Source organism: Telopea speciosissima, chromosome 6 (assembly GCF_018873765.1).
Source record: "Telopea speciosissima isolate NSW1024214 ecotype Mountain lineage chromosome 6, Tspe_v1, whole genome shotgun sequence".
NCBI lineage: Eukaryota > Viridiplantae > Streptophyta > Magnoliopsida > Proteales > Proteaceae > Telopea > Telopea speciosissima.
In genome coordinates, this window is record NC_057921.1 from 998,714 (window position 1) to 1,142,892 (window position 144,179).

The 144,179-nt window shown below is 41.4% G+C and overlaps 1 protein-coding gene, 1 long non-coding RNA gene and 1 pseudogene across 3 annotated transcripts; 1 reads left to right on the forward strand and 2 right to left on the reverse strand.

Moving 5' to 3' along the window:
* Nucleotides 1–17,304: 17,304 nt before the first annotated feature.
* On the forward strand, nt 17,305–76,016 carry LOC122666323 (protein LPA3). 2 transcript variants are annotated; one of them, XM_043862521.1, is made up of 9 exons: nt 17,305–17,374; nt 24,648–24,827; nt 28,655–28,702; nt 28,829–28,868; nt 28,961–29,061; nt 74,405–74,597; nt 74,674–74,772; nt 75,128–75,266; nt 75,601–76,016. In XM_043862521.1, the coding sequence occupies exons 1-9, from the start codon at nt 17,306–17,308 to the stop codon at nt 75,719–75,721; spliced, it is 990 nt and encodes a 329-aa protein (XP_043718456.1). In that variant the 5' UTR covers nt 17,305; the 3' UTR covers nt 75,722–76,016. The 2 variants fall into 2 exon arrangements, with proteins under 2 accessions (XP_043718456.1, XP_043718457.1); XM_043862522.1 differs by having other exon boundaries at nt 75,149–75,266.
* LOC122666324 lies at nt 59,824–76,301 on the reverse strand. The gene is made up of 3 exons (XR_006333529.1): nt 76,166–76,301; nt 70,045–70,050; nt 59,824–59,834 (listed from the first exon to the last, which is right to left on the reverse strand). It is a non-coding gene; the product is annotated as an uncharacterized LOC122666324 (long non-coding RNA).
* A 2,083-nt stretch (nt 76,302–78,384) lies between these two features.
* LOC122664466 lies at nt 78,385–78,883 on the reverse strand (annotated as a pseudogene).
* Nucleotides 78,884–144,179: the final 65,296 nt, after the last annotated feature.

The following is a 144,179-nucleotide window of genomic DNA, read 5'->3' on the forward strand; positions in this document are numbered from 1 at the left end:
TCACGCCGGTAGAAGCCACTCGCCACCCAGAGGCAAACCTCGATAACCATTGATCATCCCTGACCTGGCCTCGAATCACTCCTCAAGCACACAGGGAGCCTTGATTACCCAACACCTAAACCCCTGTTGGTAAGGGTCGTAGCAAGGGGATCGAATATCCTAACCACAATAATACTATATGAGGCTATCGTATCGAGAGGTATTTCGGGCACATTGACGTCCCATACCATCTAGTACCCGGGTACCAGCACGACACGACACAAGACAAACAAGGAAAAATAATTCATGGGGATTCGATGTCGGCATACCCGACACCGTATCCCAACCAAACATTTGAAATAGATCTACATAAACCAGATCATCAACATATCCACAATCATAGTTATAAATATGCAATTTATGAAAGATGTATGATAATTGGCATTCAAATCACACAATATATATAAACACTCTCAAAATCAAGTCAAATCCCAACCCCACTCACCTATTCGTTCACGATCTGTTACTAAGGTTTGTTGTCGTTGGACGTAACGTAAGTCCCACCATACAAGTAATATTGCCTAGAGAAGCGTAACAAAGTGAGTTAGGTAAGGTAGGAGAGGTCTCGAAATCTAGGCTTAAAGGTAACACAATAGAGTCTAGGTGGACTCTTGAGTGGAGGCACAGTGCCTGGGTCCACCTCGGGCAAAATACTCTAAAACCCAAGACTTGACTCTTGGGTGGATTCTGGCCTGAGTCCACCTGCAGGCAGAGAAGGAGTGGACTTTGGTTGTGGTTTCTGGTCTGAGTCCACCATAGGGTCCAGCTGCAGGCAGAGAAGGGGTGGACTCTTATGGTGGTTCTGAGTCCACCAAAGGGTCCACCACCCTGCTGAATCTGAAATTCACCACATGCAAGCTCCCGAACTCTATTTCTCTTGGGTTTCAGCCCACAAGAACTTGGGGAAAAAGTCTATAAGCCACTTAGGGTCATAATACCCTGCCCTTATCATAGGGTTGTTGGATTCAAAGGATAATTTCACCAAAACCCCAAATCTAGGGTTTCTCCACCCAGAACCCTAGATCCAAGAATTAAAAATCCTAAAAAGGGAAGAGAATAGACTCAAGGCTAGCTTCAAGCCTCCAAGTAGGGAGGATACTAACCCAAAAGCATCCTTGGGTTCCAAATGGAACCCTAGGTTCAAAACCCCCAACCCAAATGGTTACATCTCCAAACCCAAAAAGAATTGAAGAAGAGAGGAAGAGAGAGAGAGATATGATCAAGGACCTACCATGTCCAAGCAATAACTCCTAGGGTAAAGTGGTTGCACAAGCCCTAGAATCTTCGATGCCTTTCTCCTCTTTTCTTCTTCCTCTCCTTTCCTTTCTCTTTTTCCTGTCTTTTCCTTTCTCTCCTCACCTCTACAGTTTTACTAGGTTTAGATGAGTTATGACCATTAAGTGGTCATAACCCTAAGTGTAATGACTTAGTTAGTGGGTGCCTAGTGGCTTGTGAGTGGATAGTTGGATTAATCCACATAACTCTAAAACCCTTATTTGTCTCTAGTGGGTCCCTTAGATATTAGTGGCTTGTGAGTGGATAGTTGGATTAATCCACATAACTCCAAAACCCTTATTTGTCTCTAGTGGGTACCTTAGATATTAGTGGCTTGTGAGTGGATAGTTGGATTAATCCACATAACTCCAAAACCCTTATTTGTCTCTAGTGGGTCCCTAAGATATTTTTAGACCCCACACTAAAATACAAAAGGAGATGATGGGGCCCACAACACCTTACCCACAATAAATCATATGGCAGGTGTGGACTCACCACCGGGTCCAGTTCAAGGTCTAGCCCACCAGAAATAGGGTAAACCCAAGGCAATAGACCCCGGGCTTTGACCCATCCTTCGAGGGTTACTAAGGAAATTAAGCAACCTCGTAAACAAGTTCAGAACATACCCAAAAATAGTTCATTTGCCCCATCAAGGATTGATTTCCGGAATCCCATAGAGTTTCCTTATTTCGACGTTCACTTCACCAGGGCTCGTCATGTCGATGTGACAAAATACTGGATGCTCTCTAAGGTACTCCTCGCTCTTGGGACTAGTACTTGGACGGTAGTCCATGAAGTCTTTGTCCATGAATTTCCCCCAATCCCGATTGAGAAATCTTTCCTCAACCGCCAAGCCTATGAACCGGTCAAAGACCTTATAACTCGATTTGACCACCATTGCGAACAGCTCACCAGCATAGACGCCAGCTCCGTCTACGTGGCACAAAATAATGTTATTAAAAGATGATCTAGGGTGCGGGTCTAACATTCCCCCAACCTTGCAAGAAATTTCATCCCCGAAATTTGGCGTACCTTGTAACTCAAAAAGAGAGGGGTACTTCGCCTGCATTTCCACTTCAGCTTCCCAAGATGCTTCTTCTTCTGTGTGATTGCACCACTTTATCTTCACATAGAAGATAGGACGGTTTTGAAGGTGAACAATCTTGCTGTCCAAAATCTTCTCGGGTTGCTCCTTATAAGACATATCAGTAGTGAGCCCCGGTGGTTCATGTGTTAGAATATGACTCGGGTCATGAACGTATTTCCGTAGCATGGAGACGTGGAACATGTCATGCATACGTTCTAACGATGGAGGGAGGGCCAACCGATATGCTACCGGCCTAACTCTAGCCAGAATCTCATACGGACCGATAAACCGTGGGCTCAGTTTACCCTTCTTGCTAAAACGCATCACCCCTTTAGTGGGTGACACCTTGAGGAAAACCTTATCGCCGATGATAAATTCCAAGTCCTTTCGTCTCAGGTCTGCATACCTTTCTGTCTGGACTAAGCTGCCTTGATTCGCTCCCGAATCAGGTCCACTTTCTCACAGGTTGTTTGGATCAGCTCGGGACCTAGAATACGACGTTCACCAACCTCATCCCAATACAACGATGTTTGACATTTCCTCCCATACTGAGCCTCGAACGGTGCCATACCAATTGTAGCTTGGTAACTATTGTTGTAAGCGAACTCGACAATTGGGATATGCTCATCCCAGCTGCCTTGCATGTCAATGACACATGCTCAAAACATATCTTCCAAAGTCTGTATGGTCCTTTTTGACTGTCCGTCTGTTTGAGGGTGGAACGGTGTACTAAAATTTAGCAGTGTGCCCATGGCCTTCTGAAAACCACCCCAAAACTTAGAAGTGAATCTGGGATCTCTGTCGAAAATGATACTAACAAGGACTCCGTGTAAGCAGACCACATTATCAAAGTACAACCGGGCCAGTTTGTCCATCGAGTAGGTGGCCTTTATAGGAATGAAATGGGCCATTTTGGTTAGCCGATCCACAGTGACCCAGATGGCGTCAACACCCCTAGGTGTTCGGGGCAGACCAGTAACGAAATCCATGGTAATGTTCTCCCACTTCCATTCCGGAACAGGCAGTGTTTGTAAAAGACCGTGAGGTCACTGCCTATCAGCTTTCACCTGTTGACATGTAAGACACTTTGCCACATGTTCAGCCACATCCTTCTTCATTCCACCCCACCGGTAATAATTCTTCAAATCTTTAAACATCTTCGTGCTGCCTGGGTGAACTGAATAAGGAGAATTGTGAACATCAGTCAACACCTCCTTCCTTAACTACTCGTAGTTGGGGACACATAACCGATTTCTAAATAGGAGGACACCCTCCGTTGTCAATGTAGAGTCTAACTCACGCTGTGTTCCTTCACGAATTGCTCTAATGATCTTTTGGAAGTCTTCATCAGAGGATTGAGCTATTGAGTCTTCCCCATAGAGATGGTTGAACTGACAAAGCTGCCATAGATATAGCTGTACCCTCTATCAACAACTCTAGATCCATCCTTCTTGCTTCCTCAATAAGTTCCTTAGTGACGGCTAGTGATGCAAGTGACAGTGACAGTGACTTTTGACTTAAGGCATCTGCCACCACGTTAGCCTTACCAGGGTGGTAATGGATGGTGCAATCATAATCTTTCAACAACTCCAACCATCGTCGTTGTCTCATATTAACCTCCTTCTGTGTGAAGAAGTACTTGAGGCTCTTATGGTCGCTGTATATCTCGCTCTTCTCCCCATAGAGATAATGCCGCCAAATTTTCAAAGCAAATACCACAGCTGCAAGCTCCAAGTCATGAGTCGGGTAGTTCTTTTCATAATCCTTCATTTGTCGAGAGGCGTAGGCCCCCACCTTCCCGTCTTGCATCAGTACACAACCCAGACCCATCTTTGATGCATCACTATAAACAACCATACCCTCAGTGCCATTAGGAATGGCAAGCACTGGGGCAGAAATCAGTCTTTGCTTCAATTCTAGGAAGCTCTTCTCGCAATCATCGGACCACTCAAACTTCACTCCCTTTGGGTCAGTCGAGTCATCGGGGCCGAGAGTCTTGAGAAGTTTTTGATAAACCTTCTGTAGTAGCTGGCTAAACCCAAGAAACTACGGATATCAGCCACATTCTTGGGGGTTTCCCAATTAACTACCGACTTCACCTTGTCGGGGTCAACTTCTATACCCTTGGCTGAGACAACGTGCCCCAAGAAAGCCACTTGGGGTAGCCAAAACTCACATTTACTGAACTTCGCATACAACTGCTTCTCTCTCAAGCGCTGCAGTATAAATCGAAGATGCTCAGCATGCTCCACCTCATTCTTCGAGTATATCAAGATGTCATCAATGAAGACAATGACATACTTGTCTAGTACATCATGAAACAGCCCATTCATTAGCTCCATGAAAGCGGCTGGGGCATTGGTCAACCCAAAGGACATGACCAAGAATTCATAGTGACCATAGCGAGATCTGAAGGCTGTCTTGCTAATGTCACTATCTCTAATTTTCAACTGATGATACCCTGACCTGAGGTCAATCTTCGAGAATACCTTAGCACCCTGTAGTTGATCGAATAAATCATCGATCCTGGGTAATGGGTATCGATTCTTGATCGTCAATTTATTTAGCTCACGGTAGTCGATGCACATCCTCAGGCTACTGTCCTTCTTCTTCACGAACAATACTGGTGCTCCCCAAGGAGAAACACTCGGTCTGATGAACCCCTTCTTCAATAAGTCCTTGAGCTGTTCTTGCAACTCTCTCAACTTTGCAGGTGCCATCCTATAGGGTGCCTTGGACACTGGGGCAGCACCTGGGATCAAGTCAATCATGAATTCGGTCTCACGATATGGTGGTAACCGTGTCAGATCTTCTGGAAAAACATCCAAGAATTCCTTAACTGCATTGATCTCTTCAAGTGGCCTGACCTTTGCTTCAACATCCATCACTGATGCCAAGTAACACTGACATCCTTCCTCTATCAACTTCCAGACTTACAAAGTGGAGATAGTGATTTTCTTGGGCTTTCGGGATTTACAACCCTCAAATACGAACTCTACACCTTCATCAGGTTTAAACACAATCTTCTTCCTTGCACAAACTAGGCTAGCCCCGTAAGTGGACAACCAATCCATGCCTAAGATCACATCGAAATCTCTCATATTCAACTCAATCAAACGAGCAACAAGTTTCTTCCCATCAATCCATACTGGGCAAGGTTCATAAAGTGCATCAAGTTCTACGGCACTGCCCGTTGGTGTATTGACCATAAGATTCTAGGAAAGTCATTTTGAACTGACTCCTAGTCTTTTAGCAAACATAGGAGATACAAAAGAATGTGTTGCCCCATAATCAAACAATATATAAGCAGGCTGTGAACATATAGAAACCATACCTGTGATCATAGTAGGGTCAGCCTGGGCTTCATCATTCGTAAGTGCATAGACTTGCCCCTAAGGTCGGTTGCTGGTTGGAGGTGGAACAGGACGACTAGTAGGCCGTGACTGAGGTGCTTTAGAAGGTACTGTAGTTGAAGTACCTCCCCGCTTGGGGTATGGGCATTCCCTAGAAATGTGACCGCTGCCCAGACAATTGTAACATTGGACTGTCTATGCCCCATAGTGAGGATTTACAGGTAACTTAGGAGCCTGAGCTGCACCTTGCCTATAGTACTGAGTCGGGGCTGAAGTAGAGTAAGATCCTCTCTGAAACTTGCTAGCCCCCTATAGTTTGAGGAAGTCATAGGCCTCTTGCTGGCCTGAATTGCTCTATAATTCTCCCTTTGCCTGTCTTCTACCACCTTGGCAGCTTGAACCACCCGAGCATACGAGGGATACTCATGCAATACCACAGAAGTACTAATACTGGGCCTCAACCCCTTCTCGAACAATCGAGCCATGACAGTGTCGGGCTTCATGTGAATGGGAGAAAATAGAAGAGCGCCTCGAAAAATTGCTGAAATTCGAGGACCGACTTAGACCCCTGAATCAAACTTGTAAACTCAGCTTGCTTCTTGTCGCGGAAGCTCTTGGCGAAGTAATTTTCAAGGAAGGTCTCCTTGAACAGTTCCCAGGTAGGGTTAGGATGCAGTAGTCCAAAGTTTTCTCTCTCAGACCACCATCAAGAGTCAGCCTCACCTCTGAGCTGATAGACCGCACATCTGATATTGTCCTCGTCAACGCACTGAAGCACCTCAAAAATCCTTTCCAAATCCCTTATCTAGTGAGCTGGATATATGGAATCATCCGCCATTTTGTTGAAAGTAGGGGGCGATGTTTCAAAAATTTCTCGGATAGTCTTAAGGCATCCGCCCAAGCCGGTACCGCCACTTGGGGTGCAACTAGTGCCGGAGGTGGTAATGGTGCCATAGGGTTCCTGGCAGCAGCAGTGGCAGAGGGTAGTGTTCCCGATGCAGCTACAGCTGCAGGTGCTGGAGGTAGTACTGGTACAGGTGGGGGCACCTGTACAGGAGGGGGCACTTGCTGCCGTTCCCTATCCGCAACCAGGACTTGAAGTTGGGCATTCATATTGTGCATAATGTCCCTTGTCTCTTGTTGCATGGCTCGCATAAGGTTCCCCAGTAGCGTAGCCACATCTGCACTATTTTGAATCGGTGAAGGATCTGGTAAAGGGAAGGGGAACGATTCTTAATTGAGCACTTATCATCCATGTTGCGTACCTTCAAAATTGACAATTTATCAAACACAACTTCAAGATTTAAAGGAAAGGAAAAGGAGAAATCAATCCAAAGTCTTTCTCAAAAATGTGTAAGACAGTCAATAAACCTGTGGAATTACACACAGAGGAGGGTGGAAAACAATGGAAAAAGACTGGTTGCAAAACCAGTCCAAAAGCACCTTTTTAGCCCGAGTGGACTCTGGACTGGACTCTGGTCTGGGTCCACTCCTGGGTCCAGCGCGAAACAGCAGCTATGCGGACTCACAGGGCGGACTCAGGCTGGGTCCACCCCTGGGTCCAGTGTGAACCAACAGATGTATGGACTCACAGAGCGGACTCAGGCTGGGTCCACTCCTGGGTCCAGCGGAAAAACAACTTAAACTTAAAGCCCTTAGGACCTAAAACCCATTCGCCCCTTTCGTTTTCTCCCTCTCTTGCATGAAGAAGAGGGCCAAGCCTCTACTCCCCTTGCTTCCACTCCTTCTCCTTGGCGATTTTGGGCGCTCAACCTTGCGAATTTCATCCCCAAACCAAGTTCAGGTAAGGTTCTTCTTCCCCAACTCGATTTCTTCAAGTTCTCCTCTCAAACTCAACCCTAGGTTTCTTTGTTTCGTTTTTCCCTTGAAGAAACTAGAAATAGGGGTTCCTAAGGTTTGAATCTACCTAAATCGCACAAGGCAAGTGTGCCAACCACTCATCTTGTTCCCATTACCCCCATTCTAGGTTTTTGGGCGAAATCGAGATTTTCCTCACCCCTAAATTGATTTTTTTCTTGCAGTATTTTTGGGGAAATCATGAAATGGATCTTCCCAACACACTAGAATCTCCAACTTGCCCATAATAGGTGTTTAAAAACACCACCCAAGCCATGGGATTCCACATTCCAAAGGTTGTTTGGCTAAGAACAGATTTTCCTCTTTCCCCCCCCCCCCCCACTTTTGTGTTAAAATTTCTTTTGGATTTAATTTACCTTTACTCTTAAGCCTTGGATAGGAATAATTTTACCATGTTTCATTCTATTTGCATGCTATTCCCTTGGATTGAATGGAATAGGTTCATCCCCATCCATCTATATGCAATCATGCCTAAAATCATGGTGTTCTGTTGATCTTTGTGCATATAGAACAATCTAGGAAGGGAAAAATTTGTTGTTCTAGTTATGCAATGTCTGTCAATACTTTCCCACATTTATGTATAACCAATTGCTTCTCTTTCTTTTTTTTTGTTCGTAATGGATTCCCACAATTTGACATGGAGTTAAACTCCTATTATGCTGTATTTTAGAAAGAACAGGGGAGGGATCATTGAGTTGTTATAAAGGGACTCCTAAGGGTTATGCACCTCAAATTTATACTTTTGTAAACCCCCAATAACTTCCATTTAGAACCTGTGTTGTATTTCTTTTTGATTAGGTTTCTTATAAGGATTACATCCTATTCTTTCATATATTATACCCCTCTTAGTTACTTCCTTCTCTCATTTGTTTTTGTGTGTAGGTACTCTTACAATGGTGGGAAATACGCGCAGGGCAGGAAGAGTTCCTATGGGCTACGATGCCAATCGCTTCAAATCAGTTGAGGCGCATGACATATATTGGGAGCGTTTTGCAAAGAGGTCCATAGTCGAAGGTCAGGACTTCATAGTGGATGACCTCACCACCTTCATAGTTGGTCCCCATTTTGAGGCCTTGGGATGGACACCTATGTTGACACCTCCCAAACATCACTACCCAGAGCTTGTGAGGCAGTTCTACTCTAACCTCAGCTCCATTTGCAACAAGCCCACCTCCCTCAAAATCGTCTCCTTCGTCAAGGGAGTGAAGATCACCTTCACCACCACCGAGTTGGCAAGGATAATAGGGATACCTACCCAGCGAGAGAGAAAGTTTTATGTCTCATTGACAGGCGGGCATGGTTCCCTTGACCCAGAGCATGTCAAGGAGATCTACAAGACTCTCACAAATGGGAAGTCCACCAGTAAGACAAGCGAGACCAAGTTAGGGCGATCACAGCGGATCCTAAGCCGCATAGTCCAAACCAATTTGCTACCCAAGGGAGGGCATCCCACTCAGCCATCTTTTGGGGTCTCTTATATGGCTTATGCCCTCTACAAGGGCATTCCCTTCTATCTCCCCTTTGCCATCCTTTGCAGCATGAGTCATGTACGAGCCAAGTCCGAGGTCAACTTGAGCTTGCCATATGGGAGACTTCTTACCACCATTTTCCTACATTTTGGCGTAGACTTGACTGGGGAAGTGGCGAAGGAACCAAGTGAGGAACCTTTTGGTTCTCATGCCCTCAGAAGGATGGAGATTCGAACAGATATCCCAACTAATGAGGAGACTCCAGATACAGTAGAGGATCTTGAGGAGGATCCCCCACAGCAGTAGGGTACCGACTTTGCATCATCATCTTCTGCACCATTTGTTGGGTCCGACACCGACAGAATCATGGCTACCATAGCACAGTTGGGCACAAACATGGCCTAGGGCTTTTTAGAGATTAAAGGGGAATTGGACAAGCACCATACCCGCTTCGACATCCTAGAGGGGAAAGTGAAGGACTTGGACACCTACGTCCATGAACATCTTTATGAAGAAGATAGTGAAGAAGACAACATGGAGGACTAGGCACAAGATTAGAGGACACATTATTTTATGACTTTGATTGTTTTCTGTTTCATCTCTTTTCTTTTCTCTTTTTTTTTTTTTTTTCCCACAGTTTCTCTAGACTTTAACCGTAGTTGTAATTATTGGTCTAGTATCAAGGTAACTCTAGCACAGCTGAACCGAATTGTAATTTTGTTTTGGATTCTCATCGGGGGTGAATGTACAGTCAGTTGAACTAATGAAACAGATCCATATTTTCCTCATTGTTGCCTTGGCTTGTCTTTTATCAATCTTACCAGCTTCCACACCTAGCTAGTCTTCTCCCTAGGTCTTTACACACAACATTTTATTCTCTTGAAAGCTTTTATATCATTATCACTATTTGCGTGGAATAAATCGGGTTTTCGCAGGACAGTGACTCAATGCAGAGCATCATGCTCTGATACCACGCTATCACACCCCCATCCCAAAAGGGAATAAAATACAATAAAAGGGGGTATGACTAGGATGACAGGTGTCACCCCTCACTGCTAGGATCTCGATTTGCAGTGTATTGAATCACAGTCAAGACTAATATAATCATTATAAATATACTAGTAAATGGAAACAGAGAAATATTACATTTCCAAGGTAAAACAGAATTGCGAAAGCGTTTAAGTAGTAGTTACATAATGTTCATCTGCCTAGTGTTAGGTTATACAGTAATCCAGTGATATTTCAAATGACCATTACATAACTACCAAAATATAGTCTGTACAAAATATGGTGTAAGACCCAAAAGAAATAGAAGTAAGTCTCAGAATCAAAATGCCCCATAGGCACAGTCATCGCATGGACACTCGTCGCCGTGTTCCTCTGTCAATGGCTCTGGGTCTTCCATGCCCACAGAATCATACTCAGACAAGTGAACGTCCAGGTTTGCCACAAATCCATCATCTGCAGCCATATCTAAAAAGGTATACACAAAGGGTGTAAGCTCCACTGAGCCCAGTGAGGGGATGGGGAGCATGCAAGCAATAACATATAATCCATGATGCATGTATTATTATCCAATTATCCACCTAGCAAGCACATCTAAGTCACTAGGTACTTGCTATTGCAACAACTCGGGTAACATCGCGGATCACTTATCTTATCACCGAGATGAGACCTCAATTGTTATAAGGGAGCTCGCGCCGGTAGAAGCCATTCGCCACCCGGAGGCAAACCTCAATAACCATTGATCATCCCTGACCTGGCCTCGAATCACTCCTCAAGCACACAGGGAGCCTTGATTACCCAACACCTAAACCCCTGTTGGTAAGGGTCGTAGCAAGGGGATCGAATATCCTAACCACAATAATACTATATGAGGCTATCGTATCGAGAGGTATTCTGGGCACATTGACGTCCCATACCATCTAGTACCCGGGTACCAACACGACACAGCACAAGACAAACAAGGAAAAATAATTCATGGGGATCCGATGCCGGCATACCCGACACCATATCCCAACCAAACATTTGAAATAGATCTACATAAACCACATCATCAACATATCCACAATCATAGTTATAAATATGCAATTTATGAAAGATGCATAATAATTGGCATTCAAATCACACAATATATATAAACACTCCCAAAATCAAGTCAAATCCCAACTCCACTCACCTATTCGTTCACGATCTGTTACTAAGGTTTGTTGCCATTGGACGTAATGTAAGTCCCACCATACAAGTAATATTGCCAAGAGAAGCGTGACAAAGTGAGTTAGGTAAGGTAGGAGAGGTCTCGAAGTCTAGGCTTAAAGGTAACACGATAGAGTTTAGGTGGACTCTTGAGTGGAGGCACATTGCCTGGGTCCACAACGGACAAAATACTCTAAAACCCAAGACTGGACTCTTGGGTGGATTCTGGCCTGAGTCCACCTGCAGGCAGAGAAGGGGTGGACTCTGGTTGTGGTTTCTGGTCTGAGTCCACCACAGGGTCCAGCTGTAGGCAGAGAAGGGGTGGACTCTTATGGTAGTTTCTGGTCAGAGTCCACCACCCTGCTGAACCCAAAATTCACCACATGCAAGCTCCCGAACTCGATTTCTTTTGGGTTTCAGCCCACAAAAACTTGGGGAAAAAGTCTATAATCCACCTAGGGTCATAATACCCTGCCCTTATCATAGGGTTGTTGGATTCAAAGGGTAATTTCACCAAAGCCCCAAATCTAGGGTTTCTCCACCCAGAACCCTAGATCCAAGAATTAAAAATCCTGAAAAGGGAAGAGAATAGACTCAAGGCTAGCTTGAAGCCTCCAAATAGGGAGGATACTAACCCAAAAGTATCCTTGGGTTCCAAATGGAACCCTAGGTTCAAAACCCCCAACCCAAATGGTTACATCTCCAAACCCAAAAAGAATTGAAGAAGAGAGGAAGAGAGAGAGAGATATGATCAAGGACCTACCTTGTCCAAGCAATACTCCTAGGGTAAAGTGGTTGCACAAGCCCTAGAAACTTCGATGCCTTTCTCCTCTTTTCTTCTTCCTCTCCTTTCCTTTCTCTTTTTCCTCTCTTTTCCTTTCTCTCCTCACCTCCACGATTTTACTAGGTTTAGATGAGTTATGACCACTTAATGGTCATAACCCCAAGTGTAATGACTTAGTTGGTGGGTGCCTAGTGGCTTGTGAGTGGATAGTTGGATTAATCCACATAACTCCAATACCCTTATTTGTCTCTAGTGGGTCCCTTAGATATTAGTGACTTGTGAGTGGATAGTTGGATTAATCCACATAATTCCAAAACCCTTATTTGTCTTTAGTGGCTCCCTAAGATATTTTTAGACCCCACGCTAAAATACAAAAGGAGATGATGGGACCCACAACACCTTACCCACAATAAATCATATGGCAGGTGTGGACTCACCACCGGGTCCAGTTCATGGTCTAGCCCACCAGAAATAGGGTAAACCCAAGGCAATAGACCCCGGGCTTTGACCCATCCTTCGAGGGTTACTAAGGAAATTAAACAACCTCGTAAACAAGTTCAGAACATACCCAAAAATAGTTCCTTTGCCCCATCAAAGATTGATTTCCGGAATCCCAAAGAGTTTCCTTACTTCGACGTTCACTTCACCAGGGCTCGTCATGTCGATGTGACAAGATACTGGATGCTCTCTCCGGTACTCCTCGCTCTTGGGACTGGTACTTGGCGGGTAGTCCATGAAGTCTTCATCCACGAATTTCCCCGAATCCTGATTGAGAAATCTTTCCTCAACCGCCAAGCCAGTGAACCGGTCAAAGACCTTATAACTCGGTTTGGCCACCATTGCAAACAGCTCACCGGCATAGACGCCAGCTCCGTCCACGTGGCATAAAATAATGTTATTAAAAGATGATCTAGGGTGCGGGTCTAACAGTAATGGATTTTCTGGCTTCCTTCTTTGTAAACACCTTCTTGTTCTTTGTGTGATATTTCTTCTCCTTCTTCATAGATTGCCTTTGAGAGGGAAGCAAAGTCTTGCAGTTCCTTGCAATGTGACCAAGCTTGTAGTATCTAACACACTCCACATTCTGATCTACCAGTGGTGCAAACCTGTTCTTCATTTTGACAACTGCAGGCTTGACATTCCTTATATATTTTGTTACTATGTGTCCATACATGTTGCAACCATAATAATACCCATTGAACCTTTGAGTCTACCAAATATTCTTCATGTAGTCTTTGGATCTTCGATAGTATACTGTAGTAAACCCATCCCCGTCAACTTTCTTGCTAGCAGAATTCATAGGTCTTGAACCTCTTTTCTTCTCACTAACAAATCTGACCGTATTATATGCAGTGTCATTCCCTTTTATCTTCACCCACTTTGAAGAATTTCCCTTCTCATAGCCAAGACCAGATTTATCATTGGTAGGTCTTTGTCTACTAAGGAGATCATCTAACATGCTAGCTCCATTTGATGCTTGATTATGTTCTTCTTCAGTTTCTCGGATACAAACCTCTTTGCCCTTGTCATTCACAGTTGTAACTATTGAGGATGTAATTGCAACTATAAGGTAGTTCTTCTTTTCAAATTTTCAAGTTTCACCTTTAGTTTTACTAAAGTTTCACCTTTAGTTTTACTATTTCTTCTTCAAGCTTGGCACATTCATCAACTTTCAAAGATAAGTTAATGTTAATATCTCCAGTCATCGTTTGTGTTTCTTCAATGGTGAACTTTAGTTGACTGATTTTCTCCCCTTCTTCTGCAAGATGCTTCTCTTTCTTTCTATCTTGAGCTCATTTAAGGTAGTATAAAAAATAGTTTTCAGATCTTCAGCTTCTGATTCTTCATCCTCATCAGATTTTTCTTCCTCTTCTTGATGGTCATTGCTTGCTAAGACCATGAACATTAGTTCATCATCAGAGTCTTCAACTTTTGTTAATTCTTCTAAAGAGTTGTCATCTTCTTTTATCATCAAACTCTTTTTCTTGAAGGTGTCATTCTTCATTGAAATGAACTTTTTCTTTTTAAAGCTGTCCTTGGAGGCTTGAGTATCTTCATCATCTGACTCAACTGTTTTGCCCTTCTTTGGACACTTAGAGGCAAAATGTCCTATACCTCCACAATTAAAGCACTTCAAGGGAAGTTTTCCCTTTATTTACCTTTACCATTCTTGAACTTCTGGGCAAGGTAGGCAATAAGCTCATCATCAGAATCTTCATTATCATTTTCTTATTTGATTTTCAACTTCTTCATGGCTTTAAATGCAGCCTCCTTCTCTATGGATTTAGGCTTCACCATTCTCAATTCATATGCAGTCAATATACCATGCAATTCATCTAAACTCAACTCATTCAAGTTCTTTGACTCTTCTATAGCAGACACCTTTGGGTTTTAAAGATCCGGTAAAGACCTGAGAATCTTCTTCACTACCACTGTATCCTTGATTTCCTCACCAAGACTTCTGATGGCATTTATAATTTCATTCACTTTACTCATGAAGCTTTCCATTATATCTTCATCAAACATCTTCAAATTATCAAAAAGTGATCTATAGTGTTGCAGTTTTGCCTCTTTGATCTTCTCATCACCTTCATGGACACTCTATAATTTGTCCCACACTTTTTTAACGTAATGTTGATCAATGCACATAGAAGTGCATTATTAGCCTTTGAGTCATTTTCATACTTCTTGAGTTCAACTGTATCAGTTATAGCACTTGTGAGAATTTTATATCCATTATTCACAGACATCCAAATATCGTAGCCCAATGATTTCAGATTTGTCTCCATCCTGATGAGCCAAAAACCATAATCTGTTCCATCAAACTGTGGTACCTTGTTGTGACTGTGACTACTATTGCTATCCATCCTTCTTTCTCTCAGCTTACTGTCCCAAGTTGTTAAGCTTCAATTCACTAGGTAACTTAGCTCTGATACCACTTGATTATCCCAGGTGCACTGAGAGGGGGGGAGTGAATCAGTGTCTTCGAGAATTCTTCCAAACTTAATCTCGTGGCTATAACAATCACACACAAAGATTGGTCAAGGCAGTCCCGTAATTACCAATCACACATGCACGTCCACCTCACAACCACTATGTGGCCAGGTCTACCAGATAGTACACCACCACTCTGCAACAAACACACTCCAAGAATACAAAAACAAAATAACAAGCACATAGTACATCAAATATACATGGTTCGGTCAAGCTGCTTACATCCACGGAGGAATACCCGTAAGGGTTCGTATCTCCTCAAATACTCAATTCAAATTTGATTATTACAATAGCCCAGGTGCTACAAAACCTGTTTCTGACTGCGCAATAATGAAATCTAGGGCTACAACCCCAATCCAATCAACCCCCAACTTGATTGGTATTACACTATGAATATAAGAAATTCAACTACAAGTCCCTCCCAATAACATGAATAAACTAGGATTCTCTTAACATGAATCAAACCTTAGATATAAAATAGAACTTATGAGAACAAAAGATTACCTCTTCCTGAGTAATCCCATGACCAACCCACTGCTTGAAGCCTTCCTGATGTCATGCATGTTTTCAAATGTTCAGTATTACATGCATAGTAGCTTTTTATTTGAGTTTTCTGCCTCTGAAAGTAGCTCCAATGGATAGCTCTAAAAAAATCACACAGTTAAAAAAAAAAATCGTCCAATTTGGACTCCAGATGGCCAAGATACGACCTTTCAAAGTTGAATGTTCCAAAAAATTGTTAACCAGTGGCAAATCCGTAAATAAAAAGATTCTTTGTGACAAAGAACAAGACAGCAAGCGAGCGTAGCTTTGTTCGCTTCTTCTCCACCAAGCACGGAAGTGTAAGGATAACTGTAGGTCGGTGGCTACCTAAGGAAACTCCGATTCGATCCGCCCCCCAGCTGGAAGGCATCTACCTCGTCCCGATCACAAGGAGAGGTTCACCATGATGGGGGTACTTCTTTTTTTGTTCCGTGCACAAAAGGAAAATGCGCCATAGATTTTCACATTCTTTGCCTTCGTTAAAAATGGAGGTGATGTTATGCCGACATCATACTCCACTATAAATTAGTTATTTCCTTTATTTCCTCATTTTTTTCTTTTTCTTTTAATGAACCAAATCTGATGCAAGATTCCAATCCGACGCTCGAGGAGATTCTAGAGTTTTAACAAAATAATGGAGAACGTTTGTCTACATTATAGCACTTAAAAATCAGCCAAATTTTTTGGCTAAGTATATAAGCTTTTGCGTATTCCAGATTTGCTCTGTTTTGATGTGAAACTAGTTGCGTTGGAACCTTGACACGACGAATTTCATATCTCGTGAAGATAGCTTCACCAAAAACTGCCATTAAACATTTCAAAAATGGCCTTAAAATCACTGCCATTGCATGAACCTGTGAAATCACAACTTTAACAGTATGAAACCTTCACCTGCTGGTTCACCCCTTTGCCAAATACTATATAAGGACTTAATATGCTATTAAATGGCGTTCTTCAAGTGCGAGTACCCCTGTAACCCTACCAAATGATCAAAATACCCTTATTACTGTGTAGGTGATTGTTTGACCATTTTAGTTCTTCCAACTCACCAAATACCATTGCCGCATCACCAATATGGCTAATAAGGTTGCCAACAATGACAACACCATTGCAACAAACCTCAATAGACCCAGTTGACCAACACGATCCAATACACGTGAAAGTTTTTTGGGGATTTTAACAATTGTATAATGTTTTTAACCCAGTTTTGGGTTAAAATTTTTTTTTTTTAATATTCTTTTAAATGATATTGACCGATCCAAAAAAACCGCTTTTTTGAACATATTTGACCGATATGGATCGATATCAGATCGGTGTCAGCCTTGTCCAAACTCGGGATTACGAACCATGATCACGTGTGCTTCTGCTGTTTAGATCTGTGATAACTACTCGCTCGTGAAGAACCGGTGGTGTCAACCAATGTTTTTAAAAGATAGACCAGCGGCTCCTTTGACCCAGTTTTACTGGTCGAAATGATCCGATCGCCTAATAAGTGGTTGAAGAAGCCTTGAAGGATCTTCTGATCTTTGATCTAGTTGACTTTGATCTAGTTGACCAGTCCAACTATCCTTTGAAGAGAATTGGATATTTGGATTATGCGGGCCCCACTTATAAAATCTATAGGTACCAATACCACAGCCTGGTGGCCCGGTGGGTTTCATTTTTCTGTGAAAAGAGAGATTGAAAGATGCCGTTGTCCAACACCTCAACTGTTTCAAGGCTTCAAATTGCTATTGCTTCTGTAGCAAACCACAAGGTCAGCGTTTAAACCCTCTTCATCTGAAATTTTATATTTAAGAAATCATTTTGGTTTATGACCCGAAGATTTCTCCTCCGGTAGCTTTGATTTCTTGAGATATCCGTCGCGTGCTTGGCTGCTATTGTTTTGGTTTGTTCTTGCTTTGTCATAGTAAAGTATCTATCAAGAAATGTATCTAATGGTTTAGTTTGAATCCCTAAGAATATGTTGTATACATAGATGTTGTTGATCTTATTCTGTAATGGTGATCTTATATCGATTAAACAGATCTTTTTAGTTAAACATTTTACTTAAGAATCATCTCTTTCCTCTCTCTTGTGTGTATTTTTTTGGGTTTGTACATAAGCAGAGTTTCGGTGGAGGCCGAAACTTTGTCACAAGAGTTCATAGAAGGACAAAGAAGAGCCAGAGAAAATAATTATTTAATTTGAAGCCTGTCGATTCTTTGAATAAGTTATTCTTTTTTTTTTTCCCCCTTCTGAGTACTGATGATATAAAATTCCCTGAAGTATCAGAATTCTTTTCTTCTGATGCATCAAATGTCATTTCTTCCACCATACAATTGATAGCCACCTTCGGATCCTAACCCAAATAGCCCCATTTTTGCCTCTATTTTCATCAATATTGCTTCTCTAACTGCCAATCTTTGCGAGATCGTATTGAGCTTGTCCTGTTCAAAGGTGAGTTGCTCTGGTATTGATTATCTTTCCAAGGGACAATCTTGAGTGAGATAGCCTATATCTTGCCACTTTTCTGTTGAGGGATGCTGCAAAATTGTTTTTTTATTTTTATGCAAGAGTATGAAAGTGCATTGCATCTAACAATATTAGTTCATTCCATTAGAACCATGTGATATTTCTTTGGTTGGGAAAATGTTTACAAAAATATCTAATGCTCTAGTTATGAAGGGCACAACAAGAAATGATGATGTAACTTTGACTCATTAGTGAAAACGAAGGCATTTTGCTCAACATAGGAAAACGTTTTTTCAACGTTCCAAAACTCTGTTCTTTAACATTCTTTATAGATGAGTGTTTGTGGTTGTATAGTTCCACAATGGTCCTTGCTTGTCTACCCTGCTTCTATAGTCTTGTAAATGATAGCATTCTCCCTTAAATGTCATCAAAAAATCAGTTTAGATGGATAACCAGAGTCCACCATGTAATACTTGCCTAATCTCTAATATTGAAACAATTAATCAAGTAGAAATATTAACAAATTCATGTCAAGTTGAAGTTTGAGTTATTTTGACTTTGTATTTACCTTGGAGAGAAAGAGGAAAATGTCGATTTGGATCTGAGTGCCACTGCAAATACCCAACAATCATTGGCGGAGCCCTTCCAAGTTCCAACCACTATACACAGGCATGAATTTCATATCATGTGAACATGTACACATGACATTCTGTGTGTCTCTTTTTCTTCCTCTATATGATATTTGTTTTGCAAGAGGTACCGAGGCACTTATCTGAGTGCCATCGGTGACATTTACACAATCCTAATACATTCATCAAATACCAAATCAAACACAGCCAGGAAAAACGTTCCGACTATGTAATAATTCACATTCAGCTTGATCTTACCTTAAAAAGGGGAAGGTTTTTGGGATTATCTACGATATCCTTTTGATTTCTTGGTTTATCCACTTTGACCCCTTGTTGGTCAGCCTCAGCTTTCCGTCGAACATCCTTTTTTCCTGTTTCGCTATGTTGATTGATATTGAAAGTAGGCTAACAATTGCCGTTCAATATCAAGTTGTTGACTGTGGGTCGATTCTAGTCAGTCATCCTTCGTTGTGTCGACTGTGTGCTCTTGTAGCCAGTTGCCCCTCCTTTCCCCTGTTGCCGTGTCGATTGATATTGAACATGGGCTAAAAAGCCATTAATATCATGTCGTTGGCTGATTCTAGCTAGTCATCCAGTCGCCCCTCCCTTCCCCCGTTGCCACGTCACGTGATATTGAATGTGGCCTAAAAATAGCCATTCAATATCATGTCGTTGATATTGCTTGTTGTTTGTGTTGATATTATTGTCTCTGGTAATGACTTGTCTTGAATTGAATATGTTAAGTCTTACTTACAAGAACATTTCCAATTGAAAGATTTTGAAGTTTTTAGATATTTTCTTAGTATTAAGTCATTTGCAGCAAGAAAGGACTTCATTGCGTCAGAGCAAATATGTTCTTGATCTTTTGCGTGAGATCAGTATGTTAGGTTGTAAGCCTGTAGATACACTCCTATAGATCCTCTTGTAAAAGTTGGAGCTTTTGATGATGAGGAGTTTTCACACAAGCATCAATATCGAAGGTTAGTTGGCAAACTCATATATCTTACTGTTACCTGGCCTAATATATCTTTTGTTATTAGTGTAATCAGTCAGTTTATGGAAAATCCTAAACAAGCTCATTGGGAGGCAGCTTTGTTTTATCTTGAGGTATCTTAAGCATAGTTGTCAAGGCATCGCCTAGGCGTCCAGGCGCTTTGGTCGACTTGGGTGACTTGGTCGCCTAGGCGGACGCCTTGGTTGCCTTCTTGGTGTCGCTTTAATTTTTTGCCCTCTCCAACGCCTGGGGTCGCCTAACCGCCGTGAAAACTATGATCTTAAGGGTGCTCTAGGAATAGGATTTATTTATTGTTGTCATGGTCAAACCAATATTATTGGTTATTCTGATATGGATTGGGCTTATGCTGATGCCTGATGGTGATTGGAGGTCTACTACAAGCTACTATATATTTGTTGGAGGTAATCTTGTTACATGGAGAAATAAAAAGCAAAAACTACAGTAGCTCGGTCTAGTGCTGAAGCTGAGTATAGAGCCATGGGTGATGCAGTTATAATTGTCCAATTGGGTCAATTGGGCTTCATAAGACTTTATTTTGGCCTATGGTTGGGTTCTATAGACCTTAGGCTTCTTATTTTTGGGTTTATGGATGTAATGGGCCTAATTTATATGCTTATAAAGTAAGGGTAGTGTTAGTACACGGGTTAGTAGTTAAATTGAGTGTTTGAGTTTGATTAGGATACTTGATGGCTAGATAGAATTCTGTTTTGAGTTTATTTACTTTATTGAGTGTATTAAAGTGGTTAGGAGTCCTTTTATGAGTCAAATTAGGAATTTTAGAAGGTTGTTGAGAAGTGTACCACGATAGGGGGAGTGTCCCTATTGTGGTTGAGTCCATTATGGTTTCCTTTATTGTTTTATGTCTTTAATTGTTAGGAGTTACGAGTCAGTTTTCTAGTCTAAGTTAGTTACCTATTTTAGATTAGGTTTAGTTTCCTTTTCCTTTTATGATTGTAATGGTTTTATTATAAATAAGATACTTGAGGGAGGAAGCAACACAAGACATACGGCTCCTCCCCTTGCAGTTACTCTTCTCCTCTTCTTTCTTCTCTCTTTTCTCCTCTATAAGGTTATTGGTTACAGGTCCTAGGTTTTCTACATGGTATCAGAGCTGTTGTAACCAATACCTGATTATCACTGTAATTTCCGTTTTGAGAGTCGGTTTTAAATTCTGGCTTGAAGAAGGAAACCCTAGTTCATAAAGGAAGAAGAGGAACTAGGGTTTCACATACTGGTTTCGATGAAAGTTGAAATAGTGTCTGAAGATCATACCTGAAGTTGGGTGTGCATCGATTGCGGAATCTTCCAGCTATTGTTGTCGTTTTCTACTTCTGCTATGATCGATTTTCCGTTGAGTAATCGATTTACCGCCGGAAGATTTGTTAAGGAATATCGATTTGCTGCTGAAATTCCAGGCTTTATCTCTGCTGGCCGGTATTACCAGAACCAAGAAGAAGCATGCTGAATCTTTAATCCTTGTCGATTGGTTCTTAGATCTGGGTTGAAAGGTGCCTGCCCATAGACGGCTAAAGTCTTTGAAGATTTCCTTCAAAACTTTCCTTTAGTGTGAGAGTCGAAGCCTCAGAATCGAACTGCTGCAACTTCTACCGCCTGCTTGCAGCTCCAGTCCTTCAATCTCGAGAATCGGTGGTCGATTGGAGCTCTGTTTGGGTGCAATCCAGAGGTATTTCCATCACCTACTTACCGTTAAAACCCTAGGATAAACAGAGCATCCCCAAAGGAGTTCTTTCCTTCAGAAACCTGTTGGGTTTTCCGTCTCTGGTTTGTGCTAGAGGTAGGAGACGACCTCTTCAACTTCCCCTTTCCAAGAATTTTCTTTTTTATACTTTTATTACCCCACTTTCCAATTTTACCCTTCCATAATGTCAATAACCCCTTCTATCCTTTAATTTGTTTTTTTCCAAGTTAGTCCTAAATCTATAAATTAATTCCCATTATGTCCCACTACTTCTTCAATTACCTATAGCCCCCTTGCAAATTCTGGTTTATTACCAGATTGCCACTCCTCCCTTAAATTTGGCCTTGCTTATGCATATATATGGATTTCACTTAAATTACAGTTCTGCCATTACCTCTTGTTATTCCTATTGTATACTTGGATGGGTCCATCCCGAACGAAATTGGGTATTTTGACCCGGGTTCCACATCAATTGGAGATTGCATGATGTTATTACAGAATTGCCATTGGGTATACATATATGCCATATTATTGCTTTTGTGGGCCCAGATCACATCAATTTGTTTTTTGGCAAATTGGTACTTAAATGATATTGAGGTTGGAGTTTGTTTTGAGGGGGAGATTGGAAATTATTGAGATACTGGTCATATACCAAACTGCGATTGCCCTTTTAATTCCGATATTTCTTTAAAATTCTTGAAGTCTGATTGCCGGTGGGCCGAACACATGTGGGATTTGTACTTCTTTGAAGGTTGGACCTTGCATGGTGGTTGTTGGCTCCAGTGAGGGGAGGTTAGAAACTGATATATATTGGGATTATATCTACGGCTGTTATTTGCGGTGCTCTTGTTTATGAAATTTTTTAATGATGCTCGTGCTTTGAGATGTTGATTATTGCCCGTTATTTGTTCACCTGTACTGCTACACGTGAGGGGGATATTAGAATTGGATATTATTATTTGCATATCTGCTCTGCACAAGTCATCAATTGGAGAGTTTAGAGAGTCTTACCTTTCTCAATTGGAGAGTCTTATCTTTTCAAGAATATTTCGGTGAAGATTTCTCAAGATTTATTTCAGTGAAGATTTTTACTTTACTTTTGAAGGGAAACTCCGAAGTTGCTGCCCTCCATCTTTTAAGCATGCTATGGTGTTTTTTGAAGATTGACAGGAAAATTCTACTTTGTGCGATTGAATTGATTCTTACTTTGAAGATCGAGTTCTTTCCTTATATTGAAGATCGCGTCTTCTCATATTAGCAATCAAGTTCCGCAATTATTGGAGAACATCTGTCATTGTTACCTATCTGCTGTTTTTGGATCGCAGTTGATGTTATCTATCGCCCAGTGCTTGGGCTGATATTTCTATTGATTTTATTAGAGTTTCCTCTGTGCTCACTGAAGTCTACAACTACTATTCAAGACTGGTGTTGAGTTTGATTTTCTATACTTTTTAGTCCAAGCTGGAGCCTTTCTTTTAATATCTGTATACTCCAGCTTGAGGGGGAGTGTTGAGAAGTGTACCACGATAGGGGGAGTGTCCCTATTGTGGTTGAGTCCATTATGGTTTCCTTTATTGTTTTATGTCTTTGTTAGGAGTTACGAGTCAGTTTCCTAGTCTAAGTTAGTTACCTATTTTAGATTAGGTTTAGTTTCCTTTTCCTTTTATGATTGTAATGGTTTTATTATAAATAAGATACTTGAGGGAGGAAGCAACACAAGACATACGGCTCCTCCCCTTGCAGTTACTCTTCTTCTCTTCTTTCTTCTCTCTTTTCTCCTCTATAAGGTTATTGGTTACAGGTCCTAGGTTTTCTACAAAGGTCTATATATATATAGGTAATACATCTACCATCAGTTAGAGATGATTTGAATAAAGAATATGAGTACTACCAAAAAATAAAATAAAATAAAGAATATGAGTTTTTTCTAAGAGTTTTGGTGCTGTTGAGCAATGCATACGTGATTGGTATCCCAAACCTGATTTCTTCTCTTCTCTTTTGTCCTCTTCTTCTTTCTTCTTCCTCCCGAGAAGATTGGTCTCATCTCTCTTCCTCATCCCCTTTCTATCGAATTCTTCAACAATCTCAGTTCTGCCCTATTTGATCTCTTGAAACTCTCATTCAAGTTCTAGTTCAAGCTTTAATTTTTATTCAAGGATCTACATTCAAACAAGCTACTGCCAAGGAAACTCTTCAACAACAGTAAGTTTGAATCACCCCTAAGCTTAGCCATTCTTCTTCGAATCCTCCATATACCCAAACCCTAGATTCCCTCATCTTCTTCTTTTTAAAAAAAAAAAAAAAAAAAAGAACCTAACCTGCTGCCAATTCATCCCAACACACTTTCCACCATTAAAACTTAATGTAACCTTCACTGATAGACTCCCCTACATCAACTTAGCCTAACCCTACCATCAAACCCTAGGTTCCATTAAACCCTAACCCTAATTTGACCAAAATTCCCAATTTTGAACTACCCGGTTTACCAGTTCATAGCAGATCCTGGTTATTGGCTCCTAGTTGGATTATCTACTAATCTAGGACTACATTAATGGGTCATACAGTGCTGAGTTGATGTGGCTTAAATCCTTTGCTCAAGAGCTTGGTTTTCTAGTCAGGAAGCCTATGGAGATGTTCTGTGATAGTCAAAATAGTTATTTATATTGTTAGTAATAGTAATCCGGTCTTTCATGAAAGAACCAAACATATTGAAGTGGACTGTCATTTTGTCCGGGATGCAGTGATGAAAAATTGATTTCTACTATGGTTGTCAGTTCTGATGTTAAACTTGGAGACTTGTTTACCCAGGCCTTGTTTTAAATTGTATTTCTCCATGGGTGTTCTAAGCTAGGCATGGGTGATCTCGATGCTCTAGCTTGAGGGGGACTATTAAGAGTGTTAGTTTTGGCAGGGGTATCTATGTTAAATTTCTGTAATTATGTGTAAAGTACACATAAGTTGCCTGTCCTTGTATGTTCAATTATTATCAATAGAACATCCCCCAACTTACGGTTTGAGAGTATTCTGTTTTTCTCTCAAATTGTGGGGTGGTCTCTCTCTCTCTCTCTTCTTCATTAACAGGTGCTGATATCATGTTATGTCACAGAAGGGAATCTATCATTTTGTCTTGTAAATTTTGTATTCTTGATTGATCATACAGTTTGAATATTATATCATTATATTTGCAATTCAATACCTTTCATGAATGAAGTTTCTTTCCTCTATGTTGTAGGTTCCTATATTATCAAGTTTCAAGACTATGAAGTTTGGTAATGGTAGGTGCCTAAAAATTTCAGCAGCAAAGACCTGTAAGAACCATAATTTTCTGATTCGCTCATTGGTTGGAGATTCTAGTGATCCAGTTCGGGTAGATGTGCCATTTCCTAGTGATTACTCTGACCTCCTTTTACAAGTAAGTTTCTACTTCATTTATGATGTTACAAGTTTAAACTTCCGGCAATCAATATGACATTAATCCTTGTGAACACGATAGTAATAAATCAGAATGCCAAGGATAAAAAACTTTGAGCAAATTATTCAGACCTCCTTGACCTTTCTGACAATTCAGGGAACCTCCCCTGTGTTTCTGACAACTACTCAGACCTCCCCTACTTTTCAAACTTGACTTCACTTAACCCCAGTCCGTTAGTATTTTAATAGCTAAATTTAAAAAACGAAGCAAACCTGACAAATATACCTATTTTCCCTTTAGGAAGTTACCCTATTGCCCTTAATGTGTTTTTTAATTTTTAGTATAAAGAGGTGGGACCCACCATTGCTTCTTCTTCTTCATTTCTTTCTGCTCCACCACTGCAACCTCCGACCACCATCTGCAAACTCCAATCCCCAATTTGTGAAACTGAGTTCAGTAGGAATTGAAGACTTCTTCTTCCTCCTGCAAAGCCACCTGCTCCCACCCCTCTGCAACCCCATCCACGCAGGCCGCAACCCCCACTCTCCTCCACCTGCTCCCACCCCTTTGCAACCCCTTCCACGCAGGCCCTAGAATTTTAGTTCCAAAACCCTAGAATCAATCAATCCAGAATGGCTGGAAACAGAGCAGAACCTATTAATTTTTTTAAGTTTGTAATTTAACAGTGGACGTCCTACATCGGTTTGCAACAAATGGTAAAATAATGTTTGTGTTAATGGAAAAAGAAAGAACCTAACAGTTGCTCCTATTTCCGTTTCCTTGGATTTCTTCTTCTTTTTATTTTTTCTTTTCCCCTTCTCTATGCACAAAGTACCCGGTTCAGCTAGCAGTTGCTCCTCTTATTTTCATTGAACTCCTCTCGAATGAGGGCTTTTCCTAGGGTACGTCTAAATTCTCCTAATTTTCCTCTTGAAATTCAATAGCACTAGTTTTTTCTCCTCCTTTTATGGGATATATTGGGCCTGTGAATTGGTTTGTCATTTATATGCTTTCTGTTTTCTAGTTTAATTATGAAATTGGAGTTCGTGGTGGTTACTGACATTTGTGGAGATTTAATGCTGCTTGGTTTCTCGAGAGTTGAATTTTTTAATGGTTTCTCTTCTATGAATGCCTCCTCCTCTCTTTCTCACATGTGGTTTGGAAGCTTGGACAGGGTTGCTCGAATAAGCTCAACTTGGTGATTTTAGATTTTGGATCTGTGCAGTGTTTCGTGTTGGTTCCGTTGGACATGATAATTAAATGAAAAACGAAAAGAAGGGGAAGCCATTTGAAAGGATGAACTGTAAGGAACTTTAGCTGAGATATCACGAGTCATATTTTGCTTCTTTAGCCACTGTTTTCCCTAGGAAGCAGTGGAGAAACTTACCAATGGTTTGATCAAAATCAAAACCCTTTCTCATTATGGATTGATCGATTCTAGGGTTTTGGAACACGATTCTAGGGCCTCCGTGGATGGGGTTGCAAAGGGGTGGGAGCAGGTGGAGGAGAGTGGGGGTCGCGGCCTGCGTGGATGGGTTGCAGAGTGGTGGGAGCAGATGGGTTTGCAGGAAGAAGAAGAGGAAGAAGAAGAAGAAGAAAGGGGAAGGTGTAAGAGTATTTTGGTCATAGCAGGTATTTTACTAACACCGTTAACGGACTTGGGCCAAGTGAAACCAAGTTTGAAAAGTAGGGGAGGTCTAAGTAGTTGTCAGAAACGCAGGGGAGGTTCCCTGAATTGTTAGAAAAGTCAGGGGAGGTCTGAGTAATTTGCTCAAAAACTTTATATTGTTATTTCTTTTCAATCCTATGTTATGCTATTAATCATTTATATTTGAATCAATAAAGTTCGATAGGAAAACAAATGTCTTCATAATACCCCCTAATAATAAAGAAAATTACAAAATACCCCCTGTAGTAACTTTAACAAGGTGTTTGAGTGCATCTGTCATCTGGGACACAAAACTTGTCAGCAATACAGAGTGAATCATTAAGGGACATCTTTTTTTTGTTTTTGTTGCTTTTAGGAGTAGTTAAATGCAGTGAGATGCAAGGTACTAAAACTCAGGTCTCAGTACCAACTCGGCCCTTGGAAAAACCGAGTCAAGTGGAGATCTCGCCGAGTTGGTGCATTTTCTTTTTTCAACTTGAAGCCTCAACTCGGTGGGTTTTAGACCTAGTTTTGGTCTGAAACTTGGTATTCAGCATATTTTAGGTCATTTAAACACAATGGCACAATCAGATTTTGCAAAAACAAAGTCCAAATCTGAGTTTCAATTCAGACCATAGGTTGGTAGGCGATGACTTACTAAAATACCCTACTCTACACATAATTTAGTAATAGAAAGCAAGCAAAACATTCAATTAAAAGCTAAACAACTTAAATAAGATTTAGAAATGTTAAAGTGATACATCAAACTGTTTAACAGTGTTACAACTATCATCACATAAAATGACTTTGAATCAAGTAATTAGTCCCCGCTAGTGTCACATAGTCTTCCCATGACATAGTGTTGCTATAATGTTGCATATAGTGTTCCACAACAAGCATATAAGAGTTCTGCCGAGTTAGGTAAGTAAATACATTGTAGATGGGTCATTTCCATGGGTCAACCCGAGGACTCGACCCGAGATCCGAGATCTCGCCGTGATAAGTCAAGTTAGGTAAGTAAATACATAGTAGAAGGGTCATTTTCATGGGTCAACCCGAGATCTCGACTCGAGATCCGAGATCTCGCCGAGATATTGCACTTTTATGTACCATATGCCATCTCGTCTCGGTTTCTTAGAAAACCAAGGCGAGAGCCGAGATCTCGCCGAGTCGAGACGAGTTTTAACTATGGTGAGATGTTTGTGAATTGTGACTTTTCATTTTGTCATGAGGTCATTTTTCTTGGCATGTGCCAGATATGGATGGATGCGGGCAGCCCCATGCAATAGAGGATCCTATACATATCTCAGCTGGCCAAATTTCAGCCTGAAACTAGCATTGGAAGTGGTGGGTCCTTTGTCACAAGGATCCTAGGATGGGCTGAATCTTGACTAATGAGATGGGTGGTGGGTTCTTTATCATAAGGATCTTCCCACGTTTGCTGATGTGCCAAGTCACAATGTCAATGAAATATGCTCTGTGTTTTATTAGGTCCATTTTCTTTGGTTAGTTCCATGTTGTCAAGAGTGGGTAGTGTCAAAAGGGAGAAAACAATTAAAGAAAAGAAATCCCCAATATATAAGTTAAAATAAATATTTCTTTCATTGTCACCCCACTCAACCTACTTGAAGTGTCAAAAGGGAGAAAACAATCAAAAGAAAGAAATCCACAAGATATAAGTTAAAAGAAACATTGCTTTCATTGTCAAACACCCACTGCTTGAACTTAATTTTCAGGAATAAAACTTCCAATCCTTCTCTTCCGTCTATTTTTGCTTTCTACATTACTTCTTTTGGAGGCTGTGATTAACTTAATAGCACCTGATCCTCTTGTTGCATTGGGATTAACATTTTCTGGACCAAAGAGTAAAACTGGGGGTTTGTATTAGAGGGTATTTTGTAAATAAACAGGTTAATTCTTCCTTTCACAGTTATGTTGCATAGTCTGACTGCTGGCCATTTTGTCGAACACATATCCAGTACCCACATGTTATGTCATGTCCATTGGTTTACCAGAAATAGGAGAAACTTCCCCAAAAGAAGAAAACCAAGGGTACTGTTGGAGTCCATGAAGTGTCCAGGTAACAGAGCATTACCGCATAGCTAGACAATGAAATTAGGCTTGTAGTTATCTATTTTATCAAGATTGATCTATAATTTGAGTCTGTGTTACTCAACAGGCGAAAAAAGCAACTGAATTGGCTTTGGAGGATGACAAGCAGTTAATGGTGAGTTAATGCTTAATACTTTCTACTTTTTCCCCTCTTGTAAATAATAGTACTGGAGAGTAAAACTATCACATTGACCACTAGCCTATAGTTGTCACTAGACTCACTACCAAATATTTTTTACAGGAGATTGAATTTCCAACTGCTGGACTTGAATCTGTACCAGGTGCACTTCACGTTCCTTATGACTCCTTTATGTTTTCAATTTAATGTTCCATTGCACTTGACATGTTCTATTATACTTGAAACTTGTATCAGGTGATGGTGAGGGAGGTACCGAAATGACAGAAAGCATGCTGTTGATCCGACAGTTTTGTGACTGCTTCATAAAGCCAGAGAAAGCTTCAAGGACCAGAATTGTATGTTATTGGCTATCTATCAACATAACCATGGTTTAAACTCTTGTTTCATTTCGGTGTTTCGGTCTGACCGAAATATCCGAAATTTCAGATATTTCAATTGAAATATTGTTTTTTTCCTGCAAGATTTTGGTTGGTCATTTTGGTGGTTTTAGGCCAAATTAAGGCCTGGTACCTCATGGAAATCCTATTTTAGGCTATATAAACACATGTAAATGTTCAAATTGCAAAAATAGTCACCCAAAATGGTGTTTTGGATTTGCACCCTTGATTGACATTATGCGGTTGAATCCTAATGTATAATTTAGTTAATTACACATACACATTGTTTAAGACTTTAAGTACTAGAGGGCATAATAATTAATAAGTAATTTAAACAAGTAAATTCTCTGGGAAACATAAAGTCCATGACTCATAAGTCATAATATTAAGTACAATAATAGGATGAGCATAAGGGAGGAATTCAGTCCTGGACTGACCATCTCCTCCAGAAGTAGCCATGGTCACATCAAAGTCTCGCATGATGAAGATAATCCTTGGCAGAAAATCAGAAGTAAAAGACCATAAAAATAAGGTCAAGTGATCCTCTTGGCAGCAAAGAACCCTTGAAAGTAATAGCAGCAACAAGCAGCCCTGACCCCTAAAAATCGATAAGAATCAGGGTTTGGAAAACCCTACAGGAGGAGGTCAATTGGGGTTAGGGATCTTCAAAAAAATCGAAAGTAGCTGATAGTAATGTCGAGTTCTCCTTGAAGTAGTATGAATGAGATCTCCAAAGATCAGAAAACCCAAAAAATCGATAAGAGCCAGAGTTTTTTCCAAACCCTGAATTGAGATCGATATTTGGTATAAGCTGCAAGTAGGTTGAAATTTCTGTAATATTTGCTGTCCAAAAACTGCTATGATCGATCTCCAATAAGGAAAAAAACCTTCCAAGGCAAAAGAGAAGCTGATCTTCAAGAAGGGGAGATCTTCAAAAAATCGCAGGAACTTGGGCAGCAGCTATTGAACTTGATATTTTGATTAAACCATCTGTTGAAGAGGTTGGATTGAGGGCAGCATCTAGATCGTGTGATCACCTCATTAGATCTGCCCTAGTAAGAGAATAAAACCAAGAAAGGGAAGGAGAAAGAGAAGATTGAGTGGGAGAAGGTGGAAGAGAGGAACAATGGAAGGTGGTGGGGTTTTGAAAACCTAGATCAGAGAAAGTGGCTCTGATACCATGTTAACAAAATAGGAATTAAGAGAATGCTTGAATGATCAAACTGATCAGCCAAGCCATATATTTATAATATGGAAGATTACATCATAGAGACAAAAATACCCCTAGCTATAGTTGACTTAACTAGGCAGCAGAAAACACTAAAAAATTAAAGCAGCAGAACGACCAGAATACCGCCGGTGTACATTATTCAACAGGTTCCATAGCAGCACGCTGAGTCTCCTTACTCTGTAAGTAACTACAGACCTCACTAAGAGATGGAAAGGGGGACTGGCCTAAGATCTGGAGCCTGATTGGCTTATAGTCAGGGTTCAAACCACCAAGTAAAGAGAAGAGACGCTCCTTTTCTAGAGTCCGATACACCTTTGCTTCATCCTCTGGGTTAGTCAATTGAAGGTCCCTGTAGTGGTCATACTCCTCCAAAAGACTAAGAAAAGCACTGTAGTACTTAGAAATGGTCCTGTCACCCTGCCTCATTGAGTTAATTTTTTGGTGAAACTGATAGACCTTGGCAGAGTTACTCACTCTATCAAAGGTCTAGGAGACATTGTCTCGGATTGCCTTGGCAGTTTCTTTTCCTATAATCCTTCTCCCAATCTCGGACTTCATGGAGAAGATTAACCATGTCATAACTGTAGAATTTTGTATCTCCCATTTCTCATATGCAGGTGAACCAGGCTCTGGGCTTTAATAGCACCTGTAATATACCCAAGTTTCCCTTTGCTTCGAAGGGAAAGCTTCACAGAGTGTGGCCAGTCTAAGTAATTAGTGCCATCAAGCTGCACAAAGGAAATCTGCAGATGGGTGCTCTCATAAACCAACTAAGGAGCTGTTGGAGTGGGCTGTGAATCAGCCGAACCAAGGCCAGATGTTGCCGAATCAACCATAGTGTAAGGGAAAAAACACTTGACCATAAACAAGAATACCAACAGCAAGTGGGGAGTACACATTCAACCCAAGAAATGATTCCAACACAGAAAATGAAATTCCAGCAAAGAAGAAAAGTAGTGTAAGCTGGACCAGCCTTCACCCAAACACTTTCCAAGCAACAAAAAAACACTTAACAATGTTCCAAGACTTCAAACAAGATGTCCATAATCTTTTCTCAACTAAGAGGGGAGCCTATTGTACTCCAAATGCAAGAATAGGGACCAAATATCAGTCTCGGCTTTACCTGGGCAGAAAAGAGGTCACATGAAAATGAGCTATGCTCAAACCAGATCCATATCCATCAAGAGAAAACATCTGAGGCTTAAATAGGACCCTGGTATGATCTTAAAGAGATCCTCCATGATCTAAACACACCTCGAGATGAGGAGAGACAGGGCCTGCAACATGAACCTGGCGGAAACCCTAGCTGAGGCTTGGTGAGCTCCAAAACTTCATAAGGGCTTCAATGTAGCTCAAGGGACAGCTTCAATCACTTGAATAGGTTGTAAAGTACCTATTTCAGACTCCTTCAACAAGCAGTTTACATAAGAGCCTCTTCCATGGAATCCCTTATGTTCTAGGATTCCAAAGAGAGGAAAAGAATAGAAACAAGAAGGATGGATACGACTCTCAAACCCTTAGCTTTGATACCAAGTTGAGATTTAGGTTAGGAGAGCAAGTAGAAGAGGGGGAAGTTGAAGGAGGAAGAAGAGGAAAGAAGAAGAAGAAGAAGGAGAAGAGAATATTTCGGTTGTAATGGTTGTGTATGAGAGAGATCTCTCCACACCTATATTACTTCATTAATAGACTTGAGATTATTACATACACCTCCCTAGGGAGTTAAAAGATAAGAATGGTAAGAAATAGAAAAAATACACAATAGGGCAACTAGATATAAGACTAGTTCCCAAACTACCCTTATCACATAAGATCTAACAACTCTAACAGTGCTTTCCATTTTTTGCCCCTATGTTTAATCCCTTTATATGAAAGAAATGTCGTGGCCCTCTCTCCCTAACGAGAGAGCTGCTCTTTGGTCCTCTTCTCTTCTTCCCCCTTTCTTCTTCCTTCTCCTTTTTCTGTTTATTTACATGGTATCAGAGCAAATCTGATTACTGGGTACAAGTTCACGCAACTTTGCTTGGTTCTCCATCGTCTTCTTCATCCCCATAACAAGAAGGTGAAGGTGTAATCAATCTCTTAGGGTTCTCGGCTTCTCTTCTGCAGCAGGGGGTGTTTCACCCCAGATTTTTCTTGAGATTAAGAACTGTATTGTGATGGGTTGATGACATCATAAATCAGGTTCGATGTCTTCTTTCTTTTCGGTTGATTTCTGAAAAATAGTGATCGATTCTATACTCTATATTGCTGGTAATTGTGTAGCTCGATTGGGATATTGATGTTTTATACTCTACTATGAGTTCTTGCATTCAGTAGTGAAGGGGTTGAATTTTCAGATCAATTTTTATCGATTTCTATGGCTGCCTGGTTCTCGGTTTGGCTGATTGGGATTGATTTTTATGGATGTATGGCTGTTTGATTGGGATTATTTTTCTGCTACTTTGGTCAGTTTTTGGTGATCATTTGTTGAGTCCTATTGGATTGTTTGGCTGGCTGTTTGCTGAATCCTATTGGACTGTGTTGCTGGTTTATTGTTTGAAGAATATTGGACTATTTTACTGCTGGTTGAAGTTATTTGAACTACTTTGCTCTAGTTTTTGGACCTGTCAAGCGTTATTTCGGGTTTATCTTTGTATTGGTTGTAATGAGGGAGTCACAAAAGGATGCTAAATTTGTGACTGAGGTTGTATCCTCCTCATCAACATATCTCACATCTAAGAAATTGGAAGGGAGTCACAACTTTCAGCAGTGGTAGAAGATTGTGTCCTTAGTTCTAACTGGAAGAGGGTGACAAAAATCACTTGACAGGGGTGAAGCCTGAGGGCACTGATGAGTCCTCATGGGAAATTACTGATGCTCGAATTTTGGGACAAATGTTGAATTCTATGGACAGTAACATTGTTGACCTGGTTACAAATATCAACAATGTCAAGGAACTATGGGATTACTTGGCCGTGTTGTACTTTGGACACAACAACCTTTCAAGGATTTATGAACTGTGTTATCGTGATTTGTATGTCTCAGTATTAGCATCTATAGCTAATACCGAGATATGTGAGAAGGGTAGATAGGTCAAGTTATTTTGTTTCTTCTATTTTTGTGTTTCTTGTTATACCCTTAAGTGATTATATATTGATGTTTAGAGGGAGATTACACATATCGTGTAACTCCCAAGTTGCACATCTCTCCTCTTCTTCCTCGCGATTTCTCTTCTTCTTCTTCTTCTTTTTCCTTTATAATTGACATGGTATCAGAGCATTAGGTACTGCTACTGCTTCCGTGGGTCTCTTCTTCTCCTTTCTACAGCCTAAAATTGAAGATTGAAGAGTATTTGGGGATTTGAAGGGCTTGCGGTTTCTCCTACTCTCTGTTTGAAGGGGTGCAACACCCTATGCTGTATTTTGGGACTGTTTAGAGACTAGTTCATGGCATAAATGAAGAACTAGGTCTCTTTTTTTGTTTGTGGATGTGTTTGAAGGAGTTGGATGGAGTGAAGATTGTATTGGAGACTCAAGCATCAAATCGGCAACACTTACAGGGTTTTTAGATTGATTTTTCTAGGGGGAGAAAAATCGATTTTTTAGCAGGGTTTTGAGATCGTGTGGATTGGCTGGATTTTTGGGAGAATTTTTTTTTCTTTCGAATATTTTTGGTTATCTTTTCTGTGGAATCGATCTTTGTCAGGGTCTCTAACAAAATCGACTTTTATCAGGGTTTTTTGGAGAATCGATTTCTGCCCCTTTTTCAACACTCTTTGGGTTGCTCTCTTCACTTCATCAATCCAATAATGCATAATGGGTGATGTACTCAAATTTGGTGATGGTTCAAAGTCTGTAACAACTACAAATTTTTTTTTCTTCCTCCAATCGTATTACTGAGAAGAAGTTGGAGGGGATTACAAACTTTCTACAATGGAAGAAGATTGTTAAGTTAGTGTTGACTGGATGTGATCAGCAGCATCACCTCTTCAAACCTAAGCCCGAGGATGATCCCTCATGGGACACAGTTGATGCTCGAATCTTGGGACAAATGCTGAATTCTATGGAGAACCAAATCCACAAATAACACATTGGTACAGTGAAAGAGTTGTGGGAGTATCTCAATATTTATGACTTACCCCAAGAGCTCTACAGGGTTGATACAAAGGGTCGTACTTTGACCCAATATTTTGCTGATTTTAAGAGGATGTATGAGGAGCTTAATTCCTTACTTCCTATCACTTCTAATGTGGAACAAATGCAATGTTAGTGGGAGCAACTTGCTGTTATGGGGTTTTTAGGAGGACTTGGGAAGGAGTTTGACTCCGTTCGTTCCCAAATTCTTGGTGGTGACAAGATAGCCACTTTATCTGAAACTTTTTTCAGAGTTCTTCGTGTTTCTCGTGAGAGCACTACTGATGTTGACACTTCGGCTTTGGCTTCTTTTCCATCAAACAGTGGGCCCAACAGTGGGGCTGGTAGTGGTGGTAATATTAATTCTGGTGGTGGCCGTGGTCGTGGTGGTAGGGTTGGTTCTGGTAAAGCACCTACTTCGGGTACTCAAAGTAATTCTGATAGTTCTGGTGGTTTGGTGAGAACTTGTCATCATTGTGGTCGTCCAGGACATATCCAACGTTTCTATTGGAAACTTCATGGCAAACCAAATCAATAACAGTTTGCCAACTCTGCTACTACTGAGTCTCCTGTATCTCCACAGCCTGAGGGTAAGACTGTGGAAATGTCTGATGATGAATATGCCCGTTTTACACAGTTCTAGATTCCTCAGTCAGCCCAGCTTCCAACTGCCACCTTTGTTCAGACAGGTAATGCCACTGCATGCCTTACGACTACCTCTTCTCGTCCCTGGATCATTGATTCAGGGGCCTCCAAACATATGACTGGTGTTTCAGGTATACTTTCTTCTTTTCAGAAATCTTCTTCGAGTGTCACTTTAGCTAATGGTTCCTTGGCTAAAGTGACTGGCACTGGTACTGCTCCTGTTACACCTTCTTTGTCTTTGTCTTCCGTTCTTTATGTGCCTTATTTTCCTTTTAATCTTTTATCTGTTAGTCGGTTTATCAAAACCCATAATTGTTCTCTAACCTTTTCTTTGGATTCTTGTGTATTTCAGGATCTTTCGTCGAAGAGGATGATTGGTAGAGGTCGTGAGTCGGGGGGACTATATATACTTGAGTACACTTCATCTATGGTGTGTACCAGTGTGGCGTCAACCCACCAGATTCATTGTCGTTTGGGTCATCCTTCGTTGGAGAGTTTGAAGCTTCTTGATAGTCATTTTCGGTCACTTTCTAGTTTAAATTGTGAGTCGTGTCAGTTTGGGAAACTCCACCGTGTGAGTTATCCTCCTAGAGTCAATAAACGGTCTGACCAACCTTTTGCTTTAGTTCATTCAGATGTCTGGGGTCCGTGTCCTGTCGTTTCTACTTTGGGTTTTTGTTACTTTGTAACTTTTGTTGATGATTATTCCAGGATTACTTGGATCTACTTCATGAAAAATAGTTCTGAGTTATTTTCTATCTTTTGTGCTTTTGTGAATGAGGTAAATAATCAATTTTCGCATCCTTTGCGTGTTCTTCGTAGTGATAATGCTAAGGAATATTTCTCTGCCCCTTTTGCTGAATTTATGACTTGGTATTAGTCATCAGTCCTCTTGTGCTTACAACCCCCAACAAAATGGTGTAGCTGAGAGGATGAATAGACATTTGATGGAGGTTACTCATTCTCTTTTATTTGAAATGAAAGTAGCTAAATCCTTTTGGGCAGATGCTGTTTTAATTTCATGTTACCTCATTAATCGCATGCCTTCCTCTGTTTTACGAGGTGGTATTCCCTTTTCTTTATTGTTTCCTTTTGTGGCATTGTTTGTTTTACCACCACATGTGTGTGGTTGTGTTTGCTTTATTCGGGATTATCGTCCTGGTGTTTCCAAGTTGGATCCAATGGCTCTCAAGTGTCTGTTTGTTGGTTATTCTCGTACCCAAATGAGTTATCGTTGTTATTCTTTTGAGTTGCGGAAATACTTTGTTACTGCTGATGTCTCTTTCTTTGAGTCTACACCGTATGATAGTTCGTCTTGTACTCTGTCTGACTTGGATGATGATCGTCCCGTTTCTATTGTTCAGTCTATTGTTCACCATGCTCCATAGGCTGCCTCATCACTGACACCTTAACCTATTGTGTTTAAACGTCACCAATGGCAAGTATGTGCTTGAACCACCACTACATCGACTTCTGCATCATCTCCTTCTTTGCCGGCAGATGTTGCAATAGATAATGATCTTTTTCCTTTGGAACCTCCTTTTGATATCGATATTCCTATTGCTCATCGAAAAGGGGTTCAGGCTTGTACCCATCACCCCATTTCTAACTTTGTTTCCTATGATGGTTTGTCTTCCACCTTTCATTCTTGTTTACATACTGTTGAAACTCATCTTGTTCTTAAGTCTGTCGCAGAGGCATTGTCTAGTCTTGGTTGGCAGGTTGCTATGAATGAGGAATTGTTGGCATTAGAAGAAAATTTGACTTGGGATCTTGTTCCCTTAACTTCAGGTAAATCAGCTATTGGTTGTCGATGGGTTTATGTGGTGAAAGTGAACTCTGATGGGTCCTTGGCTCACTTGAAGGCCTGCCTTGTTGCAAAGGGCTATGCCCAAGTATATGGTGTGGATTATTTGGATACATTTTCTCCTGTGGCGAAGCTTACTTCTGTTTGGATTTTGATATTTCTTGCTGCCACTTACCATTGGCCTTTATATCAGCTCGATGTCAAGAATGCATTTTTGCATGGCGATTTGCATGAAGAGGTTTATATGGAGCAACCTCTTGGGTTTGTTGCCCAGGGGGAGTCTGGTTTGGTGTGTAAGTTGAAGAAGTCTCTGTATGGGCTGAAACACTCCCCTAGAGCTTGGTTCAGTAAATTCAATGAGGTTGTGTTAGAATTTGGGCTGACATGGTATGTGTTAGATATATGGGCCAGAATACCGTGGGGGGTATTCTGGACTTTTTTCCCTCTATTTCCCTTTGTTTATTTATTTGTTTTGTGTGTGGTTTAGTCCCACATTGCTTCTGTACATATTTTCATTCTTTTGTTACTCTTATAAATAAAGAGGTGCTTGGGGTGAATTGATCATCCAAGCCTTTACCTAATTTTAAATCTCTCTACATGGTATCAGAGCAGATTTCGAATTAGGGACCAACCACCCCTTCGAATTTCAGTGTCTTCTTCTCTATCATTCTCTCCCTCGATCTTCTTCTCCTCTCTCTCTCTCTCTCTTTCTTCTCCCTTGCTCTCCATTCCCATATAGGGCAGCACTGATGAGGTGATCATGCGATCTAGTTGCTGCCCCCATTACCTCTTTAATGCTCTATAATTCTGCTCGATAAGGACCTGCCAAGCCTGCCTGCGATATTGGATCTTCAGTTTTTTTTGGAGCTTGCTTCTACAACAACTACAAGGAATCAACTCCTCCCTTTGAAGACCACAACCTGCAGCAGGATTGTTCTGATATTGGCTCAATTCTTATCTCACAGCTTTGAAGACCTCCTTGAGATCGATTCTACCATCATAGGGTTTTTTGCAAAACCCTGACACTTATCGATCTTGGAGTTGCTGCTGCCCATTGGTTTTGTTTTTCTGCAGGTTATTTGCTCCAGTATAGAGGGTCATTCGACCTCAGTTGAAGCCATTCTTCTGCAGATTTTTGTGCCTCTTTATTCCCCTTATTGATTTCAACAATTCAGGGTTTTTCTCAAAACCCTGACAATATCGATATAGGGTTCTTCCTTGCTACTGTTTCTGATTTTTGGAGTTAGTTCAGCCCTTCACCTGCAGATATTATTGGGCTTATTTGCTGCCAGTATGGGTGATTCTTCCAATTCTTCAACTACTTCGGATCAGCCACCTCATGATGGCCACAGCAAGACAGACTACCATAACTTTCCACCAAATCCTATTAAACTTGATGGCTCAAATTACTTTTTATGGTCCAGATCTGCCTCCTTTGCCATTGCTGGCCGTGGTCTCACCAGCCATATTAATGGCACTAGTGTCATGCCTATTGACCAAGGACCTGCTTAGGAAAGGTGACTTGCCAATAATGGTGTTCTCATGTCATACCTAATTGGCTCTATGACTTCAGATTTGCAACATAACTTTCTTCTTCTAGACACAGCTGCACAGATTTGGGCTGCTTGCAAGGAAACCTACGGGCAGCTTGGCAATGATGCCCAGGTATATGAACTTAGAAAGAAGGTTCTTCATACAACTCAAGGTGAACTTTCAGTTTCGAAGTATTATGCTACTCTACGCAGTCTGTGGCAACAATTGGATCACTTCTCTAACTTCCACCCTACTACAGTGGTTGATATTGCTTCCTATAAGAAGCACGTGGACAAGATCAGAGTATATGATTTCTTGGCTGGCTTGAATGTGGAGTATGATCAGATCCGTGTTCAGGTGTTGGGCCATAAGCCTTTTCCCACACTTGAACAATCTTATGCATTGGTGTCATCTGAGGAAAACTGTAGGGCTGCCATGTTGCACCCTCCTATTACTGACAGATCAGCTCTCAAGGCTGCTGCTCCTGCCACTCATGCCCCTAGTGGCACTGCTTCTCTTGGTGATTCTACTACAGGGACTGTCGTTTGTGAGCACTGTCACAAACCCTATCACACCAAAGTGTTGGAAACTTCATGGGAAACCAGCTGATTTTGAAGCTAAAAGGGCTGCCAAGACCAGGAATAAATCAAAAACCAAGGCCCATCAGACTGAGACTGTTACTGCAGCCCCTGCTACTGACACTGGTCTATCCCAGGATGATCTACAGGCACTCCTACGTATGCTAAGGTCTTACGCTGCTGCTGCCTCTACTACATCAGCTACTGCCAATTCCTCTGCTCCTTCAGGTTCACACTTTGCCCGGTCAGGTATTCCATTTGGAGGTCATTGTGCTTCTGTAGCCTCCCATCCTTGGATCATAGATTCTGGAGCTACAGATCATATGACCGGCTCTTCTAGTTTGTTTCACAGATATTCTCTCACTTCTGGGAAAGACAAGGTCAAGGTGGCTGATGGTTCTCTTTCACCCATATCTGGAAAGGGAATCATCAACTGCACTTTCTCTCTTCCCTTGTCTTCTATTTTGCACATTCCTAACTTTACTACTAACCTTCTTTCCATTAGTAGTATTACTCGTGATCATAACTGCAAAGTCATTTTCTTTCCTTCTCATTGTGTGTTTCAGGATCTGGAATCTGAGAAGACGATTGGATTGGGTAAAGTGCACGGTGGGCTGTACCTGCTTGATGACGGTCGCTTCTCTCCACCACCATTGCCTGCTCCACCACACCAGAACTCCATGGTCTCTTCTGAACTCTACCGGTGGTACTCTAGGTTAGGTCAACCCCCTTTAGGAATTTTAGCTCATTTATTTCCTAGTTTGGTCACCCTTCGTACTAAGGATGACTTTTTGTGTGAGGCTTGTGTTCTGGCCAAACAGACACGTACAAATTATCCAATTTCTAATAAAAGGAGTTCTTTTTGTTTTAATTTGGTGCATTCTAATGTTTGGGGCCCTAGTCGTAAACCATCTATTTCTGGCCATCGTTGGTTTGTCTTTTTCATTGATTGTCATTCTAGGCATACCTGGGTATATCTTTTGCACACAAAAAATCAAGTTTTTCTTGTTTTTAGCATTTTCATAAAATGATCCAAACTCAGTTCCAGGCCACTCTCAAGGTCTTGAGAAGTGATAATGGAACAGAGTATACAGAATCACAATTTAAAAAATATTTGGCTGATCATGGCATTCTTCATCAAACTAATTGTGTTGATATCCCTGCCCAGAATGGTGTGGCAGAAAGGAAAAATCGCCACTTGTTAGAGATGGCCAGGGCTTTGATGTTTACGAGGAATGTCTCATCTCAATATTGGGGGGATGCGATTCTGTTAAAGATATACCAGAATACCAACCGTAGGGGTATTCTGGTCTTTTTCTGTTTTATTTTTCTGTTTATTATATTTTATGTAATCCTAGATTCCTAGTCATATCTCGGCTAGGACTAGGGCTTTTCTTTTTTATTATTTTTCCCTCAGCCTAGTTCTATATTTGGTATTCCTAGTTGTATTAGGACTGAGGCAGCATTCCTATTTGTACTTTGATTTAGTGTAATTCAATTATTATAAATAAAGGGCCTGGGTGATCTATTTTGATCACTCAAGCATTCTCTCAGTTCTCTCTTCTAATATGGTATCAGAGCAGATATTTTCGATCTAGCCTTGTTCCTAACCCCCCTCCTTCCTTCCATTGTTCTCTTCTCAACCTTTTTTCACTCAATCTCCTTCTCCTTCTCCTACCACTCGATCTTCTCCAATTTTTCTGTTTTTTTTTCCTTAGTTAGGGCAGATCTAATGAGGTGATCTGTAAGATAGATGCTGCCCTAATCTGATCACCTCAACAATTGATGATTTAACAGGTTTTTTGGTTCGATAGCTGCTGCCCACATCTCTGCAATTTTTTTTGGAGTTCTCCCTATTGAAGATCAGTCTTCCCTTGGCAATTGAAGCTGCTTTTCTTCTTGAGATCCACCTCTGCTGGTTTTTTTGGACAGCTGCTGTCTCGATTTTTTCTTCCCCAGCATTGCAGGCTCTCACCATATCGAGTTACTTTAGGTTTTTGCTGAAAAACCCTACCAATCTTCGATCTGGTTTCTCTCTGTTCTCTGCGTGGGCTAATTTTTTGAGGATCTTCATCAACTTTTATTGCTGATTCTGCAGTCTTCTATCCCTGCTTTGAAGACCCCTAACTCCCAATTGATTTTCTCTTCTAGGGTTTTCCTCTAAAACCCTGCTTATCGATACTGGAATTAGAGCTGCTTGTTTCTGCCTTTCTAATCCCTGTAGTTTGCTGCCAAAGGGATTACTCTATCAAGTTTTTATTTCAGTTTTGCTGCAACTATTTTTTCTAAACTATGGGGGACTCAGAAGTGACCACGGCCAACTCTGGAGGTGATTCTCAGCCGCGGACAGAATTCTTCCCTTATGCTGCTTCTATTAAACTTGATGGAACAAATTATCTCATATGAACCAGGTCTCTCTCCTTGACTGTGGGTGGTAAGGGACTCAGTGGGCATCTTAATGGTACCTCCAAACAGCTTACTGAAGAGGGCACTGCCAAGACCCGATGGGCTGCCAATGATGCTATGGTTATGTCTTTTATCTTGAACTCCATGCCACAAGATCTTTCCAGCCAGTATCTTCTTCTTGACACAGCTGCACAAATATGGGCTGCTGCTAAGGGCACTTATGGCCAATTGGGGAATGATGCACAGGTGTATGACATTCGCAAGACACTCCATTCTACTGCTCAAAAGGAGCTGTCAGTGACTAAGTACTATGCTGTCCTCAAAAGTTTGTGGCAACAATTAGATCACTATGCCCCCTTTCAACCCACTACAGCTGCTGATGTTACTGCTTATTCAGCCTACATGGATAAGTTTCGTGTTTATGACTTCCTAGCTGGTCTTAATGCTGATTATGATCCCGTATTTGTGCAAGTCCTTGGTAGGGTGCCTTTCCCTACATTGGAGCAAGCCTTCTCTTATGTTCTCACTGAAGAAACACGTCGGGCTGCAATGATGTTGGGTACCTCTGTTGAAAGATCAGCCCTACAGGCTGCTGGTTCTAAAGGCACTTCATCGACTCTCACCTCACGCCATGCTATCGCTATTGCCCCTCCAAAGGAGCCTGTCAAGTGTGCACATTGCAATAAACTATATCACACTAAGGCTCGAGTGCTGGAAATTACGGGGAAGCCGGCTGATTTTGAGGCTAAACGTGGCCGTGCTAAACCTAAAAACAAAGCCAATCACACTGAAAGTGTAGCTCCGGCACCCACTGCTGACAATAGTTTCTCCCAGGAGGAGTTCCAGGCTCTCCGGCGTATGTTACAGTCTTCCACTACATCTGTTCCTGCCGGCTACTCCACACCATCAGGTTCCCACTTTGCCCGCTCAGGTATTCCTTTTGCTGGTCACTGTGCATCGGTTGTCTCCGCTCCTTGGATTATAGACTCCGGTGCCACTGATCACATGACAGGTTCTTTTAACCTTTTTCATCAGTATTCCCCTTCTTCTGGCAAAGATAAAGTTCGGGTGGCTGATGGTTCCCTCTCCTCTGTTTCAGGCAAGGGGTCCATCAGCTGCTCCCCTTCACTTACTCTATCCTTTGTTTTGCACATTCCAAAATTTACTACTAATCTTCTCTCTATTAGTAGTATTACCAAGAATTTGAATTGCAAAGTGATTTTTTTTCCTACTCATTGTGTCTTTTAGGAACTGGACTCGGGGAGGACGATTGGATTGGGTAGGCTGCATGGTGGATTGTATCTCCTTGATGATGGACCACAACAGGCTTTACCATCTCAATTATGTCAGCCATCTTCTTTTTCTTCTGAACTGCACCAATGGCATTCTAGGTTAGGACACCCCTCCGTGGGCACTTTATCTCTTTTGTTTCCCACTTTGTTTAAAGATTGTAATAAGGAAGAATTTTTTTGTGAGCCTTGTGTCTTGGCCAAACAGACATGCTCCATTTATCCTATATCTAATAAAAGAAGTTCTTCCCTATTTCACTTAGTTCATACTGATGTGTGGGGACCTAGTCGCAAGGCCTCTCTTCATGGCCAACGATGGTTTGTTACATTTATTGGCTGTCATTCCCGTTTCACCTGGGTATACCTCATGCATAACAAGAGTGAAGTCTTCTCCTGTTTTCAGCATTTCCATAAAATGATCCAAACCCAGTTTAATGCCTCTCTAAAAATTTTGAGGAGCGATAATGGGACAAAATATATGGAAGGTCAGTTCCAAAGATACCTTTCTGCCCATGGCATTTTACACCAAACCAGTTGTGTTGATACCCTAGCCCAAAATGGTGTGGCTGAGAGGAAAAATCGCCATCTCTTGGAAGTGGCTCGGGCCTTAATGTTTGCCCGTAATGTTCCCTCCTTTTATTGGGGGGATGCTGTCCTTACTGTAGGCTATTTGATTAATAGGCTGCTGACTCGGGTTCTTGCTTCCAAGTCCCCTATTGAGCTTTTACATGGCTCTTCCTTTTATATTGTTCCACCTAGGGTGTTTGGGTGTGTCTGTTATGCTAGGGATACTAGATCTCCTGGCAAACTAGAGCCCCGTAGTCTCCGCTGTATATTTTTAGGTTACTCTGCCACTCAAAAAGGGTACAAGTGTTATTAATTATCCTTTTGCCCGCCGTACCATGGTCAGTATGGATGTTATCTTTCACGAAACTCTCTCGTATTGTTCGTCCCTACCTCTTCAGGGGGAGAGTTGTAGTGAAGATGTGTTTACCGTTGACCCCCCTCTTAGGCATGTTTATGAGGAGTCTACTCCTGCTGTCCCTGCTGTTCCTAGTATGCCTACCCCTACCACTCCCCCTATGTTAGGGGGAGATATTCCTACACAGGGGGAGGTTTCCACAATTCCTGCTCAAGGGGAGGTCACCCCAGTCCAAAGAACCATTGGTGAATTTTAGCGAATGATTGATGCGACAAATTTGAAGGTTTTTTCAAGGAATAAGACCAGAACTAGGGAGCTTCAATCCACTGTGACACCTGTTCCCGTCCAATTGCCAACTCCGGCTCCGGAACCTACTTCTCCACCTGGTAATACTTCTTCTTTGGATCTCCCCATTGCTGTTCGCAAAGGTGTGAGAACTTGCACTCAACATCCTTTATCTCATGTTGTTTCTTATGAATCTTTGTCTCCATCCTTTCGTACATTTGTTTCCTCGCTTTCTTCTGTTCGTATTCCTCAAAATTGGCAGGAAGCCCTTACAAATGGAAAGTAGAAGGCAGCTATGATGGAAGAAATGGACGCCTTAGAAAAAAATAACACATGGGAGCTTATGCCTCTTCCACCAGGGAAGCGAATTGTTGGATGCAAGTGGGTGTTTGTAGTGAAGCAGAAGGTGGATGGAACTGTGGATAGGTATAAGGCACGCCTCGTGGCCAAAGGATTTACTCAGACATATGGGATAGACTACCAGGAGACCTTTGCTCCTGTTGCTAAGCTGAATACTGTCCGAGTACTATTATCCTGTGCCATTAGCCTTGGATGGGACTTACAATAGCTTGATGTGAAGAATGCCTTCCTCAATGGGGAACTCGATGAAGTGGTTTACATGGACATTCCACCAGGGTTTTCTTCTGCCAGCAATCGAGGAAAGGTATGCAGATTGAAACGTGCTCTCTATGGGTTGAAACAGTCTCCCCGAGCGTGGTTTGGCCGGTTTCACAAAGCAATGGTTTCTGTAGGCTACAAGCAGAGTAATGCAGATCACACTCTCTTTATCAAGAGAGTAGGCGAAAAACTCACTATCTTGATAGTCTACGTTGATGATATTGTGGTCACTGGCAATGATAGTGTTGAGATCAGCAAGTTGAAGACATTTCTTGGTCAAGAGTTTGAAATTAAGGATCTAGGAAAATTAAGGTATTTTCTTGGGGTTGAAGTTGCCAGATCTTCAAAAGGCATCTTTCTTTCCCGACGAAAATATGTCCTAGACCTACTGACTGAGACTGGTTTGTTAGGATGCAGTCCTTCAGATACTCCTATGGATGCAAATGTTCGTCTCAAGGAAAAGGAGGGTGATCCAATTGATAAAGGGCGATATCAAAGACTAGTAGGAAAGTTGATTTATCTCTCTCATACTCGTCTCGATATTGCCGTTGCTGTTAGTCTTGTCAGTCAGTTTATGCATGATCCTTACATTTCACACATGGAGGCTGTTCTTCGGATTCTTCACTACTTGAAGTCCGCTCCTGGAAAAGGAATTCTCTTGGCTCCCCATGGTCACCTACGCATTGAGGCGTATACTGATGCTGATTGGGCAGGATCCCCGAAACGGAAGTCTATTTCTAGTTATTGTTCTTTTGTGGGTGGTAATCTTGTCACCTGGCATAGCAAGAAGCAAAATGTGGTGGCCCATTCTAGTGTTGAGGCAGAATTTCGTGCTATGGCACAAGGTATTTGTGGGCTACTCTGGTTAAAAAGTTTGCTACAAGATCTTGGCGTTGCTATTCGCCTTCCTATGATGCTGTATTGCGATAACAAGGCTGCCATTAGCATTGCACATAATCTGGTACGGCATGATCGCACGAAGCATGTTGAGGTGGATCGGCATTTTATCAAGGAAAAGTTAGAGGAAGGCCTTATTTGTGTTCCTTATGTGAAGTCTACTGATTAGCTTGCTGATATGTTCACCAAGGGATTGCCTGGATGGGTCTTTCATCCTAGCCTAGTCAAGGTGGGCATGCTTGATATCTTTGCTCCAACTTTAGGGGGAGTGTTAAAGATATACCAGAATACCAACCGTAGGGGTATTCTGGTCTTTTTCTGCTTTATTTTTATGTTTATTATATTTTATGTAATCTTAGATTCCTAGTTATATCTCGGCTAGGACTAGGGCTTTTCTTTTTTATTATTTTTCGCTCAGCCTAGTTCTATATTTGGTATTCCTAGTTGTATTAGGAATTCCTAATAGGATTAGGACTGAGGCAACATTCCTATTTGTACTTTGATTTAGTGTAATTCAATTATTATAAATAAAGGGTGCTGCCTATCTCATCAATAGGCTGCCTTCTAGAGTTCTTAACTCTCGTAGCCCCTCTGATGTTTTAATGGGACATTCCTCATTTATTGTGCCTCCCAAGGTGTTTGGTTGTGTATGTTATGCTAGGGATACTAGATCTCCTGGCAAACTTGAACCTAGAGGACTTCGTTGTATTTTCTTGGGTTATTCTCCGACCCAGAAAGGTTACAAGTGTTACCATCCCCCTTCCCGACGTACCATGGTTAGTATGAATGTTATTTTCCATGAGTCCCTTTCTTACTATTCTTCGCCACCTCTTCAGGGGGAGAGTTCTAGTGAAGATGTGCCTCTTGAGATTCCTCTACCGGAGGTTCCTCAGGCTGCTGTCTAGCCTTCTTTACCAATCCCGACTGCTGTCCAGCCTTCTTTACCACCCATGGCTGCTGCCCAGCCTACTTTACCTCCAACCCCGGCTGCTGTCCAGCCTTTGTTAACACCCAGTGCTGCTGCCCAGCCTACTTTGGATGACCAACATCCTTTGGCTGTTCCTCCCTCACCTGATGGGAATCTTTTACAGGGGGAGACCATAGAAAATAGTGTTGCTAATGTTCCTATCCAGGAGGAGCTGACCCCAGTCCGGAAAACTATTAGTGATTTTCAGAAGAGAATTGACAACTCCAACATCATCACCTATACAAGGGGCAGATCCAATAGAGGGCAGCTGTAACCCACTTTAGCACAAATACCCATCCAATTGCTGGCTCCAGACCCGGATCCTTCATCTCCTGGTAATTCCTCTTCTTCCGACCTGCCTATTGCTCATCGCAAAGGTACTAGGACTTGCACTTTACATCCCATATCTCGCTTTATTTCTTATAGCTCTCTTTCTCCTTCTTTTCATGCTTTTGTATCTTCTCCTTCTTCTGTCTCTATTCCTAAAAATTGGCAGGAAGCATATACAGATGGAAAGTGGAAGGCTGCAATGTTGGAAGAGATGAGAGCACTACACAAAAATAATACGTGGGATCTTGTGGCTCTTCCTCCAGGGAAAAAACCAGTGGGATGTAAATGGGTCTTCGTGGTTAAACAGAAGGCTGATGGTTCAGTGGATCGGTATAAGGCACGTCTGGTTGCAAAGGGGTTCACTCAGACTTATGGAGTTGACTATCAGGAGACTTTTGCACCTGTGGCAAAACTCAACACTATCAGGGTGTTATTATCTTATGCTGCAAATCTTGGGTGAGATCTTCAACAGTTAGATGTCAAGAATGCTTTCCTCCATGGGGAGCTTGAGGAGGAGGTATATATGGACATTCTACCAGGCTTTTCTGATGATAGGACTAGGGGCAGGGTCTATAAGTTGAAACGTGCTCTCTATGGGTGAAGTAGTCACCTAGGGCCTGGTTTGGTAGATTTCATAAAGCTATGATTTCAGCAGGTTATAAGCAGAGCAATGCTGATCACACCTTGTTCATCAGACGAGTTGGTCATAAGGTTACTCTTCTCATAGTCTATGTGGATGATATCGTGGTGACTGGTAATGATGATGCTGTTATCAGGGATTTAAAGCTTCTCTTTGGCCGTGAGTTTGAGGTCAAAGATTTGGGCCCTCTAAAATATTTTCTAGGGATGGAAGTTGCTCGCTCTTCAAAGGGCATCTTTCTTTCTTAAAGAAAATATGTCCTTGATCTATTGACTGAGACAGGGTTGTTAGGTTGTCATCTTTTAGATACTCTTGTGGATGCTACTACAAAACTTAAGGAGAAAGAGGGTGAACCTGTTGACAAGGGTGGTTATCAGCTGTTGGTGGGCAAACTAATCTACCTTTCCCACACAAGACCTGACATTGCAGTTGTTGTAAGTATGGTGAGCCAGTTCATGCATGATCCCTATTCCTCTCATATGGCTGCAGTCCGTCTTATTTTGAGGTATTTGAAGTCTGCTCCAGGAAAGGGAATCCTCTTATCTCCCAATGGTTACCTCAAGATTGAAGCTTATACAGATGCCGATTGGGCTGGTTCTATTGACAGGAAGTCTATTTCTGGCTATTGTTCCTTTGTGGGTGGGAACCTTGTCACGTGGCGCAGCAGAAAGCAGAATGTTGTGGCAAGGTCCGGTGCTGAAGCCGAGTTTCGGGCGATGGCCCAAGGCATTTGTGAACTTCTATGGCTTAAAGGATTATTGCAGGATATTGGTGTTGCTGTCCATCTTCCCAAGATGCTTTATTATGACAATAAAGCTGCCATTAGCATTGCTCATAACCCTGTCCAGCATGATCGCACTAAGCATGTAGAGGTTGACCGACATTTCATTAAAGAAAAGCTTGAAGCCGGCCTCATTTGTGTTCCCTTTGTGAAGACTACTGATCAACTTGCTGATGTGTTCACTAAAGGCCTGAGTAGCAAGCTGTTTCATGCTATCTTTGTCAAGTTGGGCATGCATGATATATATGCTCCAACTTGAGGGGGAGTGTTAGATATATGGGCCAGAATACCGTGGGGGGGGGTATTCTGGACTTTTTCCCCTTTATTTCCCTTTGTTTATTTATTTGTTTTGTGTGTGGTTTAGTCCCACATTGCTTCTGTACATATTTTTATTCTTTTGTTACTCTTAGAAATAAAGAGGTGCTTGGGGTGAATTGATCATCTAAGCCTTTCCCTAATTTTAAATCTCTCTACAGTATGATAGTGATCATTCTGTTTCTTTCCGTCGTTCTGATGCGAGAAAATTATTTCTTGTGGTTTATGTTGATGATATAGTCATCACAGGAGGTGATGTTTTTGGTATTGAAGGTTTGAAGACACATTTGCAACAGAAATTTCAGACCAAGGACCTGGGAAGGTTGAAATATCTTTTGGGTGTGGAAGTTGCTCAGTCAAAGAAAGGAATTTCTCTCACAGCGAAAATATGTTCTTGGAGCCCGTTTGGTAACGCTTCTGTTCCAGAACAAGTGTTTTTTACCTTTATCATTTTTTTTTTCTGTTTCTGTGCTCTAAAATGGTGTTTGATAAACTTGTTCCAGAAACGTTTTTAGAACAAAAAAACAACACAATTCTGTTTGGTAAAACCTGTTCTGAAACACCTTTTACCAAATTAATGAATTATTACAGAAATGCCATTACTTGACTAAACTTACTTAAAATTAAGATGAAAACATCCACCATGATCATGTCATGTATGACTAACCAAAAAGGATCTTGGTGGATTCGAACCACCATCCCCTTAGAATATGCTTTAGACATACTCGATGTTTCAAGTGCTCTACCAATTTGAGCTAAAGACCCAACAAGTAGAGTTTGAAGTTTACAAGTAACCCAATTCTTGTTATTCATTGCATTCAATTAACTTCTACAACTACATCTTAAGGAGAACATGGTTTTCTTTACGATCATAAATGAACATCTCTGCATGTTGTGCTCGGATGTTTGAGTGTGTGGGCAGCAAGGAGTGTGGGTGAGTGTGTGAGTGTTTGTATGGGCAGTTCAAGGCTCGTCATCTCTCTGAGCTTACTGAGGTATTCAACCAAGGATATTTAACCACTATTATATAATCTCTCCTTTATCCTTCATAAAATTCTGGACCAAATGCTTCCACTTCTATTTCCAATGGTTCTACATAAGCCGCACAGCTGGACAGAGTCCTTCACAAATTGGTTGATTTCATTGACTTTGTCTATATGCAGCTCTGTGAAGCCAGTGGAAGTTCTCTTGGTTATGGATTTTCATGAATCATGAATAAGTCCAAGTCTCAGGGATTCCTCAGATGACAACAAAGTCACCGAAGGAACACTGGCAATATGAACAAGTATTCCCATAGAATTCAGGCAGAGAAAATCGAAATCCTTGAAAATTGTATTGTGGGTTATTTCTCACCATTTGTTCATTATTCACATCTCAATTAATTTTTTTATCAACCTTTCCTTGGGAATTTTCTGTTGCGTTTCCTTTTCCTTTTTTTCTATTCTGTAAATTGGAATTTTATTCTCAAGTCTGAAAGAGTAATCAGCAATAAATTTCTATACTAATCAAAAATATACTAAGCAACTTCGAAGTTCAAAATTCAGATGCAAGTACACTCCTGCTTTGTGATCAAAAGACTGCCTAGGATGGGCTTTGGGAGAGGTTTTTGTGAAGCTTGGGGAGTTAAATATCACAAAAAGCAGTTCGATGGGATGACAATTCTGTTTTATTGTAGGCTTGTGTTCGTAGGTGAAGCATTGAAGGGGCTTTACAGAGAAGATCTAAAGAGTATCAAGTTGACGGGTGGAGTTGCTGCAGGCAGAGGCAGGGGCAGCCTGTAGTTGCCAATAATGGGCCATTAAGTACAAACTGAAGTTAAGGTGGGAGGATTTACATGCGAGCATCATAAAGAAGGAAGCATTCAGTAAAAGAAGCAGAGAAAACCCATAAATCTGTCCAACAACCAAATATCCATTACTAGTGACCAAATTTTATTCCTTTTTGCTTTTCGTTCTCAACAATTTGACTAGAATGCAAGGTCTTAAATAGTCTAGAAAGTGGATTTGAGCCTCTCTGTGTTCAAACTCACACACTCACCCCCACCCCTTGCTGCCTCTACACACAGTCACACACTCACCCACCCCTTGCTGCCCCTACACAGTCCCCTGTTCTTCCATTTTTTTTCCCAATTCTTCCAAATCCAACAGAAAGTCCCAACTTCTTTCACAAGGACAGACCCATGGAGAGGAAGAGGGGAATCCCTTCACTAAGAGGAATTCCCAAAACCCAACAAGCTTACGGAGTAATCAACCATAATCCATGCCACCAAACCCATCTCTGTTCCTTTCAGACCTCCCCTTCAACCCATTGCCCGTAAGTTCTCTGACTCATCCTTTCTATCCTCCCATCTCTTTTTCTGAGTCCGCCCCCCCCTTTATTCGCCTTCTTTTCTAATTCCATGGGCATTATCATTTCTGAATTTGATGTTCAGAAATGATAATGCCCACATATATTGATCTTCATCACCCATTTGTAATAAAGATGTTGCTGAATTGTGATCCTAATGACAAAGAAGGTAGTATGAATCTTGTGGAGGATCAGACAATGAATGCCAACCAAGTACAGCAACAGATACTTGTCAAAATACTTACACAAAAGGAAAACTGAAATGGGGGATGAGGTTTTGATGAATTGATGTAACCTAGCAATATGAAATAACTACTGAAGGGTAGCATGAGGCAGACATTCCTATCCCATGAGAGTAATTTGAGACTCACCAATAAGGACGAGATGTACATGGTAACAACAAACAACTTCTCTGCTAAATTTGAAGTCTAATTAAATCAAAACATCCATTCAATGCAAGCAAAAAAACAAAAAATAAGGAATATGGCTGATGATCAGTGATGGAAAGTTAGGGAAGAGAAGGAAAGAAAAGGGAAGCAAGATGGGTCCACCTGTTCATTTATATATATGAAACTCAAATCATAATAAAATCAAAACCATTTCCAATAGCACATACATTTTACAGAAAAAAAATTGGAAATGGGTTGCACAGATCTATACTCTCAGAGACACAAATCGGTAAAAAAAAATCCCTTATACAGAAATGGGTTGCACAGATCGAACACAAATAAGCACATACAGAAATCAGGGAAAAATAAAAGGAGAAGAAGTAGACGAGATCAGATAGCAGAATGAGAAGCGCTGGTTACCTGTGGAGATTCGATCTGAGATGTGAACTTGGGTTGGGGTTTCTGCAAAATCAGAACCATTAGTTAGACCTAAATCGCAAGAAAAAATAGAATTTAAAAAAGAAGAAGATGAGCAGAGGAAGAAGAAGAAGACGATGAGCAAAGGAAGAAGAAGAAAATGACCAGAAGAAGACGAGCAAAGGAAGAAAAAGAAGAAGATGAGCAGAGGAAGAAGAAGAAGAGAAGAAGAATGACCAATTTTTACCTGTTGGAGAAAATGATGTCGCAAGGAACCAGCAAATCTAGGGTTTCGTTGGAGAAGACGATGTCGCAAGGAACCAACAAGGGCGGCTCGTTGGAGAAGAGGTTGGAGCTTGTCTTCAAAAATATCGGGCACAAGTCTCCCCCTTTTCCCTATTTTGTTTCATTTGAAGTATTTCAAAAGTGAAGAAACAAGGTTTTCCTTGTTTTGATATTTCTTGTTTTTTGTGTTTTTTTTGGCCGGTTCGTTTCACTAGCACAGAAAAACAGACCGGTGCATCCAAACGGTAGATTCTGTTTTTCTATGCCAGTAGCACAGAAAAACACCAGAAATATGAAACAGAAGTGTTACCAAACGGGCTCTTGATCTTCTGTCAGAGACAGGAATGTTGGGTTATAAACCTCTAGAAACTCCTATGGATCCCAATTTGAAGTTTATTGCAGATAGTGGGGTGTCTTGCCTGATCCAGAGAAGTATCGGAGGCTTGTTGGAAAGTTGAATTACCTAACAGTGACTGACTTGATATAGCCTTTCCTGTTAGTGTGGTGAGTCTGTTCTTGTTTGCTCCTCGGACATCTCATTGGGAGGCTGTTATGCATATTTTACGCTATCTTAAAAAGGCTCCTGGACATGGTCTTCTCTATAGTGATCATGGCCATGGACGGATAGAGGGTTTTTCAGATGCTGATTGGGTAGGGTCTCCGGTTGATTGGAGGTCTACTATAGGTTATTGTGTGTTTGTTGGTGGAAATTTGGTGTCCTGGAAGAGCCAGAAACAGACAATAGTTGCTCATTGCAGTGCAGAGAGTATAGGGCTATGGCACATATTACCTGTGAGCTGATGTGGGTGAAACAATTAATGGCTGAACTTGGCTTTGTTGATGGTTCTCTAATGAAACTGTGGTGCGACAATCAAGCTACTGTCCATATTGCTTTAAATCCGGTGTTTCATGAAAGGACGAAACACATTGAAGTTAACTGTCATTTTGTTCGAGAGAAGCTACAACAAGGATTGATTTCTCCTGATCATGTTCGTACAAGAGAACAACTTGCAGATGTGTTCACAAAATCTTTGGGGAGTACAAGTGTAGAGAGACTTGAACTTAGGGAAAGACTTGGATGATTTCTTCACCCCAAGCCCTACTTTATTTATAAGAATAATTAAAACATAAAAGTATGTACATGAGCAATGTGGGACTAAACTCATGTACAAAACAAGCAAATAAACAAAGGGAAAAAAGTCCAGAATACGTCCCACGGTATTCTGGCCCATATATCAACACTCCCCCTCAAGTTGGAGCATATATATCATGCATGCCCAACTTGACTAGGATAGGATGAAATAGCTTGCTATTCAGCCCCTTAGTGAACACATCAGCCAGCTGATTGGTAGACTTCACAAAGGGAACACAAATGAGGCCAGCTTCAAGCTTTTCCTTGATGAAATGTCTGTCAACCTCCACGTGTTTAGTGCGATCATGCTGGACAGGGTTATGAGCAATGCTAATGGCAGCTTTATTGTGAATTGTCACAATAAAGCATCATTGGAAGATGGACAGCAACACCAATATCCTACAATAATCCTCTAAGCCATAGAAGTTCACAAATGCCTTGGGCCATCGCACGAAACTCGGCTTCAGCACTGGACCTTGCCACAACATTATGCTTTTTGCTACGCCATGTGACAAGGTTCCCACCCACAAAGGAACAATAGCCAGAGATGGATTTTCTGTCAGAAGAACCAGCCCAGTTGGCATCAGTACAAGCTTCAATCTTGAGGTGACCATTGGGAGATAAGAGAATTCCCTTTCCTGGAACAGACTTCAAATACCTCAAAATACGACGGACTGCATCCATATGAGAGGAATAGGGATCATGCATGAACTGGCTCACCATACTTACAGCAACTGCTATGTCAGGTCTTGTGTGGGAAAGGTAGATTAGTTTGCCCACTAACCGCTGATAACCACCCTTGTCAACAGGTTCACCCTCTTTCTCCTTAAGTTTTGTGGTAGCATCCATATGAGTATCTGAAGGATGACAACCTAGCAGCCCTGTCTCAGTCAATAGATCAAGGACATATTTTCTTTGAGAAAAAAAGATGCCCTTTGAAGAGCGAGCAACTTCTATCCCTAGAAAATATTTTAGAGAGCCTGGATCTTTGACCTCAAACTCACGGCCAAGGAGAAGCTTTAAATCCTTGATAGCAACATCATCATTACCAGTCACCACGATATCATCCACATAGACTATGAGAAGAGTAACCTTGTCACCAACTCGTCTGATGAACAAAGTGTGATCAACATTGCTCTGCTTATAACCTGCTGAAATCATAGCCTTATGAAATCTGCTGAACCAGGCCCTAGGTGACTGCTTCAACCCATAAAGAGCACGTTTCAACTTACAGACTCTGCCCCTAGTCCTGTCATCAGAGAAGCCTGGTGGAATGTCCATATATACCTCCTCCTCAAGCTCCCCATGGAGGAAGGCATTCTTTACATCTAACTGCTGAAGATCCTACCCAAGATTTGCAGCACAAGATAATAACACCCTGATAGTGTTGAGCTTTGCCACTGGTGCAAAGGTCTCCTGGTAAACTTCATAGGTCTGAGTGAACCACTTTGCAACTAGACGTGCCTTATACCAATCCACTGAACCACCAGTCTTCTGTTTGACCACAAAGACCCATTTACATCCCACTGGTTTTTTTCCTGGAGGAAGAGCCACAACATCCCACGTGTTATTTTTATGTAGTGCTCTCATTCTCTTCCAACATTGTAGCCTTCCACTTTCCATCTGTATATGCTTCCTGCCAATTTTCAGGAATAAAGACAGAAGAAAGAGAGGATACAAAAGCACGGAAAGAAGGAGAAAGAGAACTATACGAAACAAAGCGAGATATGGGATGTAAAGTGCAAGTCCTAGTACCTTTATGATGAGCAATAGGTAGGTCGGAAGGAGAGGGATTACCAGGAGATGAAGGATCCGGGTCTGGAGCCGGCAATTGGATGGGTACTGGTGCTACAGTGGGTTGGAGCTGCCCTCTGTTGGATCTGCCCCTTGTATAGGTGATGATGTTGGAGTTGTCGATTCTCTTCTGAAATTCACCAATAGTTCTCTGGACTGGAGTCAACTCCCCCTGGATAGGAACATTAACAACACTATTTTCTATGGTCTCCCCCTGTAAAGGATTCCCATCAGGTGAGGGAGGAACAGCTAGAGGAAGTTGGACATCCAAAGTAGGCTGAGCAACAGCCGTAGGTGGTGGTAAAGTAGGCTAGATAGCAGCCGTGGGTGGTAAAGAAGGTTGGACAGCAAGCTGAGGAACCTCTGGTAGAGGAATCTCAAAAGGCACATCTTCACTAGAACTCTCCCCCTGAAGAGGTGGCGAAGAATAGTAAGAAAGGGACTCAAGGAAAACAACATCCATACTAACCATGGTACGGCGGGAAGGCGGATGGTAACACTTGTAACCTTTCTGAGTTGGAGTCTTGGAGAGTAACCCAAGAAAATACAACAAAGTCCCCGAGGTTCAAGTTTGCCAGGAGATCTAGTATCCCTAGCATAACACACACAACCAAACACCTTTGGGCACACAATAAAGGAGGAAGTTCCCATTAAAACATCAAAGGGGCTACTGTTACACCCCGGCCCGGTTAGTAAGGGCAAGGTGTGATCGAATGCCAACTGGCATTCGATCGATCCCTCAGGATCAATTAGTGCAGCATTCCATATCACAGTTCATAAACACAGTAAATCATTGCAGCGGAAGAGAATAAACAGTAATAATAACAATAATAATAAAGGAGTTAGATGATAACTGAGTATTAATATTAAGTGAAACCTGTGATACAATGTATAGTTCACAAAAGGCACCATAAGTACAAAAGTAGAACAGTAACTACATATTATATTTAACAAAAAGTTTATAAACACAAAAGATTAGCCTGCTCCATCAGGCCAGATCAAGTGAACGCACATGCATCACATTCATAGAAGGCTTCATGAACTTCAAACTTCTGCACTGCACGGTCTCCCTCGGTGTGGAAGTCAAAAGTAGTAATATCAACATCATCTGGTTTCTCAAAATCAGCAGCACTATCTGAAAAAGAAGTGGTACCACAGGGGTGAGCTCCACCGAGCCCAGCAAGGGAAACATGCAAACACAAGCACATAGTCCATGATGCATGACTTACATCTAAGAATGCTACTAACATCAATGTCTAGGTCTCATGAGGTATAAATGCTACTGTAGTAGGTATGATATTCCCAGTCACGGAATGAACTCATCGGTCTTCCCAAGAGTACCACTCTACTGCGGTGGGGACCCGCCAGTTCCGGGATATACACATCAGACCCCGACGAACCCCCAGTGATAACCTTACTGTTGTTCCCATTCCGGTATGTACTCATCAGACTTGGGACAGTGAATGACATTCCGGTATTAACCCTTCAGACCTGCCACGGGTTATCCAACACCTTTACTCCTGTTGGCAAGGGTCGTAGCACTGGGTTCATGCCAATCCTAACCATATGCGTACTATCATGATGACATATGAATCAGTATAAGATAGTATGATAATTCTGTCCAACAATAGTAATAACAACATCAATTCAAGAACATAAGTAATTTCATGCATATGCATCATGTAATGCGTCCTAATAACATGCATCATCTAATGCAAAGAAGGAAAAAGCTATAAAACTATATGATCAAATTATTATTATGATGTATGACATGGCAATATTAATAAATAGAAATTAATACAACAAACACACTGAAATAAAGTCAAAATCCCCTTACCTAGGGTTGGACGTTAACCCAAGCAAGAAGATGGTCCAACTCCCAATTAACCTCACCCAAATGATAATTACAGTCCTAAAACAGCAGTAGGTATCATGAATTAGACATGGAAGAAACCCTAGGTCAAACCCCTAGCAATTAGGTTCAAAGCCATCTCAAAATAGTGAACCGGATTCAGGGCCATTGTGAATCGGACGACCGGTTCAAACTCTGGTTTTGCATCCGGTTCAAATTCCAGAATTGGGGGTTTTCCTTGTACTTCATGGATCTTGACATGCAAGCATCCAATTTCACTTTTTGGACCTATTCTAAGGTGGGTCAGTCTAATTTAACAATTTAATTCAAAAGTCAAAACCAATTTGGGAATTTAACCAATAAACCCCAAATTGATTATGCTAGGGTTTGTCAATTGATCAATCAAACCAGGAATTGGGTTCCTAAGGGCAGCTTTCAGGTCTCAGGTATAATTTGAATACTAATTAACCCAAAACAGGTTTATGTATGCTGAAATTGATTAATAAAGCTTGGTTTCCTATGGTTTAATGGCTGGAACTGGTTTAGGACATGATTAGGGCTGAGAATTTGAGGAGAGGAAGAAGGGAACAGTAAGGATTCATTGCTTACCTGAATACAGTAGTGAATCACTGTGTAAACAGCTTTGAAACATGCAACAAGGTCTCCAATTTCAGTCCCAAAGCTGCAATTCAAGTGTAGGATTAAAGCCTAAGTGTATAGTCTGTTCTTCCCTTCTTCTGCTTCTCTTTTCTCCTTCCTTCTTCTATTTTCTCCAAGGTTTTAAGGCTGGAATCGATTCTTTTAGTTTAGGAATGAATGAATAGTGTTATATGTTGGTACGTATAGTGGTTTAATTTAAGGCATGTTTGCCATAGCTTAATAAGAATTGGTTTTAGGAATGTGATTTTCAAATCTAATTCTAAAGTTAATTAATTGGTTAATTCAAGTTTTTAAGTTATATCTTAAGTCTTTATAGGCCATGAAGGTGGGCCCGGGTATGTTGACACACAGGCAGTTCAGATCTACAAAGGGTGTGGGTCCCACTGGGTAAAAATTACTATTCTGCCCCTAATACACTAATTAATTAGAAATACAACATATATATATATATATATATAAAATGGGATTCTTACCTATTTACCAGCCTAGGATATGGTGAGGTTCCGCATATGCTCGACCTAGCAAGTCTGGCATAAGAAACTGATATGTTGGAACCCGGCAGGATTTTCAGACTCAAGAATAGCTAGCTGTCCTGGCTCCTCGGAATGCTCCATTGTTGTGTTAAAGGATTGCTCTGAATCCACTACCGATGCAGCCCATAACGTAAAGGCAAACATAGACACAGACTCAGAACCTGTGGTCACATAGGTTCGAAAAAGTTCAAATTAGAGGTTGGTTTCACACTCCCCCAACCTTATAATAAATTTCGTCCTCGAAATTTAACGTACCTGGTAAGTAAAAAAGATAGGGATATCTTTGTCGCATCACGTCTTCCCTCTCCCAAGATGCCTCACCAGGAGAGTGATTACTCCATTTGACTTTAACGAAAGAGATAGTACGGTTCCTTAGATTATGTTCTTTCCTATCAAGGATTTCTTCTGGTACCTCCTCATATGTCAAATCAGCAACTAGCTCAGCAGGTTGCTGCGGTAAGAGATGCGTAGAATCGGGTATATATTGCCTCAACATAGAGACATGGAAGACATCATGCACACCTACAAGTGATGGAGGTAGTGCTAACTTGTAGGCCACTGCTCCAACTCTGGCTAGAATCTCAAAAGGACCAATGTACCTTGGATTGAGCTTCCCTCTTTTACCAAAGCGTACAACTCCCTTAGTTGGAGATACTTTCAAGAAAGCCTTCTCTCCAACATTAAACTGTATGTGCTGTCTTCTCTTGTCAGCATAGCTTTTCTGTCGAGACTGAGCTGCCCTGATCTTTTCTTTTATAAGATCAACTTTCTCACAAGTAGATTGAACCAGTTCTGGACCCAGAATGCGTCGCTCATCAACTTCATCCCACTATAATGGGGTGTGACAAGTTCTTCCATATAATGCCTTGAAAGGAGTCATTTCAATAGATGCTTGGTAGTTATTATTATAGGCAAACTCAACTAGGGATAGATGCTCATCCCAGCTGCCACTCATCTCTAGTGCACATGCCTTAAGCATGTCTTCCAAGGTCTGAATTGTTCTTTTTGATTGGCCATCTGTTTCAGGAGCTATGGTTCAAATTGGTACCCATTGCACTCTGCAGACTCTTCCAAAATCTTGATGTAAATCTGGAATCCCTGTTTGACACAATATCTACTGGCACTCCATGTAGTCGAACAATGTTATCAACATACAGTTTTGCCAACTTATCCATGGAATAAGTGATCTTCATAGGAATGAAATGGGCTGTTTTTGTTAGCCTGTCTACAACCACCCAAATGGTATCCATACCCTTTCTAGTGCGAGGGAGGCCTGTGACAAAGTCCATTGTAATCTGTTCCCATTTCCATTCCGGTATAGACAATGACTGTAGCAATCCACCAGGTCGATGTCTAATAGCCTTTACTTGTTGGCAGGTCAAACACTTAGACACAAAAGTTGCTACATCATTCTTCATTCCATACCACCACAAGTATTGCTTCAGGTCCTTGTACATTTTAGTACTCCCTGGATGTATAGACACCAAAGATTGGTGTGCTTCTTTCAACACCAAATCTTTCAGGTCATCAACTGCAGGCACACACAATCTGCCTCTGAACATGAGGACACCACTTGGAGTTAAGGTAAAGTCCAAGTCCCTCTGTCTACCTTCCTTGATCTCGTCCATTATCCTTTGAAATTCTTTATCAGAAGATTGAGCTGAAATGATCCGTGCTCTAAGGGAAGGCTCCACAGTTAATGCAGCTAGACCCTCAGTGGTATTTCCCCTCACAAAGGTCATGTCCAGACCCTTGAACTCTTTCACTAGATGCTTGTTCAAATGTATCATTTCTGTTGACCAGTCTGATAACTTTCTGCTCAGAGCATCAGCCACTACATTGGCTTTGCCTGGATGGTAGAGGATCTCACATTCATAGTCCTTTACAAGTTCTAGCCATCTTCTCTGTCTCATGTTCAATTCCTTCTGAGTGAAGAAATATTTAAGACTCTTATGATCTGTGTAAATCTCTATCTTCTCTCCATAGAGGTAATGCCTCCATATCTTCAAAGCAAAGACCACTGCAGCCAATTCTAGATCATATGTAGGATAATTCTTCTCGTACTCCTTTAGTTGTCGAGAAGCATATGCGACAACCTTCCCATGTTGCATCAATACTCATCCAAGTCCTACTTTGGAAGCATCAGTATACACAACCATTCCTTCAGTGCCATCTGGAACAATCAGAACAGGGGCTGTTATTAGCTTCTGTTTCAGCTCTTGAAAGCTTTTCTCACAAGCCTTAGACCACTCATACTTGACACCTTTCTTTGTCAACTGAGTCATAGGCATTGCTATCTTAGAAAAGTTTTCTATGAACTTTCTGTAATAGCCAGCTAATCCCAAGAAACTCTTTATTTCAGCCACTGACTTGGGAGTCTCCCATTCCACAATTGCTTCAATCTTTGCAGGATCTACTTCAATTCCCTTTGCTGAAACAATATGGCCCAGAAATCCAACTTGTGATAGCCAAAATTCACATTTGCTGAATTTGGCATACAATTGTTTCTCCCTTAGCCTTTGCATTACAAATCTCAAGTGTTCTGCATGTTCTTCTTCATTCTTTGAGTAAACCAAGATGTCATCTATGAATACAATTACAAATTTATCCAAGACATCATGGAAAACCCGATTCATTAGCTCCATAAAAGCTGCCGGTGCATTAGTAAGGCCAAAGGGCATCACTAAGAACTCATAATGCCCATATCGAGTTCGAAAGGCTGTTTTATTGATGTCGCCTTCTCTGACTTGAAGTTGATGGTATCCAGATCTAAGATCAATCTTCGAAAACACCCTTGCACCTTGTAGCTGATAAAAAAGGTCATCAATCCTTGGCAAAGGATATCTATTCTTTATTGTCAACTTGTTCAGTTCTTGGTAATATATGCACATGCGCATACTCCCATCTTTCTTCTTCACAAATAATACCGGTGCACCCCAAGGTGAGACACTTGGCCTGACAAACCCCTTTCTTAGTAAGCCTTGCAGCTGAGCTTGCAATTCTTTTAACTTACTTGGCGCCATTCTATACGGTGCCTTGGACATTGGTGCTGCTCCTGGAAGCAAATCAACTATAAACTCAGTCTCCCTTATGGAGGTGGACTTGTCAAATCATCAGGGAACACATCAGAAAACTCCCTCACGATAGGAATTTCCGATATAGGCCTAACCTTAGTCTCTATATCTATCACTGAGACAAGGTATCCCTGACAACTTTTGCTAAGCAATTTCTTCATCTGAAGTGCTGAAATAACTGTCTTCACTGACTTTTTCTTCTTGTCTCCCACAAATATAAACCCTTGTTCTCCCTTAGGCTGGAAAACAATCTTCTTATCTGCACAAAGCACATTTGCTTTGTATGCTGCCAACCAATCCATACCCAATATGACATCAAAGTCGGTCATATCAAGTTGGATTAGATGTGCTGTCATTTCTCGGGCAGCAATCCTTACAGAACATGGCTCATACACCGTGTCTAATTCTATTGTCGATCCTGTGGGTGTGCTAACCACCAAACCATTGGTTAGACTCTTGGGTGTAATCCCCATTCTCTTCGCAAAAGGCGGAGACACAAAGGAGTGCGTGGCTCCGGTATCAAACAGTGTATATGCTGGCGATGCACAGACAAGAATGGTACCTATTTGACAAAATTTGATGAATGCATGTGTATGTCACCAAACAATGAATATAAGAAAAATATAACTAGAGTTTATACCTGTAACTATAGTCTGACTTGCCTCAGCTTCCCCAGCGGAGACAGAATAAACTCGACCTTGAGGCTGGTTGCCTTGTTGTCGACGGGGTAGTGGAGGTCTCCGATTGGTACAGGTCCTTGAATAGTGGCCTGTTTGACCACAATTATAGCACTTGGCTTCCTGGCTGGCTACACTTGTCGGAACTTCTACAGCCTTGATGTTAGGATTTGCATACACTGGCTTAGGAGCTGATGACTCTATAGCCCCCTTTTGCAGTTGAGAAGAGGCTGAGCTGTAGTAAACTGGCTTAGGAAATTTACTGTATTCTCTGTCTGCAAAAGGTACTGATCTCTTGCCAGACCCCATATTAGTCAGATAGGTATCTCTCTGTTTGTCTTCAATCCTCTTAGCTATTTGTACAACTTCTGAGTAACCTTGAGCCTTATATGTAATCATTACTGTGGCAAGAGATGGCCTCAATCCATCTTCAAACTTTTGTGCTTTAGCCTCATCAGTGTTCAAGTGGGGAGGAGCGAAGAAGAAGAGTTCTTCGAACTTCTGTTGATATTCTAACACTGATCTAGGGCCTTGAACTAACTCCATGAGTTCCACTTCCTTCTGCTTTCTCACACTAGTAGGGAAATAGTTGCCAAAGAAGGTTTCCTTGAAGATTTCCCAGGTTAGAACAGGGTGGGCAGCAGCTAAAATAGGCTTAGTGATCTGCCACCAAGCTTCTGCTTCTTGCTGTAGCTTATATCTCGCACAAGAAATTTTCTGTTCTTCATTGCAGCCTAAGAACTCAAAGGCTTTCTCCATTTCTTTAATCTACTTAACTGGTTGAAGGGAATCCTTAGAGATCCCAACAAAAGTAAGGGGCTGGATCTTTAAGAATCTCTCTATTAAGCGGCCAGTAGCATCATTTGCAGGAGCATTTTGTACAGCTGGGACAGTAGGAGTAATAGGGGTAGTAGGAGCAGTAGGAGGGGTCTGCATGGACCTCACAGTATCTTGCATCTGTGTGGCCATAGTAGTCATAAACTGTTGCATTAGTTCGTGTTGCCGGTCCATCATATGATCTACTATAGCAGTAACATCTCGGACCGTGAGATTTGGAGGATTTTCATGAACATCCTCCCTTTGGGACTGATCAACATTAGGGGGATTAGAAGTAGAGGCCGTATTAGTACATCCACCAACATTCACACGCTGATAAGTGTTTGGATATTGTCCAACCATGGTTGATTAGCTGAGGAAAGAATCAAACTATTAGCATTTACAAAAATAGTTTGATATGCATCAATAACAAGGTAAATACTAAGGTTAAATAAAGACATACAATTACCGTGCCTTATATAAGGCATAATATTATAACAATTTATCATTATAATATGCATTTATAATTATATAAGTATAAAAATCAAACTTTAATACATGATATTTCACAAAATATAATTACATAACATAATATTTATGTATCTTAACATATTAAGTTTCTTTTAGTTTGAAGCTTTTAATTTAAGATTTTAATTCAACATTAGGTAGACTCACCTTCGGGTTAATGAGTCTAAGATGCTGCTGTGTTATGATTTAGGCTGTAAACAAGAGTAGAGCTCCATTTGCTCTGATACCACTAAAATGTCACACCCTGGCCCGGTTAGTAAGGGCAAGGTGTGACCGAATGCCAATTGGCATTCGATCGATCCCCCAGGATCAATTAGTGGAGTACTCCATATCACAGTTCATAAACACAGTAAATCATTGCAGCGGAAGAGAATAAACAGTAATAATAACAATAATAATAATAATAATAAAGGAGTTGGATGATAACTGAGTATTAATATTAAGTGAAACCTGTGATACAATGTATAGTTCTCAAAAGGCACCACAAGTACAAAAGTAGAACAATAACTACATATTATTTTTAACAAAAAGTTTATAAACACAAAAGATTAGCCTGCTCCATCAGGCCAGATTAAGTGAACGCGCATGCATCGCATCCACAGAAGGCTTCATGAACTTCAAACTTCTGCACCGCACGGTCTCCCTCGGTGTGGAAGTCAGAAGTAGTAATATAAACATCATTCGGTTTCTCAAAACCAGCAGCACTATTTGAAAAAGAAAAGGTACCACAGGGGTGAGCTCTACCGAGCCCAGCAAGGGAAACATGCAAACACAAGCACATAGTCCATGATGCATGGCTTACATTTAAGAATGTTACTAACATCAATGTCTAGGTCTCATGAGGTATAAATGCTACTGTAGTAGGTATGATATTCCCAGTCACGGAATGAACTCATCGGTCTTCCCAAGAATACCACTCTACTAAGGTGGGGACCCACCAGTTCCGGGATATACACATCAGACCCTGACGAACCCCCAGTGATAACCCTACTGTTGTTCCCATTCCGGTATGTACTCATCAGACCTGGGACAGTGAATGACATTCCGGTATTAACCCTTCGACCGCCACGGGTTATCCAACACCTTTACCCTGTGGCAAGGGTCGTAGCACTGGGTTCATGCCAATCCTAACCATATGCGTACTATCATGATGACATATGAATCAGTATAAGATAGTAAGATAATTCTGTCCAACAATAGTAATAACAACATCAATTTAAGAACATAAGTAATTTCATGCATATGCATTATGTAATGCGTCCTAATAACATGCATCATCTAATGTAAAGAAAGAAAAAGCTATAAAACTATATGATCAAAGTATTATTATGATGTATGACATGGCAATATTAATAAATAGAAATTAATACAACAAACACACTGAAATTAAGTCAAAATCCCCTTACCTAGAGTTGGATGTTAACCCAAGCAAGAAGATGGTCCAACTCCCAATTAACCTCACCCAAATGATAATTACAGTCCTAAAACAGCAGTAGGTATCATGAATTAGACATGGAAGAAACCCTAGGTCAAACCCCTAGCAATTAGGTTCAAAACCATCTCAAAATAGTGAACCGGATTCAGGGCCAATGTGAATGAATCGGATGACCGGTTCAAACTCTGGTTTTGCATCCGGTTCAAATTCCAGAATTGGGGGTTTTCCTTGTACTTCATGGATCTTGACATGCAAGCATCCAATTTCACTTTTTGGACCTATTCTAAGGTGGGTTAGTCTAATTTAACAATTTAATTCAAAAGTCAAAACCAATTTGGGAATTTAACTAATAAACCCCAAATTGATTATGCTAGGGTTTGTCAATTGATCAATCAAACCAGGAATTGGGTTCCTAAGGGCAGCTTTCAGGTCTCAGGTATAATTTGAACACTAATTAACCCAAAACAGGTTTATGTATGCTGAAATTGATTAATAAAACTTGGTTTCCTGTGGTTTAATGGCTGGAACAGGTTTAGGATATGATTAGGGCTGAGAATTTGAGGAGAGGAAGAAGGGAACAGTAAGGATTCATTGCTTACCTGAATACACTAGTGAATCAGTGAGTAAACAACCTTGAAACATGCAACAAGGTCTCCAATTTCAATCCCAAAGCTCCAATTCAAGTGTAGGATCAAAGCCCAAGTGTATAGTCTTCTCTTCCCTTCTTCTTCTCTTTTCTCCTTCCTTCTTCTTATTTCTCCAAGGTTCTAAGGCTGGAATCGATTCTTTTAGTTTAGGAATGAATGAATAGTGTTATATGTTGGTACATATAGTGGTTTAATTTAAGGCATGTTTGCCGTGGCTTAATAAGAATTGGTTTTAGGAATGTGATTTTCAAATCTAATTCTAAAGTTAATTAATTAGTTAATTCAAGTTTTTAAGTTATATCTTAAGTCTTTATAGTCCATGAAGGTGGGCCCGGGTATGTTGACACACAGGCAGTCCAGATCTACAAAGGGTGCGGGTCCCACTAGGTAAAAATTACTATTCTGCCCCTAATACACTAATTAATTAGAAATACAACATATATACATATAAAATGGGATTCTTACCTATTTACTAGCCTAGAATATGTTGGAACCCGGTAGGATTTTCAGACTCAAGGATAGCTAGCTGTCCTGGTTCCTCGGAATGCTCCACAGGTGTGTCAAAGGATTGCTCTGAATCCACTACCGATGCAGCCCACAACGTAGAGGCAAGCATAGACACAGACCCAGAACTTGTAGTCACACAAGTTCGAAAAAGTTCAAATTAGAGGTGGGCAAATTAGAGGTGGGTTTCACAGCTACGAGAGTTAAGAACCCTAGAAGGCAGCCTATTGATGAGATAGGCGGCAGTGAGTACCGCATCCCCCCAATATTGAGATGGGACATTCCTCGCAAACATCAAAGCCCTGGCCATCTCTAACAAGTGGCGATTGTTTCGTTTTGCCACACCATTCTAGGCAGGGGTATCAACACAACTAATTTGATGAAGGATGCCATGGTCAGCGAAATATTTTTGAAATTGTGATTCTGTATACTCCGTTTTATTATCACTTCTCAATACTTTGAGAGTAGCCTGGACGTGTGTTTGAATCATTTATTGAAAATGCTGAAAACATGATAAAACTTGATTTTTAGTGTGCAAAAGATGTACCCATGTATTCCTAGAATGACAATCAATGAAAGAGACAAACCAACGATGGCCAGAAATAGAAGGTTTACGACTAGGGCGCCAAACATCAGAATGCACCAAATTAAAATAAAAGAACTCCTTTTATTAGAAATTGGATAATTTGAACGTGTCTGTTTGGCCAGAACATAACCCTCACAAAAAAAGTCATCCTTAGTACGAAGGGTGACCAGACTAGGAAATAAATGAGCTAAGATTCCTAAAGGGGGGTGACCTAACCTAGAGTGCCATTGGTAGAGTTCAGAAGAGACCATGGAGTTTTGGTGTGGCGGAGAATGTAATGGTGGTGGAGAGAAGCGACTGTCATCAAGCAGATACAGCCCACCGTGCACTTTATCCAATCCAATCGTCTTCCCAGACTCCAGATCCTGAAACACAATGAGAAGGAAAAAAGTGACTTTGCAGTTAAGATCACGAGTAATACTACTAATGGAAAGAAGGTTAGTAGTAAAATTAGGAATGTGCAAAACGGAAGACAAAGGAAGAGAGGAAGTGCAGTTGATGATTCCCTTTCCAGATATGGAAGAAAGAGAACCATCAGCCACTTTGACCTTGTCTTTCCTAGAAGTGGGAGAGTATCTATGAAACAAACTAGAGGAACCGGTCATATGATCTGTAGCTCCAGAATCTATGATCCAAGGATGGAAAGCTACAGAGGCACAATGACCTCCAAATGGAATACCTGACCGGGCAAAGTGTGAACCTGAAGGAGCAGATGAATTGGCAATAGCTGATGTAGTAGAGGCAGCAGCAGCGGAAGACCTTAGCATACATAGGAGTGGCTGTAGATCATCCTGGGATAGACCAGGGTCAGTAACAGGGGCTGCAGTAACAGTCTCAATCTGATGGGCCTTGGTCTTTGTCTTATTCCTGGTCTTGGCAGCCCTTTTAGCTTCAAAATCAGCTGGTTTCCCATGAAGTTTCCAGCACTTCTCTTTGGTGTGATAGGGTTTGTGACAGTGCTCACAAACAACAGTCCCTGTAGTAGAATCACCAAGAGAAGCAGTGCCACTAGAGGTAGGAGTGGCAGGGGCAGCAGCCTTGAGAGCTGATCTGTCAGTAATAGGAGGGTGCAACATAGCAGCCCTCCGGTTCACCTCAGAAGACACCAATGCATAAGATTGTTCAAGTGTGGGAAAAGGCTTATGGCCCAACACCTGAACACGGATCGGATCATACTCCACATTCAAGCTAGCCAAAAAATCATATACTCTGATCTTGTCCACGTGCTTCTTATAGGAAGCAATATCAGCCACTGTAGTAGGGTGGAAGTCAGAGAAATGGTCCAACTGTTGCCACAGACTGCGGAGAGTAGCATAGTATTTTGAAACTGAAATGTCTCCCTGAGTGGTGTGAAGAACCTTCTTCCGGAGTTCATATATTTGGGCATCATTGCCAAGCTGCCCATATGTTTCCTTGCATGCAGCCCAAATCTGGGAGGCAGTGTCCAGAAGAAGAAAGTTATGCTGTAAATCTGAAGTCATAGAGCTTATCAGATAAGACATGAGAACACCATTATTGGCAAGCCACTTTTCCTGAGCAGGTCCTTGGTCACTGGGCATCACACTAGTGTCATTAATATGGCTGGTGAGACCACGGCCAGCAATGGCAAAGGAGGCAGATCTGGACCATAGAAGGTAATTTGAGCCATCAAGTTTAATAGGGTTGGGTGGAAAACTGTGATAGTCTGTCTTGCTGTGGCCATCATGAGCCGAAGTAGCTGTAGAAGTGGAAGAATCACCCATATTGGCAGCAGAGAAGCCCAATAATATCTTCAAGTGAAGAGCTGAAATATGGAGGAAAAGCCCCTTGTAAGGAGATGACAGAAGTCTCCAAAAATCAGAATCAGCAGCCAATGATAAAACCTAGATCGATATTGCCAGGGTTTTGAACAAAACCCTGAATTGCTGAAATCGATGAAGGATCCAAGAGACCAAAAAACTGAAGTGAATTGGCTGAAACTGAAGTCGAGGAGCCCTTAATAAAGGAAGAAAACACCTGCAAAAAATCAGGTCCAATAGGGGCAGCAACTCCAAGATCGATAGGTTTCAGGGTTTTGATAAAAACCCTGTGATGGTGGAATCGATCTAAAGGAGGTCTTCAAAAACTGAACTGTTGAAGCCCAAAGTGCAGTCGAGTGGGTCTTTATAAGTGGAGAAACAGCCTTAAAAAATTCAGAAACAATAGAGGGCCCAAACACCTAGATCGACAATTGTCAGGGTTTTGAAAAAAAAAACCATGTTTTTGTAAAAATCGATCTTAGGAGGTCTTGAAACTGTGATCAAATCTGAGATAAGAACTTGAACCAATAAGAGGAAAATCATGCTGCAGGTTGTGGTCTTCAAAGGGAGGAATTGATTCCTTGTAAGAGAAGTAGAAGCAATCCCCAAAAAACTGAAGCTTCAAATTTCGCAGGCTGGAATGGTTGGTTCCTATCGAGCAGAATTATAAAACATGACTAAGGTAATGAGGGCAGCAGCTGGATCGTATGATCACCTCATTAGTGCTGCCCTATATGGGGATGGAGAACAAGGGAGAAGAGAGAGAGAGAGAGAGGGGAAGAAGATCGAGAGAGAGAGCGAGGGAGAAACAACTGAAATCGAAGGAGGGGAAACAGCCCCTAGTTCGAAATCTGTTCTGATACCATGTAGAGAGACTTGAACTTAGGGAAAGGCTTGGATGATTTCTTCACCCCAAGCCCCACTTTATTTATAAGAATAATTAAAACATAAAAGTATGTACATGAGCATTGTGGGACTAAACCCTATACAAAACAAGCAAATAAACAAAGGGGAAAAAGTCCAGTACCCCCACGGTATTCTGGCCCATATATCAACAACAAGAGTGGATTATATTTGTAACAAGCTGGGTATGATTAACATCTATACTCCAGCTTGAGGGGGAGTGTTATCGTGATTTGTATGTCTCGATATTAGCGTCTATAGCTAATACTGAGATATGTGAGAAGGGTAGTTAAGTCAAGTTATTTTGTTTCTTTTATTTTTGTGTTTCCTGTTATACCCTTAACTGATTATATATTGAAGTTTAGAGGGAGATTACACATATTGTGTAACTCCCAAGTTGCACATCTCCTCTCCTCTTCTTCCTCTCGATTTCTCTTCTTCTTCTTCTTTTTCCTTTATTATTGACAAACTGTCCCAGGAATTCTATCGTGTTGATAGGAAGGGTTGTCCACTTACCCAACACTTTGCTGATTTCAAGCGTATGTATGAAGAATTGAATGTACTGCTGCCCATTACCTCTGATGTGACCTAAATGCAGAATCAACGGGAGCAGTTGGTTGTTATGAGCTTCTTGGGCAGCTTGGGACCATGGTTTGATTCTGTTCGATCTCAGATCCTTGGTGACAAAGTTCCCTCGCTTGCAGATACTTTTTCTAGAGTTCTTCGTGTATCCGGAGACACTACACGAGACTCTAATATTGTTGATAGCATTGCTCTTGTGAGCAGCGGCCATGCAAGTGGATGTGGCCCTACTAAAAATCCAACACCTGTTGTTCCTTCATCAGTTGGTAATCAATGCTTGATTGATAAATCTGAGAAAATTGGTCTGGTGAGGACATGTCACCATTGTGGTAAACCTAGTCATATTAAGCGTTTCTGTTGGAAGTTACATGGCAAACCACCCCAATCCAAGCTAGCAAACACTGCTAGTACTGAAATAGCAGCCCCATTTTTGCCTATAGAGGAGCGCCGTTTGACTTTAACCATGAGTGACAGAGGAGGAGTATGCTCGGTACAGCCAGGGAAAGGCATCTCAGGAACTCCTTCCACTGCTACTTTTGTCCAGACAGGTATTGCCACTGTGTGCTTCTCCACCTCTAGGCCCTGGATTATTGATTCCGGGCCGTCAGATCATATGTCTAGGATGTCTGGTATCTTTTCCTCCTTACAGACCACTTCTTCTAGTGTTACCCTTGCTGACGGTTTCTTTGCTACAGTTCCCTAAATTCCCATTTAATCTTTTGTCAGTTAGCCAAATCACTAAGGCATATAACTGTTTTGTAACCTTTTTCCCTGATGGTTGTCTTTCAGGACCTCCAGACGAAGAAGACTATTGGTAAAGGTAGAGTATTTGGGGGGGGGGGCGCTATATCTTCTTGAGGACACACCTTCTGTTGCCTGTTCGAGTACATCATCTTCTCACCAGATACATTGTCGGCTGGGACATCCTTCCCTACAGAGTTTGCAGACACTTTATCCTAGTTTTCGTTCTCTTTCGGTTTTAGATTGTGAGTCTTGTCAGTTTGGGAAACTCCACCGTGTGAGTTATTCCCCTAGAGTCCATAAACGGGCCATTGATCCTTTTTATTTGGTTCATTCTGATGTATGGGGTCCTTGTCCCGTATCGCCCAATCTTGGGTTTAAGTATTTTGTTTCTTTTGTTGATGACTACTCTCGTGTTACATGGTTATATTTAATGAAGTGTCGGTCTGAATTATTTTCTATCTTTTTCCACCTTTGTTTCTGAAATAAAGAATCAATTTGGTTAGGGGCTGGCCATGAGTTAGGCTTGACTGATTTTGTGGTGAACTCAGATTCCTCCACTACAGTCAGGATGATACAACATAAAAGGTGTAGTTTATGGAGCGGATGGTACTGGTTCAAAGAGTACATGACCCTCCTTCGTTCTTCTCGGCCTCTTTTATCCTTCGCTTATAGAGAAAGTAATAGGGCAGCGGATTGGCTTGCCAATCTAGCTTGTGATATAGGTACCTCCATTGTTTTCCACTATGGCAGTCAGCCACCGGGGGATCTGTAGGGTATTCTTTCGAAAGACAAGGCTGGTATACCAGTCCTTAGAGAGTAATGTAAAGTTCATGTTCTTGTTTGTTTTGGGTTTGGGAACAGGTTTTGTTGAGAGTTATGCTCCTTGGGTTGGGGTAAGGCGGGACATCCCCCCCTTCTATTTTTTTTTCCAAGTTTTGACATTAATAAAATTCTTGGGGCTGGCCTGGGTCCCAAGTAATATTCGGGTTTAAAAAAAAAGAATCAATTTGGTTGTTATATTAAAGTTTTGCGTAGTGACAATGCATGAGATTACTTTTCTGCTCCATTTAATGCTTTTATGACCACTCATGGTATTATTCATCAGTCTTCTTATCCTGACACACCTCAACAAAATGGTGTGGCAGAACGAAAGAATTGTCACTTGATAGAAGTTACTCGGTCCCTTCTCTTTGAAATGAAGATGACCAAATCTTTTTGGGCGGATATTGTTTTGACTGCATGCTATCTCATCAATCGCATGCCCTCTTCTCTGTTAAAAGGTGACATCCTTATACTTTGTTTTTTCCTTCCGACGCTGTATTTCATTTGCCATCCCATGTTTTTGGGTGTGTTTGTTTTATTCGGGACCATACCCCTGTATTATCCAAACTTGACCCTAGATCTCTTATGTTTATTTTTGTTGGATACTCTCAAGTTCAGAAGGGGTATTGGTGTTATTCTCCCACTCTTTGGAAGTACTTTATTACAGCTGATGTTTCTTTCTTTGAGTCTCAGTTATGTATGGGTGAACCGGTCATTACATCTACTTTAGATGAGGATATTCCAATATATATTGTTCATTCTCCTATTCCTGTTCCTGTACCTGTGCATGCTCGGCCTGAAGTTCGCAATGTTTACGACCGTCTACGGGAAGAAGCTGCTGCTCCTATTGACCCTCTACCTGCTGCCACGTCTTTGTTGTCTAAAGATTCTACACCAGTCTCTGTTCCTCCACCTTCAAATTTGGACCTTCCCATTGCTCATCGCATTTTGAGGTAAACGTCGGTGTGTTCAACACGCTCTTTCCTCTTATGTTTCCTATTCTGGTTTGTCCACTTCCTTTCGTGCCTGTCTGTTTGCTATTGAATTTCATCCTCTTCCTAAGACCACTGTAGAGGCATTATCTAGTTCTGGCTGGAGGACAACCATGGAGGAAGAATTGCAGGTTTTGGAACATAACCAGATTTAGGACCTTGTTCCATTGCCACCTGGGAAATCTGCTATAGGCTGTCGTTGCGTATATGTTGTCAGGGTTAATGCGGATGGCTCTCTTGCTTGCTTGGTGGCCAAAGGCTATGCCCAGGTGTATGGAGTGGATTATTCAGATGCTTTTTCTCTAGTTGCTAAACACACTTTTGTTCGGGTTTTGATCTCACTTGCAACCACCCATAGCTGGCCTTTGCACTAGTTAGATGTCAAGAATGCGTTCCTTCATGGTGTATATAGAGTAATCTCTAGGGTTTGTTGCTCAGGGGGAGTTTCACTTCGGACCCTAGGTTGGTAGGTGAAGACGTACTAATAGGTCATATTCTACACATAATTTAGTAATTGAATGCAATCAAATCGTACAATTAATATAAAACAACTTAAATAAACATTACAAATGTAAAAGTGTACAATACATCAATCTTAAAATATTACATCTATCATCCCATTCCATATTGCCGAATCAAGTATTCATCTCCATATCGTGCCATAAAGTCTTCCCATTTCATAGTGTTATTGTAGTATTCCACATAGGTTGCCACACAACCCATATAAGTGTTGTCATCAACATATTTTAAGTTCCCTATCCAAGGGTATAAAAGAGGCAGTTGCGATGAGGCCATCAGGCGTGAGATCCACTGCTATTGTCACCAGGCCGTTGAAATACCATCGGCACCTATGGGTGTGGCTGGGTTGGGACTGAGAATATGTCCACAAAACCCGACCTAGTGCTTTGATTGTCGAACTCATGTGCTGACTGCCCAAACTGATCATAGCCACTATATTCGGAACCGGTGCTTTCCTGGCCATAATCAGTCATACTAAGGCTTAGATGCATCCCATGACTGATGCTCACTAGTAGTATCTATACTCATGCTTCCCTAACTTTCAAGCATGGTCTCCATACTCATGTCATCATCCTGAGTCTGTGACTGTTTGCAACGCGGGCGTCTTTGGTACGTAGCGGGGACACCATAGTCTTGATCCTATGTGGCATGCGTAAACTAAGTCTCACCTGTGTAACACACATGCCCCACCTCCGTCCCTAGCTCATAATGGTATTGCTCGCGCATCCCCTCATGACGATCATCATAATAATCACCACTCGGCATGCCACCACCACCACCACCATCATCATCATCATCAGGCTGGTGGTCCTCATTATCAACACTTCCTACTACTGCCTCAAAAAGTCTCGGCGACTCTAAATGCACACGCCCCTCATCGAACATATATTCGTCAACATCTGCACCGGTTGCAGTCGCAATGGTGGGGTCGGGTCTACCCCTAACCAGATCCATTTCTGGTATACCACGATCCCTCACCCACTGGAATAGGGGATCCTAATCATCAATAAAGTCCTCCCGGAAAATGTTTGCTAGCTCGATTGGTTCTCTATCATTGGTGTCCATTCCTTCACGTATGTGCTTCATCCTTAGTCTCATATTATAATGCACATGCACTAGTTGCTCCGGTCGTTTCTGACCCAATCTGTTTCGCCTCTTTGTGTGGATCAATGAGAATGTACTCCAATTACGCTCGCATTTGGAGGATGAACAAGTCTGTGTCAGCACTCTGACTGCTATCTTCCTCAGGTTGGGTGAACTTGTACCATAAAGCATCCACCAGTCGGCTGCATTACAAATATAGAATATTAGGAATATATATGTCTTAAAGGGATAAAATTATAATTCATAAATGTAATGCCACTTACCAGGGTCTAACTTTTTTCTACCCTCTACTGCAGTTTTTCGACTGAAACTTACGCTAGCCTATCTGAAGTATTGTATATGTTTTCATTTCAAAGTTCAAACACGTCTTGCATTAGTATTTACAATTTAGTAATTAGTACAAGGTACAATAAATTAACTAATTATATTCCTTTATTTACTACCAATTCTCATACTCTCACCTATCATTTGCCTCAACTTGTATAGATGCATTGGGCTCCAACTTCTCAATAATATTTTGAACTGCCTCTAGCAATTCTGTCTTTAGCCCAAGATTATGTGAGTACTGATACTTTGGATTGAGATAGTATGCTGGTAAAGTGGTAATGACCAATATAACTTGTTAGTGCCTTGGATTTACATCTATCTTTAAGCCTTAGAATTCTATTGGGCTTTTGTATGTAGTATACCAAAATATTTTGCAAAATTCTTATAAAATAACTTGTACTTGAACGTTATGTGAAACTATTTCTGAAATACATCTCTCACTGAGTTGCTTGCTATCATGTTGCCTAACATATTTTAACATTCACAATGATACTTTCAGTTTTTCCCAGAGGCCAGTGAAGTTGAATTTGCGAGAAAATCAGCCTTTGGTGGTGCTTCATTTAAGCTAGATTATTTGACAAAGCCATCAATTTTTGAAGATTTTGGTTTTGTCTCAAAGGTGAAAATGGCAGATCGTGTGAAACCAGAGGATGAACTTTTTCTTGTTGCATATCCATATTTTAATGTCAACGGTAGTTCTGAACCCCTGTACCTACTGATTTTCAGTTTATAGGTTTTAATGTAATGTTAGTGTCCACTCTAATGCAGAAATGCTAGTGGTGGAAGAACTTTATAGAGAAGCTGTGGAGAATACTGCTCGAAAATTGATTGTATTCAATGGAGAAATCGATCGGATAAGAAGTGGATGTATCCTTTGTTCATATCAAATTTGATTCACATATTTCCAGGACAGATTGCCTATGTGAACATTCATTACACAAACATTCTGAAAAGTCGCTCTCTATTCACTCAATAAAATTTCCTGCAATTACTTTCAATAACCTTGCCGTAGAAAAAGAAAGCAGAAGTAGTGATATTTTGACAAATCATTCCTGACCAGCTTTCTTCAAAACATTTAGGAAGAACAGAATATATTGGAACCAAGTAAAATTATCTGAACTTAGATTGTTCAAGTTGCACAGATGCTTGTTTAATAATGGGATAACCTTTCCTTATTGTTTGCTTGATGCTGCTGGTGTTTCCCAGTCTTAAACGACTATAGTGGACCTTGAGGTGAACTTAGATTATCCACCATTCTTCTACCCAAAGCTGGCCGGACTTGCCAAGAACTTCCTGCCTAAGATGGAAACTGTATATTATATACACAATTTTAAAGGGCGGAATGGAGGAAAACTTTTCAGGTCTGTTGTAAATTATCGTTCTTCTCGATTTGAAATTTTAGTAAAAGAAGAAATATTGTTTTTAGGGAATGAAATTTATTTTGGTCAGTTAACTCTTATTACCATAGGACTACATATTCCTTCAATTTAAATTTTGAAAAAGTGGCACAATTTGTACAACTACCTTTTCCCAGTTGGAGGAAAATGGAATAATGATTTTCCTTGCTTTCTTCAGGATTTCAAGATGCCTACCAAACCAAAATGTATGGTTATATGGTTGGTCTAACAAATAATTGCTATTAATTTAATACTTTTAAGATCTATTTGGTGGTTAATATTCATGTGGTTTCTGCAGGTGCTACCCTGGCCCCTGGAAGGTCATGAAGAAAGTGAACAATACGTACGTCTGTCTGCATGAGCAGGAAGCGATGCCATCCCTCAAGGAAGTTGCCCTGGAGATTCTTCCATCAGCTTAAACTTTGCAGATATGCAAGAAGAACTCTAGTTAATTGGCACATTCATACATATATAAATTCTTGTCTCCCTGTACATTGCTATAGAAGCAAGCATGTGTATGTCTTTTGGATTTTGCAGGTCAAGTCAGAGCATTCATAAAAATTTGATGGATTAGGGACTTTTTAATCCAGTAAAAGGCTGATTGGGCTAGATTCTTGCAGGAGCACCCAATAATTTATTTAGTGAGGGGGCTACTGAAAATGATCTGTATTTGGGTCCTTACCAAGAATGGTGAACTTAAAGGATGTTGATATGCGCCATCCTGCTTGGTTTTTTAGTTGTGCGTTTTCTTGTATTTCTGTTGTAGTTGCTTTCTCATTGTACCATTGTATGTAGTTGAGTCTCTTTAGTATTTATGCATTGCAGCTACTTTTTTGTGTTTATATATTAAAAAAAAAAAATACAAAATATCATCTGGAACTTCTCTTTGATATTTAGAGTTCTGGAAGCAGCAACTCAACTATTACATTTTTTGTTAGATTCATTTGGCATGTATCTTTCATTTGGATTCTAAGTATATCCTTTCGGAGCTTCAGATTTGTATTTCTTGTAACATTTCGTTTTTTGATGGGAAATTTACACATACCACCCCTGAGGTTTGATGAAAGGATATTTTCACCCCCAGTTTTGGAAAATTCTGCGTACCCCCCTGAGGTTTGCAAACGGTAACAAATAAGCCCATTCCGTCAGCTCATGACTAACACTGTTAAAAATTAAACTTGAACTGACGGAATTGCCCTTCTCAAAAGAACCCAAAAAAAAGAGAAATGAATGGACAAAATACCCTTGCAAGAAAAGAAAAGAAAAAACTGCAACTCATCTTCCCCAAATCGATTGGGGAAGATGAGTAGCAGGTTTTATGCAAAATAAGTTTAAAAAGCTCTTTTATTTCATGGATAAAGGGTTAATTTGTTGACGAGTAGCAACTTAAAACTGTGAAAATTTGAAATAGGAACAGCTCTGATTCAGATTAAGGAAACAAAATAATACCAAGCATCGATCATATATTAACTATTTGCAAGTAAAAATGTTCAATATTGATTCATAACCAAGTGGCGAAGTTGTCCAGGAAGAGGAAGCATTTACCCCAAGACCCATTTGAATCTGATCCCTGTCTTCGTTGGAGACATTGCCACCGGGCATCGACAATGTAAGGGCACACGGTGGAAGCTTCTCGTTTGTACAAATTGATGACTTACTCCCTGTATTTGGCCTTGCTGGGGTAGATCACGCGTCGATGAACCGCCTGGGCATTCGTTGCTGTTCAGGGCTTGAAGGCTCACCTAAGGTGATGGAAGATGGAAGAAAGTTGCGGAGGAAGATGGATCGAGTAGGGTTGGATGGTAGATTCTAGAGTGACCACCTGCAACTCATCTTCCATGAAAGTGGGTAGCAAGACTACTCTGAGGCAGGACTTGGTCGGTGCTCTTGAAATCAGGGCTTTCCAGAGGCTCACCAGGTTGAATCGTTGTGATGTTGATCCTCTGAAGAAGGAAATGAATGAAACAGAAGTTCCAATGTCCTATTCTGGTAACAGTATTCCTGAGAAATCAATCCGCAGGCTACCTTGGAGGAAATTCTTCGTAGATTGCTTAATTTCTTGAAGTCTGAGTCCTTCCAAGGAGCTGTTAAAGCAATCAATGAGAGGATTCTTTCTGTATTGGATGTTTTAGACTCTGGTAGGGTGGATTTGGGCATGCTCCTACAAGACGCAAGAGGCCAGGTTGTCTTTGATACTGGAACTCCATGGAGAAGCGGATGTTTCACCAGTCTCCTTTTCAGAGTTCCTCGAGATGTAAGAGAGTGGTTAGGTATTGGGGTTAGGGTTTGTTGGGAAGAAAGAAGAGGCTAATGGGGAAGAAGAAGATGGAAGAGGAAACAAAGGCCAGGTTTTACCTTCAACGTTTTTGGATTTTGGTGCCATTAATTGATTGATTAGGGTTATTTGATTAAAAAAGTTGCAGAGGAAGGAAGATGGAAGAAAGGAGAAGGAAGATGGAAGAAGAGGGAAATTCTTCATCCACTACTTTTCCCAACTTATTTCATGAAAATTAACTCATTTATCCATGAAATAAAAGAGCTTTTTAAACTTATTTTGCATAAAACCTGCAACTCATCTTCCCCAATCGATTTGGGGAAGATGAGTTGCAGTTTTTTTTTTTTCTTTTCTTGCAAGGGTAATTTTGTCCATTCACTTCTTTTTTTTTTGGGTTCTTTTTAGAAGGGCAATTCTGTCAGTTCAAGTCTAAGTTTTAACAGTGTTAGTCATGAACTGACGGAATGGGCTTATTTGTTACCGTTTGCAAACCTCAGGGGGGTACACAGAATTTTTTAAAACTGGGGGGTGAAAATATCCTTTCGTCAAACCTCAGGGGTGGTATGTGTAAATTTCCCTTTTTATTTTTTATTTTTTTTTCCAGCAACTCATTGAAGAGGGAGAGAACTCCAGAACTTAATTCAAGCCAAAAAAACATATGTTCCAAACAACCAAAATTTTTGACAGTAACGATTAATAGAAGAGAGCGAAGCCATATATTTCACTTTTATATCCCTCTAATTTTTCTACTCCAATGCTACCCCACAGGCCACAGGTGGTGTAATATGATCAGGAAGTTTCCTCAATTTATCTTCTACGACCATACCCACCACCTCTTCTCCCACCACTGACTCTTCCTCCACCACCATCATGACGTCCACCTCCACCCTTATGATGGGTTCCATCCAGTGTCTCACTGGCATAAAATTTGCCTTTCATGTTATCAGGCAAGGGGGGTATGTGATCTACACATTTCCTGAAACTAAAGTCATCCACAGAATCATCTGGTCTGATAAGAAAGAAGCACCTGCTTTTCCACATTGGGTGGTAGCGGACCTGGAAAGCATTGACCCCTCCACCAAGTTTCTTGTCCGCCTCCGCATGACCCTTCTTAAGCAAGTCAAGCGACACAATGTACTCATACTTGTTGACATTGAGATTAGGAGGCCAGTGATGGAGGAATTTTGTTGAAGTAATTGAACACCTCCTCGGACGAACTGAAACTCTTGGGGCCAAGACTCACAGGACCAGATTTATTATCTTCTTCGTCTTTTTCCTGGGCTTCCTCATTCTCGCTACTTCGCCCCTAGTTCTCGAGGCGCTCTTCTTCGGCGAACTTCTCAACCTTTTGCTTCTGCGAACCACCTTCACCTTCTTTGGGATCTCCACCATCTTCTCTCGCTCGCTTGGAATCGCCATTTGAGGTATTCTCTGACGATTGATCACCATTCGCATCCAGTTTTTCCCCTCCGTTCGCCTGGTGTTCTTCGGAAGTGTTTGGATTTTGAACAGTTCCGTTGGTTTCCACATCCATGTCTTCCAACGCTGTCTTGTCTTCCCCGTCGATAATCTGCTGCTGGGTATCAGCTACTTCCAACGTTATCTTGTTTGCCCCTTTGATAACCTGCTGGTTATCAACTACTTCCACCATGTTCAACTTCGTCCAGAGACGAAGAGAGTGTGGCGACTTGTAACATTTCGTTACGATCGTTATTTCTAGGTTTCATGTGTCTAATAGATAAGATGAAATACCATTGGCACCTATGGGTGTGGCTGGGTTGGGACTGAAGTAATTGAACACTTCCATTATTGCAGACATGATACCTTCCTAGCTTCCATAAATTAAAAAAGCTTTTATTATTTTTTGCTTGAAAATCCCATTTAAAATTCTTTTGAATTTTCTTGAACTGTTAATTGTTAACATTGAAAGATATAATTGTTAGAATGTGTAAAACTCTGCGTATTTCATTCATTGTAGTGTAGGGTACATATACAAGAGTTGAGTACAAGAGATAATAAATGAGACTAAACAAAAGTTAAAGTCGGTGCCTAACATGTACAACTATATACACTAATATTGAGTCAGTCTTATCACATACATTAACACCCTCTCTCAAACTCAACATGGTTGAAAATCATTTGAAGTCATTTGAAGTTTGGATAATAGAAACTGAAGACGCATGGGTGAGATTTGGAAAAAGAACCGACATGTGGTGAACATCCACAAATGACAAGTGCCTTGATGAAAAATAATGTTGATGGATGGAAGATCGAATGAATGTTGTTGATGTAGGTGGTGGTTGCTAATATAACCTCCTTTTCAGATGCAAATTTTTTTTTTTAATAATAGAGAAAGTTGAATACGAGAGTGGACAGAGAGACCGTGGTTGTTTAACAAGAGCTGCAGCAGTGGTATGTGAATCAGAACAGAGATTATGTAGCTTAAGCAAACGAAAATTGCAAGCGGATTTTTTTTTTTAATTGTTCATGATAGAGTGAGCAGACTTTTCTTTTTTTAGAATAAAGTGAGCAGACTTAATGTGGGCGGTGGAGCTGCCTACAATTAATGGCACCAGGATTGTGGTGGATAGGAGCCACTTAGGAGGAGTGCAGTTTTGGGTTTGGCGATGGAGTAGGGATGCGTGACGAAGCTGAGAATTGCATTGCTGTCGACATGAGGCGGAGAAACGGCGAGATGGACACGACGGGGCGGATGATGTCCTGTTGGGAAGCTGATGATTGATTTGAGGCATTAGTGGCTTACGACGGTGCAAATGGTGATGGCAGGGATGGTATTTGCCCGGAAGGTGCATGGGCAGAAAAAAAGATGCAAGGGCAGTGACTGTTGGGAAGAGACAGAGGCCGTGCTCGAACATGGGCAGTGCAAGGGTCCAAGCAAGACTAAGGAGCGGTGGATACACAGGGATTTGCATAGATGCGAAGGGCACAGGTATGATGGCGGATACTCAGGGATGATGTGCGTGGGCTTGAAGTATAGAGGTGCTATGACGGAGCAGCGACGACAATTTTTTTTTTTTTGTGTGTGAAAAAGGCTGGCGTGTGACATGGGAGATAAGACATCAACCATTGACTGAGAGCATGACACATTGTTGATGGAGCGGTGGATTTTGGAAAGGACCGCGGTGACTGAGCCACATAACTGGGTGTCGACTGTGTAGACAACAACGAACAAAGGTGTACAGGAGCAGCGGCTAGAACCGTCCAAAAGTCGGATCCCTGTAGGATGGTGGTGCAACTCGAAAGGAGCATGGTCGATAATGGCAGACGGTGAACATGCGATCCCAAACAGGGATGGCAGCAAGACAAACCCCAAGGCTGGAGCTCTATGGATAGACAATGAAGACGATCCCAAACAGGGATGGCAGCAAGCCGCTCTATGGAAGCAGAGCTTTGACGAGGATTCAAGATGACGAAGACGATCCCAAACAGGGATGACAGACGGATCCCAAACATAGAATCCCAATCAAGACAAATCCCATACAAGGATTCAAAGAACAGACTGTTGGTGGGCGGATACCAAATAGGGATGGCATCAAGACAAGACAAATTCCAAATCGGGACTCAATGGATAGTCGACGGCAAGATAATGATAATAGACGACGGGTTGAAGGATGGCAGAGGGACGTGATGGCAGTTTGATGGCAGTGGAGGCGCTTAATGGATGAGACAACATGTGGATGGAGAAACTTGTTGAGAGAACAGTGGAGGTGGAATTGGCAGAGGGGTTGGAGCTCTCTAGATGCAGAGGGTAACCATGGCTCTGATACCATATTAGAATGTGTAAAACTTTACGTATTTCATTCATTATAGTGTAGGGTATATATATAAGAGTTGAGTACAAGAGATAATAAATGACTCTATACAAATGTCAAAGTTGGTGCCTAACATGTACAACCAGATACACTAATATTGAATCGGTCCTACCATATACATTAATAATATGGATAAGGTAAGTGGGAAACTTGCCTTGCTAGCAAATAGACCAAGACTACTTTTCTTACTTCTGATAGCAAGGTGGCCTCTCATGGTTGTACCCTAGATGCCACAATTTGCTAGGAAACTTAAAAGCTTTGCTGTTGAAAAAAATCTTAGCCAATATCAAGGGATAGGGAAAGCATATTTTCTTTCGTTAATCGTACTAAGATCCTAAATGGTTTTATTATTAAATTTGGAAACAGCCTCTTCTGCATTGCAGGGGGTAAAGGTTGCGTACATTTGCCCCTCCTAGACCCTGCAGTAGCGAGGACCTTGTGCATTGGGACGCTTTTTTCTATGAGACAATAGAAATACAAATTTTTGCATGAATTCAGGAATCCAAAGAAAAATCGTCACTTACATGACTTCTCAGATATAACATAAATCCCTTTCTTCTAGAAACATTTACCATCTAGCTACCACCTTGTATACTAGATCTACATATTTTTAGTGTATGCATGAGTATGATGAATTATTAGTTTCATACCCCAGTTTTTCCTGATAGTGATTTTCATTCAAAAAAAAATATAGAATAAAAGGAAATAAAATGTATGCCAAGTATATTTTTCAATCTGAATATATTGTTCAAGGTTCTATCCGTCTGTGTGTGATACTATGCATGCTACCTTAGTAATATAAAGCTTCAAGTTTCAATTCAATCCCATCAATGATGTTGATCCATTGATAAAGGTAATGTATATTTTGGCTATTACTTGCTGATCCTCTACGTGATATTATACATGCTACCTTAGTAATATATAGCTTTAGATTTCATTTTATTTTATTAGTTTTCAATCGATATAGTAGCTGATTCAGTGGTGAATCCTAATAAGTGGTTCAAACCAGCTATATCATACCAATTCAGCTGATATGTGTAGGTATTAGCATTGATATCGAAATCGAATGAGAGCGATGCGGATATCAATAATGATACCTTAAACAATGATCACACATCCTCTGAAGTACATGAATTGTCATCCTACCTATGAGAAAGAGGCTCAATTATGAATCAACTCTTCAGATTTATTTAAAACAGAAAATTGGGCTGGAACAGATTTATTACATCCTGGTACATCTCCTTTTGTTTTTGGTTAAAAGCCTGGTCCATCTTATTGGATTTATTTGTCCATCAAATTCGATTTAAATAGTTTAAATAGATATTAATTTGCAATTTCTTAGTTTGGTTGATTGGTTGTCCAAAGGTTGGACGTTATATTGTTCGCAAATATGGACATAATAGAGCATTCTATTCATATGGTTGTTATATTGTGTATTTTAGCAATGTGATTCTAAAATGCAAATATGAGTATTCCTATTATATGCATCGAACAATGTCACTCGAAAATATTACATGAATCAGTGTAAGGTGTTTGAGAAAAAAAGATTCCTTTTAATGGTATATTTTGATTCTTAGATTTGAAAGGTCCTTATTGTTGCAGTCAAATATTTTATATTTTTATGTTTTGGTATATCAATGTTTGATGCCTCCCTGGCTATATGATAGTGTGTTGGATTCATAGTATTTATCTATAAATAGAAGAGATGTTCAATAAGGATTCCACGTCTCAAATATGGTGAACATTTTGAGAGAGATGTTTGATTGTGATTAGATAGAAATACTGAGTTTGGTGGTAAGATTTCTAATAGTTTGCAAAAGAATTTCAAATATTATCATTAACAAAGTATTTTGTGTCCAATCAATGATCAAAGATTATTTGAATAAGTTGTTTCGACAAACAAGGGTGGATAGAGTAATTAATTCCATGCTTGTAGGTCTATCACACAATATTGTTAAGTGTGAGGGGGGGGGGAATAAAATGTAGTAAAACTATCATTTTTGGGTGTTTTTTTTTAGTTGTATCCATCTTAAGGTGCACTTATGAGTAAATGGTTCTATTTACTATGATTAAGTTTGATTCATAGGTAAATAATTCTATTTAATATTTTGAGTTTGACTGACATAAGGTTAGCTTGGTAGGATCAACCAATAGTATCCTATCACTTGGCATTAAATTACCATAGTAACAAAGTTACGGGATAATATAAATACACATGGAAAAGGGAGAGAAGTAGCAGCTGACCATAGCAAGAGGGCTCTTAATTTTTCTCTTACGATTTCTTAGACATCCGCACTCCTCCCAAACGTCGTCTTCTCTCTCTTCCTCCTCCCTCTTTGGTGAGATGGGAATTATAAATCCTAGAGATTAAGAGATCTATTATGTTGTTATTTTCTTCGTCAAGTGTTGATTGAGAAGTACTCATTATGTTTGTGTTAGGAATCTCCAGTCCATGTGGAGGTATTGCACTTGTGTATAAAGACATAACCCTAAACCCCATCATAACGGTTTGTTGGAATACCCTAAGGTGCATGCATGAGAAAATACTCATAGTTATACATTTTTTATTTGACACCCTATCCTGACTACAAGTGGTATCAGTGTTGGCAGCAACGAAAGCATTACGGTACTAGATACATACCAAAAATTATAGAGACAAGATCTCAATTGTAACGCCATTGTTACACACGTGTCCAAAACCAGGGTTGATTTTAATTTCTATAATAGGTACTGCTCCGCCAACTATCGACACAGGTGACATGTGTGTTGTAGTAGTCAAGAAGTTGGGTGAATATGTTGGCAATCCTCCATATACCTGCTCATGGTGTGAAGGAAGTAGACAAAGATATCCAAATGAACTCCTAGATATTTGGTAGTAAGTGCTTGAATGTTGGTTATTTGGTTAATGAATGTATGGTAGTAGTGTTGTCTTGTTACTGTGTACAGACCCCTTCAAGAATGATAGCAGAACTGGAGAAAAACCAGTAAAATACAACAGATTTGGGTATGTCCGAATGACCACTATCATCCAGTGGTCATCATCCGGATACTATCCAGGACCCAAAAAGGGGAAATTGTTGTGTGTGGGTTCCATGCTTAGGATTCGATCTTCCTTCGCATGTTCCATCTTCTGATATTTACCTACACTTGCATACCTAACATGGAGTCAAGTTGGTGGGCCCGTGTAGTCCAATCGGGAAATTAATTCGTTTGGTCAAATTTACATGCACAGAAAAACGGGCCTCAGTGGCCTTAGTTATATATATATATATTTGAGTTGAGCATTGAAGCTCACAACTCACAAGTTAGAAACCGAAAAAACGAGAGAAAAGAAGGAAATAAAGGAGAAGGAAGAAAGGAAGAGGAGCTCGGAGCTATACAGACTTACTGTCCAAGCTCAGTTCTAGGTTGGAACATCTTTTCCCCATCCTCCCCTCTCCACTTCGGTGGTTTTCTGACTTAGGTCTAGGTGTTTTTGACTGGGTTTCAGTTGAAACCCAATGTTGAACATTGAGACCAGCTGGTGTGTAGTTGTTTGAGGGTATTGAACCCTCTTGCATACACCCAACCTGGTGACAGGCTGAATCCCAAGTGGTTTGGGTGAAAACTGTCCAACCTAGGTTTTAGGGTTTCAGCTGGAGAATTGGTCATTACTCCTAAACCAATCGATAGAAATTAAGTTCGGCTCAATAAAGAGGTGTTACAATCCTCTTGAATCCCAATAGACCAAATGTCTAATATAATATTTTTTAAGTTGGTCCATCTTGACAAGGCCCTTTTGATCTTCTCCATCCAAATATGTGAGACGAACTACTTGTTCAGTCAATATTTCCTTCACCTGGTATGGTCCACTCCAATTAGGCCTAAATTTGCCCCTTGGGTCGTGGATAGGTGCTCTTTGCTCTCGAAGGACCAGATTTCCTTCTTCAATGTTATGAGGGCGAACTCCCTTGTTGAATGCCATTACCATTCTGAGTTGGTACTTCTTGAGGTGGTCCATGGCTTTCATCCTTTTTTCATCCAACAAGTTGAGCTCATCGTGCCTTGCGTGCATCCATTCTCTTTCAGGCAACTTGCTTTCCATTGGTACTCTGAGAGATGGCACTTGGATTTCCACGGGTAGTACTACCTCCATTTTGTAGACCAAGGAAAATGGGGTTGCCCCACTAGAAGATTGGATTGACGTTTAATAGGCCCATAACGCATATGGGAGCTTATTTGCCCAATCCTTGTGAGTATCAACCATTTTTTGTAATATGACTTTGACATTCTTGTTGGCTGCTTCCACTGCCCCGTTAGTCTGCAGTTTATAAGTCGTGGACTGACGCCTTTGGATACCAAACTTGGTCCAGAATCTATTCGCCTTTCCCAAGAAATGTGCTCCTTGATCGGATATGAGGGTAAGTGGCACTCCATATCTGCATATGGTGTTCTCCTTGATGAAGTTTGCTACCTTTGCAGCTATCAGGACAACATAAGACTGTGCCTCCACCCATCTGGTGAAATAGTCTATGACCACGATGACGAATTCATATATGTTAATGATTAAATAAAGAGAAGAAGAAGAAGAGAGATCGAGAGGGAGAAGAAGAAAGGAAAAAGAGAACTGGGGGATTACACGTTATGTGTAATCTCCCTCTAAACTTCAATATATAAAATAACTTAAGGGTAAAACAGTAAACACACAACTGAAAAATAAATAAATAAAAAAGAGCTCTCTGCCCTCTCGATATTAGCCCTTGGCGCTAATATCGAGACCTCCAAAAACCACGATAACACTCCCCCTCAAGCTGGAGCACAGATGTTAATCATTCCCAGCTTGTTACAAATATAATCCACTCTTGTACTCCCCAAAGACTTTGTGAACACATCTGTAAGTTGTTCTCTTGTACGAACATGATTAGGAGAAATCAATCCTTATTGTAGTTTCTCTCGAATAAAATGACAGTCAACTTCAATGTATTTCGTCCTTTCATGAAACACCGGATTCGAAACAATATGGACATCAGCTTGATTGTCACACCATAGTTTTATTGGAGAATAATCAACAAAGCCAAGTTCAACCATCAACTGTTTCACCCACATCAGCTCACAGGTAACATGTGCCATAGCCCTGTACTCTGACTCTGCATTGGAGCGTGTTGAAATAGGCTGCTTACCCGATTGGGGTAAGTAGTCCTAGTTCGATTAGGATTAGTCCTACTAGTCCTAGCTGATTAGGATTAGTCCTAGTCATGTTAGGAGTAGTACTAGTCAGATTAGATTCTCTTATTTTATTTTATTTTATTGTTTTTCCCTCAGCCGAGTCCTATTCTGGCATTCCTAGTTGTATTAGGAATTCCTAATAGGATTAGGACTGAGGTAACATTCCTATTTGTATTTTGTTTAATTGTATTTCATTTCTCTATAAATAGAGGGCCTTGGGGATCGGTTAAGGTCACTCAAACATTATATTTCACTGCTGTTTACATGGTATCAGAGCCACTTCTGATCTGAAGAAGCAGCCCTCTCGAATTTCTGGTTCTTTCTTCTATAACTCTCGAAGCTACTGGTTCTCTCCTTCTCTAACAGTCTCGGTTACTAGCTCTCTTCTTCTCCACCACTCTCGGACTCTCTATCTCACTTAGGGCAGCAACTTTGAGGTGAATCCAATGAAGATATAGCTGCTGCCCTCAATGACACCTTACTGAAGATTGAAGACACTGGTGTGACCTAATTCTGCCGACAGATTCCCTCCATCTTTAGAGATCAAGCTACTTCTTAAACTACAGTTTGATTTCTGGTTCTTTGGAGACTAGTTCCTGCCATTATTGGTCCACACCATTCCTTTATAGAAGACTGCAACCGTGGATTAAATCTAATTCAGATTCCAGACCTGCAATATTTCTGTATTTTTGTTTTTTGCCCTAAATTTTGATAAATTTAGGGTTTCTTATTAGCTCATCCGAAGGAGCTAATTTTTGGAGGACTTCTTCCCCACTACTAGAGGAGCACTCGATCAGTTTTTTAGCCTATTCTGACGGCTGAAATTGCTACAACTTCAAAACCCATATTTCAGATTTGATTCAATTTTTGAAGACCTTTTTTTCAAATTTGTGGATCGATTTTTTCCTGGCTGAACTATGGGTGATTCAGAAACAACTACTGCTACTTCTGGAGGGGATGGTCAGACTAGGAATGACTTCCTTCCCTATGCTGCTGCCATCAAGCTTGATGGTACGATTTATTTAATCTGGGCCAGATCACTATCCTTGGCTGTGGCTGGTAGGGGATTCACTGGCCATCTTATTGCCACCACCAAACAACCAGTTGAAGAAGGTGCTGCCCGTACCAAATGGGCTGCGAACGATGCTATGGTGATGTCATTTATTTTAAATTCTATGACCACTGATCTATCCAGTCAATTTCTCTTCATTGACACTGCTACTCAGATATGGACTGCTGTCAAGGGAACTTATGGTCGATCAGGAAGTGGTGCTCAGGTTTATGAAACCAGGAAGACACTCCAAGCCACTACTCAGAAGGAGATGTCTATTACTAAATACTATGCTGCCCTCAAGTGTTTATGGCAGCAATTGGATCATTATGCGAGGTTTCAACCTACTACTACTACTAATATTATTGCCTATTATTCTTATGTTGATCAGTTTCGGGTCTATGATTTTCTAGCTGGACTCAATGATGATTATGACCCTATTCGAGTGCAAGTCCTTGGTCAGGTTCCTTTCCCCACTTTAGATGAGACCTTTTCTTATGTTCACAGTGAAGAGACATGAAGGGCAGCCATGATGCTTACTCCCAAAGTTGAGAGATCAGCCTTACAGACTGCTGGCTCCACTTCTTCTGACAGTATTGCTGCTACTACCACCAAAGAGCCTGTGAAGTGTGAGCATTGTCACAAACCATATCACACTAAGGCTCAATGTTGAAAATTACATGGGACGCCAGCTGATTTTGAGGCCAAACGTGGTCGTGCTAAGTTTAAAAACAAAGCCAATCACACTGAAAGTGTAGCTCCAACTCCCACTGCTGACATCGGTTTCTCCCAGGAAGAACTCTAGGCTCTACGTCGTATGTTGAACACATCCACTGCCTCTACTACATCTGCTGCCAATTCAGGTTCTTTCTTTGCCTGTACAGGTATTTCCTTTGCTGGTCATTGTGCATCAATAGTTTCCACTCTATGGATCATAGACTCCGGTGCTACTGATCACATGATAGGTTCTTCCAGCCTTTTTAATACATATTCTCCTGCTTCTAGTAAGGATAAAGTCAAAATTACTGATGGGTCCCTCTCCTCCATATCAGGGAAAGGTTTCATTGGTTGTTCTCCTTCTCTTACCTTGTCATCTATGTCGCATATTTCCAAATTTACAACTAACCTTCTTTTCATTAGCAGTATCACTAAATCCCTGAATTGTAAAGTGACTTTTTTCCCCACTCACTGTGTTTTTCAGGAGCTGGATTCGGGGAATACGATTGGATCGGGAAAAGTGCATGGCGGATTGTACCTTCTTAATGGCGATCCTACACCTACACAGGCTTTACCATTGGCATCTTTCTCTTCTGAATTACATAAATGGCACTCTAGGCTAGGCCATCCCCCTTTAGGTACTTTATCCAATTTATTTCCAGCATTAGTTAAAGACTGTAATAAGGAAGACTTTTTTTTGTGAGCCTTGTGTCTTGGCTAAACAGACATGTTCTACTTATCCTATTTCTAATAATAGATCTTCTTCCTTATTTCATGTTATTTATACTGATGTGTGGGGTCCTAGTAGGAAAGCTTTCCTGTCTGGACATCGGTGGTTTGCCACTTTTATTGACTGCTATTCTAGGTTCACTTGGGTATATCTTATGCACACAAAAAATGAAGTTTTTTCATGTTTTCAACACTTTCATCAGTTGGTTAAAACCTAGTTTAATGCCACTCTTCAAACTTTGAGGAGTGACAATGGGAAAGAGTATATGGAAGGACAGTTCCAAAAATACCTTGCTGCCCATGGAATTCTCTATCAGACCAGCTGTGTCGACACTCCAGCCCAAAATGGTGTGGCTGAGAGGAAAAACAGCCACCTCTTGGAGGTGGCTAGAGCTCTTATGTTTTCTCGCACTGTCCCTTCCCTTTATTGGGGGGATGCTGTCCTTACTGCAACCTATTTAATTAATAGGCTGCCCAATTGTGTTCTTCTTTCCAAAGCCCCTATTGAGCTATTACGTGGCTCTTCTTCCTTTATAGTTCCACCTAAGATGTTTGGCTATGTTTGTTATGCCAGGGATACAAGGTCCCCTGGTAAACTTGACCCACGTAGTCTCCGTTGCATTTTCTTGGAATACTTTGCTACTTAGAAGGGGTACAAATGTTATTACCCTCCATCTCGCAGGACTTTTGTTAGCATGGATGTTGTCTTTCATGAGAATGTTCCATATTATATGTCCCCACATCTTTAGGGGGAGAGTGTTAGTGAAGATGTGCTGACTGTTGACTCTCCACCTCCACTTCAGTCTGTTTACCACGAGTCTGAACCAGTTCGGTCTGCCCCTAATACTTTCCCTAAGTCAGGGGAAGAGGTTCCTATTCAGGGGGAGCAATCTACCCCGGTCCAGACTCCTATCCAGAGGACTATTAGTGAATTTCAGAGGATGATTGATGACAGTACTGTGAAGACCAAGACCTATGCAAGGAAACATAAGCAGGTTCAATCAACTGTAGCTCCAGTACCCATCCAATTGCCGAACCCGGATCCAGAACCTGCCTCTCCACCTGGTAATGTTCCTTCTCCTGAATTACCTATTGCTCTTCGCAAAGGTGTCAGGACTTGCACTCAGCATCTCATATCTCATGTTGTTTCTTATGATTCCCTTTCCCCATCCTTTCATGCTTTTGTTTCCTCTCTTTCTTCTGTTTGTATTTCTAACAATTAGCAGGAAGCTCTATCAGACGGAAAGTGGAAGGCAGCTATGATGGAAGAAATGGAAGCCTTGAAGAAAAATAACATATGGGAGCTTGTGGTTCTTCCACCTGGGAAAAAAACCGTTGGATGTAAATGGGTGTTTGTGGTGAAACAGAAGGTGGATGGCCCTGTGGATAGGTATAAGGCACGAATCGTGGCCAAGGGGTTCACTCAGACATACGGCATTGATTACCAAGAAACTTTTGCATCTGTTGTAAAGTTAAATACTGTTCGTGTGTTACTATCTTGTGCAGTCAACCTTGGATGGGATTTGCAGTAGTTAGATGTAAAAAATGCCTTCCTAAATGGGGCACTAGATGAGGAGGTGTATATGGACATTCCACTAGAGTTCTCTTATGACAGAAACCAAGGAAAAGTGTGTAGGCTGAAGCGTGCACTTTATGGGCTGAAGCAGTCACCTCGAGCATGGTTTGGCCGGTTCCACAAGGCCGTGATTTCTGTGGGCTATAAGCAGAGTAATGCTGATCACACACTCTTTACAAAGAGGGATAATGAAAAACTCACTGTTCTTATAGTCTATGTTGATGATATAGTGGTTACTGGCAATGATGGTGATGAGATCAGACGGTTGAAGACCTTCTTTGGACAAGAATTTGAGATTAAAGATCTAGGGAAACTACGATACTTTCTTGGGATTGAAGTGGCTAGACTTCTAAAGGCATTTTTCTCTCGCAGAGGAAGTATGTCCTAGACTTATTGGTTGAAATCAGGTTGCTAGGTTGTCATCCTTCAGATACTCCTATGGACCCTACTGTTCGACTCAAGGAAAAAGAGGGTGAGCCTGTTGATAAAGGCCGGTACCAAAGACTTGTAGGAAAGCTGATTTATCTCTCACACACTCGTCCTGACATTGCTGTCGCCGTGAGTACTGTGAGCCAGTTTATGCATGATCCCTACTCTTCCCATATGGAGGCTGTTCTTCGTATCTTGCACTATTTGAAGTCAGCTCCTGGAAAAGGAATTCTTCTGTCTATGAATGGTCATTTACGGATAGAAGCATACACTAATGCTAATTGGGCTGGTTCTGCAGATCACAAGTCTATTTCTAAGTATTGCTCCTTTGTAGGTAAAAATCTTGTCACATGGCGTAGCAAGAAGCAAAATGTAATTGCTCGTTCTAGTGCCGAAGCTGAGTTTCGAGCTATGGCACAAGGTATTTGTAAGTTACTCTGGCTTAAAGGTTTGCTACAAGATTTTGGTGTTTCTATTCGTCTTCCTATGATGTTGTACTGCGACAACAAGGCTGCAATCAGCATAGCACACAATCCTATACAACATGATCGTACCAAGCATGTTGAGATGGATAGGCATTTCATCAAAGAGAAGTTGGAAGATGGGCTGATTTGTATTCCCTTTGTGACATCTGCGGATCAACTTGCTGATATCTTCACCAAGGGATTGTCTGAAAAATTGTTTCATCCCAATCTAGTCAACCTGGGCATGATCGACATCTTTGCTCCAACTTGAGGGGGAGTGTTGAAATAGGCTGCTTACCCGATTGGGGTCAGTAGTCCTAGTTTGATTAGGATTAGTCCTACTAGTCCTAGCTGATTAGGATTAGTCCTAGTCATGTTAGGAGTAGTACTAGTTAGATTAGATTCTCTTATTTTATTTTATTTTATTGTTTTTCCCTCAGCCGAGTCCTATTCTGGCATTCCTAGTTGTATTAGGAATTCCTAATAGGATTAGGACTGAGGTAACATTCCTATTTGTATTTTGTTTAATTGTATTTCAATTCTCTATAAATAGAGGGCCTTAGGGATCGATTAAGATCACTCAAGTATTATATTTCACTACTGTTTATAGAGCGAGCAACAACTGTCTATTTCTTGCTCTTCCAGGACACCAAGTTTCCACCTATAAACACACAATAACCTGTAGTAGATCTCTTGTTAACAGGAGAACCTGCCCAATCAGCATCCGAAAAACCCTCTATCTGCCCATGGCCATGATCACTGTAGAGAAGACCACGTCCAGGAGCCTTTTTAAGATAGCGTAAAATATGCATCACAGCTTCCCAATGAGATGTTCGAGGAGCAGACAAGAACTGACTCACCACACTAGCAGAAAAGGTTATATCAGGCCTAGTCACTGTTAGGTAATTCAACTTTCCAACAAGCCTTCGATATTTCCCTGGATCAGGCAAAAGATCTCCACCATCTGCAATAAGTTTTAAATTGGGATCCATCGGATTATCTAGAGGTTTAGAACCCAACATTCCTGTTTCTGACAGAAGATTAAGAACATATTTTCGCTGTGAAAGCGAAATTCCTTTCTTCGACTGAGGAATTTCCACACCCAAAAAATATTTCAACCTTCCCAGGTCCTTGGTCTGAAATTTCTACTGCAAGTGTGTCTTCAAATCATCAATACCAGAAACATCATCTCTTGTGATGACTATATCATCAACATAGACCACAATAAATAATTTTTCTGCTGCTCTTAATTTTCCAACTTCAGAGCAGCAGAAAAATACAGAATGATCATTATCACACCGTGTCAGCCCAAAATTTAACACAACTTCAGTGAACCTGCCGAACCAAACTCTAGGGGACTGTTTCAGCCCATATAGGGACTTCTTCAATTTACATACCAAACCAGACTCCCTCTGAACAACAAACCCAGGGGGTTGCTCCATATAAACCTCCTCATGTAAATCACCATGCAAGAATGCATTCTTGACATCGAACTGATATAAGGGCCAATGGTAAGTGGCAGCCAGAGATATCAAAATCCGAACAAAAGTAAGCTTCGCCACAAGAGAAAATGTATCCAAGTAATCCACACTATATACTTGGGCATATCCCTTGGCAACAAGATGGGCCTTCAAGCAAGCCAAGGACCCATCAGGGTTCACTTTCACCACAAACACCTAGCAACAACCAATAGCTGATTTACCTGAAGGTAAGGGAACAAGATCCCAAGTCTGATTTGCTTCTAATGCCAACATTTCCTCAGTCATAGCAGCCTACCAACCAGGATTAGACAACGCCTCTGCAATAGACTTAGGAACAGGATGAGTGTCAACCGTGTGTAAACAAGAATGGAAGGTGGAAGACAAACCATCATAGGAAACAAAGTTAGAAATGGAGTGTTGGGTACAAGCCCGAACGCCCTTACGATGAGCAATAGGAATGTCAAGATCAGAAGGAGGTTCTAAAGGAGAAGGATCATTACCTATTGCAGGACCTGCTGGCAAAGAAGGAGACTGTGCAGAATTCGATGTAGCGGGGGTCTAAGCACATACTTTTCATTGGTGACGTTGAAACACATTAGGTCGAGGTGCCGGTGACGAGGTAGCCTGCGGAGCATGGTGAACAGTAGACCGAACAATAGAAACAGGAAGATCATGATCTAAGTCAGACAGAGAACAAGAGGAACTATCATACAACGTAGACTCAAAGAAAGAAACATCAGCTGTAACAAAGTATTTTCGCAACTCAAAAGAATAACAACGATAACCCTTCTGGGTACGAGAATAGCCAACAAACAAACACTTTAGAGCCTTGGGATCTAGCTTGGAGACACCAGGACAACAATCACGAATAAAACAAACACTACCAAATACACGTGGAGGCAAAACAAACAATGGCACAGAAGAAAATAACAAAGAAAAGGGAATACCACCACGTAAAACAGAGGAAGGCATGCGATTAATGAGGTAACATGAAGTTAAAACAGCATCAGCCCAAAAGGATTTAGAGACTTTCATTTCAAATAAAAGAGAACGAGTAACCTCCATCAAATGTCTATTCTTCCTCTCAGCTACACCATTTTATTGAGGGGTGTAAGCATAAGAGGACTGATGAATAATACCACGATGAGGCATAAATTCAGCAAAAGGGGCTGAAAAATATTCCTTAGCGTTATCACTACGAAGAACACGCAAAGGATGTGAAAATTAATTATTTACCTCATTCACAAAAGTACAGAAAATAGAAAATAACTCAGAACGATTCTTGATTATGTAGATCCAGGTAACTCTGGAATAATCATCAACAAAGGCTACAAAGTAACAAAAGCCCATAATAGAAACAACAGGACACGGACCCTAAACATCTGAATGAACTAAAGCAAAAGGTTGGTCAGACCGTTTATTGACTCTAGGAGGATAACTCAGACGGTGGAGTTTCCCAAACTGACACGACTCACAATTTAAACTAGAAAGTGATCGAAAACGACTATCAAGAAGCTTTAAACTCTCCAATGAAGGATGACCCAAACGACAATGAATCTGGTGGGGTGACGCCACACCGGTACACACTATAGATGAAGTGTCCTCAAGTATATATAGTTCTCCCGATGCACGACCTCTACCAATCATTCCCTTCGACGAAAGATCCTGAAAGACACAAGAATCCGAAGAAAAGGTCATAGAACAATTATGAGTTTTGAGAAATCGACTAACAGATAAAAGGTTAAAGGGAAAATCAGGCACATAAAGAACGGAAGCCAAAGACAGAGAAGGTGTAACATGAACACTACCACTATCGGTCACTTTAGCCAAGGAAATGAAGAAGATTTTTGAAAGGAAGAAAGTATACCTGAAACACCAGTCATATGTTCGGAGGCCCCTGAATCAATAATCCAGGGATGAGAAGATACAGTCAAAAGGCATGTAGTGGCATTACCTGTCTGAACAAAAGTGGCAGTTGGAGGCTGGGCTGACTGAGAAATCTGGAACTGTGTAAAATGAGCATATTCCTTATTAGACATCTTCACAGTCTTACCCTTAGGTTGTGGAGGTATAGGAGACTCAGTAGTAGCAGAGTTGGCAAACTGTTGCTGATTTGGTTTGCCATAAAGTTTCCAACAGAAATGTTGGATATGTCCTGGACGAACACAATGATTACAAGTCCGCACCGAACCACCAGAACTATCAGAAGTACCTTGAGTACTTGAAGTAAGTGCTTTACCAGAACCAGCCCCACCACCACGACCACGGCCACCACCAGAATTAACATTACCACCACTACCAGCCCCACTGGTGGGCCCACGGTTTGATGGAAAAGAAGCCAAAGCTGAAGTGTCAACCTCAGTAGTGCTCTCACGAGAAACCTGAAGAACTCTTGAAAAAGTTTCAGATAAAGTGGCTATCTTGTCACCACCAAGAATTTGGGAACGAACAGAGTCAAACTCCTTCCCAAGTCCATCTAAAAACCCCATTACAACAAGTTGCTCCCACTGCATTTGCATCTGTGCCACATTAGAAGTGATAGGAAGTAAGGAATTAAGCTCCTCATACATCCTCTTAAAATCAACAAAATATTGGGTCAAAGGACGACCCTTTCTATCAACCTTGTAGAACTCCAGGGACAAGTCATAAATAAGGGAAAGATTGTCTTGTCCAGAATACAAAATATGGAGATACTCCCATAACTCTTTCACTATATCAATGTGTGTGACTAAATCCATGATTTGGTGATCCATAGAATTCAACATCTGTCCCAAGATTCGAGCATCAACTGTGTCCCACGAGGGATCATCATCATGCTTAAATTTGAAGAGGTGATGCTGCTGATCACGTCCAGTCAATACTAACTTAACAATTTTCTTCCATTGAAGAAAGTTGGTAATCCCCTCCAATTTCTTCTCAGTAATACGATTGGAGGAGGAAGAAAAAATTTCTGTAGTTGTTACAGACTTCGAACCATCACCAGATTTGGGTACATCAACCATGATATTTGGTTGGCTTGATGAAGTGAAGAGAGAAAGCCAAAGAGGACAGAAATCGACTCTTCAAAAAAAAAAAAAATCTCCACAGAGAAGGAAACCAAAATTATTCGTGGAAAAATTCTCCCAAAAAAATCCAGACAATACACAAGAGCACAAAGCCTTAATAAAGAAATCGATTGTCCTCCCAAAAAAAATCGATCTAAAACCCTGTAAGTGCCGCTGATTTGATGCTTAAGTCTTCAAAACAGTCTTCACTCCATCCAATTCCTTCAAACACATCCACAAACAAGAAAAAAAGACCTGGTTCTTAATTTATGCCATGAACTAGTCTTCAAACAATCCCAAAATACAGCATAGGGTGCTGCCCCCCCCTTCAAACAGAAAAATAAGAGAAGCTGAAAGTCCTTCAAGTCTTCAAGTACTTATCAATCTTCAATCGTAGGCTGTAGGAAGAAGATAAGAAGATTCACGAATGCTGTAGCAGTGCCTAACCCAGCTTTGATACCATGTTAATGATTAAATAAAAAGAAGAAGAAGAAGAGAGATCGAGAAGGAGAAGAAGAGAGGAAAAAGAGAACTGAGGGATTACACGATATGTGTAATCTCCCTCTAAACTTCAATGTATAAAATAACTTAAGGGTAAAATAGTAAACACACAACTGAAAAATAAATAAATATAAAAGAGCTCTCTGCCCTCTCGGTATTAGCCCTTGGCGCTAATACTGAGACCTCCAAAAACCACGATAATAATATCCATTGGATGCCTTCGGCTTAACTTTCCCAATTATGTCAACGCCCCATGTTGAAAATAGTCCGGGAGCATTTAATGAATGAAGCTCCGTTGGAGAAATATGGATGATGTTGGCAAATATCTGACATTTGTGACACCTCCTGACGAACGATGCACAATCCGCTTCCATGGTTGTCCAATAATATCCTATCCTTCAGATTTTCTTGGCAAGCATCTTAGCATTCATGTGTGGTCTGCAAATCCTTTGGTGGATTTCTTCCATGATCACCTGGGCTTGGTCTTCATCCATACATAGCAATTGTATGTTGTTATAAGACCTTTTGTACAACAGATCACCTTGGAGCACAAACTGTGTGGCATGCTTTCGCAACTGCTTCTATTCACCTGTTGTGGAATTCAAAGGATACTTCCTTTCTCTGATAAAATCAATGATGGGTGCAAACCATGTCCTACCATCGATCGTCAGAGCATTCACCGACTCTTCATATGCTAGTCTGCATTCTTGTCTACCAAGAATGGATAGATTTGGGTATCTGGATCGCATTCGACCATTGAAGCCAACATGGCTAGGCCATTTGCAAATCTGTTGTTGACCCTTGGCAAGTACTCAAAGGTGATTTCTTCGAAGCCCTTAATCAACCCTTCCAAGTGTTCCTGGTAAGGCTTTAGCTACTCATCCTTCATCTTTCACCTCCTTTGGGTTTGATAGATCACAATCAACGAATCCCTAAACCCTTAATTTCTTGATTTTCGATGCCATGACGGCTTCGAGGCCGGTCACACAAGCTTCATACTCTGCATTGTTATTAGTGCATGGGCATTCTAGCCGAAACGCTGATGGCAGATAGAGGTCATCTGGGGTTATCAATAGTATCCCTGCCCCATATCCTCTTTGATTGGCTGCACCATCAAAATATAATATCCACCAGTCTTTACAATCTTCTTCTTCCACACATGCCAAATCTTCATCTGGGAACGAGTCTTCCAGCGGCCATGAATCTCCCCCGACTGGATATGTAGCTAGATAGTTCGAGATTGTTCACCCTTTTTTGGATTTCTAGTTGACATACATTATGTCAAACTCTGACAATAGCAATAACCATCTGGCCATTCTTCTTATCAGTGCTGACTTCTCAAAGAGGTACTTAATTGGATCCATTCTCAAAATGAGTCGGATTGGATGCACGATCATGTAATGTCTCAACCTCTTGGTCGCCCAAACCAAAGTAGTGCACGTCTTTTCCAATGGGGTGTAGCGAGTTTCATACTCCAATAGTTTCTTGCTTAAGTAGTAAACTACATGTTCTTCTCCACTCCTTTGATCTTGTTGCACCATTATTGATCCCATTGATGTTTCCCCAATAGACAGATATAACAATAGAGGCTCGCCCAACACTGGCGGAACAAGGATTGGTGGATTCGTCAGATATTCTTTTATCCTTACGAACGCCTCCTAGCATTTGTCGACCCATTCTTTCGGTTCTTCTTTCTTCAGGAGCTTAAAGATGGGTTCACATACTGTAGTTAAGCGAGCTATGAACCAACTTATATACTGGATTCGGCTCAAGAAGCCTCAAACAGCTTTCTCCATTTTTTGGTACTGACATTTTTATTCTAGCCTTTATCTTGTTGAGATCCACTTCTATCCCTCTCTTGCTGACGAGGAATCCTAGGAGTTTCCTTATTGTTGCTCCAAACACCCACTTCTAAGGATTCAATCTCAGCTTATACTGTTTGATCCACTCGAAGAACTTTCTCAGTGCCGCAAAATGCCCTTGTCGAGTAACCGACTTGACAATCATGTCATCCACATACACTTCCACTTCTTTGTGTATCATGTCATGGAGAATGGCCATTGATGCTCTTAGATATGTTGCCCCAGTATTTTTTAAGCTGAAGGGCATCACCTTGTTATAGTAGGTTCCCCATGGTGTGGTAAAAGCTGCCTTTTCTCTGTCCTTTGGACACATGCTGATCTGATTGTACCCGGAGAACCCATCCATGAATGATAATAGTGCATGTTTCACCGTGTTGTCGACCAATATGCCAATGTGTGGTAAGGGAAAATCGTCTTTGGGACTGACTTTATTGAGGTCCCAGAAATTAACACACATTCTTACTTTCCCATCTTTCTTGGGTACAGAGACAATATTGGACAACCATTAAGGGTATTGTGCCACTTGTAGAAATCCTGCATTCCACTACTTCATGACTTCTTCCCTGATCTTCTCGCTCCATTCAGTTTGCATCCTTTTAGGCTTTTGCTTAACGGACCGTGCATCCGGATAAGTAGGCAATTGATGTTGCACTATCTCTAGATCGAGCAAGGCACCAATTTTAATCATTGGGGGGCATTGTTCTGTTCTCAAATTTGTGGGGTATATGTCCTCTCGGTCAGGTTGGGCCTTCCTTTGCTTTAATTGCTTTATTAAATGATGATGTTCCGAGATATCCACATCTTCAGAAGAAGAATCAGAAGAAGAAGAAGAGATATACTCGAAATTGTTGATTTCATTCATGATAAAAGCAGGAGTACAAGCAAACTCGACAAACTGAAAGGTACTACCTTCCTTGATTACAACAGACTCATTAATAGACGAGACTAACTTGGAGCTAACCACTCCCTGAGACTCTTATCTCTTTAAGCCTTTCAGAAATGCTAATCCAGTTTACAATTGGTTCTTGGATAGGATGAATTAACAGATAAGGCTTTGGTCCTTCTTCATCCCCCATAGAAATCATAACTATCTCGAACAGTCTTCCGATGTCCAGGTTTTTTTAACAGCTCCTAGTTTCATCTGTTCTATTTTGAGGGTGATCCAGTCAATGTCATCCTGAAAGAAACTTCAAATCCTGGCTGGAGACTCCCAGTGTCATGATTAGCATGGCTCAATATTAAGGGAAGCTGTCCCCTTCCTTGACAAAGTACCCGTTTAAAGTCTTAAAATATGGAGACGATTTCTTTGTCTCAGAAGTGCTTGCCTTCTAGCCTTCTTAACTCATCTGCTCAGCATTGCTTCCCTTCTTTGGTGCTTTGTACCCTAACCCGCAATGGTTGCCATAGGTCAGAAAGTCAGGAAACTCTGGAATCCCTTGTTGGTTCCTTCCTAATCCGAGCCCCAAAAAATATCCTATATTGTCCATCATCTTCAGAATTATCCCGCTCCATGTGGACCGGTATCCAGATGAAATTATTTCCTTCATTTTTGAGGCCATCACACTGATTGCCCCTATCTCAAATTCTCCTAGTTGGATGTCTGCCGAGGTTTCCCCACCTACCTTGATGCTTGGCAAGGTGTGGACAATCTCTTGGTTGCCAAAGATAGTGATCACTTTCCCTTCGTAGATGAACTTCAGTTTCTGATGTATACTCGAAGCTATTGCTCCCACAGAATGCAACCAAGGCCGTCCCAATAGCACATTGAATGATGCTTGAATGTCGATCACTTGATAATCTATAGTGAATTGAGCTGGCCCAACTTGGATGATGGTGGTCGAAATCCCCAGAACTTTCCTTCTGGTATTGTCATACGCTCAGATTGTCTGAGCAGAAGACTTCATTTGGGTGAGATCCAACCCTATGTAACTTGCAGCTTTGAGGGGTATGACATTGAGAGTCGACCCGTTGTCGATTAGAACTTGAGGGACTCGGTTTCCATTGCACTCTATTATAATGTGCAGAGCTCGATTATGATTCTTTCCTCCAGGTGGTAGATCGTCTTCGGAGAACGATAGAGATTGTAATGCATAGGTGGCCTCTACAATGTGTGAGAGCTCTTCTGGACCCATTTCTATTGGCACTTGAACCTTGTTGAGTGCCTTTAGAATTGCTTCCCGATGTAATGGGGATGCCATGAATAACCCCTTGATGGAGATGTTAGTCTGTACCTTCTTCAGTTGATTCAGTACTTGATTTTCTGGCTCATGCTTGTTCTAAGGTAAGGCAGGTGCATAAGGCTTTCTACGACCAACCCTTTATCCTTGAAATTCTTCCCACTTCGGGTCTTTGACATCTCAAGCTCTTTTCCTTTGATGATGAGCTCTACTAGACACAACTCTTCATCTTCTAGGTCACTATCTGTTATCACAAGGGTTCCTACCATGGGACCTCTCCTTCTAGGTGTGTACAACCATCCTGCAGAAAAGTACTTCTCACAAAAGCAAGCAAACATCCACAACACAAAGATATACGTGCTTCAGTAAGTTGCCTACGTGCACAGAGTAATGGTCACACTGACCTTAGTATTTCTCAATACTGGTCTTCAACTGCAATCAACAGTCCAAGTCCTACACTTGCTTCCACTCCTGATACACAGAAGCAAGGGCAATCTACCCTAGTGGTGTTTTAGTCACAACTATGACTCAGTACACCTTGCTTGCTTCAACTCCTGATGAATACAGGAGCAAGAGTGTTACCCCAATGGTACCCAGCACCCACTGGTTACCTAAATATAGAATCGGGCTTATTACAATTCCCTACAATGAAACTACATCTAGTCTAGGTCTTTGCAGTAATACAACCTAGTTAGCATATACAAAGAAATACACAATATTAAAATGACATGCCAATGAGTAAGGAATGCTCACAACATGTTATGTCGCTGATCACTGTTATTCTAGAGAAGCTCGGTGATGGCAATTCGGCTTTGGAGAAGGTTCCCTGGTAATGGTGGACCTTCACAGGGATGTCCTGGCAGTAGACAATCCCTAACACACACTCAATTCTTCTTCTTTGGTGTTTTCACAAACACCTTGAGTGCACACATACACAAATATTTGCGTCTTTCTTTCTTCTTCTTCCTCCCTTATCTTTTTCTTTCCTTCTTCTTCTTCTCCTTTCCTTCATTCTTCCTTCTATTTTTCCTTCCTTTCTCTTCTCTATTCTTGCATTATCCACTCTAAAAACCTGCTGCCCATGATTCCAGCAGCTTCAAAAGGCTCTAATGGAGTTGGAAAACAAAATCCATGAAGAAGATTTAAAGCTTTAAGCCATAGGATGCTCCTACACCCTTTCTTTGAGATTTCCACACAAATTGAGGCTATAACCCCCTAGTTTTTTCTTCCCTTGTGTGTAGATCTTGGAGAGATGGAAAATCTACAAGTTGAATCGCCCAAAACGGAGCTGTAATGAAGAAGATATGTGCATTTGAAGTCGGGCCACCCGTAGAGCAGGTGAAGGAATCTTAGAGCACTATTCATCACACGTGCGCAATACTGTAAACAGGAACCACGGGGCACACATGATCTCGATTTTTGTAAACCACAAGATAAGCATCTGATAGCGTGGCACCTTTTTTTTGGGGGGGGGGGTAAAAAGCGTGGCATTTTAATGCGCATCAAATTGGAGTCAGACTAAAAGTCAATAGCCAATAGTATTGCCTCTTCTATTTTTTTGATAAAGTAGTATTGCCTCTTCTTGGATTGCATGGTATACACTCTCTACACAAAGACTTGAACCAAAAAGTTACTTGGGAAAATTTAACGGACACCCCTAAAAGTATCCAATATCTCAGAAACTTACCATACTTGATCAAAATAGCAAACTTCCCCCTGACGTTAAGCAAGGTGACCCCCAAGATACAATGTCAATTTTACCCTCTTAATTATTTAAAAAAACAAAATGAAATATCCATTTTAACCCTAAAATATCAACCTTCCCCCTTCTTCCCCAACGGCTGATGTGCCGCCGCCGTCGTCGCTGCCGGAGGTGAGATTGAGACAGAGGACGAAACTCTCGATCAGGATGAGAAGGAAACAAAGAAATTACAGGATAGCTTACAGTCACTGCAGTTGAGGTCCGCAGCCCGGGAACAACTTTGCAGAAGCCTTCAGGAAAAGGTTCGAGATCTTGAAAGGCAACTAGCAGAAGAGAGGAAAACTAGACTTCAGCAAGAAAATAGAATTTCTGTTCCATCTGCATTGACACTTCAACTAGTTGAGAAGAACACAAGGGAGAAAAAACCACCACTGGCTCCCTCAAAGATGAGACCGCCACTAAGAGGAATCACCAACATGTGCCTCAGTCTCCAGCTCCACCCAGGAAATATAACATTGTTACATCAAACTCAGTGGAGGACAAAGAGTCTAAGACAATAACTAACACAAAGAATCTAATGAGACCAGGAAGGATCTCATTTGTCGCTGTTCGAGCTCCCGCTTCGGTAACCACCCAAGTTCATCAGCCCAAGAGACGGGTGTCTATTGCAACGATTCGCCCTGATTCGATAATGACACCGGCTTTCATTTGTAAGGGATCCACAGAAGAATCGGAGGGTCTCTAGGATATTCTCACCATTGCCAGAACTTAGAACTGCGTCTGTGGAGGCAACACCAGTTGGTACCAGGAGGAAATTCTTAGGCAGTCCACCAATGCAGGTTGCCTCATGGAAGCCAAAGCATCCTACAGTGTTAGCTTTACAAAGGAGACACTTTGTGTGGAGCCCACTCAAGCAGAAAGGCCTGAAGAATGAAAGAAAGTCATTCTTGTAGCAAGAGATTTGAGTTTCAGGTGAACCATCTGTTCATCACCTCAAAGGCAGAGCCCGAATTGCCCCCATTCTTTTGGGTCCAATCTTCATCTTATGATTGTTATTGTTCTGTCTGAGTTGTCCATGTAAGAGGTTGAAAAACTAAGCTGATCCTTAGTGGAAATCATCATTTGAGAAAGAAAATACATTGTCGAGAGATCCCAATTTAGAGCTCTTCAAGCATTTTGCCCCCCAAAATGAAAGATGTAGTAGTGTAAGCCTTGCAGAATTAAACTTAACATTGTTGGTTTTTTACCCTTGAAGAAGAAGAAGGAGAAAGTAGTCTATTATTAAGGAAAAAAAAAAAAAAAAAGATAAATCCTCTTTTAACATAAACCTGAATAAGGTTGTCTTCAACCTTCGATCAAAAGTTCAAAACAGGGGCGGTAGAACAGATGGAGTTCGAAGATGAGAACTCCTTCCCACAACAACGGATGAGGCTGAAATTTCAGGTGGAGGAAACTGACTCAATTCTCCACTGATTACAAATTCTAATAACACTAAACATCAACAACCGAAAGATAGTTAAATCTCTGAAAAGACTCAGGCAGTTACAAAGAAGACAGCGGTAGTTCCAGATTTGGTTTGCGCAACCCCTTATGAATTAGTATCTTTCGAATCAAACTTTTACGATGTATTTGCAAGAACTTCTTTCTTGAGAAAGCACTGCGATCAGATCAAAACCATCCGAAGTGGCTGGAAAATGAACGGAACCCTAGAAACCGAGCTTCGAATGCTCTGAAAAATGAAATCTTTTCTCTCTGAGTCTCCTTCTCTCAGACACATCCTTCCGCGAAATCGAAGCACAAATGGTGCCTTGCAAAGCCCCTTCCCTGTTCCTCTTCTCTGTTCTTGCTTCTTCCGCCTTCAGACCATGGAAGACGATGAAGAGAATGGTTGTTCTTTGGGGTTTTACCCTTAAGGGTATTATGGGAAATTCACCTGTGGTAAGGGTAGTTTCGCCATTTTTATTGCAGCAAACCACACCTTTGATTTTAGAATCTTCGAACCATTTCTGATGCACTCATTTTGCATCAAATCACTCTCCTTGGCAAAGACCAAAGTGTCATGGAGGGCCGCGCACAGAACACTTTTTAAGTACCCAATGTGATTCCATAATTTAGAATCTCATTCAAAACTCCAACGGTCTTTAACCTAAACAATAAATCTTTCCTTTTTATGAATTTTCAACAGGCTCCTTCTCTCATACTTCTCTTGCACTTATAACCAAAATTTCTCAATAATTACAAAATGAACTCTGAGTGCTCCTTCTCTCATGTGCAACAACGTCTGCACTGCCTGAACCCACTGCCGCACCATGAGCGCGCGCATGGCTGCATCTGCTGCAGGCGTGGCTGCACCTTAGCCTAGCCCAACAGCCATGCCGCCTATGTGGCATGTGCTATGCCGCCCATGTGATGCCACCTCAGCCAGTGATCCACCTGCATGCCATTTGGCATTGTGGGGTCCACCAATGTGTGGGGCCCACTCCATACTTCTCTCCTCATTTTGCTTCTAAACTGCGCAACTAAACGAAAACTGTAATATCTTCTTCATCCGGCATTGAAACGATGCACTTCCAGTTGCGTCAGAAAGAGGACTTGATAAACTACTATACTCATGCAGATTGCTCCATCCAGTTCTGCCGTTTTAGCCTCCAAAATACCGACAATTATGCTTCCAGTGCGAAAACCTATGAAATCAACATTCTTAATGCATCTAACCTTCACTCAAGGCTGTTTAAGGATTCCAAACACTTTATAAACCTGCAATGGAGTATCCCATGCTGCCACATAAGCCCGGATGCTCCATCATCACTACCACATGTCATAGTATTTTTAAATGACCAAAATACCCCTGTGAGTTGTATCACTCCTCCATAGACCTTTGTGACGGACATAATCACCAAAACACTTAGGATGCTCACCATTACCTGTCTAGGCCATCAATACTTTGTAAAATTACAAAACTGCCCCTACCATGCTTTCCATGCCTATAAATGACAGAATTGCCCCTATACGGCTCCCAACACTATGGGACCTTTGTATACACGATTTGTCGATGGTGATTTCATCGATCATCCTCCCAGCACGAGTCCGCAAAGTGAGGAGTACCGAAAGGCATTCCCCGTGTCCCCACAGTTAGATACCTCCTTTGGCGATGAATTTAGTATCGCGATCGAAAAACTATTTGGGATCACGAAGGACATGTCGTGACGGCTGAGAGGTAAGTGTTTGAGTTAAAATAAAACCACAAGTGTACGGGTCAATCGTAGCTACGGGTCGAACACGAGGAGATATACGCCACTCTATTTAATTAACTTAAAAGTAATGCAAACTGAACCAGATTAAAGTATTAAATTAAACTAATTAAACTAATGAAAATCAATGCATCCTAACTCATAAGCATCTAACAAAATTAAGGGATTAAATCGGTGTCCTAACACATGAGCATCTAACCTATCAAACTAAAGCGAATTGAAAGGAATAAAAATACAACCACACATACTAACCACATAAAAAGAAATAAGGGAATAAAAATGCATCCACAAACCACAACCATATAAAATTAAAATCAAAGAAATAGAAGGAGAAGAAGAAGAAGATAGAGAGAGATAGAGGAGATGGAGAATGAGATTGAGAGTTTAGATAGTAAAACCTGGATGTGCTTGCATGAATGTAAGTGAAAAGCTTGAATACTTGCATAAACTTACCATGGCCTCCTCTTCTAAATCTTCAAGTCTCGTCATCAACTTAAGAACTTAGACTAGAAGGCTTAAAACCTAAACTAGAATTAAGAAATTACAACCCAATTGAAGATTTAAATTGAAATTAAAGCATAAACTAAACCTATTATAACCATTAAATGAAAATCAAAAAAGCAAACTAGAACTTAGAAAAGCCAAAAATCACAAATTAGAAGGAGAAGAAGAGAAGAAATTTAACTAAGTGAATGAGCAAAATTTACAAGAGAGGTAGGGGGTATTTATAGGGGAAAGGGGAGAAGAGAGAAGAGGGAAGTGTAGGAGAAATATTCCCTAAGAAAAGAAAATATTCTCTTCTCCTTCCTCCTTTACATTGCCTTGAATCCCAAGAAAAAAGAAAAAAAATAGAAAGAGGGAGATAAAAGAATATTGTTTACATAAACCTTCTATTTCTAGAAAAGTAAATTTATAATTCTAACTTGTGCTTCATTTTCTTTGTAGATATCTTCTCCAAGCAATAAAATCAAAGCATCTTCAACCTTCCATAGATGAGAAAATATCTTTCAAAATAAATCTATCCCAAGTGAAATTCTAGGAATGCCCTTGAAAAGTTGGAGGAGAGAGAGAGAGTGATGACTAGGATTCCACTCAACCAAATAACAAAATCCCCAATGTGTCCTCTAAAAATCGTGGGGCATTAAATGTAGTCCAATAAAATCGCGGACAGTAATGGGCCTTCATGTGGGTAGCAGTCATTCTCTCTCTTCAAGAATGCAAAGTTATCGAAACGGCCCTGTACTTGCAGTAGATCTCCACCATTACTTAGAAATATCTTTTATAATGTAAAAAATGTCCTTAGGCAGTGGTAGACTGACTATGGGCTTGCACTACAGCTCCTTTCTGACCCATTATCCTTTCTTGGGCTGAAAAGAATAATCAACTGTACAGTGGGCTAGACGAATGCGTACTTGCGTTTCGTCCCATCATGTCCAACTTGCTCCAAATTTAGTCCTCTTTGCAGCCATGGAAGGAAAAATGGAAACTTTACGAGTAACTTGGGACATGTAGCTCCCGATAGTCCAAAATAGCCCAAAATAGCCCAAAACCTAAAAAACATAAGAAAGCACCAAAGTAACTCTGTCCAATGTGGTAAAATGTATACTTTATGACCTAAGATTTCACACATAAATGTACTCATCAGTAAGATTTTAAACTTGTGAATGATACTGAACCTTACTCTAGTTGACCTTGAAGTATGGGCCAAAGCCTGACCCTTTTCCCTTGTGATTCTGCCCTTACATCAGCAACGGACGCACGAGCGGACTCATCAGCACTACATCCGTCCGTTAGTCTGCCCTGTCTCGGGGTTTTGTGTGTTTTCCTTGTGTGGGACCTACACCTCGCACCTCGGACACTCCAGTTCAATCTCTTGGACGAGGATGGTCTCATCCTTGTCTTTCCTTGGGTTATAGGTTGCCATTGGGTGGACCCATTGGCTAAATAAGCCTTTTAATGAGTTTTGACTCATTAAGCCTCAGACCAAACAGACCTTAAGGAGGAAGATTAGTCTTAAAACTTAGACTTAACCCTCAAACCTCATTCACTTCTCTACCTACCCAATACGTTGAAGGCTTGGAGCATTGAAGGCATTGGTGGAGGGAAACTTGAAGGAGTTTTGAGAGGCTGTGGAGGTGGAGGTCACTAGTTGATCCATCTTTGAGGTAGGCATCTTCACCTTCCTCTCTCCCTTCTCTTTTGAAAACTTCGGGAATCCCTTGAGATTGATTTCAATGTTGGGGTTTCCCTTGGGAGCTCAACAATACCTAGTTAATGCTCCATTAAACTTGAATCCCTTTCACCTTAATGCATTCATGACTTTGATTAACCCCTATGCTGTTAAATCATTGGAAACCTACCTTAGGTTGGGAAGAATCTTGGGAATGGGCCTAAAATCCCCAAATCCCCTTATCTTTGTGTAGGGCTACAAGTATTGGACCTCCAACGAAGGTCTGAGCTCACCTCCCCTACCCCAAATACCCTTTTGGATCCATAAATGAAGGGATGGAAGTGATGCTCTTCACAGCTGTTCAAAAGAAGGGCAGCGGACAGACGATCGGACTCACTGTCGTGTATCCATTCGTTAGTCCGTTCAGCCTTTTACGGCTTTCCTTTTGGGCCGAGTTACGAGCGGACCCACCTGAGTGAATCGCCTGAAATCCAAAATCCTTAAGTTGCTCTCGGGTGTGTCTCAGGGTTGGAACGGATTTGCGAACGGACTCACGTTCCGCATCCGCCCGTGAGTCCGTTCCATATATTTTTAGGGCATGGCCTGGGCGGATCCACAACCGGATTCACCTATCTAGCTCCGTTCCTTCATCTGTTCCTGCTGTCTTGGCCCAAATCGCATTCAATTGTTGGAATCTTTTGTGGGACCCACCTATACACTTCTAACACCGTTTCCATGTATTCTCAGACCTTGGAATCTGTACAGAAGAGCGTGCCATAGAGCAAACCTTTTCAAACACCTCGGTGGACAAACAAGAAATTGGTGAGTGGGCTTTGGGTGATGTTTGGGATTGATATATATAATTATAGGGATGCATTATCTAGATTAATATATTGATTTCTATGTTTGCATTCATTCTTGCTATGTTGCATCTTGCATATTTAAACCCATGGATATAAATTGATGAGATGTGGGCATGATGTTTTATACTATAATATTGGGTTACGGTGCCGATTACACTAGTACCGAAACGCAGTGACTATTATAAATACAATAATTACTTGCTTGCCATCCTGGTCTGTATGTGCCGTGCCGTGCTAGTACCCGGGTACTAGATGGAATGGGACGTCGATGCACCTGGAATACCTCTCGGGACGATAGGACTTGCTTATAGTATATCTGTGGCTAGGATGCTTGTTCCTTATGCTACGGCCCTTGCCAATAGGGGTTTAGGTATTGGATAGTCTGAGCACTTGTTGTCTGTGGAGGTGGGAGAGGCCAGGACAGGGGTAGTGATGGCTATCAGGGTCTGCCACTAGGTGGTCATGATGGCTTCTACCGGCGCAGGTCCCATGTGATAATTGAGGTTTCACTGGGGCAATAGGATAAGTGACCCTCAGTGTCTCCCGAGTTATCACAGTAGCATATGCCATGACTTAGATTGCTTGCTAGGTGAAAAATATGAATTTAACATTTCATGCATCATGGACTATGTATGATTGTATGTATGTGTACTCCCCTTTCGCCTTACTGGCTTAGTGGAGCTAACCCCCTGTGTACACAACTTTTTAGACTTTGATGCAAGTGATAGTTACTTGGCCGGTTTGGATGTATAGTCGGCAGATTATGATAGTATTGGGACAGAGGAACTTGAGTACGTGTTGGAGGAACACGGCGACGGTTGCCCTTGTGATGTTTATGCTTATGAGCACTGACACTTTCAGGGATACTTCCCTAACTTTTGATTCTTTTGGGGTATTGTACCCATTCTAGACCTTTTCTGTAATAACTTATTATAGTTTTGAGTGGTTATGTCATAGTCAGCTGACGTCAGTACTACTACTATATTATCACTTAGATGGCTGAATATACTGTAACTGCTTATGTAATTAATGCTTCCGCTCATTATAACTCTGACAAATATTGGAATTGTATTCCTTTTTATTCAATGCATTTATTGGGGTGGGCCCTTGGGTGATGATCATATGCTAGGACACTGTGTCGTTGATCCTGGTAGGTATTGGGGTGAAGTGTGCATCCCAATCACCCTCTTGACTGTGCTTGTGGTGTAAGCTCGGGATAGGGGCGTGACAACGTGGTATCAGAGTGTGATGCTCTGCACTAGACGTGATTCACCAAGGCCTCTTGATTTACTCTACACAATAGGGTCTAATTACAAGCTTGTAACATGCATAATTGGAATGTGTGCAAAACATAGGAAGAGGACTAATTAGGGAGCAATACGGAAACATAGCACATAATAGGGAAAACATGAGAGTTAAAGAGTTATATATAGATATATGTTAATCGAGTCCCTACACTCCAGCTGATCTTGCTTTAACCTCCTGAGGAGGCAAGCAAACTACAAAGGACCCAAAACAAAAAAGTTCTAAATTCCAGCCGGTAGGACTATATATACATACATGATAAAAAAAAAAGGGGGAAAGAGGAAAGCTAAAACAAAAGAAAAGAACAACTAAACAGTAAAATAGAAACATTGTTCACAGACTTTCCATAGACCATAAAAGAACTGAGCTTATCAAAAGCCCACAGACACTCCATCGGATTTGGGGTCTAGTCCCCCATTCCACCATCATCATCCTCCTCCTCGTCATCACCACCTTTGTAGTAGAGGTATGCATTGATATCGTGGATGTCCTTCTCCATCCTCTCCAAGCGATGGTTGTACGAAGTGAATTGCCCATGGACACATGCAAAACCTTCTAACATGTCTGAATTGAGCCTGGTCATGTTAAGGTTCATCTGATTTAGGGTACTCAGAATTGCACCCATCTTTGAGGTTCCAAAACTGGAGGCCTCAGCAACATACTGCATTGGTCCCTCCTCCTCATCCTCACTGACCTCTGTACCTGTACCTCTACCATCTATTGGAACCACTGGCTCCCCATTGCTATTGGTGGTGACTACAATCCTCATGCGAGCTAGGGAGTTCTTCCCAAACGGTTCCTTAAAACTTTCACAAGGTGGTTCATCACTCAGGTCAACTTGAAAGTACTAGAAGATGTGGGTTAGAAGCCTCCCGTAAGGAAGGTTTTTCTCAATCTTAGATTTGAACTGCACTTGCTCCATGTGCTTGATGATGATAAAAGGGAGATTTATTTGTTGTCCCCGGTAAAGACAATACCCCAAGGTAGCGGACATGAGAGAAGGCTTGGTGCTATGTCCTTTCACTGGCACCAGGTTTGATTTGACTATCATAGTCAAAATCCTTTGAGAATAGCCAAACTTGGTCAGATTCACCCTACTGTCATGCCTGTCATTGGTCATGGTCTTATACAAGTGTTTATACTCTGCCAAAGACATGCAAGATAAGGGATCCCTGGCAGGCGGGTGATACACTCGAGCACCCATGGAACTGATTCCTAAAATTACCCCCAACTCTACTTCATTGAAGGTGATGTGTGAACCCCCTTCACATAGGAATTGATCCTGAGCATTTTCATGTTCTCTTGCTCTACAGTCATATTGGCATAGAAATGCCCAATTAGCTTGGAGTAGTAGTATCGAGGTAGAACCAACATGTTGGACCACCCTAGATACTCAAACCTTGGCCCTACCTTAAAGGCCACTAGTTCCTTGACGATGGCATCCCTTCCTATCTCGATTTGTCATTCCCGCAGTGTTTGGGCGTATAAGACTTTAGCCTCCGCAGACACGAATAGATTGGCGTTGAAGGGTACCGGGGTTGGAACCGATGCTGGTGCTGCGGCAACTGCTGGAGCCCTGTTACTCCTTGTTTTGGGAGCCATTCCTTCTCACCTAAACAATTTACACATAAATAAAACAAGGAACAAATGTGAGTGAAGGACCACACCAATGTTAATGAAATAGAGGGATCTATAGGCAATGTATATTATTGCATTCAAAAATATAGATAATCTCCTTCTCAAGTACAAATAGGAAAAATCTTCCCAATTTCCAAAGGAGCAATAGCAACACTTAAAATGAGAGATCAAATTATTATTACAATAAACCTATGTAAGGTGGGGAGAATAGGCGTTAAACCCCATGTCTTAGAAACCAAACCATCAAACAATGGGAGAATTCGGATTTTACAAGGGTTTGGCTAACCCTAGCCCAAATTGATGGGGGTGTACATGGTTGGACATGTTCACAAATAGATCATGAGTAAGGAGAACTAGAAAATGACATCTCCACATATTCTCAAACAATTCAACACAATGTGATGAGAAAGGGAAGAAAACATGAACAAAAACCCTAAGAGAAAGACTAAAACAAGATCAAGGAACCAAGGGAGGAGAGAATCGTTTACCTTGAAGTGGGAAAGATAGAATTTGAGGTTGAAGAAGCCAAATCCACAGTTTTTGGGGCAAGAAATGTGGGGTGGACGAAGCTTGAACACCCTTACCTTGTTCTCCCGCTCCTAACCACTCTCTCAAAATATGAAACTGAATGGAGCGGTTTCTGTTTTGTTAAAATCTGTCGAGCAGACGCACAAACGGACTCACTAATCGTGAATCCGCTCATGGAACCGCTGAGCCTATAGACTTTGACCTTTAGTCTTCTGTGCTGGGCGGATGAACGAACGGAACCACGATACTAGGATCCGTCCATTAATCCGTTCGACCCCTTTCCTCTCGGCGTGTGAGCACCCTGAGAACGGACGAAGGAGCGGACTCACGTTCCGTATCCGCTCGTAAGTTCGTCCAGTTTAAATTTTTGAATGGACTCATGACCGGACTCAGAGGAGTCGATCCGCTGGTGGATTCGCTCATGTTCTAAAGGGCCATTGGCCTATGTTTTTGGGCTTAGCCTCCTTCTTAGGATTCTTATTACCTTCGTGTGTTGAGACACACATTTTCTTGTGCAAATTATATGCTCCTCTATGTTGTACTTGTTCCTCTCCTTCTTGTGCTAACATATGAGGCGTCTAATGTAATCAGGTGTTAAAACATGGTCAATACTCGCAACCGGAATCGTTCCCATCCAAGGGATGATGCCGGTGATGTTTTTGAGGAAGGTTTGCCTGCACCTCCTCCGGTGAACACAAATGCTGATGTTGCTGCGCTCTTAGGAAATATTCTTCGTGATATGCGGAGGGAACAACGAGATTCCCAAAATGAGCAACGCGCTTTTATGTGTAATATGGCTGCCCAGCTTCAAAATGCTGGTAGGGAAGGACCAAGAGTACAACCTCAGGTACATGGAGTCCCAAATTCCCCGGCTAATGTCACTCCTATCATTCCTCTTCCTGGGCCGGCTGCTAATGAAGTTCCTGCAGCACAAGCAAACCAAGATCCACCTCCCCCTCCTCTGGCTGCCTTACCTGTCAGAAATGTGGTACAGAAATGGGTGGATGCCTCCAAACTCTCCGAGAGATTTCAAAAGCATCATCCTCCCACTTTTTACAAGCTGATCCATGACTCGATGTTCCCAGCTACTTGGCTCTGGGATCTCGAGAGAATCTTTGAAGTACTGCCATGTAATGATCTCGAGCAGATCTGATGTGCTACTTTTCAACTCTAAGGTGACGCTGATGTATGGTGGCGTTCCTCGAAGGATCACTTCTAGGCAAAATATCCCAATGCTACTTGGGCCCAATTTAAGGAAGCTTTTCTCGAGAACTACTTCCCAAGAAACATCCAGGAAAAGAAGGAAGTTGAATTCATGAACCTCAGTCAAGGATCCACATTGGTCCTTGAATACCAACAACTCTTTGAGGAGTATTTCTACTTTGCTCCGACCCATTTGAAGACTGAGGACGTGAAGGCAAGAAGATTTGAAAGAGGACTTAGAGCCAGCCTGAGTACTGCAGTAGTGTTGCACAAGTACCCCACCTATGTTGAGGTGGTTGAAGCTATTAAGTTGATAGAAGATCAGCAAAGGGAGAATTATCGGGCTATCCAGTCAGGCAAGAGACCGATATCATCTCATGATTCTAGGGGACCTAGCAAATTTCAAAGAAGAGGGTCTTATACCAATGCGGCCCCGATTCAATTCCGTAGGCCTAATTCAACCCAAGTGCCTAAATCTGTACATGCTTCTCATTATGGGGGCACAGACTCTTATATGTTACAACTGCAAGGAGTCTGGTCATATGGCCAAAGATTGTCCACAATCACGATAATCGGGTTCATGGCCGGTTGTGACTTCCAAACCACCCATGGCAAGGACTGCTGTTTGCCCACTTGCTCTTGCTTCAGTGAGCAAGATTTAGGGGCGAGTCTATTCTGTCACTCACGAGGAAACCCAATTTGACCCTGGTGTTATCACAGGTATTACACTTAACCATCTTAGTCAAATTAATTAAATTTAGTTTATTATATTTGGCTATTCGGTGTCTGTCAGGCGTGATTTCTGTGTGCTCCTTACTTGCTTATGTGTTATTTGATTTGGGGGCATCACACTCCTTTGTATCCCCCTCCTTTGTCGAGAAGTTACCTATTAAACCGGTCGTACTAGAGAAAAAGTTAATGGTTAGTACACTAACTGGAAGCAAAGTTGAGCTTGACCGATCCTTTCACTCTTGCCCTGTTCGAGTAAGCGACCATGGGCTCGAAGCCAGTTTGATCATCCTAGACATGAAAGATTTTGATGTGATTCTAGGAATGGATTGGTTATCCATACACGGAGCTAGTCTGATTTGTGCAGAAAGGAAGATACTCTTCCGAACAGGAGAGGATAACGAGTTTCTATTTAAGGGCAACAAAAGTAAGAAGCCCAAGAACCCAATCATATCAGCTCTCCAGGTCCAGAAACTCTTGGCACAAGGTTGTCAATGTTACTTAGCCTCGGTAGTGGACAGTGAAACTAAAGTTACACCGATGGAAGAGATAAGTGTGGTAAGGGATTTCCCTGATGTCTTTCCGGAAGACCTCACACGGTTACCACCTGATCGAGAGGATGGAATTTATGATTGATCTGATACCCGGTGCTGCTCTAGTGTCCAAGGCACCATACAGAATGGCCCCATCAGAATTGAAAGAACTTTAGGGACAGCTTAATGACCTACTGAAGAAGGGTTTTATTAGGCCAAGTGTTTCCCCATGGGGTACGCTTCTTTTATTTGTGAAGAAGAAGGACGGTAGCATGCGTTTATGTATTGACTACCATGAACTCAATAAGCTGACAATCAAGAATCGGTACCCGTTGCCTAGGATCGATGATTTGTTTGATCAATTACAAGGTGCTAGGGTATTCTCTAAAATTGATCTCCGCTCGGGGTACCATGAATTCTTGGTTATGTCTTTTGGGCTAACCAATGCCCCAACAACCTTTATGGAGTTGATGAACAGGGTGTTTCATGATGTATTGGATAAATAAGTTATTGTATTTATTGATGATATCCTGGTTTACTCTAAAAGCGAAGAAGAGCATGCTGACCATCTTCAATTTGTGCTTGAGAGAAAAGCAGTTATATGCTAAGTTCAGCAAGTACAAATTCTGGTTACAACAAGTGGCTTTTCTAGGTCATTTGGTGTCTGCGAAGGGTATTGAAGTTGACCCCAGCAAAGTACAGTCTGTAATTGATTGGGGGACACCTAAGAATGTGACAGACATTCGTAGTTTTCTTGGTCTGGCCGGTTACTAAAGGAGATTCATCAAGAACTTTTCAACAATCTCTGCTCCTATGAGTCGATTGACCCGGAAGGGAGTGAAATTCGAGTGGTCGGACGAATGTAAGAAGAATTTCCACGACCTGAAGCGACGACTGATTTCAGCCTTTTATGGCTTTCCTTTTGGGCGGAGTTACGAGCGGACCCATCTGAGTGAATCTGCCCGAAACCCAAATCCTTAAGTTGCTCTCGGGTGTGTCTTAGGGTTGGAACGGATTTACGAATGGACTCACGTTCCGCATCCGCCCGTGAGTCTGTTCCATATATTTTCAGGGCATGGCCTGGGCAGATCCACGATCGGATTCACCTGTCTGGCTCCGTTCCTTCATCTGTTCCTGCTGTCTTGGCCCAAATCCCATTCAATTGTTGGGATCTTTTGTGGGACCCACCTATACACTTCTAACACTGTTCCCATACATCCTCAGACCTTGGAATCTGTATAGAAGTACGTGCCATAGAGCAAACCTTTCCAAACACCCTGGTGGACAAACAAGAAATCGGTGAGTGGGCTTTGGGTGATGTTTGGGATTGATATATATAATTATAGGGATGCATTATCTAGATTAATATATTGATTTTTGTGTTTGAATTCATTCTTGCTATGTTGCATCTTGCATATTTAAATCCGTGGATATGAATTGATGAGATGTGGGCATGATGTTTTATACTACAATATTGGGTTACGGTGCCGGTTACACTAGTACCGGAACCCCGTGACTGTTATAAATACAATAATTACTTGCTTGCCATCTTGGTCTGTATGTGCCGTGCCGTGCTGGTACCCAGGTTCTAGATGGAATGGGATGTCGATGCACTCGAAATACCTCTCGGGACGATAGGACTTGCATATAGTATATCTCCGGCTAGGATGCTTGTTCCCTATGCTACGACCCTTGCCAACAGGGGTTTAGGTGTTGGATAGTCTGAGCACCTGTGGTCTGTGGAGGTGGGAGAGGCCAGGACAGGGGTAGTGATGGTTATCAGGGTCTGCCACTGGGTGGTCATGATGGCTTCTACCGACGCAGGTCCCATGTGATAATTGAGGTTTCACTAGGGCGATAGGATAAGTGACCCTCAGTGTCTCCCGAGTTATCACAGTAGCATATGCCATGACTTAGATTGCTTGCTAGGTGGAAAATATGAATTTAACATTTCATGCATCATGGACTATATGTGATTGTATGTATGTGCACTCCCCTTTCGCTTTACTGGCTCAGTGGAGCTAACCCCCTGTGTATACAACTTTTTAGACTTTGATGCAGGTGATGGTTACTCGGCCGGTTTGGATGTATAGTAGGTGGATTATGATAGTATTGGGACAGAGGAACCTGAGTATGTGTCGGAGGAACACGACGACGGCTGCCCCTGTGATGATTGTGCTTATGGGCACTCATACTTTTAGTGATACTTCCCTAACTTTTGATTCTTTTGGGGTATTGTACATGTTCTAGACCTTTTCTGTAATAACTTATTATAGTTTTGAGTAGTTATATCATGGTCAGCTGACGTCAGTACTACTACTATATTATCACTTAGATGGCTGAACATACTGTAACTGCTTATGTAATTAATGCTTCCGCTCATTATAACTCTGACAAATATTGGAATTGTATTCCTTTTTACTCAATGCATTTATTGGGGTGGGCCCTTGGGTGATGATCATGCACTAGGACACTGTATCGTTGATCCTGGTAGGTATTGGGGTGACGTGTGCATCCCAATCACCCTCTTGACTGTGCTTATAGCGTAAGCTTGGGATAGGGGCATGACAACTGGGGATGCTAGGACACTATCTAATCACTTGCCATAAGCCTGCCAACTCAAACCAAAACACTGCCTGAATTATTTTGATTACATACACTGCCCTGGTCTGCCACTGTGTACTGCCTCTATCACTGTACTGCACCAAGATGTATTGTGTTGAGAACAACAACAATACATGCATTGTGTTGACAACAATGACAACCAACACATAGTCGCTGCCATTTCCACTGTGTTCAACAAAGATCCAAAATGTTCTTCCTCTTGAGCAACTTCTGATGTCTCCTTGTCTGTGGAGATCATTGGATGAATGTTCTCCGTGGGATCCCTCACTTGCTCATCCATGCTGATGTTGTTGAGGTGGAACCATTGGTCATGTGCTTACATGTACTCATGGTATTCCCCACTCCCTCGATCTAGGGATGCCGGAGGGCTCCCACATAAATCTTTTGCTAGGGTCAACACCAGTGTGATTGAGTCCTCTAATCCTATCATGATCCGAGGCAATGGCCACTCATCAACTGCCGAGTGGTGTCGCTGCAATGCTTTCTGATATCTTGGATCTGTACAGGCTACTTCAAACAGCATTTGATGGATCTTATCCACCATTCGAAGGATTCTTCTTGCTTTGAATGAAAGGGACCAAGCTCCCAGTCCACAAATTTCTTCATACTTGTTGAGAGGAGGCTCCACCTCCATCTCGGATGCTTCACTAGGTAGTTCGTCACCAGTGCCCTCATCCATTACGTTGGATGCTTCTTTATCTGAATGTTCGTCAAGGACCTCATCACTTGAATCATCCCCTTCTTCTTTGCTGCTATCAATAGGGTGGATTCCCTCTGTTGGATCTAAGTATGGATCTCTAGAATTGATATTACCAATTCAAGTCTCCCACACTTCTACCATCTTTGGGGGTCCAGAATATGGCCAATTATCTGAGTACAACATGAGATCCTGAGGAGGATTCCCAAAAATGTCTCTCGCCAAAGCGAGATTTAACCAGGTCATGCTCCTTAACTTATGCAACGTTCTTTGTAAAAAGTCTACTTCTATTGACAATTCTATCTTTTCACATTGTGTCGCGAAGTGTTTGCACACCATGTTTGGGAAGTTGGAAGTAACCTTATACAGGATGTCATGAGTTGTGGATATTAGCTCAAGGATGTCTTGCACTTGGTAGAAGATGCTCATATTTCGTTTATCAAAGTCTTCTCCTTTGACAAACCATGCCCTTCTTCAATTTACTAGAGATCCTATTTCCTCGTCGCCATTCCTCCCTTCATCTTCTTGAGGGACAGGCTGAATAGGGTTGGTTGGGTCTACTCCATCATTGTCGATTCCAATGTTGTTTACCCACTGTAATGTTCTTACCAATGGAGAACTCATCTTCAGATTGTGGCTCAACATCTTCTTCTTCACTGTCATTGGTACCTCCACCTAGTTGGATCAAGAAAGTGTCTCCAAATAGGGTTTTACCAATGGCTAAGGCAGTTATGGCTTGGATAAGACTTGGTGTAACTTCTTCAATGGTTCTCAAACTGTCTTCAAACGGTTCTTCCCTAATAGGTTGAATGTGAACTACTGGGTTAGTGAGGTCTTCTTCTCCTTTTGAATTCTCCATATAAGCCATGTGGTTGATTTCATAATTTGTGAATCTGTATCTTCCCAATTGTGCATCAGGCCCGAGGTTGTCCAACCCATTTTCCAGAAACTCGGGTTTCATTATTCGGCTGTCAGAATCCAGACCTTTTCCTCGGTCGCATTGCTGTCCACCTTCTCTGAATTTTTCGTTACAGTTTGTCCTTACACAGTAGGCACACACCATCATCCTTTGGGCTCGTCTCTTTCGAGCATATCGGCTTCTGCCACGAAACAGCGTTGTCTGACTTTTCATTATCTCTTCTTTGTACATCTCTTTCAGGAAGTTGCCAATGTTGGTTCTCACTTCTGCAGGAAGATCCATCTGCCACACGAGGCGCACTCTATCTCTCCATACCCTTCTTAATTCCTTCAAAGGTGCCTTGATGGGTTGGATTAGGGAGGTAGGGTCTACACTTATTGTCCCTTCTTCCAAAGCATTCACAGATCCAATGGATGATCTTGGGGAGTTAGGTTCTTCTTCCTTAGATGATTCATTCATGATGGTGAATGTTTCGAGAATCCTGAGGCGCTGGGGATAGAGATATTTATGATATACTCCATATAGATTCTCTATGATTATCCCCACTTGTTCTACCTCCGTTAGGTGACTTTGCATCTTCATAGCCTTCTCACGGAACCTCCTGACGAAGTCGGAGAATTGCTCATTCGGCTCCTGCCTTAGTGCCATCAATTCTTCTCTTTCTTTCTTGCTCTTCTCTGTTTGGGCTGCTAGGATAGCCCTATAGACTCAAGCATCCATTAATTTCCACCGTTGCTTCACGGGTTGAATTAGAACCATTAGGTCTCAGAAAGGAACTTCCTCTTGTAACATATTTACCCCGTGATTTGGTAAAGGGTTTGTGGTCACATTGGGTTGTTGACCCATCTTCAATTCAATTTTCCTCGCATCTATCAAATCTTGTATGGCATGTTTGAGATGTATACACCTGTCAGTTTGATGGCCTTTTTAATTATGATGGTAACAATGCAACTCTGGCTTATACCTTGTGGGTGGGTTAGCCGCATCCACTTGTCATGGTGGCACGACATCCAACATTCCTTCCCTCTTGAACTTGAAGAAGAGACGAGTGGGGCTCATGTTGCTGAAAGAGAACTACCTGGGAGGGGTTGGCTGTTCAGCCTAGATCACCAGAGGCAAAGCAGCCGTTGGTGAAACTTGCTTCTCTGTGTACTGAACGGTAGTAACCACATTTACTTCAGGACCTTTCCCTCTTCCTCCTTTGTTGTTCTTACCATAATAAGATATGGAGGCTTCCTTAGTTGAAGTCTGAGCTTGCTTTCCCTTGAATAACTTGTCCTCAATACGCTTTCATGTAGCTATGAGTGCTTTGAAGATCTTGATGTGTTGACAATAAAGATGGCCATAATACTCTCCATGCAGGTTTTCCAATATGATTTCAACCAGTTCTGATTCATTTGGGCGGTTCCACATCTCGGATGCCTTTTCACAAAATCTCATGAAGAAGTTAGAAAATCCCTCATCGGCTCCTTGCATTAGGGTCTCCAACTCACTCCGGGTGATGTCTACTTTAGTGTTGTAAGAGTTTTGTTTAGTGAATGCCTTCACAATTGCCGACCAAGTTTGAGTTTGAGTCCGGTCCAATTGGGTGAGCCGCCTCAGAGCCGATCCTGCCAATGAGTAAAGGAATGCTTGACCCATTTGATTTCCGTGAGATCCCACAACTTGGCCACTGTAATAAAGATCTTCAAGTGAGCTTTGGGATCCCTTGTTCCTTCGAACTTGTTGAGCTTCCACTTGAAATCTTCTGGTATTCTTTCTCCTGCCAAGAAAACTAGGTCATCTTCTAGTTTCTCAACAGCCTTTTCTTTCATTGTCATTTCAAACTTCTCAACTTTCTCCCTCATCTGTTTCTCCCTTTCAGTTTTCGATGGGTTTTGGGGAGCATTAACGTCTACATCCTCCTCTTCTATCACAATTTTGGGTTGTGCTCGAGACAGTGTCGGGGTCACCCTAGGCTCTCCATGTGTGGGCGCATTATCTCATCAAGACTGGCCTTGCATCGCCTGAACCAATTGCGTGATTAGCTATTTCATTTCTATCATGTCCCTCCGCATACTAACCATTTCCTGACTTAATACTTCTTCTGAAGAGTTGGCCTCTTGTGAATCCATGGTGCTTGTAACATGGGGTGACCTTACTGGACTTCGCGTTGGGGGACTGGAAGACAAGGGAGGTGAACTGGAATTTCCAACAGACTCAGAGGATGGAGTTTGATGGAGGTCGGCCCGATTCAGCCGGTCGCCATGACAGTTCCACGCAGGTAACAAAGATCTTCTTTGTCGTGGAATTGTGTCTTGCAAAGGCAAAAGGAACAAATTTAGGACTCAAATGGGGAGAGACATTTTTTGTAGTTGTTTATCTTGTTTTACATTTTCTCTATTCACACAAACAAATATATACAAACTTCGTGACAATTCACTTTTAATCTCTTGATTCTATTTTACTCGGGTAATCGATGGTAAGACTTGCATCATCGTTCGAGGTTACTCGGGGATACTGTCACGCCCCTATCCCGATGTAAGATATTTTACCACATAGGGGTATGACTGGGACAATTACACATAATTCCAACACCTACCAGGATCACAGATACAGTGTCTCGAGCCGCAGTCCACCCTGTCATCACATTATGATGACAGAAAGGAATATACCAAAAAGAATCAATCGTTCCAATCACAGAGTTAGCGGAAGCGAAATTAAATCAAAATATGTGAAATTATAGAGCATCGGTTCTCTAATGATAACACAGTATAATGTAATTGTTCGTAACCATTCAATCTCTTCTAATAATTAAACATACAATTTATACATGGTTGTGGAATGAATAAAGAAATTAAATAATAAATAATTACCTCAATGGCACAAATCTTGGGTGTACATCTACATCCAAGTCTCAGTTATCAACTTCACTTGATTCTCATCCAACGGTGCTCGTCAAGAGGCTATCTGCATATAAACTAAAAAATGGTTGTACAACGGGGTTAGCTACACTAGCTAGTGAGGGAGCAAAGGGGAATGCGCACACATCACACAAATAATATTAATCAGAATGATGCATGCTAATGTTAGATTCATTTTTCACCTAGGACACAATTCTATCGGTCAAGTATATGCTACTGTGATAACTCGGAAGACACTGAGAGTCACTTATCCTATCGCCCCAGTGAAACCTCAATTATCACAAGGGGACCTATGCTGGTAGAAGCCATCATGACCACCCAGTGGCAGACCCCGATAGCCATCACTACCCCTGTCCTGGGCTCTCCCACCTCCATAGACCACAGGTGCTCAGACTATCCAACACATAAACCCCTATTGACAAGGGTCGTAGCATAAGGGAACAAGCATCCTAGCCGCAGATATACTATACGCAGGTCCTATCATTCCGAGAGGTATTCCGGGTGCATCAACGTCCCATTCCATCTAGTATCCGGGTACCAGCATGGCACGGCATATACAGTTCAAGATGACATACAACAGTTTTCATAATTTAAATAAATTGGGGTTCCGGTACCGGTATACCCGGCACCGTAGCCCGATGCAACGGTGAGCATACTATCACATTCATAACAGTTCACAATTGAATAAAATATAATGTGCACCATGCTTATAAATATACCATAGCATACTTAATATTGACAATTATATAATATTCAAACCTAACAAAGTCACCTAGAACCCACTCACCTAACACGGGTGTAGCCCGACGTGATTGGCATGAATCTCAGCGAACATTGGGTGTCATCCGACGTGGTTCACATGAATCTCACTGGTGCGCCAATCTAGGCATACAAAAGAGAATGTTAAAACAGGTATAGAAGGGTCTCATACTAGGCCCCCAAGTTTAAAATTAGATTTCAACCAAGATAGCACGAGCGGACTCATGGACGGTCTCAGCAGAGGTGAATCCGCCCCTGACTCGGTTCAGGCCAAAAGGTAAAATCAGAACTAGCGGACCCATGGACGAAACATCATACTTGGATCTGGTCGTGCATCCGTTCGACACCTGAATACCACGATAGATGGATCCAGTCGTTCGTCCACCGGCAGTCTCTTCCGAGATTCAAAGGGCTTTTGCTTCAGCTTGAAGCTTGGAGCTCCTTAGCACCTTAGGGTCATGGAGGGGGTGTATAAGTCTTCATAGGGTCACTAGATCCTAAGCTCACCTCATGGATCCAAGATCCTACAAGGTTTGGTCTCAATTGGGGTCCAAGGGTTGGCTTTCAAATTCAAAACCAGGGATTCAACAGCCATGGTTGCAAATGCAGCACTAAGGGGTCCAAACCAGTCCTAGGTCAGCTCCATTAGAGCTCCATCTAGGGACCGAGCTTCACCTTGAGTCCCAAATGGAACCCTAGGTCAGTCCAAGCTCAAGGAATCTACCAAAACACAAAGGGAGAATGGAGGAAAACCAATTTTAGGTCTTACCTTGGTGAGATTCTCTAATGGAGAGGTGGAATCCAAGGCTAGGTGAGCCCCCTTGGCCTCCCTTCCTTTCCATCTCTTCTCCTTCACCTTCTTCCTCCTTCTTTATCTGGTCAGCAAGAGAAGGAGATGTGGGGCAACCAACCATTTTGGCATAGCTCCCATCTTCTTCCCTTCCCCTCTCATTCTTCTTCCACTTCTACTTCTTCCCTTTTCTTCCTCCTCCTTCTCCTTCTCTTATCTCTTCTCCTCCACGGTTTTTGGGAGGGGAAGAGATATGAGAATAAAGGGGATTCCTTTATCTTTAAGGGGTTAGAAGGGTCCTTAGGGGGTGTTTGGTTAGGGGTCTTAGAATGTAGTTTGGTCCTTAGGCTTTAAATGGGTTTTGGGTTAGATATTAGGCCATGTTTGGTCTAAGTCATGGCCCTTAGGTCCATTTAGTTAAGTAGGGTCTATTTGGGTTGGGTACAAACCTCATTAGACTTATTAGCCCTTAAGCCTTGTTTGGTTTTTAGTTAGATTATAAAACCCATTATTTCCCTAAGTTAGGCTTTGTGGGCCCCACCTGACCAATAAATGGTAGGGGTAGGGGTCCACAAGGTCCAAGGGTTCAATTAAGGTGTTCGGGACATAGGGGTGTGGGTCCCACAGAAAAATAATCCAAAAGGGCAAGTAACAGCGCGAGCGGATTCAATAAGAGTGAGTTCGATCGTGACTCTGGTACTGCTCTCAAGGTCCAAACTTCAAGGAAAGTTGTGGGGCTTTGGTCCACACCTCCAAAGCTATGAGGGGGTTCTTATTATAATATTTTTCAGTTCAAAGTCATCGATGTTGACCATGGCCATAAGGCATTACCCGTTGGGTAAGGTCTGGATTGCCCCGGGGTATAAGGGGATATTTGGGGTGCGGGTGTAACATCCCCCCCAACCTTATTAATAATTTTGTCCTTGAAATTTGAGGCAACCCGGGTCTCAAGGGCGAAGGCTTGTTGAACAACAATACCTCCAAATACCCACTTCTTGAATTAAGTCAAGGTTGGGTCAAGGTACGGTAGTGTCTAGTTGACACAGCAGGTCAGGTTCTACACTTCACTTCCTTACATGGTCACATTACCACAGGGGTGTGGTTCACAATACCCAGGCTCAATTTTAACTTTTAGAGCCGGTGGTCATAATATACCAGTAGGTCAAAGGGATATCACTTGATCTAAAAACCTAGGGAACTTTCCGTTCCTGGTGGTTTAGTCTAGTGTGTAGGGCACCACTCTGGCCTCCCTAGTCACACCTGGGTTACAGGACTCAACCTGTCCAGTCTCCACTATAGGGTTCACACTCTGAATGCTTTCACTTCTGGTTATCTCATTACCTCACCCAACTTTAGAATGACTTGGAATATTGATGGAATCTCCTATTGTTCATTCCCAATACAGAGGGAAACGCATTTGGTGACCCATTACCCCATTCATATCTGTCGTGGGAGAAGGTCTTGTTACATCCTTCAGTTTCAGCCTTCAAAATCTCTATACCCATCTCACGGTGACTCCACAGAGAAAAGTCCTTTATGGTTCTCTTTCGAGAGCCACACAACCCTTATATGGTCTCGGGCTAAGTCAAATCACACTAATTAATTTACCCAATCATTGATGAATTCATTAACTATTACCTTGTGGTCAATATGACTAAGGGTCTAGGTTCAACTAAGTGATCACAGTAAGGCCACGGTAAGGTTATACTTGTAGTACCAGAGAATCACTCTAGTTACACAAGTCCAAGGTCCTAAGGGTACCACACAAATTCATAAGCAAAATTCAAGAATTACATTCATATCCCTATGGACATATCTGTCATCTAGGTCAAATCACAAGAACAAGAGTCCTCGAGTATGGTTTGCTAAGTCTTTTTGGAAGATCAACTCACGGTGTAGGACTCCCTCTATGAGTCTAAACATGATTTGGAGGAACCAAGTAAAGTACAAATAGAGTCATCACTACTTAAGGCATCATGAATGGCCTCTAAATACACGCGGTCTTTATGGCTCTTTCAAGGGAACCTGTCCAAACCGGCCTATTACTTCCCCTTCTTAATATCTACCCACAGGGTTAGGCTTCCTATCCATAAAGTTTGGGTCTATCAATTCACGGGGTCTAAGGGTCTTCATCCCGAAGAGTAACTCTCCTCCCTTTCTCAGTAAGAGGGGAGCCACGACGATCATCAATGTCTACCATTTCTTATTGATTGGCCCAGTCGGGTACAAGTTCTAATCCTTTTCAAGTCAGGGTATTGACTAGGCTTAGGTGGTCCCCACAAATGGGTCACACAACCGGGGTGTCCAATCTAGGGTATAGGCATACAATCAACGCACAAGGGTGTGGTCAAAAGGTCTCATAAATCTAGGATCTAAATTCCAAAAGAACAGCGAGTGGACTAACGAGCGGTATCAGTATTCTGGTTCCGTTCGTGTTTCCCTCGCAAGATAGGGAAAGTGGACTAATGGGTGGATGCGGAACGTGAATCCGTTCGTTCGTCCTTTCTTAAAAGATCAAAAGTTTGAGAGAATATGAATCGATCGGATCTATGGACGGACTAATGGTGGTGGATCCGTTCGTTGATCCGATCAGTTATAAAATAATAAATTTTCAAATTTTATGCGGGGCGGATTGACGAGCGAAGTCACGATAAGTGGATCCATTCGTTCGTTCGTTTGGGAAATTTCAACAAAAACAGAACCATGAGTTTCAAAACTCACTTTGGGTCCAAAGAAAACATAACCGTAGGGAGAGGGAGAAAGGCTCTATAGGCTTCCTTGAGGAGATTCCTTGCAAGTCCAAGCCTAAAAAATCACTTCTCACTTGATTAAGGTAAAATTTCTCTTCTCCATTTTCCTTTCAATCCTCTATCTTTCGCATTGAAAGATTTTTGCTTGTGTCTCTTCATCTTCTCCTTCATTTCTCCTTGGATTTGTGATAATTCCTTCCAAGTATGATCATGTCTTAACTTTGTTTGCATTCTTATGGCCATATACACCATGTTTATGCTAAAATCGGTTTAGACTAAGGCCTTAAGTTTGATTCAAGCTCTAACTATCACTGACAATATAGGGGCGGCTTCTTACTTGTTCATTGCATCGTTCATAGATTAAAGAGTCCGTGTAAGCATTTTAAGATTTGTTTGCTATGCTTTAGTTAGTTTACATGGATTGGTTCTAGGCTTGATTTGGATAACTCTTCAATTCCTTCATGCCTTGAGAGACCTTCAAGATCATATTTAATCCATTACATGCATCTAGACTTTACCAAATCATTTCATTGATATACCATCAAGTACATTTTTTATACATTTGTATAACAGTAGATAAAATCCTTGGAGTCTATCTTCTTTTCTCGATAGTTCATCCTCTTAATGTATTTCCAAATGCATTTTAACGAATGGTTCTTGCCTCATGTTGGGATATTCCATTCCATAACTTGTTTGTTTGGCATATAATGGGGTGTAAGAAAATCAACATATGCTTATTGCTTACTTCGGTCCCATTCTTCACATCTACACATAAGGGGTTACTCGTGGGGCTTTGTTTGCATAATATTCTTGTCTCTTCTCCTTTCTCCAAACACATCTCCAATGATTTTCCACGTTCCCATTACGCATTTATATGCACTCCTCCTTTGATTTCCCCCTCATGTATAGTCTTCCCTTCAAATCATCTCCACATCAGTTGGGCATTTTACTTTTCTAAACTTATTTGCCAATCACATACATCGTTACTCCAATTTGACTTACCTTCTTACTATTCTACTTGGTGTTGCCTCAAGTGTGCAGGTGACCTCATGACCCCAAAAAGAAAAAGAGACACTACCATCATGCCTACCATTCCTACTACTCACCGTGTGCCTCAATTTACCTCTGAAGGGGCCGAGGGAAGTTCCCGGGGACACCCCTTTAATAGGAGGATACTCGTGGAAAGGGACGTAATAGTGGAGGAATTATTGGCGTACCAGGTAGAGGCTAGATTTAAAAGGTTGGAGTAGACCAACATGCTAATTCTGCCCAAGTTTTACTACCCTGCTTTGATCAGAGAGTTCTACTCAAACTTGCTGCTGTCCAAGGGGGACGATGGTGACCTCAGACTGACTGCTCTGGTAAAGGGAGTCACCATTAGCTTTACTAGCGAGGATTTGGGAATTATCCTTGATGTTTCATCAGAAGGGAAAAGAGTTTATTATTCTTCGGGTAGCCACCCAGACAAAAGCCTGCACCCGGAAGAGAGTAAGGAGTTGTTCCAAGTTCTAATGAACAACAGATGCAAGAAGAATTAAGACCTCTCCAAATTTCCTCCTTCCCAGCGGGTCCTTATCTTCATTGCCAAGACAAATCTAGTTCCCTTTAAAGCACACAACACACATCCTTCTCTGATGTCCGCAGTATTAGCTCACTCCCTATACACTGGCCAACCTGTTTGCCTTCCTTATGTAATCATGAAGCACATGGCTCGCGCTGTAATGGATCTCGCTTGAAGTCACACTCTGCCCTACGGTCAGTTACTCACTTGGGTCTTCCTATGCTTCGAGGTTGATTTGGACCATGAACCCAAAAAGTCAAGCACTAAGGGACCTATTGGGTTCGATGCGCTGCGAGAGATGAACTTATACTATACCTATAACAGTGCAGGGGAACAGATTCAATATGGTAAGGAAAAAGGGGTCAAAGATGATGAGGAAAATGACAGTGATACCGATTCTGAGCTCAGGGGTCCCAAACCATTTTCAGCAGGTACCTCAAGGGTCACAAGGGAAGGAAATGACTTATCAATGGCCATCAAGCGGCTGGGTGTGCGGGTGGCAGATGGCTTCAACAGGATCGGGAAGCAACTCAATGCCCAAGCTTGGCGTATTGCGGCTATAGAGTGAGGAATAGAAGACATCAATTTCTTCCTCGGTCGCGGTGGTGGCGACAATGCCGACGACTAGCTCCGCTCTTCCTCCAAAAATTCTCAAAAGTTAAATCAGATCAGTTCTTTCAGTCTCTTGCCCTTAGACGGGTACTTTGTGGAACTATTTTCATTTTACTCTCCTTTAGTCTCTTGCATTTCTTTTTTTTCCTTGATCAGTTAGTGTGGACAATGGGAAACTTTTAGAAATGGTGGATGTATATATATTGATCTTATGCAGTTGGAAAATCATGCGTTTCGGGTCGGATAGGTGAATCTGGTATTTAAATTGGAAAGGGCGCGGGTATGCCCAAACAAAAAATCAATACATTCACGATCGGATTCAAAGAAAACCTGTGTTAAACAAGATAGGATCACAGGTGTCAAATGATGAAGAACATTAGTTACCTCCAGGAAAGATTAAAATCTTTAGAATAGTTGTATTTAGCGGTATATATATATATATACCAGTAGGAATCTCAGGATACCAAATAAAATATGTAGTAATGTAAGTAAACATGCAAGTGAAAACTTGAAAGAGTCTGCGGAAATAAAACTTGTGTCTGCTTAGCAGGTGCTGCAGCCCTTAATTTGGACCGGTCGCGGCACTCGGAGGGGTAACCTAGGTGGTCTACCGTTTTGCAGGTAGCCTTCTGCTGTGCTTGAAGGCGGCTGAGCCGGCCAATATTTGAAGATAAAAGAGAAATAAAATCTTGAATTTTATATTACTTGGAGAATTTGAATTACACTCTTGATATACAGGACTCTTGAGGTAAGCTTGAAGATAATTGTTTAACTTACAGGTGACTTTGACGGAAACTTGAAAGCCTGAGATATAGGCTAAGACTTGCAGTTACAGACTTGACGAACACTTGATGTAGAATCTTAGTTACAACTTGAAGAACACTTGAAGAACACTTGATGAATTACACTTGATAAAATAAAATTAAAAAACTTGAAGAACACTTAATGTAAGAACTTGAAGAGCTGAGCTACAGCAGTGTTGCGTGCTTCTATTTTCCTCTTCAGAGATTCTCTTCCTTCTCTTGGAGAAGACGAAGGGTCTTATAGAGCTTTGGAGACTTTGGACGATTTACTTTTCCACCGAAGGCAAACCTTATCTAGAAGGAATCTTTGGTAGAGCGTAGAAGCATGTGGGCGTGGGCCCAGAGTCTTGACTTTGGAGGCAGAGGCGCCGAAAGTAGTCTTCCTTTTCTTGTTTCACCACTTTGTTGGTAGAACTTGGAATCTTTGAGAACATGCTTCAAAAACCGCACCGAGGCATTCCACGTGTCGAAACACTGTTTTCCTCATTGGTTTGGTTTAGATGGTTCACTGTATTTGAATGGACCCAGTGGTGGCTTGACTATCTAGGACCAGAGATAGTAACTGGGACACGACTTTTGAAACAGCCACGTGTCAGTTGCTGAGCCATTCTTATGATGTCGTCATGGCTGACGATCCTCCAACATCAGGGTTTGGAGACTAACCCTATGGGCTTAATGGCCCACTTTTCTGGAAGTTTGGCTCATGGACCTTCTGGTGGACCTTGTTGAAGAGAGTTGTTGACTGGCAAGGTCCAGCCCATCGTCCAGGTCTTGGGCAAATTGGCCTTCATGGAGGTGGGGGTCAATAGACCCAACACTTGAGTTGGTTTCTTCTTTTTCTTCTTCTTCTTCAGTATCGAGGGCAGCTAGCTGGGCCTCGATTTCTGCTTGTTTTGCTTTTAGCTTGAGGCGTCTACTGTTACTGGATTTGTCCGATCCTTCTGCTAGGGCCATTTGAGGGGTAGCTTTTGTGAGGGATTGGACAAGGGCCGAAGGGGTGCATTTTTTTAGATCACACTTGTCCCACCACTTGACTCTGAAGTTCCTTACTAGGAGAGGGATAGAGCAATCAGGGCCTTCAGATTGCCCAACTGCATATTCCCAATACATGATCCATGCCAGACGACAGTGGATGAAGAATCTTAGGAGATCTGGCTGTTCAGAGATTTGTTCGGTGTGCTGGCAGAAAATGCTGAGAGCATCGAACACTTGATCAGGCAGGATGTCATTTATTGGTCCATAGGCGGCCCACCAACGAGTGAACCAATTTGGAATTGGGCTAGAAAACTTGAAGTCAAAGCAAAAGAACCAGGAATGTTGGTTCTTACTATTTTGAAACAGGAAGGCATGGTGCCATGCATCCATATAATCAAAATAATGATATTCTTGAGGTAGGAAGGTTTGAGAGAATCTTTTTGTAGTGAGGGGATGTGTGCCCCAATCCTTTGAACTGATGATTTGAAGAATAGTTACTGAAGTATGGGTAACTAAATTTGGTTCATTTTTGTCAAAATTTTGTTTGATACGGATGGAATCTGTATCAACAAGGATAAATTCATAGAACTCTTGATTTTTTGAACTGTTTGGGGAATAGTAATTCCATCCTTGGAAGAAAGCTCTACGAGCTATTTCAACCGGAGTATTGCAGCCTTTGGTGAATTGATCATCAAGGGCAAAGATGTCTTGATAGGACTGTTTGAGGATATACTGACTTTTGGGTAAATTTTGGGAAAGAACTGGTTTGGATACTGTTGAGGAAGAACCAGGCCTAGAGAGTTGTTGGGAAGACCTTGTGTTAGGGACCATTTGAGTGGACTGGCTAGCCACGACTTGGGTGAAGGGGACACTTGCAACTATTGTTTTGGAAGGGGAGGCTTTCACCAATTGACTTGAAGGGGCTGACTTGGCATAGGAACTTTTAGACTTTATGCTAGGTTTGGGGGGCTCCTTTGGAGCCATGATAGTAGAAATGGTTTTGGGACCCTGCAAGAATTCACGGGTCAAGAAATCAGGAATTGAATTCATATCTCCTTTTATGTAAGTTATGTCAAAATCAAAACTCGATAAAAGGGCTTGCCATCTTGCAAAAATCTGTTTTGAAGCAATGTTTTGGACATCATTTTTTAAAACTTGTTTTGCGGCACTGCAATCAACTCTTACTAAAAATTTTTTGTTTAAAAGATCACTTTGAAATTTTTGGATGCAAAGAACTACTGAAAGGATTTCCTTCTTGATGGTACTATAATTTTGCTGGGCAGGGTTCCATATGCCTGAAGCAAACTGGACTAATTGTTCCTTATCATCTTGGACTTGTTTAAGGATGCCTCCGTATCCAAGCTCAGAGGCATCAGTTTCTACTATTTTGAAAAGTGCAGGATCTGCAAGTTTTAAACAAAGAATTTCTTTAACTAATTTTTTAATATCTTGGACAGCTTTGGTATGGCTTGAAGTCCAAGGACTGGGTTTTTTCTTGAGCCTAGAGTAAATGTCTTGACACAACTGGCTAATTTGAGGAATGAAATCTCTGACATAGTTTAGGCTTCCTAAGAACCTTTGTAATTGTTTCTTGTCTAGGATTTGGTCAGGGAATTTATCTGTAAAAACTATGGATCTTTCTATTGGGATAACTTGATTCTGGTAGATGTAATGACCTAAAAATCTAACCTTGGTTTGGAATAATTCCATCTTTTTCTGGGAAAGAACTAAACCACTATTCTTCATGGTGTGGAAGAAGCTCTTAAGATGTTTGAAGTGTTGTTCAATGGACTTGGAGAAAACTAGAACATCATCGATATAAACTATTATGAACTGGCCATATGGGTTTAGGATGTCGTTCATAATATTTTGGAATTCACTAGGGGCATTTTTTAAACCAAAAGGCATTACGTTCCATTCATAATGCCCAAATGGTGTGGTGAAAGCTGTTTTGTAACGGTCTTCTTTGTGGACTTGGATTTGCCAATATCTAGACTTGAGGTCAAACTTTGAGAAGATTGTGGCTTGGTAAAGCCTTTGAAGTAACTCTTTTTTATTTGGTATAGGATATCTAATCCATTGTAAGGCTTCATTTAATGGTTTGTAGTTTATGACAAGTCTGGGTGTCCCTCTTTCTATTTCAGCGTTTTTATTAACATAAAAAGCAGCACAGCTCCAAGGTGACTTGCTCTTACTGATTAAATTTTTATTAAGAAGATCTTGAATTTCTTTTTTACATATTTCTTGTAGTTCTTGGGTCATTTGAATAGGTCTGGCTTTTGTAGGGATGTCCTTATCTGAAAAGCTTGGTTCATAGGGAAGATGAACAATGTGCCTATGTCTATGCCAAAAGGCATCAGGAAACTCTGAACAGAGTTCCTTCTTAATTTGGGCCTTGGTGTTAGAAATTTGTTTTTGAATTGTTCTTTCTTGGAGTTTTTGTTCAATGGTTCTATGGTTAACCTCTTGTTTCAAATATTGTAGGTGTTTTTGTTTATTTTGGATTTGGCTTATGGTTGACTGTTCTGAGATGGCAACTGTTTTGAGTAGGTCTATTTCTTTTGTTTTGGCTTGTTCAAAAAACTGGAAATGGACTTGTTTTCCTAAGATGGTTGTTGTAATTCCTTTATCCGAAACAGTGAAGGGTTTTATGAGTTCTAGGAAAGGTTGTCCTAAGATAACTTCAGTGTTAAGGTCTTTTACCAAAATAAACACCTGTTTTAGACAAACTCCTTGGTTGCAGATGTGAACATCTGACAATTTATAATTAACATTAAGTCTTGACCCATTTGCCCCTGTTAGCTTCTGGGTCGTTTTTTCAAAATACTGGGTTGGAACTAACCCCTCTTGTATGCAATTCATTTGAGCCCCTGAGTCAACCAGGGCTATGGTACTGATCTTGTGGGTTGATAATATGACAATAGTTATATTGACATACCACTGTTGATATTTTACTTTGTTTACAATATCAATAAAATCTTCATTATTGTTTGGTAAAGTTTGTGTACTGTTGTCTTTTTCTTCTCTTTCTCCTAATTCGATCTTTTGCTGGAACTTCCTTAAACTTGCTATGTCTGCTTTTATATTTTTTATTTCAGTTTTTAGATCATTTGTAGTAGCTTCTAGACTGGCAATTTTAATTTGATCTGGATTTTGGGAAGAAGTAGGAGTCTTATCAAACTTCTTATAAATATTTTTTATGTTATAAGGGGTTGCCTTAGTTTGAGGTTTTGATGAAGACACTTGTTGTAATAATTCTTGAGCATGTTGAAGATACAAGGTCTTGGTATGTTTATCTTTGATTTGATCAACAAAGTTGAGAAATTCTTCTGGTTTGTTAAAATTTATAATTTCAGGATTTGTTCGTATCAGGTTTATAGATTTTGATGATTCCGAATCATCACAATTCTTACAGAAAACTCCTTGACTACAATTACAAGGAGAAACCTGTTCATCACTATCACTGTTTGACTCAATTTGGTTTAACTCATTTTCTTGGGTTTCTGTTTCACTTTCGGAACTATTTTGACCCAAATTGGCTAAGAGTTGGATTTTGGTATCATCAGGCATTATAAGTGAGTTGATCTTCTTTGCGAGTCTACAGTATTTGGCTATGTGGCCTGGCTTGCCACAGTTATAACATCCAGTCTTGGTGTTTTGGGTTGGTCTTGATTTTTGGAAGGTTCTCTTATAAGGTCTATGTTTCTTGGGGCTGGACCTATTATCTAGGTTTTTATCTGGTTCCTTTTGAGTTTTGTATCTGCTTGAGTACCTATTTTTTCTGTTGTGCCTGTGGCTTTTATGTTTCTTTTGGGAGATGATTTTTTAATCAAATCCGAACTGTTCACAGAATCCCCCTAACTCTTTCTTGTAGGATTTTGATTCTTTTCTAATTTGTTTCCTGAGTTTGATGTCTGTACACAAAGCTAATCCTTCTTTGTGAACAAGACTTATGAGATCACCATAGGTGAGAGTTTGATAGGGTATTTCCCCGTTGTTTTCTTCTCTTAATTTTTGTTTGAGTTTCTCAGAGAACAAACTGGGTAATCCAGTAAGAAACTTTTCTTTCCAGCAAGGAAGATTTGCATCTTCCCTAGTTAGAACCTTGGTCATGAACGTGTCTTTATACCACTTGAAATCATGTAATTTTTTACACTTGAGATTTGATAATTGTTCAGAAGACCTATCCTTGAGCCTTATGGGATCTCCTAAAAATACTTGGTTATACTAAAAATTAAGGTGTTTACTGCATCTTCAACTAGTTGGTCTTCTATTATAATTGGTAAACCTTGTTCATTAGTTTGGACGGCATTTAATATAAATTTCTTTTCAGTTGGAGTGAGAACATTGTCCCACCAGCATTTTTAATTGACCTGTAAACCCAGAAATAATAATTTCTGCAATGGCTTGATCAGGTATGTTCTTGATTCGATGAGCATTGCTCACCATGGTCATCTCTTGAAGTTTGTTTGCTAAGTTATAATCTGACATACGATCTATGTTCCACTCATATATGGTACCACTTTGGTAATTTGCCTGGAAAAATTCTCTTCTTTGTTCAATTTGAAGATCTGGGTATGTTGGCCTTGGATAGTAATTATTGTTCATATATGGACTGGTTATTGCATTGACTCGGTCTTGTTCCTCATCATCACTGGATGATTCAAAGGAAGCCATTTGTTGGATGTTTGCCACATTGGAAGTAGAGCTTCCTTGTGTTTCCTTTTGAGGTGTGTCTGGGACCACCAGACTTTGTAATCTTGTAGAAATTTGACTTATTAAGTTTTTGTTTTCTTGATTATTTAAGGTTTTTAAACTTTTGTTGAAAATTGTGAAAGGTTTGAACAGGGTTGTTGTCGAGGAAGTACTAGCTTGACTTAGAGACGTTGGTTCAATAGGAGTGTCCTTTTGAACTAAGTTCTCTATTCTAATTAGTTGACTTCCTATGGTTTGCAAGTACTGATTTGTGTAATTTATTTGTTCAATAATTTTCTTGGATCCATCAGAAACACCTTCAATAGATCTAAAAGGTGTTGCCAAGATTTCCGTGTTGTTTATTTTTAATTTAACATTTGAAATAGGAAGGTGTATAGTTTCTATGGTTTTGTCATCAGCTAATTTTCAGGTGTGAAACACCTTCTTACTGGCGTTGATGTTTGAGAAAGGATAAGGGATGTTGTTATTACTTGTATAAATGTCTAGGTATGTGAAGAACATAATATTTACTTTGATTGCCCTCATTTTATCATACCATAGGTTCTTGATTTCTTGTTGTTTTTCTTTTGAGAAATAGCTAAAAAACCATTCTCTTTTTTCTGTGTTTCTGGGTGAACCGAAGTCTACCCTGAGTTTGGGTTTATCAATTTCATAGTCTTCTATTGTTATGACAGCAACTCTTGTTTCGTGTTGCATGTCAGTTTGAGTTGATGAAGTTGGTTAATTTGTTGGAGAAGACTTGTTAGATTGTTCTTCATAGATTCCTTGGGTAACATTACTGTTAATTGGAGTATGTAGTCCTAAAATATGTAAGGACCTTAACTGTTCATGTAACCTTTGGTTTTCTAGGTGAAGACTTGTTAGAGAACTCGAAGTCGAGGCCCTACTTGGAACTTGGCTAAGTCTTTCAAATTCTTCAGTACTAGGTTTAATCTGTTTATCTTTTCTCTGGAATGTTATAGTAACTATTCCGTCTTGATCTTGGTTTATAGATTCAACGTCACTATTTGGTTCGACCAGTGACTCTGGGCAAGGGGCCTAGAGACACCATTTTGTTGGAAACTTAATGTCTTTCCAGGTGACAGTTTTAGGGTGAACGGTTCTTGAATGGACAAAGTCCGTCTCTATGAACGTGGTTTGTCCTTTGATGGTTCTTCTCAGGGCCTTAGGTCTCAAAGTCCTCATGGCCTTGTACTGGATTCTATCGATTATGGCAATTGGTATAGAACCTTGTTTCATCTTATAACCACTTGTTAGGATGTTAACTTTTAGGGTATCCAGAAGATTTACATCATTTAAGGATAAATTTATGTCTGGATAACAATTGAAATAAACTGGACCTTTATGAAGACTTGTTTCTATCATCCCTAGAAGGGAATCATCAAATTACAAGAACCTTTGATCCCTGAGTACAAGTAGGAGGGCTACGTTGAGTCCTTCCCTGTGCAGAGGTTTTATGGCAACTTGTATAAGTCCTATGTGGAGGTAGTTGAAATCCTTTTTTAATTTGTTAAGATTTGAAGGATCTAATAGTTGGATCTCTTCCATATCTGGAGAGTAATTGATAGTTTGTTCTACAGTCTTGATAGTTTCAGTGAAACTATACCATTCTTGTTTGTAAACTTCTTTGGTTGGGACCTTGGGTAAGGTCCAGTTTTGAAGGGACTGGTCAAGATCACTTGTTAGAACTTCATTACTAATTACTTGATTTGGCGAACTGAAGTCGCCGACTAGTCTCGAAGACATGGTTCTATTAAGTCTACTCATAGTTTATGGGAACATATCCCCCTAACTAAGGTATACTTCCATCCACCAAAGGGTGAAGGAGATCTTAGTTGCTAATTAACCGCAAACTGGGTCTTACCTCTTGCCCAACGGCCCTAAAAGCCAACTAATACTCGCAACGCAACTCCCAGAGGACTGCCGGAAAGTAAAAAAGAAAAGGAGAGAAGAACTTTAAACTAAGGGTCGGCTAAATAGAATTCCGGCTCTGATACCAGTAGACGGTTATATATATATATATATATATATATATATATAATTCCTTCTTTTAGATCATTGTGAATTATGGTGGTTGGTTAAGTTTAATCCATTACTGTTCATAAACTATAACATATATATAACCGTCTAGTATTTATTTAAGACTCAACCAAGCAATTACACAATTGTAGCTTAATAGCCTACGTTTCGAGTTTTAGGTTCCAGGTTGTCTATTATCATCTAGATTCTTATTTCATCACAATCAGTCTTCTCCCTATGTCTACACACAACCATTTATATTCTTAAGATTTTTAATTTAGTACCTAATTTGTGGAGAATAAATCAAAAGATTACGTCCAGACTGTGGTCGGTGCAGAGCATCATTGTTTTAATACCACTCTATCATGCCCCTATCTCGATGTAAGATATTTTACCACATAGGGGTATGACTGGGATAATTACACATCATCCCAACACCTACCAGGATCACAGATACAGTGTCCCAAGCCACAGTCCACCCTGTCATCACATTTTGACGACAGAAAGGAACATATCAAAAGGAATCAATCGTTCCAATCACAGAGTTAGCGAAAGCGAAATTAAATCAAAATATGTGAAATTATAGAGCATCGGTTCTCTAATGATAACACATAGTATAATATAATTGTTCGTAACCATTAAATCTCTCCTAATAATTAAACATACAATTTATACATGGTTGTGGAATGAATACATAAATTAAATAATAAATAATTACCCTAAGGGCACAAATCTTGGGTGTACATCTACATCCAAGTCAGAGTCATCAATTCCACAAATCAGTGTACCTCTCATTGGGGGATGATTAGAGCTCTATCATTATCGTGTCATCTCAGACAATGTATCCTTCTTCGAGGGACAATCGAGGCTACATTTTTTTATACATCGATCCAAACAGATATACGACATTCATCAAGGGACATTCGAGGGACAGATAGAGCTCTTTCCCTGATTGGTAGTCTGCATTAGGAAGGGGTATACTGTTGAGAATTCCACTTTCGGCCTCGAAAAGCTACGAGGTTAGTTTATGGTGTATCCTAGTCGTATATGGTCTAATTTCCTACATAATGCATGCAATAGGTAGGCTGATAGGACAGAACATGTCACCCTTGACAGAACTGATATACCTATCGCTCATGATAGCAAATTGCGGGTACGTGGTTCTTTTAATATACTGGGGAATAGGTCACACTATCTCAGAGTAATCAACATAGTACCCTTTTTAGATAGTGAGGTACCCCATGACACAGTAGTGAATACCCTCGTCGGTGATTCTAAACTCGTAAAGTAAATATCAAGGGTTATGGCTTCGCCGCGAATTACCCATGACTACACATGGGGTTCAATGACTAACCACAGGGCTAAATGTGTTTCAACGCCATGTGTGTGTGCATGATAGTGGTGCAGGAAGCGGCCATCATCCGATCTTAGAGTACTTAATATGATGTGCCCCACCTCCCTGGGGGTAAAGGCACAACAGAGAGTACCCTCGTCGTTTGATTTCACTTTGAACATGATGCATAATGCAGTTAATACAACAAAAGGGGTTAGCCAAACATGTTATCAATCAAATAATGCAAAAGCGAAAAAATTCTACGTTCAACGGTAATATCTAATATTGAAAGTTTGGCCATCATAATCCCCAACAGAGTCGCCATTGTGAGGATTTGTTCCCGTCGCGTAGCAACACAGAGGAGGGGGCTTCGTTATGCTCCACGATTGGGGAGAGAAGGAATGCATCTTCTCAAGGTTATGATTATCAGGGGATGGGGATCATACAATAATTTGGAGTTACCACCTAGGGTTAGGGCCTAGGACCCTTTGGTGTGGCCCTGTGAAGGGCTACAAGTTTCTGTTTGGTCTGGTCAGAGATTTGGGGTAAATGGGAAGGTGTCAGGAACCCACATCGCCTGGATAAACAGGTCTTTCTACTAGATGCTGGTTTTCGAATATTCTCCTTTTTATGAATGTCCTATACCCACATGCTTAGCTAAATAATGATGCACCAACTGTTTAAATAAATAAAACTATAAAATCCTAACTACTATGCATACTACATAGAACTATTTAAGAGTCTACATCGTGCGAAAATGAAAAAGTTAATGATAGAAATATATGCCTATTCGCTAAATCAATGCAATTATGCAAGGCGGATGGCATCCCCCAGCTTAGGTGGAGGCAAATGACTGGTTTTGTCCTCTATCGGATAGAGTAATGGCTTGCAATGGTTGAATCTTAGAATCTCAGATGGAATAACGGCATCGTGAGGCTTTGGGATTTTGGACACCCAATTCTCGGGCAAAGTGACTACGCCACTGGGGATTTTTGGGGATTAGATGAAAAAGGGTAAAAAAAGTTAGGTTCGGATAACCCGAACTTAGAGCAGCAGGACACGGCCCGAAAGCTCCAAAACTGGTCGGGGAAGGGCCTTGGAACAAGGAAACTGGAGCTCTGGGGGTTCCCCCTCTCCGAAAAACTTGGAATGGTGAAATGAGGGGGGACCCCCTTTTTATAGGCAAAAATGGGGCTTTGTGGAGCCGCCGGCGGGGCTGTGTTCGTCTGCGATGCTGCGTGGCAGGGCCGCGCCTGTCTGCAGTGATGCATGGTGGGGCCGCAGCCATCTGTGGTGCCACATGGTGGGTTGTGCCCATCTACGGTGTCGAGTGGCGAGGTCGCGCCCGTCTGTGCTCGTTTGTGGTGCTGCAACTTGTGTTGCATGCTCTGTTGGGGTTATGAGGGTGTTTGTTTGCCTTTTTGTGCTTCTATGGTGTTGGAGGATGGGTTCCAGGGGACATTATCAGTCACTTGCGTCTAATTGCCATCATCGCTGAGAGGGTGGCAAAATTCAGCGTCTATAGCTTCAATCTGAGGTGCAACTCAAACAAGGGCAAGAACCCCAAACCCTAGACAAGCTTAAACTTGCTAGGAAATACAATATAAATTGAAAGAATAAATCCCTCCCACTCGCAACATTCAACAAACCCTATAAAAAAATAAAAAAGAGATTTTTCAGTTGCGGATTACCTTTGCCCATGTATTCCCGCTGTTGACTAATTGCTTGATGTGCACTTGCAACCTTGAACGTACTCAAATAATGTATTCAATCTCCTCAAATATGAAAAACCTTCAACACCATGAGACGAAGGTTTTTCAACTGAAATACCTCACACTGGGTATTCCCACACTCCATTATATCTCTGACGCGTGGTCAGTACATTGCACGCATCCCATGTGCACACGAATCGAGAAAACCACCAAAATAAGTCTTCTACACAAAACTGTGTTCTGTAGAAGGTTTTTCACATTTTTTATTCTTCAGGAAGATAGGTCTCATCTCAGTAAACGCGCAACACTTCGCAAAGCTCAATTCTGATCTAAAATGAGGGAGATATCTTTGCTTTCTAAAACCCTACGATCTGGGGGCATTTCGATCATTTTAGAAATGTTTTGTGACAATTCATCACTCATCGGGCAGCGACGTGGCATTCCATGTGTCACGACATAGAGCGGGTCTTTTTTAGACCGTCCGATTAAGCTTCTAGTTTTAGGTTGATTAAAAACCACTAGATCTTGATGATTCCACCCCAAGCAAAGAGGGTTTGCTAGCAGCCAACAAAACAGAATCTTTCTCTATGGTACCGTATATGTGCCATACACCAGAATAGAAATTTACTTCCACATACTGCGTCCATGTGATGCACGATGCACCACACCTATTAAAAATCTTGCGCAAGAATCTAACGCGAATGCCTTAGTGTGGCTTCACAAAATTTGTTTACTTGGAATCTTTTAATCTCAGCTGTTGTTTAATGATATGGTGCACACCATAACACATTAAACACCATCCTTCTGGCCTACCAGAACTCATGAAATGGAACCTTTCTCATAAAACACTCATTTATACCCAAATCGACCCAAACAAATTTGAAAATGACCTCTGTAAGCATAAAACGTGATTACAGACCTGTTGCATAAATAAACAACACAATACTCCTCAAATTCGTTTAAAGCCATTCAACTCTTTCTCAATTCGCTACATTTTCACGCGACTGCACGAAAACCTCCATACCTTCCTCGTATGACATAAAAAAGAGGTTAAACAAATTACGTTGTAATCATGATTCGATGAGCTACATTTCTTGTGAAGAGTGTTTTGCCCAGTTTAACCATTAAGACTTTCAAAAATAGATTCAAAGTGGACCCCACTACCCGATCCTATGAAATCATAGCTTTTGATGTATGTAACCTTCACCTTCTACTTCGGACCTTTGACAAACACTTCTCAGGGACCCAATATATTGCCAATAGTCATCTTCCATGCTCGGATGCCACTGTAACTGTCACACCCCTATCCCGATAAGGGATAAAGAACAATAAAAGGATACGACAAGGATGCTTACCAACATCCCAACCACTACTAGGATCTCGATGCAGTGGTCAACTCACAGTCTTAAACTAATATTAAATTACAGTAATATCAGAGTGCAGAAAATACAGGAATATTACATTCCAAAATATAAAAAATAAGCGGCAGCGTCTATAATATCAAAAGGGTCCGAGTCTATGTGATAGTTAACTTAATATATATTACATTTCAAACCAAGGATTAACTAAAAGCTAAAACAACAGTAGTATTACCAAAGTTATACAATGTAAATGATAGACAAATAATAAAGGATAAAGTTGCGCCCCAATGGCACAATCCTTCAATGCACGCCAGTAATCAAAGCCCTAGGTCACCAACTCTGATTAATTCATGTCAAAAGGAGGAAGCACCATCAAGACACCACCTGCATACAACTAAAAAGGGTTGCGCAACGGGGGTAAGCTCCAATGAGCCAGTGAGGGGATGGAGAATGCACATACAAGCAATTCACATAGAAGTATGTGTTTGCAGCCCAAACCACCTAGTTCCGGCCAGGTTGGGCCAGGAGAGAACCTAGGTTGGGCACTTGTTGATGGGCTGAGATCGAGGGAAGACACTGAAATGTGGCTGCACCCTAACGGTTAGGGGCTAGCCCACGTTTCAGAGGCACAGGCAGTACCAGACACAGGGCCGCGTTTCGTAAGGAGCGAGAATGAGGACAATGCTAGTGGGTCCCACCATTGCTGCAGCAGTTGGAGGAAGAACAGGGTTGGTGGCTTGCGTGGCAACACCTGATTGGAGTTTGGGAGACATGGACCGAGGAGGCTGGCCTTAGAGGGAGCAGTTCACAGACTGATAACCGCCAAGACCTATCTTATATAAGGGAGAGAGCTTATCCATTGGAGGACACACAAACACACCTGACAACCAGCATTTGTTTTATTCTCTTTACGTTTTGCCTTTACTTGTTTTGTTCTGCTTTCTTTATTGCTTTTCTTGTTGTCATTTGAGGCTGAAGGGGATGTAAGGTCACATACTAAGGGCAACAGGGGTGTACGCACGAGGCTCACACTTGTATCTGGTATGATTGATTAATGCATTTACTATTTCAGTTCATTGTTGTTTGCGTCTCAAAGTTCTTTCCTTTCAATTTGAGCAATAGCAGTTCGGGCTGTAGTCTGTAGTTGTTGGCTTAACCCAAAAGACCTTAGAGCCACTCAGGCAGGAAGGAAACCTACTAGCCTGGTAAGGAGTCAGATTAGGCTGTTCTCGGCCTTGTTTGAACTTGCGTAAAGGTTCTGGCACTCCTGCCCTATTCGCACCACGTGCGTATCCCCGCGTGTGAGTTTGGGATTTTTATCACCAACACATTTTGGCACGCCTGGTGGGACCCTCATAAGCCAACGACTGCTATGGTCAAGCAAAAGAAGGGACCAGGACGTCCTCGTATCCAAAAGGAAATTATGGCGGATGAAGAAATGGAGAATCCCACGGTGGCTGAATTTGCAGACCAAGCCGAGGACGAACCATGTGGTTCACATGGCAGCAATGCCAGCCATGACTCAGCACATCAGCTGGCGGTTATGGTGCATGACACTGTAGACCCCCTCGCGGGCAGTATACAGCAGCCTTTGGACGTCTTTAGACCCATTTTCAATGACTTACGCCACATGATGGCTACGGTTGATAAGTCTGTGGCCAGTCAACAAAGTCAGTTTGAAGAGTTCCGTGAAACCCTTGTTGCCTTGAGGCAGCAGGCCACGTCAGGGGCAAAATCGAACGCCACGGTCACACCACCTGATGGGGCTGCCATGGGGGCCAAAGGTAGAGGACTTGAGGTAGGCCGAGAAGGCTTGCCGCTTCAGCCTACGTATGGCGGCAGTTCGAGCCAAAATCCCGCCGTTGGGGACCGGCCTAGGGTCAGTCTACCAGCGACAACTTTCGCCAATCCCCTATATCAGGCCGCCTCACCCGGCGTCCCTAACCCTGTTGGGAGCTATGTGGTCAACAGTCCTCCCACAGGCGTCCCAGGGGAGTTAATCATGCAACAACCTTAGGGGCAGGCCATGTGCTCGTAGCGGCTATCCCAGCGGCACTACAGTGGTCAACTGCCACAAGTACTACCCAGACAGGGGGCATCAAGCCCAACCCAGGGGCTGGTAGCATAGCCGCCACAAGGGCAAACGCTGTTCCCTTAGGAGGATACCTCCCTCCGGGATGTGGCAATGCGACCACCGGAGTATCTGGATACAGATCCGTAGGGGCGAACATCAGGGAAACTGTGCTCGAATTCAAACCAAGGCCGGAGGCGTTCCCCAACGCTCGGCCCGGCCTGGCCTTCCCCGGTAACCCATGGCCGCTAGATACGGCAGGGTATCCAGCTGCTTAAGGGGCACCATTGGTAATTAACAAGGGAGAGCTGGCCAGGATCATTCAGGACATCATTAACCTTTCTACAGGACAACCCCACATCCTGCATACAGGAAGCCTTACCTTGAGTACTTTGACACAGTGGACCTCGGAAGGAACCCTAAGATCCCAAAATTCACCAAGTTCTCAGGCGAGGACAAGGTGTCCACTATTGAACACATAGCTCGCTTTACAGTCCAGTGTGGCAATTTCGGCGGACTGGAAGCGGCCAAGCTCAGGTTGTTCCCCAACTCCCTTACGGGAATTGACCTTCACTTGGTACTTCAATCTACCCGCCAACTCAGTCCAGAGTTGGCAGGAGATGGATGAGCGTTTAAGTTAAAATAAAACCACAAGCGTACGGGTCAATTGTAGCTACGGGTCGAACACGAGGAGATATACGCCACTCTATTTAACTAACTTAAAAGTAATGCAAAGTGAACCAAAATTAATTAAAACACTAAATTAAACTAATGACAATTAAACTAACAGATCCTAACTCACAAGCATCTAACCTATCAACTAATGCAAATTGGAAGGAATAAAGGAATAAAAGAAACCTATCAAACTAATGCAAATTGGAAGTAATAAAAATGCAGCCACACATCCACATCCACATAAACAAAATAACCACAAAAAAGAAAAATAAAAGAAATAGAGGGAGAAGAAAAAGAAGAAAGAGAAAATGAGATAGAGGAGAGGGAGAA

Coding starts and splice junctions, on each gene's coding strand:
- LOC122666323 (XM_043862521.1), top strand. CDS start 17,306: ATGCCGTTGTCCAACACCTCAACTGTTTCAAGGCTTCAAATTGCTATT. Junction 29,062..74,404: donor AAGCTTCAAGGACCAGAATT/GTATGTTATTGG, acceptor TGATACTTTCAG/TTTTTCCCAGAGGCCAGTGA. Junction 74,773..75,127: donor CGATCGGATAAGAAGTGGAT/GTATCCTTTGTT, acceptor AAACGACTATAG/TGGACCTTGAGGTGAACTTA.